The 115,879-nt window shown below is 53.4% G+C and overlaps 2 protein-coding genes across 4 annotated transcripts; one reads left to right on the top strand and one right to left on the bottom strand.

The window, feature by feature from the left end:
- Positions 1 to 15,144: 15,144 nt before the first annotated feature.
- LOC140429956 (sialic acid-binding Ig-like lectin 12) lies at positions 15,145 to 45,167 on the bottom strand. Its single transcript, XM_072517546.1, has 3 exons — positions 45,125 to 45,167; positions 30,791 to 31,186; positions 15,145 to 15,539 (listed from the first exon to the last, which is right to left on the bottom strand). The coding sequence occupies exons 2-3, from the start codon at positions 31,161 to 31,163 to the stop codon at positions 15,145 to 15,147; spliced, it is 768 nt and encodes a 255-aa protein (XP_072373647.1). The 5' UTR covers positions 31,164 to 31,186; positions 45,125 to 45,167.
- LOC140429092 (sialic acid-binding Ig-like lectin 15) lies at positions 42,939 to 115,209 on the top strand. Of its 3 annotated transcripts, none has more exons than XM_072515657.1 (5): positions 42,939 to 43,650; positions 75,088 to 75,480; positions 88,645 to 88,992; positions 111,475 to 111,574; positions 114,418 to 115,209. In XM_072515657.1, the coding sequence occupies exons 1-5, from the start codon at positions 43,644 to 43,646 to the stop codon at positions 114,533 to 114,535; spliced, it is 966 nt and encodes a 321-aa protein (XP_072371758.1). In that variant the 5' UTR covers positions 42,939 to 43,643; the 3' UTR covers positions 114,536 to 115,209. The 3 variants fall into 3 exon arrangements, with proteins under 3 accessions (XP_072371758.1, XP_072371756.1, XP_072371757.1); XM_072515655.1 differs by lacking the exon at positions 42,939 to 43,650 and adding an exon at positions 73,385 to 73,459; XM_072515656.1 differs by lacking the exon at positions 42,939 to 43,650 and adding an exon at positions 73,385 to 73,459 and having other exon boundaries at positions 114,414 to 115,209.
- Positions 115,210 to 115,879: the final 670 nt, after the last annotated feature.

Below are 115,879 nucleotides of genomic sequence, written 5' to 3'. Positions count from 1 at the left end.
CGGAGGAAACCCACACACACACAGTGAGAACATGCAGACTCCGCACAGACAGTGACCCAGCGGGGAATCGAACCTGGGACCCTGGTGCTGTGAAGCCACAGTGCTATCCACTGTGCTACCGTGCTGCCAATGCACTTGGCTTGGCAGGGCTCGTCCGGGATTTAAACCCCGAACCTCTCTCATTTTATGACAGCAGAATGCTCGAAGCGAGAATCATACCCCAAGACCAACGAGCCAACCTTCAAGACCAACTAGCCAACTTTAGACCAACGAGCCAAGTATCGTCACTGGACTAGTAGTCCAGAGACCCAGAGTCATGTTCTGGGAACCCAGATTCGAATCCCGCCATGGCAGATCGCAAAATTTGAATTCAATAAAGATAAAACCCTGTAATTAAAAGTCTAATGATGACCACAAAACCATTGTCGATTGTTGCAAAAACCCATCTGGCTCACCTATGTCCATTAGGGAAGGAAATCTGTCGCCCATACCTAGTCTAGTTTACGTGTGACTCCAGACCCACAGTTGACTCTTTGCCCTCAGGGATGGGCAATAAATGCTGGCCCAGTCAGCAATGCCCACATCCCATGAACAAATTTGGGAAAAGGAGATGGGTGTGTTAACCCTCAAAGTTCTAGACCCTCCAGGGGAGTCATGCATAGACACTGTGGGAGTCGGTACAGAGAAGGGGTGACAGTAAGGACGTTATGTAGGAACAGGAGACCTTAGCCCGAGGACTCTGCTCCTTCGCTCAGTCTGATCATGGCTGATAATTTATCTCAAATCCACTTTTCCTGCCCTCTCCCCGTGTCCCTCGTGTGCGTTCAAGACCAAGAAATCTCTGTCTTGGCCTTCAATATATTCAACGATGGAACACCCATAACCCTCTGGGGTGAAAGAATTCCAAAAATCCATGTCCGTTTGAAGGGAAGAAGCTTCTCCTCATCTCAGTCCCAAATGATCAACCCTAATCCCGCAACTGTGCTAGATTCCCCAGCCGGGGGGAAACAGACCCTCGGTGTCGACCCAGTCAAACTCCCCCAGAGTCTTGTTCGTTTCAATGAGAACGCCTCGCATTCCACTAAACCCCGGAGAGTATAAACCCAATTTAGTCAACTTCTCATCATTTTAAGGAGTGTTAAAATTGGAGTTTGGCCATTCAGGAAGGAAATCGGGACGATTTATTTTCATGTAATGGCTGGTTGAGATTTGGAGCCCTCCCAAGCCGCTGTGCGTGCTAAGGGACAATTCGTCCGTCCTTGATCTTTCAGGGAAGGGAACTTGCCAACTATACCTGGTCAGCACTGTGCGTCACTCCAGTCCTACACATGGTTCAATATTGCGGGTGAGGCCCCTCCATAGGTAAGTGCATTTTTGTGGGCTTTGTATTAAGAGAATCGTGGTCCCTGCCACCGTGTGGATACCCTCAACAACACCCTCGGCCCTTCTTGGTGGCTGCCCCCGCCCAGGCTTCAGCTCTCAAAACATCGAGCTGCATTAGGACAGCTGTTTGGCACCCAGCAGCTTGTCAAATTGCGATTGGGGTGGCACAGGGGTTAGCTCTGCCGACTCTCAGCGCCAGGGACCCGGGTTTCATTCCAGCCTTGGGTGACTGTGGAGTTTGCACGTTCTCCCCACGTATGCGTGGATTTCCTCCCACAGTCCAAAGATGGCCCTGCTAAATTGCCCCTTAATTGGATCAAATGAATTGAGTACTCTAAATTTATAAGAAAAAAAAAGGGGAATGGAAAACCCGATACACTTGAAATATACAATTACGTAGATCGCAGAGCACAGAAAGGTTCCGCCCAGCTGGTGCTTGTGGTTGCTCCTCCTGAGACTACTTCATATACTTCTAACCCTTCAGGTCCCTTTGTAGTTTTCCCTTCAATGCCTCTCATTATTCAGCACAATTATTCCCTGTGGCAGCGAGTTCCGTACTCTAACCCTGTCAAGGGCAACTGGTGATGGGCACTAAATGCTGGCCGAGCCAGCGATACCCGCATCAACCACACTGAGTTCGAGAAGAAACATTGAGTGGGGGGCAGAAACCAGCAGTCAGGCTCACTAATTGCAACAGACCATCTCCGTGCCTCGCCCAGCCCACGGGACAACCTGGGCCCGCTCGACCTTTGACTGCCATTGCCACTAATCTGCACGGCGGATTTGCAACAACACAGAAGTGAGGAGCCACCAGTTCAAAAGCAACCACTGCAATCAGCGTTGCTGATAAACCCAGGCGTCCGGAAGGGGCGCCCAGCCCGCACGTCTGCAGCAAGGAGGGATTGAGACATCACAAACAAGAAGCTAAAACAGCAGACTTCATCCAGCTGCAAGCTCTGCTGTCGCTATCATCGTTTCACCATACAACCTTTGCCTTCATTTTTAATTTAAATATTATACCGCTCTGGAATGTTCTTTCCAGCACAAGTGTCATTTTAATATCACGTTAAAATACACTCATTTTGCGTTGTTTTTTTTAAAGATTATAAATGAAGTGAGTTTTTTTTTGTCTCTCAGTCACAGAATTTACGGTGCAGAAGGAGGCCATTCGGCCCATCGAGTCTGCACCGGCCCTTGAAAAGAGCACCCTACCCAAGGTCAACACCTCCACCCTATCTCCACACCTCCACCCTATCCCCACACTTCCACCCTATCCATTACCTTTTTTTTTTTGGACACTAAGGGCAATTTAGCACGGCCAATTCACCTACCCCTGCACATCTTTAGACTGTGGGAGGAAACCGGAGCACCCGGAGACTAGAAATACAAAGGTGGATGAGGGTTTCAGCAGATGGATTGAGAAAGGGCCGAGTTGGACGATGTTATGGACACGGAAATAGACATTAGTGATGGCTTCTGTTAGAATTTTATAATCTCTACGAGATCCCCCCTCATTCTTCTGAACTCCAGCAAGAACAATCCCAACCTAGTCAATCTCTCCTCGTATGACAGTCCCGCCATCCCTAGAATCAGTCTGGTAAACCTTCGCTGCACTCCCTCGAGAGCAAGAACATCCTTCCTCAGAGAAGGAGACCAAAACTGCACACAATACTCCAGGTGTGGCCTCACCAAGACTCTGTATAATTGCAGCAACACATCCCTGCTTCTGTACTCGAAACCTCTCGCAATGAAGGCCAACATACCATTTGCCTTCTTTACTGCCTGCTGCACCTTCAGCGACTGGTGCACAGGACTCCCAGGTTAGGTGGACTGGCCATGCTAAATTGCCCTTAACATCCAAAATTGCCCCTAATGTTGGGTGGGGTTACTGGGTTAAGGTGGGGGTGTGGGCTTGGGTACGGTGCTCTTTCCAAGAGCCGGTGCAGACTCACTGGGCCGAACGGCCTCCTTCTGCACTGTAAATTCTATGATTGTGAGAACAGGAGCTCATAGAACATACAGTGCAGAAGGAGGCCATCCGGCCCATCGAGTCCGCACAGGCCCACTTTAAGCCCTCACTTTCACCCTATCTCCATAGCCCAATAACCCCCTCCTAACCTTTTTGGACACTAAGGGCAATTTAGCATGGCCAATCCACCTAATCTGCACGTCTTTGGACTGTGGGAGGAAACCGGAGCACCCGGAGGAAACCCACGCACACACGGGGAGAACGGGGAGAACCCGGCCCCGGGTCACTGTCCATGTGGGGTTTGTACATTCTCCCCGTGTCTGTGTGAGTCTCACTCCCGCAGCCCAAAGACGTGCAGGGCAGGTGGGTTGGCCACGCTAAATTTCCCCTTAAATTGGAATTTTTTTTTTAAGAAAGGAGTGGAATGGAATACTGCCCACTTGCCTGGATGAGCGCAGCTCCAACAACACTCAAGAGGCTCGACAGCATCCAGGACAAAGCAGCTGCTTTATTGGCACCCCTTCCACTAGCTTAAATAGGAACTTGCCAGTGCTTCATGACATAATTTTTGAAAACTGACCTTTACGTCAAAGGAGCAGATTCATGGGACCAGCCCCCCCCCCCCCTCCCCCAAGACATTGTTTACTGTTCCGACTTGAATATATAATGCCATTCCGCCCTTGCCTCTGGGTCACACTCCTTCTCTAACAGCACAGTGGGTGTACCTACACCACATGGACACCAGCAGTTCAAGGAGACAACTCACCACCACCTTCTCGAGGGCAATTAGGGTTGGGCAACCACAAGGGGTCTAGCCAGCGACACTCAGTTATCGCATAAACCAATCACCCCCCCAGAATTGGATAGATTTGCCAAAGAGCTGACACAGAGACGATGGGCGGAATGGCCTGATCCGATTCCGCAGGGTGGTGTGATGTGGAGTGCAAGTTGATGCCAAAGAGGAGTCAATGTTCAGACACAAACAATCGTTTATTGGTTGCATGGTTTACAATCATTGCAGCTCCATCAGGCAACTTTGATAGACTGACAATTAAAAGCAGAGGTTCACTCTGGGATGGGTTATTGAAAGCTGACTGACCTCCAGCAGTATCTCTCCACTCAGCCGAGGAGTTGGGAACAGCAGCCAGTCCCCCGAGCAAAGCACCTGGAATAATTGGGGTCAAACCTGTCCCACTCACAGCCACCTCTGCCCCACTATTAATATCAACGATAAACCTGTGCTTTGTGAATTGATCTGTGCAGCGCCTGTTAAGCACCAATACCTAAACCACCCATATGGATAAATATCCTGGACGTCTTGCTAAAAGCACAGTCGATGCACCTCCATGGACAGCAGCGGTTCAAGAAGGCAGCTCACCACCACCACCTTCTCAAGGGTATTTACGGATGGGCATCAAATGCTGACCTACCCAGCGACGCCCATGTAGTTAGAACATAGAACATACAGTGCAGAAGGAGGCCATTCGGCCCATCGAGTCTGCACCGACCCACTTAAGCCCTCACTTCCACCGTAACCCAATAACCCCTCCCGACCTTTTTTAGTCACTAAGGGCAATTTTTCATGGCCAATCCACCTAACCTGCATGTCTTTGGACTGTGGGAGGAAACCGGAGCACCCAGAGGAAACCCACGCACACACGGGGAGAACGTGCAGACTCCGCACAGACAGTGACTCAAGCCGGGAATCGAACCTGGGACCCTGGCGCTGTGAAGCCACAGTGCTAATCACTTGTGCTACCGTGCTGCCCAATGGTGATCTCTGTATGTGCATGTACATAAGGGGTTAATGTGTAATCAGTAGCAGCACATGATCAGTCGAGGGCCGGACCAACAGGGGTATAAAAGGCAACCACATTGAGTCTCTCTCTCTCTTGAATGTGCTGTGACCAGGGCAGGAGTATCAGATTAGTACAGTGTAGTCACTGGAGTTAGATCTTGTTAACCTTATCACTAGTATCAATGTTAAAGTAAAGAACTCATGCAATTATTGTTATAGATACTCAGTAAACCTTTTGTTACTACTGGACGAGTTTGAGTCTTCTTCATCAAGATTCAGAAGACCTCATCAGTAACCAAGTAATATGTGACTAACACATATTGCACTCCGTACTATATCAAGACACACAGAGAAGTGTAATAAAAGTTAATACAGGAGTGTAATAAAAGAGCCCATATCCTGTGAATGAATTTTAAAAATGACAGACAGGAAGAGCATTTCATCTCCAAGTAGAGATATGGTCATCATACTGATGAAGGTTAGACAACAAAGCAATCAGCTCTGAACCAGGGAAATAAGATTTTGGCTGCCTGTTTGAAGATCCACTCTATCGTTGTTTGACCGAGTAAAACTGATTGCGTCTGATAAATTAAGTTCTGACATTCATTGACCGGAGATTGGTGATTAGGGAGGTTCGTTCTGCATAACCCCCTCCCTCTGCATTCACCCGCCCCCATTTCCCCTCTTCCCACATCCCTCCATCCCACATCCCTCCATCCCACAATCCCATTTATCCTCCCCCCTCGGCATTCCCACTCTTCTCATATTTTTCCTCCCCCTCCTCCCTATTCCCAAACCCTACTTCTTGCATTCCCCCATCTCCCACATTCCTCATTCCCCAACATTTCTCCTCAATTCCCCCTCCTCCCCCGCACTCCGGCTCTTCCCACATTCCCACTGCACCCCCCCCCCCCTCCCCCGCCAAATCCACCTCAATTTAAATTTCTCATGCCCGATCCTAATTGGCTCCGAACTGTCAAGTAGGAAAGGGTCAGAACATCAGTCAGCAGCGGGACAATACCGCAATGTGAGATGGTACGTCAGGAATGGGAGGAAAACATTGGGAATTTGAGAGGAAATGCCGGGAACGTGAGGGAAAATACCAGAAATGAGAGAGAATATATCAAGAGTAGGAAAGAAAACAGGAGGCAGAGATGAAAACACTGGGAATGTGATTTTTCGGCGTTCAAACCTGTTCCGTTCACAATCACGTCTGCCACATGAGATCATAGAACATAGAATTTACAGTGCAGAAGGAGGCCATTCGGCACATCGGGCCTGCACCGGCCCTTGGAAAGAGCACCCTACTTAAGCCCACATCTCCACCCTATCCCCGTTACCCAGTAAACCTATCTAACCTTTTGGACACTAAGGGGCAATTTATCATGGCCAATCCACCTAACCTGCACATCTTTGGACTGTGGGAGGAAACCGGAGCACCCGGAGGAAACACACGCACACACGGGGAGGATGTGCAGACTCCGCACAGACAGTGACCCAAGCCGGGAATGGAACTTGGGACCCTGGAGTGTGAAGCAACTGTGCTAACCACTGTGCTAACGTGCCACCCACTATTACCTTAGAGAGAAAGCCTGAGTGTTGTTACAGACTTTTACTGAGAAAGCTCAAATTCACATTCCATTCCAAGAATTGGGGTCAAATGGATTTAATGCGATGGTGTAAAACAGTCAATCCACAGCTAGTTTTATCTCTTTCCCCATAATATAATATTAATTTTTATTGTCACAAGTAGGCTTACATCAACACTGCAATGAAGTTACTGTGAAAAACCCCTAGTCGCCACATTCCGGTGCCTGTTCAGGTACACAGAGAGAGAATTCAGAATGTCCAATTCACCTAACATGCAGACTCCACACAGACAGTGACCCAGGCCGGGAGTCTAACCTGGGACCCTGGCGCTGTGAAGCGACAGTGCTAACCACTCTGCTACCATGCCGTCCATTGTTAAGAGTTGGTGCAGGAGAAAGGGTTTTAGATTCCTGAACCATTGGAACCGTTTTTAGGAAAGGTGGGACCTGTACAAACTTGGGTCACGTTCTGTGCGGAGTCTGCACGTTCTCCCCGTGTCTGCGTGGGTTTCCTCCGGGTGCTCCGGTTTTCTCCCACAAGTTCCGAAAGACGTGCTTGTTAGGTAATGTGGACATTCTGAATTCTCCCTCTGTGTACCCGAACAGGCGCCGGAGTGTGGCGACTAGGGGATTTTCACAGTAACTTCATTGCAGTGTTAATGTAAGCCTACTTGTGACAATGAAGATTATTATTATTATTTCAATTCCAGCCAGTGGCTGAGGTTTTAAACAGGCTGTTGATTCACAATCACAGGTGTACACAGTCCCACCAAGCCTATAAGATCACCACAGTGGATGTAGAACCTTGCCGAATAGCAGATTAACAGGAAGAATTTTGCACTCAGAACCCAGGATCTCACAGTGAAGGATGATTAAAACAAGCCCAGCTTAAACTGCTGGGTGAGATTCTGTGAGGGGTGAGTGGGATAGGTTTGTATTGCAATTTGTACATTTGGGTTCTCCCCTTCCTGCGATGTGTCGGTCCTGATCCTTTCTGGGAATAAAGATAAGATCAATTAAAATGAGCCAAATTAACAGTAAGATAAGAACATTTTCAACACCTCCAGATACAACCAGCACCTGTTTCAATAGGATTCCTCACACATTCAAAAACAGTTCTAATTATTGGTACTTGTGTTAAATATTAACCGAGTGGGCAGGATTTTCGAATGGTCTTCTGTTCCCCAATACCAAATAGGATCCTGAATTCTCACTCGCCAGGAGACAGATGGGCTGAGCAAACATCCAGAAGGCAGCATCCTAACTGGGCTGCCTCTGCATTCGTTGTCTGATTAAGGACACCATGCTGGCTGTCAATGTACCCGGGCCAGTCAGAGAGTTGGCAGATCTGGAGCCTTGGACAAGTGAGTGCTGCTCAGTCACGAGGATGCTGGGACTAGGCCGGTGGGCCTTCACCGGGCACAGATCCCCGGTTCCGATGGATCCTCCAGATTGCCGTAGTGAGACCACCTCCACTGAGCTGGCAGCCTCCACGAGTGGTGGGCATCTGTTCCGTCACCGGCAAAATCCCAACAAGCCCGAGCATTCGCCTCTAATTGCCTCCAGGCACCTGTCGATGGATCAGCTTCCCAGGCCATCCCTGGGAAACGTTCCCTCGTGGCGGGAATGTGGTGGGAAGATGTCCTCAGGCAGTTTCCCCTCACACCCAGCCCCCCACCACCTCCAAGCCCGTCCGCTGCCTGTAGGACAGGAGAACACAGCCCAAAAGGGAGGATTTTCTACCTCGGTTTTTGGCACGAATAACAAAAACTTGTGTTTATATAATAGCACCTTCAATGTAGGAAAACATCCCACGACCATAACAGACAAAACCTGACACAGGAGATATTAGGACAGGTGAGCAAAAGTTTGGTTAGAGGGAACAGCAAGACTTCACGAGACTGTGAAAGCCTCATTTCCACGGTCTGAACAGCAGCCACTACCCAGAGTGCAATTCTTTTCCCACTGCTCTGTGGAGTGGTTAGTTATTCTATAATAAATGGGAAAAAAACCTTAGATTGGGAAATTTCCAGGAATCTGATTGTCAATATTTATTCATTTAAAATTAATTATGGGATGTTGGCTTCATTGGCTCGGCCAGCATGAGGGTGCCCATCCCTCGTTGCCCTTCAGAAGGAGGTGGTGAGCTGCCTTCTTGAACCGCTGCAGTCCTTGTGGTGTAGGTACACCCACTGTGCTGTTAGGGAGGGTGTTCCAGGATTTTGCCCCAGCGTCAGTGAAGGAACGGCCGATATATTTCCAAGTCAGGGCGGTGAGTGGCTTGGAGGGGAACCTCCAGGCGGTGGGGCTCCCAGGTATCTGCTGCTCTTGTCCTTCTAGATGGGAGTGGTTGTGGGTTTGGAAGGTGCTGGCTAAGGAACCTTCGTGAGTTCCTGCAGTGCATCTTGTCGATGGTACACACGGCTGTCACTGTGCATCGAGGGACCCAACACTGGAATCAAATAGAACTAAATCATATTTAAATCTAATATCTCCTGCAGATATCCTACAGATGAAAGTAGACCAGCGAATGGAACGATCTTGTGGCAGAGTGGTTACCATCTCTGCCTCTGAGCCAGGATTTCCTTTACCAGTCCCACCCCAGGACTTGGTGGCCACGTAAGATATGTTCATAACATGGCCAAACAGGTTGATTATTAAATCCTTCCAACACACGCCAATGACAGGCAGTAAGTGGGGGGGGGAGATCGGAGATCGGAAATCGGAGCCTCCGCCATCGCTGTCCACAAGTGCAGGTTACCACATGCATGTAAACATTAATGTCACGGCGACACAGACTCCCTGTGTAAACTGCAATGCACCATCATTGTGAATGGAGGTGGCCTGGGGGTTTAAATCAGGTCTGGGACACCTCAGCAGGTTCATGCTGTGAGGAGCTGAATCGTGCAGACCAGGAAGGGGCCGGGTTTCCATCCTCTGTCTGAGCTAATCCCAGCTGGGCTGCAGTAGGAGCCCTCCAACTGGTGTAACTGCTACAGGGATAGGGAGACTAAACATTGAGCAGGGTGCCTGCTCCCGTTGGTATCCAGTGACCCCTGCTGGACACACACTGTGCGGCTCAATCAGAGTGGCACCTCTGTTCAAATCTCCTGCCAAGACACACTGACCAAGGTTCACCTGTGAATCGAGCTTTGCAAAGGCAAGTGTCTCCCAGTAAAAATTCCATACCTGATTTTGTCCCTCAATAAAATGATCCACATCACGAGAAGGGGAAGGAGTTTCAGTCCAATTGGAATGCACAGTATCACAACGGGGAAGGGCTGTGCAGCTGAACAGAAAAGAAAGAGATCAAATCAGAGACGAAAGGTGAGAGAACGACAATATACAATCATCAAAGTCTGTAGACAATATACAGTGAATGGTAGAACCCTCGAGTATTGACAGTCAGAGAGATCTAGTTGTACAGGTCCACAGGTCACTGAAAGGGGCAACACAGGTGGAGAAGGTAGTCAAGAAGGCATGCTTGCCTTCATTGGCCGGGGCATTGAGTATAAGAATTGGCAAGTCATGTTGCAGCTGTATAGAACCTTAGTTAGGCCACACTTGGAGTCTAGTTCTGGTTCAATTCTGGTCGCCACACTACCAGAAGGATGTGGAGGCTTTAGAGAGGGTGCAGAAGAGATTTACCAGGATGTTGCCTGGTATGGAGGGCATTAGCTATGAGGAGCAGTTGAATAAACTCGGTTTGTTCTCACTGGAACGACGGAGGTTGAGTGGCGACCTGATAGAGGTCTACAAAATTATGAGGGGCATAGACAGAGTGGATAGTCAGAGGCTTTTCCCCGGGGTAGAGGGGTCAATTACTAGGGGGCATAGGTTTAAGGTGCGAGGGGCAAGGTTTAGAGTAGATGTACGAGGCAATTCTTTTGCACAGAGGGTAGTGGGTGCCTGGAACTCGCTACCGGAGGAGGTGGTGGAAGCAGGGACGATAGTGACATTTAAGGGGCATCTTGACAAATACATGAATAGGATGGGAATAGAGGGATACGGACCCAGGAAGTGTAGAAGATTGTCGTTTAGTCGGGCAGCATGGTCGGCACGGGCTTGGAGGGCCGAAGGGCCTGTTCCTGTGCTGTACTTTTCTTTGTTCTTTGTTCTTGGTCAATTGCAGATCAGAAATATTGTAGCAATGCAGCCGAATTATGCAAAAAGCATGGAGGAGTGTGGATGAAAAGCAACAAATGGACAATGCCAATGTCTCACATTGACAAGGATCATTACTGTTGCATTTATAGTCAGTTTTTTACCCTATAATATTTAAAACAATGCGGGTAAATTTGCAGCACCGACTGACTTCTGGTGACAGTGTATTGATGGAGGGTGCACGTTTGGTGGCTCCTGTTACAGTCTCTGGTTTTGGACTTTCGTGCCTGGTTTCAGGGTGAGTTTGTGGATGGGTTGATGATGGCCTCGCTTAAAGCGTGGGCGGAGGAGGCGATTGCCCCGGTACAGGTGGCAGTGATGAAGACGGCGGTCGAGGTGGGGGAGCAAGGAGAGAAGTCGAAGGGGGTGGAGGAGGCTCTGTCACAGCACAACGACCAGTTCACCTCGACGGGCGAGGAGCTGCGGAGGGTGGCGAAGGCCACAAAGGGCCCAGAGCCAAGGCGGAGGGCCTGGAGAACAGGTCCAGGAGGCCAAAGCTGGGAATCGTGGGTCTGCCCGAGGGGGGGTGGAGGGCCCGAGGCCAACCGAATACTTTGCAAAGATGTTTGTGGAATTGATGGGGGAGGGGAGATGAACCCTCCCGCTATGAATGGGACAGGGCACATCGGTCACATGGCTGAAGCCGAAAGCGGATCGGGCAGGTTTCGATGGACCTGGGGGGAGGGGGGTGAATGGTGGGGGGAGGGGATCGACACTGGGAGTTGTTTTTGCAAGAGGAAGTGGGGATTCTGGGAGGATGAGGTCGACCTGGACAGATGGGCAGGGCCCGAGAGAATGGCGATGGCGGATAGGAGGGGCGTGGAGGGTTGGGGGGGGGGGGCGCGGGGGGGGTGGTGAAAGACCCCCAGTCAGAATGGTGATGTGGAACGTGATGGGGTTAGGGGGGGCCAGTGGTGAGAGCGAGAGTTTTTGCCCACTTGAAGAGTTTAAAAGCTGATGTGGTGATGCTGCAGGAAACCCATTTGAGGGCGAAGGATCAGGTGAGGCTTAGAAAGGGCTGGGTGAGTCAGGTGTTTCACTCGGGGTTTGAGACTAGATCTCGGGGGGTTGGCGATGTAGGTAGGCAAGTGGGTGAGGTTTCAGATAGAGAAGGTTGTGGCTGAGCAGGGGCACTGGTAGGCATGTATTGCCCCAATTGGTTCGTGAAGAGAGCGCTGGGTACCATCCTGGAACTGGACACCCATGAGCTGATTTTAGGGGGGGGGGATTCAAACATGGTACTGGAACCGAAGGTGGACATATCCCAGCTGGGTTTGCAGGCCCAGTCGGGGGGGCCAAAGGCGTTGGAGATGAGGGGCTCATGAGGGAGGTGGGGGGGGCTGGACCCGTGGAGATTTCTATACCTGAGGGACCGGGAGTATTCGTTTTTCTCCCCGGTGCACAAGGTGTTTTCGAGGATTGATTTTTTTCTGTGGTGGGAAAGGTGCTGTTTGCTGGAATTAAGAGGTAGGAGTATTCGGCAATTCTGGGGTGGGATTCTCCGATATCGGCGCGATGTCTGCCGACCGGTGCCAAAAACAGCCCGAATCAGTCCGGCATCGCGCCGCCCCAATGGTGCGGACGTCTCCGCATCTTGAGCAGCCGAGCCCTCACCTTGAGGGGCTAGGCCCGCGCCAGACTGATTTCCGCCCCGCCAGCTGGCGCGAAACTGACTTTGCCGGGTGGCGCATGCGCAGAAGCGTCAGCGGCCGCTCACGGCATCCCCGCGCATGCGCACTGGAGGGGGTCTCTTCCGCCTCCGCCATGGTGGAGACCATGGCGAAGGCGGAAGGAAAAGAGTGGTCCCACGGCACAGGCCCGCCCGCGGATCGGTGGGCCCCGATGGCGGGCCAGGCCACCGTGGGGCCACCCCCCAGGGCCAGATCGCCCTGTGCCCCCCCCCAGGACCCCGGAGCCCGCCCGCGCCGCCGTCCCAAAGGTGGTTCAATCCACGCCCGCTGGCGTGGGTTGACAGCGGCGGGACTTCGGCCCATCGCGGGCCGGAGAATCGCCGGGGGGGGGGGGGGCCCGCCAACCGGCGCGGCGCGATACCCGCCCCCGCCGAATATCCGGTGCCGGAGAATTCGGCAACCGGCAGGGGCGGGATTCACGCCAGCCCCCGGCGATTCTCCGACCCGGCGGGGGGTCGGAGAATCCCGCCCCTGATCTCGGATCATGTTCCGCATTGGATGGATGTGTGGGGTTTTGGGGAAGGGGGCAGCCCAGTGGTCGGGGTGGAGGATGGATGTGGGGGTGTTAACGATTCGGAGCTTCTGTGACAAGATTAGGAAGCCATGATGTGGAGATGCCGGCGTTGGACTGGGGTGAACACAGTAAGAAGTCTTACAGCACCAGGTTAAAGTCCAACAGTTTTGTTTCGTATCACCAGCTTTCGGAGCGCTGCTCCTTCCTCAGGTGAATGCAGCAGCGCTCTGAAAGCCAGTGATTCGAAACAAACCTGTTGGACTTTAACCTGGTGTTGTAAGACTTCTTACCAAGATTGGGAAGGTGTTTGAGGAATATGTGGAGTTCAATTGCTTGGGGGAGGTCTCACGGTCGGTGGTCTGGGAGGCTCTGAAAGTGGTGGTGAGGGTGGGGGGGGGGTGATTTCATTTAAGATGGATAGGGAGGAGAGGGAGGAACATCCACGACTGATGGAAGAGAATTTGAAGGTGGATGGGAGGTATGCTGGGGGCCCGAACCCGGGTCTCCTGGCAAAGAAGAAGGAGTTGCAGGTGAGGTATGACCTATTGTCCATGTGGAAAGCAGTGCGTTAGTTGAGAAGGCGAGGGCCGCTGTTCTCTAGCACGGGCAAGGGACGTAAGTCACCATTAACTTCAATCGGACTCGAAGATCCCACCAGAGGCCAATAGCAAGCGACCTCCGCCATGGTGGAGCTGGAGAATTCTGCCCATAGAGTCAGGAATCATTGCTACACACAACGTGGTCATTCAGCCCCTCAATCCCATGCAGGGCCCTTACTGAGAAGGGTAAATGCTGTATAAACTGTTTAGGATAAATGTTGTAGGACTCACGGTGATGAAGATAAACACTCTTGGAGGCAGGGGTAAAAAATATAACAATCACAGTGTTAGGGCTAACGACTATAATGACCATGGTCTTCGGGGTAAGCACTATAGTGTGGTGTAAGGATGCACTTTTACACACAAAGCCAAAGATGTCTAGGTTGGGTAGCTTGAGTGGGCCTAAGTGGGGTGCACTTTCAGAAAGTCTCCAAAAATCTGGCCTGGTCCACCCACGTCAACGCTACCACCAAGAAAGCACAACAGCGCCTATACTTCCTCAGGAAACTTAGGAAGTTCAGCATGTCCACATTAACTCTTACCAACTTTTACAGATGCACCATAGAAAGCATCCTATTGAAATGAAATGAAATGAAAATCGCTTATTGTCACAAGTAGGCTTCAAATGAAGTTACCGTGAAAAGCCTCTCGTCGCCACATTCCGGCGCCTGTTCGGGGAGGCTGTTACGGGAATTGAACCGTGCTGCTGGCCTGCCTTGGTCTGCTTTCAAAGCCAGCGATTTAGCCCTGTGCTAAACAGCCGGCTGCATCGCAGCCTGGTATGGCAACTGCTCGACCCAGGACCGCAAGAAACTTCAGAGAGTCGTGAACACAGCCCAGTCCATCACACGAACCTGCCTCCCATCCATTGACTCTGTCTACACCTCCCGCTGCCTGGGGAAAGCGGCAGCATAATCAAAGACCCCTCCCACCCGGCTTACTCACTCTTCCAACTTCTTCCATCGGGCTGGAGATACAGAAGTCTGAGAACACGCACGAACAGACTCAAAAACAGCTTCTTCCCCACTGTCACCAGACTCCTAAACGACCCTGTTATGGACTGACTTCATTCACACTACACCCTGTATGCTTCATCCGATGCCGGTGTTACGTAGTTACATTGTGTACCTTGTGTTGCCCTATTATGTATTTTCTTTTATTCCCTTTTCTTCCCATGTATTTAATGATCTGTTGAGCTGCTCGCAGAAAAATACTTTTCACTGTACCTCGGTACACGTGACAATAAACAAACCCAATCCAATCCAAGGTTGGTGCAAACTCGATGGGCAGAATGACCTCCTTCTGCACTGTAGCAATTCTATGGTTCCATGGTAAATGTCAATCCTGCTGTGGGATCTGAAGCCATAACGTTCTGATTCTGAGGTGAGAGCACAACCAACTAAAACCACAACCGATCATTGTTTCCAATCACACTGCTCACCCTCGGTTCACCGGGGAATGCGGCAATGATTTCTTACCAGGTTTGACATGCAGCCGTGTCTCAGTCTGGATCAGGTATTGATAATGGGGCTTTCCTCTCATGTACTCCACCAGACACAGGTAACTGCGACTATCATTCACGGTCAGCTGCTTTATCCTGATTGAGGCATTTCCCTCCTTTGGGTTCCCGATGAGCTCGTATCGATTGTCACCGTTTACAGTTGTCCACAATCCATCTGACTGGGGTCTAAATGTGACCACATGTTGATAGGCCTCCTTCCTCATCCAGCTAACAGTGGTCAGGGTGTGGGAGTTACTGGGTATGAACGTACAGGGCAATGTAACCGAAGCTCCCTCAGTGCCACTCACCACCGAGTCATTTCCACCGGCAGCTGAGGAAAGGACAAACAACAGGATGATCAGTGTCTGGATGATGTCCCAATCCAGTTAAGGGCTGTTAACATTTCAAACAAAATTCCAACGCCTTATTTTAACCAGTAGAACTCTGTCACAAGATTTCACTTTTCTTTAAAAGAAGTGACTTTGTTTTATATAAAAGAATAAAATAAGCACTCTTAACTTAACAATATGATTTATAACTATATACATTATGCACTCATGTGTACTTCCTACTCCCCACAAGAATTCTCTTAATAGACACATAAGTCTTAAAGTTATTTATTTCTGTGGGGACCACCTATAATAATAATATTTATTGTCACAAGTAGGCTTACATTAACACTGCAATGAAGTTACTGTGTAAAAGCCCCTGGTCGCCACATTCCGGCACCTGTTCGGGTACACGGAGGGAGAATTCAGAATGTCCAATTCACCTGACAGCACGGGCGTCATTCTCTGACTCCCCAGAGGGTCGGAGAATGGCCGTTGGCCGCCGTGAATCCCGCCCCCGACGGTTGCCGAAGTCTCCGAAGGGAGAAAAGTCGGCGGGGCGTTAATGGCGCCGCTGCCGTCGGAGAATGTCACGGGTCTGCGCAAGGCAGCCGATTTTGGGCCTGCCGATATTCTCCCTTCCGGATGGGCCGAAGTCCCGTCGACGTGATGACCGTTCACGTCGATGTAAATCAAACCTCCTTTTCATCGGCGTGACCCGGTGCTCCAGGGTCACGCCGACCAGCGTGGAGGTGAGTGACGGCCTGGGGGGTTGGCTCTGGGCAGGCGATGGCGTGGCCGCAGTCTGAATGTGTGAGGAGAGGTGTGTCTCGGGTTGTGTGTGTGTGTGTGCGGCGGGGGGGGGGGGGGGGGGTTAGAGTGGGCTGGGCTCCGGGGGAGTGCCGGGAGGGGGGTCCGTGCTGGGGAGGAGGATGGGGGGTCCGTGTCGGGGAGGAGGTTGGGGTCCGTGCCGGGGAGGTGGATGGGGGGGGTCCGTGCCGGGGAGGAGGATGGGGTGGGTCCGTGCCGGGGAGGGGGATGGGGGGTCCGTGCCGGGGAGGGGGATGGGCGATCCGTGCCGGGGAGGGGGATGGGGGGGGGTTCGTGCCGGGGAGGAGGTTGGGGTCCGTGCTGGGGAGGAGGTTGGGGTCCGTGCCAGGGAGGAGGATGGGGGGGCAAGTGAGTTGGTCCACCTGGCCAGGTGCCAGCCTCCAACAGTTGGACCCATGCGGTCCATGCCACCTGGTTGGGGGGAGGAGGGGATATGGGCAATGATGACATGTCGTCGTTCCCGCCTCCCCACCAGGCCGTCATGTTTTCAGATCATCCAGCGATGTTGGCCGCCGTGGTGGCAGCCGCTCATGTCTATGTTGCCCTGGATGAGGAGGAGGAGGAGGAGGAGCGTGCCAGAGAGGCGGCGCAGGCTGCCGCAGAGGGGCAGGCGGCAGCCGCCCAGGCTGGAGGGACACCTGACCGACAGGACGAGGAGGGGGAGGAGGACGTCGCGGCCCCAGGGCAACGGAGGCACCCGAGGGCGCCCCGTGTGTACCGGCCCCGGCAGTCATACCAGGACCTCACGGACCGGGAATGCAGGAGGAGACTCCGGATGAGGCGGGAAACCGTGGCACACATCTGCCACCTGCTGGCACACCTGTCACCGCCTGGCACTGGCGGGGGACACCCTCTCCCCGTGTCCGTCACGGTTACGGTGGCCCTGAACTTTTATGCAACGGGGTCATTCCAGGCACCGAGTGGGGACCTGTCCGGCATATCGCAGACATCGGTGCATTGGTGCATCCGGGCAGTGACAGACGCCCTATATTCCATGGCGCACCGCTACATCCGCTTCCCTGTGGACCGGGCCAGCCAAGATGCCCGGGCCGTGGGCTTCTCTGCCGTGGCCGGGTTCCCCATGGTCCAGGGCGCGACCGATGGGATGCACGTCGCCGTGCGGCCACCTGCAGATAACAGGGCCGTGTTCACCAATAGGAAGGGGACCTATTCGATGAACATACAGGTGGTTTGCGATCACCGCATGATGATCCTGCACGACTGCGCCTGTTACCCAGGCAGTGTACACGACTCGTACGTGTTGTCGCGGCCATACATCCCCGGCATGTACGAGGGACGCCATCCCCGGCTGAGGGGCTGGTTGCTGGGCGACAGGGGCTACCCATTGCGATCGTGGCTGATGACGCCTGTACGGAGGCCACGCAATGAGGCGGAGAACCGCTACAATGATGCCCATGTAGCGACAAGGGGAGTGATAGAGAGGTGCTTTGGCGTGCTGAAGATGCGTTTCAGGTGCCTGGACCTCTCTGGGGGCGCCCTCCAGTATCGGTCAGATAGGGTCGGCCACATCATTGTGGTGTGCTGCGTCCTGCACAACATAGCCCAGCAGAGGGGCGATGTGCCGCAGGCAGAGGAGGGCGGAGTGGAGGAGCAGCAGGAAGAGGCACAGTCCTCCCCAGATGAGGGGGATGGGGGCAATGGTCAGGGCAGACGGGCTAGACACAGGCGGGTGGCTGTCCACCGTTACCGGCTGGCCCAGCGGGCACGGGACAGACTGATAGCCGCCCGCTTCACTGACTAGATGGGCGTGGGAATCGGGTAGTATGGCCACAGACCGCACACCATGGCAACAGCCGACCACCCACACCCCCCACCCATCCACCCACCCAGCACCCTCACCCCCCTCCCCAACCCCACCCACCCCACCCGCATGCACACCCCTCCCCCCCATTGCCGATCCACCTGCGGCACAATGGGCCGGGCTCACACAGTTGCGGGTGGACGCGTGTCTATTGCAGGCCATGGAGGATGATGACAACCCGCCCTGCGGTGAGCTCCTGGCTCCACATCGTTGGACTATGTCTGACCCATGGCCACAGTACCACCATCCACCCGGACCATCCCTGCATGCGGCTGTGACACTGCAGCGCACGGTCCCGTCCTCTGCCCGGGGGGATGTTGATGGCGGCCCAGGGGGAAGGGGGCAGACTCACCTGGGGCTGAGGTAAGACCACCCCTCACACACACACTTGCGCTCAACGTACATGACACCCCTGCACGCTTTGGACAGAGCACAAAGGCAGCTTCGGTAGGTGTAACATTGACTTTAATAACCAAAGGAGTTCATGCACGTGCCCTAGCCCCAAAAACTCATCTGTGCCCTGCACCCGTGCCAACTTACTCAGTGTCTAATTGTTTGGCCTTACGGGCCCTTTGACTACGTCTACGTGGTTCCCCAGACGGTACAGCAGAAATGGAGGTGGACTCCTGTGATTCCTGCCCTCTGACACTGGATCCCTTTGGCGGCCGTTTCCTGGGGCGTCCTGGCCTAGATGGGCCAGGCTGCGGCTCGGGCGACTGGGATGGCGAGCTGCCAGCCTGTCCTGCCCGTTGCCCACCCGATGCACCTGGGACGGAATGGGGGGGGAGTCCAGGTGTCGCGGTGTACCGGGACCTCCCCTACAGGGGGAGCCGGGACGGACCACACCACCTCCTCCTCCCTCGGGGTGCCCGATGGCCCCCAGGCCTCTACATGGGTGGGGGATGCGAACGGACTGGCCACCCGACGCCCCCCCGACATCTGGCGCTGCCAGTCCTGGAGGTCCGTACTGGTATCGACAGGGGTCTGCAGGTTTGCAGCCATGGAGCCCAGGGGGTTGGCAAACCCTGTCTGTGACAGTGCGACGCCGGCTCGCACATGGCCACTGGCGCCGATGCCCTCAGCGATGGCCTGCAGAGACTGGGCCATGGCCTGCAGAGACTGGGCCATGGCCTGCTGAGACTGGGCCATGGCCTGCTGAGACTGGGCCATGGCGTTGAGCGCCTCTGCCATCTTGCGCTGGCACTGGCTCATGGCCTCCTGTGAGAGGGCAGCCATGTCCTGGGCCACAGACGCCGCCTGCACGGAAAGCCCCAGGCCTCGCAAACCGCTCCCCATGTCTGACACCGTCGCACCCATTGCCTCCACCGCGGACGCCACTCGTGCGGTGTCAGCCTGGGTGGCACGCATGACCAGCACCACTCCCAGCTCCTGGACGCGGGTGGACTCCTCCACCTGTGACTGCAGCCGCCGCAAGCCGCCCGTCACCCTCTTCGCTCGTCTCCGGGTCGGTGGTTGCATCGGATCTATGGGTGGGTGTGGTAACTCCAGGAACCCGGGATCCATCTGGGCGGCAGATGTTCGCTTGGGCTGGGCTGCCCTCCGACCGCCCGGCCCCTCTGCTGCTCCTACCTCCACCTGCTGTACCGGGACGGCTGTGTTGTGCACACCAGTGAGTGTACCAGATGCCTCATCACGAAAGTGCCCAACCGAGGTGAGTGTTTCTGCGATGGTGGAGGGTGTTGGTGACAGCAGTGGCGTTGTGTCGTGCTCTTCGTCCCACTCTGAGTCCATGGCACTTTGGGGTGGGGGTTCGTCTCCACCCAGCCACTCTGAGTCACTGTCCGGTATTTTGTCTTCCTGGGTAGTGCTGTCCCGGGTAGGGGTGTCCTGGGCAGTGCTGTCCCGGGTAGGGGTGTCCTGGGTAGTGGTGTCCTGGGTAGTGGTGTCCTGGGTAGTGGTGTCCTGGCTCGGATGTGACGGGGGCCTGTGGCTGCCCCCCTCGTCGCTGGGTGGCACACGCCTGCCTCGTCGCTCCCGCACGTGACGGGGGTGTCGTCTCCCTGTTGCTCCAGGTCTCTCCGTCTCCCGTGGTGTGCGAGGGGCATCCTGCGGGCATCGCATGCCGGAGGGTCCGGGTCTCTCCGTCTCCCGTGGCCTCCGAAGGGCATCCTGCGGGCATCGCATGCCGAAGGGTCCAGGTCTTTCCGTCTTCCGTGGCCTCTGAGGGGCATCCTGCGGGCGTCGCATGCTGGAGGGTGCGGGTCTCTCCGTCTCCTGTGGTCTCCGAGGGGCATCCTGCGGGCGGTCTGCATCTGCGGGGATGGGTGCCTCGACGTTTGGTCCTGCGATACACAATGAAGCATGCATGGTTAGACATCAGGCAGTGATCAGGTGATATGGGGGAGGGGGATATGGGGGAGGGGGGATATGGGGGAGGGGGGGATATGGGGGAGGGGGGATATGGGGGAGGGGGGGATATGGGGGAGAGGGGATATGGGGAAGGGGGGATATGGGGAGGGGGGATATGGGGGAGGGGGGATATGGGGAGGGGGATATGGGGGAGGGGGGTTATGGGGGAGGGGGGATATGGGGAGGGGGGATATGGGGGAGGGGGATATGGGGGAGGCTCACCCTGCCTGCTCTGACGAGGTTGTTCACCTTCTTGTGGCACTGGGTGCCTGTCCATGGTGTCAGGGCCACAGCGGTGACGGCCTCTGCCACCTCCCTCCGCAGACGCAGGCTGTGGCGTGGGGCAACTCTGCGGCCGTGCCCGGGATACAGGGCGTCCCTCCTCTGCTCCACTGCGTCCAGGAGCGCCTCCACATCCCGTGACTCGAACCTCGGGGCTGAGCGACGGCCAGCCATCCAGTCGGGTGTTCCGGTCGGGTGGGGGGGAGCAGCGCGGCCTTATGAGCCGTCACGCCGTGCGGCGCGTATGATGCTGCACGGCGTGAACCACTGCGCAAGCGCGGATCCCGTCACGTCGCTGCTAGTCCATTTCGGGCCGGAGACTTTCGAACCATTTTTCCGACGTGACGCAAGTCGGATTTGCGCCGTTTTCTGCGCCGATCGGCGGACTTTGCGCCGAGAACGGAGAATTTCGCCCCACGTCTTTCGGGACTTGTGGGAGGAAACCGGAGCACCCGGAGGAAACCCACGCAGACACGGGGAGAACGTACAGAGTCTGCTCAGCCAGTGACCCAAGCCGGGAATCGAACCTGGGACTCTGGCGCTGTGAAGCCACAGTGCCAACCACTGTGAAGGATGCCACAATCCTCTGGAGAATTCTCTTCAGCTCCTGTTTTTCTTATAGGGAAATCTTTCGTTTACCTTTTGTTGACTGTGGAGAACTCAGTCCCCTGTTCTGGTTACTTCTCCAATACTTCCACGCTAATTTTCTGGTAACTTTCTTTTGAAATAAGACAGCAGAACAACAGTAGATTCTCCCACTAGCTCCAAACTGGGCAATCTACCAGCTTCTGTTCCTCACACGATTCAAACTGAGATTCAGCTTCCATGTGGTCAATGTTGTGTTTAACGCTGCTTACAGTGCAGGTCTCTCTAAACGTAATCTATTTTGGCTAACTTCTCTCAGTGACCTGTACAAGGTTCAAGCTACAAATAAAACACCCAGATCATAGAATCTCGACAGTGCAGAAGGAGGCCATTCGGCCCATCAAGTCTGCACTCTACTCAGGTCTGCTCCCCCATCCACCCTGCCCTATCCTCGTAACCTAACCCACACATCTTTGGACTGTGGGAGGAAACCGGAGCACCTGGTGGAAATCCACGGAGACACGGAGAGAACGTGAAAACTCCACACATTCTACACACAGTTCCCCACGGCCGGAATTGAACCCGGGTCCCTGGCGCTTGTCGCGTTATTCACCCTGGGGTAACACGGACTGCAACTGGATGCAGTTCTACTGGAAAGTAGACACCAATTTAGAGTTGGTTCAATACGTTTTATTGAACTTCTTGAGCAGTGCACACAGTTCGCTGTGGGTTTGACACTCTACTAATCTAAGCGTGCTTACTATAACTAACTAGACCAGGCTAGCTCTGAACCACGTGTAGAAGGTGCTAACTGATATATACACCCTGACTGTCACTACAGTTGTCACCAGTGGAAAGAGGCAGAGTGCTGATGCCTCGTGTGTTTTACAGTGGGAAACCCCTCTCCAGTGTTATGTCTGGTGATTGGTTGTGTTCTGTCCTGTGTGTTGATTGGCTGTACTGGGTATCTGTCACTGCCTGTCTGTATCTCATTATGTGCATGAGTGTATATCATGACAGCACTGTGAGATAAATCGAAACCAGAGAGCCTTTCCAAACTCCACCCATATCCATGACAACGTACCCACTGAGTCATTTACATCACCAGCTGTGGAAAGGACAAGCAACCGAATGATCATTGTCTGGGTGCGAACATTAATTCAATTCAGTTCAGAGCTCTCCCTTTGCTCCAGTTACTGGACTCTAGTAGGAACTGGCATTGCCCAATGTGGGTTCAGCCATTAAATACCCCAGGGTGTGAGGGGTCAGGGGAATGGTACAGAACAGATTGAAATATGGCTACAAAACAGAAAACAGAGGGGAGGAGATAAGGTAAGAGAAAATGCTGGAAAATCTCAGCAGGTCTGGCAACATCTGTAGGGAGAGAAAAGAGCGAACGTTTCGAGTCCAATGACTCTTTGTCAAAGCTTTAAGCAGAAAGCATGATGATCCAGTTCAGTGATTCTTTATCTCCCAGGCACCACTTGAAAAATCTTTTCTTAGAGCAACAAAGTCCTTCGATTGGGCGACCATTGCTTGACACTCCAAATCACACGAAACAACGCATCGAGAGCTCAGTCTGGGAGCTCTCCAACACTGCCTGCTGACACTGATACCAACGGAGTAGAGAGAGCAGATACTTGATGCTATGGTTAGATTTTGATCAGATCAATGTGTGGTTTGAGGCATGGTGGAAGGGGGGAGCTTCAAATTCTTTGGATATTGCACCCAGCCCTGGGGCGGGAGGCACCTTTTTAAAACGGACGCATCGCACCTCAAAAGAACTGGGACCAATGTCCTCGTGGAGGAGTGCACTAGTGTAGCTGGGGGGGGGGGTTAAATTAAATTGCTACCTGTATGCGAAGTAGAAAAGAGGAATATGTTGCATGAAGTCAGTGTGTTGGGTAGAGAAGGAAGTACTCACATGTTGGAATAGAAAATACAAAGGCAGATTTGGAATGCATGCATGTAAATGCACAAAGTGTGATGAACGGAGGCACAGTAGCACAGTGGTTAGCCCTGTTGCTTCACAGCGCCAGGATCCCAGGTTTGGTACCCGGTTAGGGTCACTGCCTCCAGGTGCTCCGGATTCCTCCCACAAGTCCCGAAAGATGTGCTGTTAGGTGAATTGGACATTTTGAATTCTCCCTCGGTGTACCCGAACAGACGCTGGAGTGTGGCGACTAGGGGCTTTTCACAGTAACTTCATTGCAGTGTTAATGTGAGCCGACTTGTGACAATAAAGATTATTATTAGAATAAGGCGTGCGAGCTACAAACACAAATTGATCTGTGGGAATATGAGGTAGTGGCAATATCAGAAAGGTGGCTAAAAAATGGTGAGGAGAAGGTGCTTGGTACTCAAGGATAGAAAGTTCAGAAAAGATGGGGAAGGCAAAATGAGAGGTGAGGTGTTTGGACTAATTAGGGAAAACATTTTAACGTTGGAAAGGGAGATTATCCCTTTTGCTTAAAATGAAATACTTAAAATTTTTGATCACCGGGGATATTCAGTCAGTCTCCAAATATACCAGGTTAAAGTTCAACAGGTGTGTTTTGAATCACTAGCTTTCGGAAGCTGAGGAAGGAGCAGCGCTCCGAAAGCTCGTGATTCAAAACAAACCTGTTGGACTTTAACCTGGTGTTGTAAGACTTTCATACCAGTCTCCAAATAGTAAGAGATAGGGGAGAAAATCTGCATAAAATCATGGCCATGTGCAAGAACTGTGACTTTGCGCACTTTAATTACCGAAATATAGATTGGAATATTCGAGTAAAGGGTAGAGGAAGTAAATTAATTTCTTGAATTTGTTCCGGGAAACCCCCTTGATCAACATGCTGTCGGTTCGAATAGAAAGAACGCATTGCTCCACCTGGTGCTGGGAAATGAAATGGTGCAAGGCTCTTCGGGGGAATACTTGGTTCAGAGTAATAATCGCATCATGAGGTGTAGATATTAATGGAGAAGGGAAAGGAACAATCAAAAGTAAGGAGTTGGATTCTCTGCACCCGCCGCCGAAATCGCGGCCGGCTCCAGGGCAGAGAATCCAGTTTCCCGCATGAAATCAGGACCGGCCCTGCTTCCCTGATTCTCCGGGCCCGGCCCCGTGCTGCAGATCACCTACCTGTGGCCATTGCTGGAGGCCCGCCCCGCCACTCTCCTGACGGCGTGGATCTAACATGGTCCTGCCGGTCAGGATACTAGCGTGGCGGCTGCGGACTCAGTCGGGGGCGGGCCGATCGGAGGGCAGGGGGCCTGATATGCAGGCGGTCAGGGTCGGGCACGCTGCCGATTGGGGGCACAATGTTTAGAGTCCAGCTCCGCGGTCTGGGTCCGCCTTGGAACACAACATGGCCGCTGGAGGCCGCCACTGTGCGTATGAGCGGCCTACGACCCGGAAGTGTGGGGGCCCGTATCTGCAGCAAAAGCTGCTCGATCTACACCAGGTCCAAGCTAGCCCCTGCAGGGTGATGAATATGTGGCCCATTCACACCAGTTTTTCTGGAGTGAAACTCCGCAGTTTATACGATGGCGTGGGGGCATAGTCCCAAAAACAGAGAATCCAGCCCAAGATCTTTGATTTTCCATTTTGTCACAGGACATAAACATCACTGGCAAGGCCAGCATTTATTGACCATTCCTAATTGCTTCAGAAGGTGGTGATGAGCCACCTTGCACCACGGCAGTTCTTCTGGTGTAGGTACGCCCATTGTGCTGTTAGGGAGGGAGTTCCAGGATTTGACCCAGTGACAATGAAGGAACAGCGATATATTTCCAAGTCAGGGTGGTGAGTGACTTGGAGGGGAACCTCCAGGTGGTGGGGTTCCCAGGTATCTGCTGCTCTTGTCCTTCTAGATGGGAGTGGTCGTGGGTTTGGAAGGTGCTGACTCATGAAGTGCTCCTGTGCATTTTGTAGCCAGTGCACTCGACTGTGACTGTGCGCAGGTGGTGGAGGGAGTGGATGTTTAAGGTGGTGACTAGGGTGTCAATCAAGCTCGCTGCTTTGTCCTAGATGGTGTTGAGTTTCTGAAGTGTTGGAGCTGCACTCACCCAGGCAAGTGGAGAGTATTCTCCTGACTTGTTCCATAGTCGAAAAGATAGACAGACTTTGGGGAGCCAAGAGGTGAGTTACTCTGCACAGAATTCCTAACTTCACAGCATTTATGAAATGAAAATGAAAATCACTTATTGTCACAAGTAGGCTTCAATGAAGTTACTGTGAAAAGCCCCTAGTCGCCACATTCCGGCGCCTGTTCGGGGAGGCTGGTACGGGAATTGAACCGTGCTGCTGGCCTGCCTTGGTCTGCTTTAAAAGCCAGCAATTTAGCCCCGTGTGCTAAACCAGTACCTCATTATACGGGTGGCCATGTTCAGTTTCTGGTCAATGGTAACCTCTAACATATTAATACTGGAGAATTCAGTGAAGGTAATGACATTGAGTGTCAAGGCAGATGGTTGGATTTTCTCTTGCTTAAGATGGTCATTACCTGGCACTTGTGTGGCACGAATGTGACTTGCCACTTATCAGCCCAAGCCGGGATATTTTCCAGGTCTTACTGCATTTGGACATGGACTGTTTCAGTGTCTGAGGAGTTGCAAATGGTGCTGAACATTGGATTGGATTAGTTTATTGTCACATGTTTCGAGGTACAGTGAAAAGTATTGTTCTGCGTGCAGTTCAGACAGATCATTCCATACATGAAAAGAAAATACATAATAGAGCAAACATAAAATACACAAATGTAAATACATAGACCATAGAAAATTCAGCAGTCATCCGCAAACATCCCCACTTCTCACCTTAGGATGGCAGGATGGGCATTGATGAAGCAGCTGAAAATGTTTGGGCCCAGGACACGACCCTGAGGAACTCCTGCTGTGACCCCCTGAGATTCAGATGATTAACCTTCAACATCTACAATCATCTTCCTTTGTACTACTCTAATCAATGAAGAGCTTCTCCCCGATTCACATTGACTCCAGTTTAGCGAGGGCTCCTTGATATTATACTCGGTCGAATGCTGCCTGGACGTCAAGGGCAGTCGCTCTCACCTCACCTCGATTGCAACTCTTTTGTCCATGTTTGAACCAAGGCTGTACTGAGATCAGGAGCTGAATGGCCCTGGCGGAACCCAAACTGCATCAGTGAGCATGTTGTTGCTGAGTAAGTGCCTCTTGATAGCACGGTCAACAGCACTTTCCATCATTTTACTGATGATGGAGAGTAGACTGATAGGGCAGTAATTGGCTGGGTTGGATTTGACCTGCTTTTTGCGGACAGGACACACCTGGGCAATTTTCCACATTGCCGGGTAGATGCCAGTGTTGTAGCTGTACTGGAACAACTTGGCTAATGATGCAACCGGTTCTGGAGCACAAGTCCACAGTACTATTGCTGGAATATTGTCTGGGCTCATAGCCTTTCCAGTATCTGGTGCCTGCATAGATGACATGGACAGCACGGTAGCACAAGTGGATAGCACTGTGGCTTCACAGCGCCAGGGTCCCAGGTTCGATTCCCGGCTTGGGTCACTGTCTGTGCGGAGTCTGCACGTTCTCCCCGTGTGTGCGTGGGTTTCCTCCGGGTGCTCCGGTTTCCTCCCACAGTCCAAAGACGTGCGGGTTAGGTGGATTGGCCATGTTAAATTGCCCTCAGTGACCAAAAAGGTTAGGAGGGGTTATTGGGTTACGGGGGATAGGGTGGAAGTGAGGGCTTAAGTGGGTCGGTGCAGACCCGATGGCCGAATGGCCTCCTTCTGCACTGTATGTTCTATGATAAAACCATAAGAGATAGGAACAGGAGTAGGCCATTTGGCCCCTCAACTCTGCTCCGTCATTTAATAGAATCATGGCTGATCTGACATTCCGCACATCCACTTTCCTGCCCTCTCCCCGTACTGATTTGCTTACTGATCAACAACTCTTGCTGCCAAGGAGCTCCAAAGACACACAACCCTTAAAGGAGAAATTCCTCCCCATCTCAGTCTTCAATTAGCACTCCTTTATTTTGGGACAATGCCCTCTGGTCCTAGACTCTCCCATGAAGGGAAACATCCCCTCAGCATTCACTCTGTCGAGCTCCTTAATAATCCGACATGTTTCAACGAGATCACCTCTCATTCTTCTAAACTCCAATGACTAGAGTCCCAAACCATTTAACCTTTGCTCATCAGGCAATCCCTCCATACTGGGGATCATCTTGATGAGCCTTCCCTGAATTGCCTCCACATTGAGGGCCCCACCCAGAGTACCTTCTGTGCCCTTGCCACCCTCAGTACTTCCTCCAAGTGGTTTTCAACGTGAGGGAATGCCGGTTCAGGACAAAAATGGAGGGACAATATGAAATTCGAATGTGGTGGCAGGCGCAGAGGAACTTGCTGTATATGTGCAAAAGCCATTGAAGGTGGCCGGACAGGTTGCGAGCACAGTTAATGAAGCACACATCATCCTGGGCTTTATTAAGCCAGGTGTGACGTTATTCGCTTTGGTCGCAAAAAGAGAAAAGTAGAATTCTTTTAAAAAGTGGGGAAATTGCAAGCGTTGATGCTCAAAGAGACTTGGGTATTGTACCAACCATTCACCACTGTACCACATTGTATCACGCTGTTGTCCATGTGGGCTCCACCCATGGAGTACTGTAATGAAATGAAATGAAAATCACTTATTGTCACAAGTAGGCTTCAAATGAAGTTACTGTGACAAGCCCCTAGTCGCCACATTCCGGCGCCTGTTCGGGGAGGCTGGTACGGGAATTGAACCGTGCTGCTGGCCTGCCTTGGTCTGCTTTCAAAGCCAGCGATTTAGCCCAGTGTGCTAAACAGCCCCTGTGGATGCTGAGAGATTGATTCCACTGGTCGGGGAATCTAATACACGGAATGTATCATGTTGGTGCCCTTGTGGGCTCTGCCCCTGGCTCCGCCCCCTTGAGGGGAGGTATATAGAGCAGCAGCCCTGTAGGCAGCTCTCAGTGCAGAGCAGTCGCAGGCAGGCACTGTTCTAGTCGATTAAAGCCACTGTTCACTTCAACTCTCTGTCTCGCGTGAATTGACAGTCGCATCAGGTGCGTCTCGTCCAAAAAACGCAGAAAGTTAACATACAGGAGCAGCAAGCAATTGGGAAGTCAACGTGCCGTGTTGGTCTTTATTGTGAGGGGTTTGGAGTACAGGAAGAAAGAAGTCTTGCTACAGTTGTACAGAGTTTTGGTGAGGCCACATCTGGAGTACCCGTGTGCAGTTTTGGTCTCCACGTTTAAGAAAGGATATAGTTAAAAATGGATATACTTATTGTTGAACTGGAGGCGGTATAGTGAGGTTTCACTGAAGTGGCCCTTGGAATGCGAGGGTTGTCTTATGTTGAGAGATTGTGTAAATTGGGTCTGTATTCTCTGGGGCGTAGAAGAATGAGAGGTGATCTGATTGAAACGTACAAGATTCTGAAGTGGTTTGATAGGGTGGGCGCTGAGAGATTGATTCCAGAGGTCGGGGAATCTAGAGCACGGGGCGGTGGGGCCGGGGGGGGGCGGCACAGCCTCAGGATAAGGGGATGATGATTTAGGAGTGAGATAAGGTGAGATTAATTCACTCAAAGGGTTACAAATCTTCGGAATTCTCTATCCCCCGAGGGTTGTGGATGCCCAATCATTGAATACATTTAAGACTGGGGTAGACAGATTTTTGGTCTCTCGGGGAATTAAAAACTATGGGAAGTGGGCGGGAAAATGGAGTTGAATCCCAAGATTAGCGATGATCCTATTGAAAGGTGGAGGAGGCTCGATGGGCCGAGTGGTCCACTCCAGCCCCATAGACTATAGGAGCAAGGAGGTTCTGTTCATCGTATATAAGACACGTTTGGCCTTAGATGGAGTATTGTATCCAGTTTTGGGCACCGCACTTTAGGAAGGATGAGAAGTCACTAGAGAGAAAAAATTAACGGGAATGGTAGCCGGGATGAACAGTATGTTTGGAGAAGTTGGGACAGTTTTCCTTGGAGAAGAGAACGTTGAGAGGAGACTTGATAAACGTATTCCAAATAAATCGTGAGGGGTCTGGACAGAGTCGACATCCCCGCTCGTGAAAGGATCGAGAACGAGAGGGCATGGAAATTCGCAAAAGAAGCAAAAACGACATGAGGAAAACTCTCTCCCACCGCGAGTGGCTAAGATCTGGAATGCGCTCCCCGAGAGTTCGATGGGGACATGTTCAGTCAAAACTTTCAAGCAGGAAGCAGGCTGATATCTGAAAAGGAAGAAAAGGTGTGAAGGTGGGATGGCGGCACTCGGAGAATTGCTCATCCGGAGAGCCAGGGGCAGCCATGATGGGCCGAATGGCCTCCTTTGGCGCTATGTAACAAATCTGTGACATGTTAAGACTTTTGGTGACGACTTGATTGTTGCACAGCTTGTGAAAGCAAAACGCTTGTGACGGGCAAAGCAATTACCAAAGTGACCTCGGGACCTCAGTGTTCCGGCAGTTCTTTTTTTAAGTATAAATTTAGAGGATAAATTTAAATTTCCAATTAAGGGACAATTTAGCGTGGCCAGTCTACCGACCTGCACATCTTTGTGGGTTGTGGGGGTGAGACCCACGCAGACAGGAGGAGACTGTGTAAACTCTCGCGGACAGTGACCCGGGGCCGGGATCGAACCCGGGTCCTCAGCGCCGTGAGGCGGCAGTGCTAACCACTGCGCCACCGTACCGCCCAGCAGTTCTAACACGTAATACATATGATACTGTCTAGATTTTGCTAGCGTGTGCCGATAACCTTTCTACATCTCTATATACTCTCCCCCCCGTCCCCCCGTCCCACTCTCACCATCCCATCCTCTCCATCCCACCCTCCCCTCTCCTCCTCGTGCTCAGGTATAAAGCCATGGACAGCTGGGTTTGGGGATGGCAGTGGCATTGTCGCTGGACTAGTAATCCAGAAACCCAGAGTCATGCTCTGGGGTCCAGGGTTCGAATCCCGCCAGGGCAGAGGGTGAAATTTGAATTCACTAAAGAAATCTGGAATTAAAAGTCTAACGATAACCATGAAACCATTGTCCATTGTCGTAAAAACCCATCTGGTTCACTAATGTCCTTGAGGGAAGGGTAGCTGTTGTCCACAGAGATGTGGTCTGGCCTACAATGTGGTTGACTCTTAAATGCCCTGGGGGGTGGGCAATAATTGCTGACCCAGCCAGCGAATCCACATCCCATGAATGAATAATTATAGAGGCAATAGGCAGCTGGCCAATCAGCTCTGTGGAAGTGGCGGTCCAGTCTCCAAAGCAGCCAATCAGCTTTGGCAATGATTGGGATCAGGCAGAAGCTTTTCCTGGATTGCATACATCTGTTTTAAATCATTTTAAACATCGATACTCACCATTCACTGTCAGTCTGGTTCCTGGCTGTGCACCAAAATTGTCAATATTGAGCTCCACACGGCAGCGATAAACATTACTGTCCGCCCGGCTCAGTCGCTCCATCATTATTGAGACATCGTTGTTGCTGAGATTGCCCACGAATCGGAATCGACTCCCAGCATCCTGCTGCTTCCCACTCTCACACGGCTCACCCTCTGAAGGGTCTGTACCAGGATATGTACATTGGAAAATCAGTCCACCATTCACTGGGTCAGAGGTGAACCACTTCACGGAGCCGTTGAGTTTCTGATCAGGGGGTGAGGGGAGGGTGAAGGCACACGGCAGGATAGCCGTCCCCCCTTCCCCAGCACTCACACCATCCGCCACTGTCATTGTCCAACCATTCAGAGAAGTCTCTGTGCGGAGAGAGAGAGAGAATATTAAAACAGCACAGGGACAGACAGCAAGGCCTGAATAGCATTGAGTCTTGGGCTGAAAAGTGGTAAGTTCAATTCATTGCATAGAAGTGCAATCCAATAACCATCTCCAACAAGATAGGTCAATAAACAGGATTCATAAGAACATAAGAACTAGGAGCAGGAGTAGGCCATCTGGCCCCTCGAGCCTGCTCCACCATTCAATGAGATCATGGCTGATCTTTTGTGGACTCAGCTCCACTTTCCGGCCCGAACACCATAACCCTTAATCCCTTTATTCTTCAAAAAACTATCTATCTTTATCTTAAAAACATTTAATGAAGGAGCCTCAACTGCTTCACTGGGTAGGGAATTCCATAGATTCATAACCCTTTGGGGAAGAAGTTCCTCCTAAACTCAGTCCTAAATCTACTTCCCCTTATTTTGAGGCTATGCTTTCACCCACCAGTGGAAACAACCTGCCCACATCTATCCTATCTATTACCAGGTTCTGCCACAAAACCTAAAGGAATGTCTCAGTACATCAGAACAGGGGGTTTCAGTGTCCAAAGACTGTAATTTAAACAGAAATCCCAAAAGGTGCAGTAATGTGGCAGCAGCTAACCAGAAGACTGTAGATCAAAGCAGGCAGCAGGGCGAGGATAAAAAGAGAACACAGGACAGACAAAAGGTTTTACAACATTGTTGCAACACTATACTGGAGGGGCCCTCCAGAGCTGTGCAGGCAGCTGAACCGCATCTTCAAGATGCCAATGCACTGCTCAATCATGTCCCTGGTCGTGACTTGGACATTGTTGTATCAAGTCTTCGCGTAGAGTTTTGGCCTCCGGATAGGCGTCATCAACCACGACCGCAGCGGATTACCCCAGTCGCCCAAGAACCAACCCCTCACTGTTCCGGTGCGCCAGGATAAAGGCAGCGTGCACACTGCCTGGGTATCGGGCGTAGATGTGCATCTCACAGTCACACACCAGCTGCACGATCATCGAGTGGAACCCATTTTGGTTTGTAAAGACCGACCTGCCTGGAGTCCGTGTTGGTAGGGGGTCATGCATCCTGTCGATCACCCCCTGTATCCGGGGCAACTTGGCAATTGTGGTGAAGCCCGCTGCCCAGGCATCCAGGTGGGCTCGGTCCACATTCAAATGGGTGTATAGGGCCTCTGTGACAGCACGGAAGTACCTGTGCACCGAGGTCCGTGAGATTACAGACAGCGCCTGGAAGGACCCTGTGGTGGTCCTCGAATGACAGGTCCGTGAGATTACAGACAGGGCCCCACTGGGCGCCTGGAAGGACCCTGTGGCGGTCCTCGAATGACAGGCGCTGCTGGTTCGCACCAGGCCTCATGCGGCACCTCCTTTTCAATTCCTCCTCCTCGGCGTGTTGGGCGGCTGGCTCATCATCCTCACCAGCTGCTTCCTGTTCCTCTGGGGCAGGCTCCACTGTTGCAGGACCCTCCCCGAGAAGCTCCTGCTTGTACAGCCTCAGTGCAGGCAGATGCCAACCATTCCTGGTTGGATTCTGAAGTCCATTGTCTGTAGGGGGTGAAAGGCAGGCCTGTTAACATGGTGTGTACCCCCATGCCCAGCCAGGTCCAGTGGTCTACATGGTGGCCCTGGTCTGCACTGCACCCTCTGCCCCTCGTATGTCCTTCTCCCCCCCCCCCCCTTCTCTCTCATCCCCACACCCACCCCGGCCGTTCCCCCTGGCACTCTGCCCTCCGCACCGTATCCCTGGCCCCTCGGGGTCCAGCACTGCATGGCCTCTGCCCCCAGCATCCGCCCATCTGCTGGCAGGGGTACTGGTGGATGGCACTACCCATGCCAGAGACACGCTTTGTGGTCCTTGTCCGGCACCCTCCTGTAGGGGCTACCATGGGTATTGCCCTTGGATGGGCCGCATGATGCCTCACCAATGGGTATGTCCGGTTGTGGGTGCATGTGGGGGGGGGGGAGGGCTGGAGGCGGGCACCCATAAGGCCAGTGTCACTCTACACAACCACGGGCCACGCTGGGCGGTCAGTACAGTGCGCAGCAAGACGGCTGCCTTGCAGGCCGAAATATCGTGCCTTGACACTGGCTCAGCCCCATGGGTCAACCCAATGCCATGGCCCATGCCCTGGTCACCCCCGATACACCCCCCTTCCCCGACAGATGCCCCGCAGCTCAAGGCCGCGCCTCTGGGAATATATTCTATCTCATCCCTCTCCTTCCACAGCCAAGCTGCCTGGATCCCGATTTTTAAAACCACACAAGTGAAACTTGCCGTCAGTAATTCCTCCTGGCGGAGGTGGAGCATCGCGGGAGCCACGGAGAATTCCGGATCGGGCCCATTAATGATATGCCAACGGAGTTTACTGTACGTGCGGAGTAGAAGGCAGCATTGACGCAACTGTCGGGGCACCGGAGCATGGCATTCTGTCGGGCGCCAGGCACCAGCCAGGATTCCCGGCTCACCCTCCTAACCACCCCCCTCTAATGTTCGATGTAATCCAATTCTCGAAAGTGCATAATGAATAACGCCCATGAATTGTAGAACCCCTCTCCTTCCCCTCAGTTCAAATTTGACCTTCTCAAGAGTCAAGAATGCCAACAGGTCCCCCCGCAACGCCAGGGCACAGGGTGGAGAGGTTGCTCTCCATCCCAACAGGTTCCGCCTTCGGGCAATCAACGAGGCGAAGGCTACACATCTGCCTCCACGCCCGTTTCCAACCACAGTGGCTCCGACACCCTGAATATGGCCTCCTGAGGGCCTGGGTCCAGTTTCACGTGCACCACTTTCGAGATTACCCTAAACACCTCCTTCCAGTACTCCCCTAGCTTTGGACAGGACCAAAACATACGAACGTGATTGCAGCCCCCCACCCCGCAACGTTCACACACATCATCTACTCACTCAAAGAGCCGACTCATCCTCGCCCATGTGAGGTGCGCTCTATATATACCACCTTCAGCTGTATCAGCCCCAACCTCGCGCACGAGGTGGAGGCGTTCACCCTCTGGAGCACCTCACACCAGAACCCCTCCTACATACCCGCTCCCAACCTTTGGTTGTCCAAAGGCGTGCAGGTTAGGTGGATTGGCCACGATAAATTGCCCTTAGTGACCAAAAAGGTTAGGAGGGGTTATTGGGTTACGGGATAGGGTGGAAGTGAGGGCTTAAGTGGGTCGGTGCAGACTTGATGGGCCGAATGGCTCCTTCTACACTGTATGTTCTATAGAACATAGAACGATACAGCGCAGTACAGGCCCTTCGGCCCACGATGTTGCACCAAAACAAAAGCCATCTAACCTACACTATGCCATTATCATCCATATGTTTATCCAATAAACTTTTAAATGCCCTCAATGTTGGCGAGTTCACTACTGTAGCAGGTAGGGCATTCCACGGCCTCACTACTCTTTGCGTAAAGAACCTACCTCTGACCTCTGTCCTATATCTATTACCCCTCAGTTTAAAGCTATGTCCCCTCGTACTAGCCATTTCCATCCGCGGGAGAAGGCTCTCACTGTCCACCCTATCTAACCCCCTGATCATTTTGTATGCCTCTATTAAGTCTCCTCTTAACCTTCTTCTCTCCAACGAAAACAACCTCAAGTCCATCAGCCTTTCCTCATAAGATTTTCCCTCCATACCAGGCAACACCCTGGTAAATCTCCTCTACACCCGCTCCAAAGCCTCCACGTCCTTCCTATAATGCGGTGACCAGAACTGTACGCAATACTCCAAATGCGGCCATACCAGAGTTCTGTACAGCTGCAACATGACCTCCTGACTCCGGAACTCAATCCCTCTACTGTGGTAGTATGTATTAGGGGTCATGTGGTACTGGAAGCCCTAATGTCATTGGCTGACAGATCCCGGGTCCTGGTTGGCCGTTGACCTCTAGCTCCGCCCTGAAGGCGGAGTATAAGAAGCCGGAGTCCTCCCCCGCAGGCCATTCTACTATCGAGCTGCGGGGGAACAGACACGCTTAATAAAGCCTCATCTACTTCACTCTATTCGTCTCACGGAGTCTTTGTGCGCTACAATTTATTAAGCGTGCCTAAAAAGGACGATGGAGCTCAGGATCATCCCGGAATGCCTGAGGATCAGCCCCCACGCAGTGAACGCGGCAGCAGCCTTCAAGCACTGGCAGACTTGTTTCGAGGCCTACCTCAGAACAGCAACAGGCCGGGTCACAGAAGACCAAAAACTACAGGTCCTGCACTCGAGGTTAAGCACGGAGATTTTCTCCCTCATCGAAGACGCGGAGGATTTCCAGACGTCGTTCGCAGCACTGAAAAGTCTCTATGTCCGCCCAGTTAACCAAATCTACGCTCGCTACCAGCTCGCGACGAGACGGCAAAGTCCCGGAGAATCGATGGACGAATTCTACGCCGCGCTGCTGATTTTGGGACGAGCCTGCAGCTGCCCTTCGGTGAACGCAAATGAACACACGGACATGTTAATGCGCGATGCTTTTGTGGCAGGTATGAATTCCTCCCAAATCCGCCAAAGACTTCGAGAAAAAGAGTCGCTCGGACTCTCAGAGGCACGGGCCCTAGCAGCCTCCCTAGACGTGGCCGCGCGTAATACCCGTGCCTACGGCCGCGACCGCGCGGCAGCCCATTGGGCTCCGTACGTACCCGTCGCGACAAACCCCCCACCCCCCCCCCGGACACCCCACAGGCTTGCGCGGTCCAAACGCCAAGTCGCACCGGGGGCGCCCGCTGCTATTTCTGCGGCCAGGCGAAACACCCCCGGCAGCGCTGCCCGGCCCGCGCAGCAATCTGCAAGAGCTGCGGGAAAAAGGGCCATTTCGCGGTTGTGTGCCGGTCCCGCGAGGTCGCCGCTGTCCCGGGAGAACAGGGAGCCCTACACGCCGCTTATGCTTCCCAACCCCCCCAGCACGCCTTGTACGACCCGCAGGCGCAGCCGCTCTGGGTTCCGACCACCGTGGTCCCGGGAGAACAGGGAGCCCTGCACGCCGCTTACGCTCCCCAACCCCCCCCCCCCCCGTCCCCACGTATGACCCGCCGGCGCTGCCAATTTGGGTCCCGACCACCGCTGTCCCCAGAGATGAGGGAGCCCCGCACGGTCCTAACGCTCCCCAACCCCCCCAGCGCCCCATGTGCGACCCGCAGACGCCGCCATCTTGGACCACCCCAGACCTGTACGACGCGTGGGGGCGGCCATTTTGTCCACCCTGCCGCCATCTTGTGACCCCCCAGCCATGTGCGATGTATGGGGGCAGCCATTTTGTTCATCCCCGACGCCACCTTGGACGGCAACAACGGACCCCAGTGTCGACGGCTCCACGGGGTTCGAGGAAGACGCTCCACTACTACAACCACGTCTCGCTTCAATTACGCTCGATCAAGCTCGGCCCCGGACACTCCAGACGACGACGACAACGGTGCTAATAAACGGGCACGAGACACCATGCCTAGTCGACTCCGGGAGCACGGAGAGCTTTATCCACCCCGACACGGTAAGACGCTGTTCCTTGACCACCTATCCCAGCACACAAAAGATTTCCCTAGCTGCAGGATCCCACTCCGTACAGATCAAAGGTTTCTGCATAGTTACCCTAACGGTGCAGGGGAGGGAGTTCAAAAACTACAAACTACACGTCCTTCCCCAACTCTGCGCCCCCACATTACTGGGATTAGATTTCCAGTGCAATCTACAGAGCCTTACGTTCAAATTCGGCGGCCCAATACCCCCACTCACTATCTGCGGCCTCGCAACCCTCAAGGTGCAACCCCCGTCCTTGTTTGCGAAACTCACCCCGGATTGCAAACCCGTCGCCACTAGGAGCAGACGGTACAGCGCCCAGGACCGGACCTTCATTCGGTCCGAAGTCCAGCGGCTACTAAAGGAAGGCATAATCCAGGCCAGCAATAGTCCCTGGAGAGCACAGGTGGTAGTAGTGAAGACGGGGGAGAAACAAAGGATGGTCATAGACTATAGCCAGACCATCAACAGGTACACACAACTAGACGCGTACCCTCTCCCCCGCATATCCGACATGGTCAATCGGATTGCCCAGTATAAAGTCTTCTCCACCGTGGGCCTCAAGTCCGCCTACCACCAGCTCCCCATCCGCCCAAGTGACCGCAAGTACACAGCCTTCGAGGCAGACGGGCGATTATACCATTTCCTAAGGGTCCCATTTGGCGTCACAAACGGGGTCTCGGTCTTCCAACGGGAGATGGACCGAATGGTTGATCAACATGGGTTGCGGGCCACGTTCCCGTATCTCGACAATGTAACAATCTGCGGCCACGACCAGCAGGACCACGACGCCAACCTCCAAAAATTCCTCCAGACCGCCAAAGCCTCGAACCTCACGTACAACGAGGACAAGTGCGTTTTTAGCACCAACCGGCTAGCCATTCTGGGCTACGTAGTGCGCAATGGGATAATAGGCCCCGACCCCGAACGTATGCGCACCCTCATGGAATTTCCCCTCCCGCACTGCTCAAAAGCCCTGAAACGCTGCCTGGGGTTTTTTTCATACTACGCCCAGTGGGTCCCCCAGTACGCAGACAAGGCCCGCCCCCTAATACAGACCACGACCTTCCCTCTGTCGACAGAGGCTTGCCAGGCCTTCAGCCGCATCAAAGCGGATATCGCAAAGGCCACGATGCGCGCCATCGATGAGTCCCTCCCCTTCCAGGTCGAGAGCGACGCCTCCGACGTAGCTCTAGCGGCCACCCTTAACCAAGCGGGCAGACCCGTGGCCTTTTTCTCCCGAACCCTCCACGCTTCAGAAATCCGCCACTCCTCAGTGGAAAAGGAAGCCCAAGCCATAGTGGAAGCTGTGCGACATTGGAGGCATTACCTGGCCGGCAGGAGATTCACTCTCCTCACCGACCAACGGTCGGTAGCCTTTATGTTCGATAATGCACTGCGGGGCAAAATCAAAAACGACAAGATCTTAAGGTGGAGGATCGAGCTCTCCACCTTCAACTACGAGATCTTGTATCGTCCCGGAAAGCTGAACGAGCCGTCCGATGCCCTATCCCGCGGCACATGTGCCAACGCACAAATTAACCGCCTCCAAACCCTCCACGAGGACCTCTGCCACCCGGGGGTCACTCGGTTTTTCCACTTTATCAAGTCCCGCAATCTCCCATACTCTTTAGAGGAGGTCCGTACAGTCACAAGGGACTGCCACATCTGCGCGGAATGCAAACCGCATTTTTTCAGGCCGGATGGTGCGCACCTGATTAAGGCTTCCCGCCCCTTTGAACGCCTTAGTCTGGATTTCAAAGGGCCCCTCCCCTCCACCGACCGCAACACATACTTCCTTAATGTGGTGGACGAATACTCCCGCTTCCCATTCGCCATTCCCTGCTCTGACATGACCGCGGCCACAGTCATTAAAGCCCTGAACACCATCTTCACACTGTTCGGTTGCCCCGCATACGTCCACAGCGACAGGGTGTCCTCTTTCATGAGTGACGAGCTGCGCCAGTTCCTGCTCAGCAAGGGCATAGCCTCAAGCAGGACGACCAGCTACAACCCCCGGGGGAACGGGCAAGTAGAGAGGGAGAACGGCACGGTCTGGAAGACCGTCCTACTGGCCCTACGGTCCAGGGACCTCCCAGTTTCACGGTTGCAGGAGGTCCTCCCAGACGCTCTCCACTCCATCCGGTCGCTATTATGTACAAGCACTAATCAAACGCCTCATGAGCGTCTCCTTGTCTTCCCTAGGAGGTCCTCCTCTGGAACGTCACTGCCGACCTGGCTGGCGGCCCCAGGACCCATCTTGCTCCGAAAGCATGTGCGGGCACACAAGGCGGACCCGTTGGTCGAAAGGGTTCACCTCCTCCACGCGAACCCGCAGTACGCTTACGTGGAGTACCCCGACGGCCGACAGGACACGGTCTCCCTGCGGGATCTGGTGCCCGCCGGCAACACACCCCCCCCCCCCCCGACACCATTCACCCAACCCCCCCCTTCCTGCCACCGCCGCACCCCGCGACCGCCCCCTTCCCAGGAGGATCGGTTCCCCTCCCCTCAGGCCCGACCAAGAATAAAGCCCAAGCTGAAACCGTAAGGCTCCCGGAGACGACAACACCGGTACAAGCACCACCACCACCACCGGGGCCGAGGCGATCGACACGGACGACCAGACCGCCCGACCGACTCGTGGCGACGATCTAAATCAATATATGGACTTTTCACAAGAACATTTTGCTTTTCTCCCGATACCTTCTGTAAATAGTTGAAACAGGACAAAATTGTACATACTGTATTGCCATATGAATGTTTTCCTCCCAGGACCAGCCCTGTAAACCCTTACCACCATGCGAAGCATCACCCCGCCGGATTCATTTTTGACAAGGGGTGAATGTGGTAGTATGTATTAGGGGTCATGTGGGACTGAAAGCCCTAATGTCATTGGCTGACAGATCCCGGGTCCTGGTTGGCCGTTGACCTCTAGCTCCGCCCTGAAGGCGGAGTATAAGAAGCCAGAGTCCTCCCCCGCAGGCCATTCTACTATCGAGCTGCGGGGGAACAGACACGCTTAATAAAGCCTCATCGACTTCACTCTATTCGTCTCACGGAGTCTTTGTGCGCTACATCTACCAATAAAGGCCAACACTCCATAGGCCTTCTTCACAACCCTATCAACCTGGGTGGCAACTTTCAGGGATCAATGTACATGGACACCTAGATCCCTCTGCTCATCCACACTTCCAAGAACTTTACCATTAGCCAAATATTCCGCATTCCTGTTATTCCTTCCAAAGTGAATCACCTCACACTTCCCTACATTAAACTCCATTTGCCACCTCTCAGCCCAGCTCTGCAGCTTATCTATATCCCTCTGTAACCTGCTACATCCTTCCACACTATCGCCAACACCACCGACTTTAGTATCGTCTGCAAATTTACTCACCCACCGTTCTGCGCCTTCCTCTAGGTCATTGATAAAAATGACAAACAGCAACGGCCCCAGAACAGATCCTTGTGGTACTCCACTTGTAACTGAACTCCATTCTGAACATTTCCCATCAACCACCACCCTCTGTCTTCTTTCAGCTCGCCAATTTCTGATCCACATCTCTAAATCACCCTCAATCCCCAGCCTCCATATTTTCTGCAATAGCCTACCGTGGGGAACTATGTAACTCTTCCTCCCACTTTGCCTTGATCCCTTCCAGTGGTGCCTTCTCCTCTTCCAAAATAGCCCCGTAAACCGCCGACACTACCCCCTTCTCCAGTCCCCCTGTCGTCAGCACCTCCTCCAGCAATGTGGAGGCCGGTTCCACTGGGAAGCTCTGTATCTCCTTTCTGGTAAAGTCTCCAACCTGCATGGATCTAAACATTTACCCCTGCTCCAGCCCATACTTCGCTTCCAGCTCCTTCAATCCTGCAAACCGATCCCCAAGAAACAAATCTTTTTGTGTCCTAATTCCTTTCTCCTCCCATCTCCAAAAATTTCCATCCCACCTCCCTGGCCCAAATCTGTGGTTCCCCCGAATCAGCATTTCCCTTGACCCTAAACCCAACCCGAAGTGTTGGCGAAACTGCCTCCAAATTCTCAATGAAGCTATTACTACCGGACTCCCTGAGTGTTTCCCCGGGGCCGTCCGGGAGCGGCGCTGTTGCTGGCACCTTCAATCCCGACCACCTACACAAACTCTCCTCCATTCTGACCCATTGGGAGTCAACCCCTCTGACCCAGCTCCGCACCTTCTCCACATTCGCCGCCCAGTAATAATACATCAGGTTCGGAAGACCCAAACCCCCTGCCTGCCTTCCCCTCTGTAGCAGCACCTTTCTAACTCTGGCCACCTTCCCTCCCCATATGAATGAGGTAATTATCCCTTCAATCTCTCTGGAGAATGGACTGCTGGTGATGTTCGCGAGCGGGTCGGCCGCATCGAGAGGAGCTCCCCCCCGGTGTCCGCTGTTTACGGTGCTTTCGGGGATGTCCCTGCTTTCTTCGTTCTGCCCCCAATTTCTGTCGGCCTTTGGGGCCGTCCCGGGCGCCAAGCCGGGCCGGTTTGGGAACCGGCGAGGAACCCCGCGCGTGTGTCGGGCTGCCGGAGCTGAGGCGCTGTGCCCGGGGCGCACAGCATTCGAAGCGGCGGGGTCTGAGCCGAACTGAAGACGAGGCCGTAGAGGCGGCAAGGCCCGAAGCCAGGGTGCAACGTCGTGGGGATGTTGCACATCGGGTGACTCCCACTTAAAATGTGTTCTTCAGAAGTCTGAAGTCCGGTCTCGGGGGGGGGGGTGAAGACGTTTCTTTTGAAAATTCTTTATTTTTTTGAATTTTTGTTTTTCAATTTTTTTTGTTGAATTTTTTTTTTAAAGATCAAAGAAAGAAAATGAAAAATAATAAGTCGTTAAAGGATGCGAAAAGCAGCTGTGAAGAAGGGAGGATACGCGGATTTTCCGTCGAATGAGAGAGGACCAGCAAAAGCACTGACAAGATGGCGGATGCTGGACCGCATGGTGGGGCCGCACAGCTTACGGTGGAAAAGATGACTGAGGTGATGGCTGTGGAGCTGGACAAGCAGTTTGCGAGACACATGGAGGCGTTGAGCAAGGAGATGGCGGTCGCACTGAAATCATTGGTGGAGGCGGCAATCGCCCCGGTGAGGGTAACTGTGGCAAAGGCATCGGCCGAGGTGAGAGAGCAGGGCGAGAAGAGGAAGAAAGTGGAGGAGGCCGCGTCACGGCACAACGGCCAGCTCACCTCGATGGGGGGCGAGCTGCGGAGGGTGGTGGAGGTCAACAGAGGACTCCGAGAAAAGCTCGAGGACTTGGAGAACCGCTGGAGGCGGCACAATCTGAGAATTGTGGGCTTGCCCGAAGGGACAGTGGGCCCGAGGCCAATAGAGTACTTCGCTAAGATGCTGGCGGAGTTGATGGGGGAGGGTGAGAACCCCTCCCGGTACGAGCTGGACCGAGCTCATCGGTCGTTAAGGCCGAAGCCCAAAGTGAATGAACTGCCGAGAGCAGTAATTATCTACTGTGTAAATGAAAATGGGAAAGGTGTAGTTTGGAACAAAATACACAGAATAAAAGAGGCAAAAAAAAAATACAGAGTAAAAGAAACATATAGAAAACAGGTAAAGTAACATACAAGTAGGAATGGCGAACAGGCGCCGGAATGTGGCGACTAGGGCCTTTTCGCAGTAACTTCATTTGAAGCCTACTTGTGACAATAAGCGGTTTTCATTTTCATGTCAAGATGCTTTTAAAGCAAGCACAGAAGAGGTCAAAAGTTCGAGAAAAACAACAGTCATGAGAAAGGATCATGAGGAAAACCATGAGTGTTTGAGATAGACAGGATATAGCTTTATTTTGGGAAGTGTAACGACTTCTGAAAAAAAGAGCATCATTGAGAAAAAAGGGAACTGGTGGTGAAGGAAACTTGGCAATTTTGAGCAAAGTGCTACAAGATTTGGTGCTAGCACGTACAGGAACGGATGTGTTAGAAAACTGTGAATATTTTAAGTACATAGAACATAGAGTGCAGAAGGAGACCATTCGGCCCATCGAGTCTGCACCGACCCACTTACCGCCCTCATTTCCACCCTATCCCCGTAACCCAATAACCCCTCCTAACCTTTTTGGACACTAAGGGCAATTTAGCATGGCCAATCCACCTAACCTGCACATCTTTGGACTGTGGGAGGAAACCGGAGCACCCGGAGGAAACCCACGCAGACACGGGGAGAACGTGCAGACTCCGCACAGACAGTGACCCAGCGGGGAATCAAACCTGGGACCCTGGCGCTGTGAAGCCACAGTGCTATCCACTTGTGCTACCGTGCTGCCCAAATAGTACACAGGATATAGCTGCAGATTAGTTTACGAAGCTTAACAGTCGTAAAATCCTCTTGGAAAAAAGGGGAACAAATTGGGTTTTGCAAATGTGGCAAATCTTATACAGGACGTGTGTATTTTAGGAACGAGAAGACGAGTGGTTTTAAAATGTTTATCAGTCTTGAGCCAGGTGCAGGACCGCGAGGTTTTTGAAATGTGACATGTCTATAAGGGAAATTCTGAGACAATGCTTTGTGATTGAAATGTGCTGGAGAGACAAATGTTAGGGTGTAAAATGTCTCGGTAACGCCAGCAGCAAACCACCCCCGAACTCAGAGAACTGACAACCTGAGAGCATTCGGTTCGAATTCGACTCAGCTCATTGGTCCATGGGAAACAGAAGAAGCTGGAAGACCGAAGAATAAGTACAGCCACCAGCTATCAGGACAGAAGAAGAATTGTTAAAGAGAGCTCCTGAAGTCTGATCAACTAAAAGAGACCTTTAAATACAAAGTCATTTGTTAAGATTTTGTAAAAGCAAATAAAAACAAGTTTAATTTTAAATCTAAACCTGAAACAGTGGTTTATTTTAAATCGGAACCTGAAATAGCGGTTCACCCAAAAGATTCACCTAGACATTCTCAACCGATCCAGGACAATGAATGGTAAGTGAGTTAAAACTCTTCCTTGTAGATTTGGGATCCTATTATAACTTGGAATATAGTTTGAAATAGATTAGTTCCCATCTAGTATCAGCAAGGGAGTCTAAGGGATAGAAGACCTTAGAATGGCCAACTAGTTAAGAAGTTACAGGATATAGTACTTCAGAAAGAATTAATGGTCGGGATTCTCCCCAATCTCCGCAATGGCTCGACGCCGGCGTAAAAAGCGGCGTGAAGCACTCCGGGGGCTAGGCCGGCGCGGGAGGGGTTGGCACGCGCTAGCCGTTGCCGAAGGGCCAGCGCAAGTTATTGCATGAGCAGACTGGCCGGCGTATTCTAGCGCATGCGCAGGGGGGTGTCTTCTCCGCGGGCCGGTGCAGAAGGAAGACGTGCCCCCACGGCACACGCCCGCCCAATCGCGGGCCAGGCCACCGTGGGGGCCCCTCCCGGGGCCGGATCCCCCCCCCAAGGTCTGCACCAGCCGGCCTACCAGCCAGGTCCCGCCGTGTGGGACCATGTTCAATTCACGCCAGCGGGACTGGCCAGAAACCAACGGCCGCTCGGCCCATCGGGGCCCGGAGAATTGCCGTGGGGGCCGCTGACAATGGCCCCCGACCGGCGTGGCGCGATCCCCGCCCGGAAACCGGCACCGGAGAATACGGCAGCCGGCGTCGGAGCAGCGGGGTGGGATTCAAGCCCCCCCCCCACCCCCGGGGATTCTCCGACCCAGGGGGGGATTCGGTGAATCCCGCCCAATATCTTTCTTCTTGCCAGCTCCACTGTCAAGTCCTGATATATCCGAACTCTAGCACTATCCCACTGCACCTCGCACTTCTGCTTCACCCAGCTTAACAGTTTCTCCTTCATGTGGTATTTATGGCAGTTGTATTCTTGTGCTCAACCCTCGTTAAGAATACAGTGAAATCGATGCCTGCCCCAAAGTTTGTGGTAACACCCCTCTCCCTATCGCCACCCCAAACATCCCCACCATCAGGGGTGCCAACCTATCCTTAAATTTTTTACAACATTCCACCGGAAACCCAGCCAGCCCTGCCACCTTCCCCGACTGCATCCTCCCAATCGCATCTTTTAGTACCCCTAACCTCGGGTACTCCAGCCCATCCAGAAATTCCTGCATCTCCCGGTCTCCCCCAGGTGGCTCTGACCTTTACAAACTCTCATAGAATTCCTTAAAGACTTTGTTAATCTGATCCGGAGCCACCACCAACTTCCCTGCCCTGTCTCGCACCTGGACAATTTCCCTTGCCGCCGCCTCCCTCCGGAGCTGACCCGCCTTCTCTCCATGCTCGTATACTGCACCCCTTGTTCGCCTCAATTGACGTACCGCCTTAAAAACACCTTCGTCGACACAATTAGGGATGGGCAATAAATGTTGGCCTTGCCAGCGACTCGCAACCCTGTCAATGAATTCAAAATAAATGTAAACATTGAACAGTTATTATTTGAAAGCACCTACTATAACCCAGCACCGGGACCGACAGCAGGAGCGTGGACAGCCAAATGTAGACAGAAGTCATCACCATTCCTTCAGTGTTTTTCATCTCTCTCACTCACTGCTCCTTGTCACTTGACACTGAAATACAGAAGTTATTCGAAGTGTTTCCAACTTCTGGTGAAACTCTCAAGATGTTTTTTTTAAAATATAGTTCTTAAAGTTTCTTAACACAATTTTTCTCCCTTACAAACAATAACCCCCACCCCCCGTAACAAAACAAAACGAGAAATCGCGCAGAGCAAGATAGAAACATGGCAAAATGATATATTTACACAGCATTGTACACTGGCCCTCACCCGTACGTGCCAGTTTCCCCAACCCTTCATGTTATCTCTTGCTCATCCACCCTCCCAGGCAGTCCCCCCTTTCCCCCCCCCCCTCCCCCCCCCCTCCCAGGACGTCTATGGGAAGCAAGAGATGAAATTGCAGAGCCGTTGGCAATTATCTTTTCGTCCTCACTGTCAACAGGGGTGGTACCAGGGGATTGGAGAGTGGCGAATGTCGTGCCCCTGTTCAAAAAAGGAACTAGGGATAACCCTGGGAATTACAGGCCAGTTAGTCTTACTTCGGTGGTAGGCAAAGTAATGGAAAGGGTACTGAAGGATAGGATTTCTGAGCATCTGGAAAGACACTGCTTGATTAGGGATAGTCAGCACGGATTTGTGAGGGGTAGGTCTTGCCTTACAAATCTTATTGAATTCTTTGAGGAGGTGACCAAGCATGTGGATGAAGGTAAAGCAGTGGATGTAGTGTACATGGATTTTAGTAAGGCATTTGATAAAGTTCCCCATGGTAGGCTTCTGCACAAAGTAAGGAGGCATGGGATAGTGGGAAATTTGGCCAGTTGGATAACGAACTGGCTAACCGATAGAAGTCAGAGAGTGGTGGTGGATGGCAAATATTCAGCCTGGATCCCAGTTACCAGTGGTGTACCGCAGGGATCAGTTCTGGGTCCTCTGCTGTTTGTGATTTTCATTAATGACTTGGATGAGGGAGTTGAAGGGTGGGTCAGTAAATTTGCAGACGATACGAAGATTGGTGGAGTTGTGGATAGTAAGGAGGGCTGTTGTCGGCTGCAAAGAGACATAGATAGGATGCAGAGCTGGGCTGAGAAGTGGCAGATGGAGTTTAACCCTGAAAAGTGTGAGGTTGTCCATTTTGGAAGGACAAATATGAATGCGGAATACAGGGTTAACGGTAGAGTTCTTGGCATTGTGGAGGAGCAGAGAGACCTTGGGGTCTATGTTCATACATCTTTGAAAGTTGCCACTCAAGTGGATAGAGCTGTGAAGAAGGCCTATGGTGTGCTCGCGTTCATTAACAGAGGGATTGAATTTAAGAGCCGTGAGGTGATGATGCAGCTGTACAAAACTTTGGTAAGGCCACATTTGGAGTACTGTGTACAGTTCTGGTCGCCTCATTTTAGGAAGGATGTGGAAGCTCTGGAAAAGGTGCAAAGAAGATTTACCAGGATGTTGCCTGGAATGGAGAGTAGGTCTTACGAGGAAAGGTTGAGGGTGCTAGGCCTTTTCTCATTAGAGCGGAGAAGGATGAGGGGCGACTTGATAGAGGTTTATAAGATGATCAGGGGAATAGATAGAGTAGACAGTCAGAGACTTTTTCCCCAGGTGGAACACACCATTACAAGGGGACATAAATTTAAGGTGAAAGGTGGAAGATATAGGAGGGATATCAGAGGTAGGTTCTTTACCCAGAGAGTAGTGGGGGCATGGAATACACTGCCTGTGGAAGTAGTTGAGTCGGAAACATTAGTGACCTTCAAGCAGCTGTTGGATAGGTACATGGATTACGGGAAAATGATATAGTGTAGATTTATTTGTTCTTAAGGGCAGCACGGTAGCATTGTGGATAGCACAATTGCTTCACAGATCCATGGTCCCAGGTTCGATTTCGGCCTGGGTCATTGTCTGTGCGGAGTCTGCACGTCCTCCCCGTGTCTGCGTGGGTTTCCTCCGGGTGCTCCGGTTTCCTCCCACAGTCCAAAGATGTGCGGGTTAGGTGAATTGGCCAATGATAAATTGCCCTTAATGTCCAAATTGCCCTTGGTGTTGGGTGGAGGTGTTGAGTTTGGGTAGGGTGCTCTTTCCAAGAGCTGGTGCAGACTCAGGGGGCCGAATGGCCTCCTTCTGCACTGTAGATTCAATGATAATCTATGATTAATCTAGGACAAAGGTTCGGCACAACATCGTGGGCCGAAGGGCCTGTTCTGTGCTGTATTTTCTATGTTCTATGTTCTATGTCCCCCCCCCCCCCCCCCCCCCCCCCCCCCAAGGTTGCTGCTGACCGACCTTCCTCTAACGCTCCGCGAGATAGTCTAGGAACGCTTGCCACCGCCTGTAGAACACCTGCGCAGACCCTCTCAAGGCGAACTTAATCCTCTCCAACTTTATGAACCCAGCCATATCATTTATCCAGGCCTCCAGGCTGGGGGGCTTCACCTCCTTCCACATTAGCAAGATCCGTCGCCGGGCTACTGGGGACGCAAAGGCCAGAATGCCGGCCTCTTTCGCCTCCTGCACTCCCGGTTCGTCCACTACTCCAAATATTGCTAGCCCCCAACTTGGCTTGACCCGGACTTTCACCACCTGAGATATTGCTCCCGCCACTCCTCTCCAGAACCCCTCCAGTGCCGGGCATGACCAAAACATATGGACATGGTTCGCCGGGCTCCCTGAGCACCTTCCACATCTGTCCTCTACCCCAAAGAACCTACTCAACTTCGCCCCCGTCAAGTGCGCTCTGTGGACCACCTTAAATTGTATCAGGCTGAGCCTGGCACACGAGGAGGAGGAATTAACCCTACCTAGGGCATCAGCCCACAGACCTTCCTCGATCTCCTCCCCCAGCTCGTCCTCCTATTTACCCTTCAACTCTTCTACCAGCGCTTCCCCCTCTTCTTTCAACTCCTGGTGTATTTCCGACACCTTGCCCTCCCCGACCCATACACCTGAGATCACCCAATCTTGAACTTCTTGTGCCGGGAGCAATGGGAATTCTCTCACCTGTCGCCTCACAAAAGCCCTCACCTGCATATATCTAAAGGCATTTCCCGGGGGTAACTCAAACTTCTCCTCCAGTGCCCCTAGGCTCGCAAACGTCCCGTCGATGAACAGGTCCCCCATTCTTCCAATCCCTGCCCGATGCCAACTCCGGAACCTCCCATCCATCTTCCCCGGGACAAACCGGTGGTTACCCCTGATCGGGGACCACACCGATGCTCCCATTGCACCCCGGTGCCATCTCCACTGGCCCCAGATCCTTAGCGTTGCCGCCACCACCGGGCTCGTGGTATATTTTGTCGGCGAGAGCGGCAGCGGTGCCGTCACCAACGCCCCTAGGCTCGTTCCTTTGCAGGACGCCATCTCCATCCTCTTCCATGCCGCCCCCTCTCCCTCCATAACCCACTTGCGGATCATCGCCACATTTGCTGCCCAGTAGTAGCTCCCCAGGTTTGGCAGCGCCAACCCTCCTCGGCCCCTACTGCGTTCCAGTCACCATCTCCTTGAACTCGGGGTCTTATTCGCCCACACAAACCCCATAATACTCCTGCCGACTCTCTTAAAAAAGGCCTTAGTGATCACGATGGGAAGGCACCGAAACACAAACAGAAACCTCGGAAGGACCACCATTTTGACCGACTGCACTCTACCCGCCAGCGAGAGCAGTAACATGTCCCATCTTTTGAAATCCTCCTCCATTTGCTCCACCAACCTCGCCAGATTCAGTTTATGTAGGGTCCCCGAACTCCTGGCTATCTGGATCCCCAGATACCAAAGCTCCACTCCGCCCTCCTCAGCGGTAGGTCCCCTATCCCTCTTTCTTGGTCCCCTGCCTGTAATACAAAGAGCTCACTCTTCCCTACATTGAGCTTACAGCCCGAAAACTCCCCAAACTCCCTTAGAGTCTGCATGACCTCCACCATCCCCTCCATTGGATCCGCCACGTACAGCAACAGGTCATCTGCATATAGCGACACCCGATGCTCTTCTCCCCCTCGGACCACCCCCCTCCATTTATTAGACTCCCTCAATGACATGGCCAATGGTTCGATCGCCAATGCGAACAACAGGGGGGACTGGGGGCACCCCTGCCTCGTCCCTCGGTACAGTCGAAAGTACTCCGACCTCCGCCGGTTCGTCACTACACTTGCCATCGGGGCTCTGTAAAGGAGCTTAACCCAATTGATAAACCCTACCCCGAACCCAAACCTGCGCAGCACCTCCCAGAGGTACTCCCACTCTACTCGGTCAAAGGCCTTCTCCGCGTCCATAGCTGCCACTATCTCCGCCTCTCCCTCCTCCGATGGCATCATTATCACGTTTAAGAGCCGCCGCACATTAGTGTTTAGTTGCCTGCCCTTTACAAATCCCGTCTGGTCCTCATGGATTACCCCCGGGACACAGTCTTCGATCCTCGTGGCCAGCACTTTTGCCAGCAACTTTGCATCCACATTGAGGAGCGAGATCGGCCTGTACGATCCACATTGCAGTGGGTCCTTGTCCCGCTTTAGGATCAAAGAAATTGTCGCTTCCGACATTGTCGGAGGTAGGGTCCCCTCCTCCCTTGCCTCATTAAAGGTCCTCACCAGTAGCGGGGCCAACAGGTCTGCGTACTTCCTGTAGAACTCCACCGGGAATCCGTCCGGTCCCGGGGCCTTCCCCGCCTGCATGCTCCCCAAACCCTTGCTCAGCTCCTCCAACCCAATTGGTGCCCCCAAACCAGCCACCTCTTGCTCCTCCACCCTCGGGAATCTCAGCTGGTCTAGGAATCGTCTCATCCCCTCTTCCCCCACTGGGGGCTGGGATCTGTACAGCTCTTCATAAAAGGCCTTAAATACCTCGTTTATTTTCGTCACACTCCGAACCGTGGCTCCCCTTCCATCTTTGACTCCCCCTATTTCCCTCGCTGCCATCCTCTTACGGAGCTGGTGTGCCAGCATCCGACGAGCCTTTTCCCCATACTCCTAGGTCGCCCCCTGCGCCTTCCTCCACTGTGCCTCCGCCTTCCCTGTGGTCAACAGGTCAAACTCCGTCTGGAGCCGTCGTCTTTCCCCAAGTAATCTTTCCTCCGGGGCCTCTGCGTATCTCCTGTCCACTCTCAAAATCTCCCCCACTAACCTCTCCCTTTCCATACCCTCTGTCTTCTCCCTATGACGCCTAATGGAGATTAGCTCTCCCCTGATCACCGCCTTCAACGCCTCCCATACCACCCCCACCTGCACCTCCCCGTTGTCGTTGGCCTCGAAGTACCTTTCGATACACCCCCTCACCTTCCCACACACCACCTCATCTGCCAACAGTCCCACATCCAGCCCAAAAGTCCGTTCCAAGCGGGAGCTACCGAATGTGCGACCTAGCTCTGCATAGCCGCACCCGGAAGTCAACTCTTGAGTTGTTAATCACTGTAGCACAATTTAGTAGCGAACAGGATGTCCACTTGCGTGGAGCAATAGCAGAGATGTTTAGTTAAAACTCTGAAATAGGCACAAACCCCAGCATTAGTAAAGATTTCCAGCGCTGCCTCAGAGATTAAAACGGACCTGCTAGAGCCGATGAAGGCTTCTATTTTAAAAAAAATATATATATTTATTAAAGTTTTTTAACACCATTTTTATCCCTTACAAACAATAACCCCCCCCACCCGTAACAAAAACAAAAACGAGAAATCGCGCAGAGCAAGATATATACATGGCAAAATGATATATTTACACAGCTTTACTGGCCCTCACCCGTACGTGCCAGTTTCCCCAACCCATCATGTTATCTCTCGCTCATCCACCCTCCCAGGCAGTCCCCCCTCTCCCCCACCTCCCCGGGTTGCTGCTGCTGCTGACCGACCTTCCTCTAACGCTCCGCGAGATAGTCTAGGAACGGTTGCCACCGCCTGTAGAACCCCTGCGCAGACCCTCTCAAGGCAAACTTAATCCTCTCCAACTTTATGAACCCAGCCATATCATTTATCCAGGCCTCCAGGCTGGGGGGCTTCGCCTCCTTCCACATTAGCAAGATCCTTCACCGGGCTACTAGGGACGCAAAGGCCAGAATGCCGGCCTCTTTCGCCTCCTGCACTCCCGGTTCGTCCACTACTCCAAATATTGCTAGCCCCCAGCTTGGCTTGACCCGGACTTTCACCACCTGAGATATTGCTCCCGCCACTCCTCTCCAGAACCCCTCCAGTGCCGGGCATGACCAAAACATATGGACATGGTTCGCCAGGCTCCCTGAGTACCTTCCACATCTGTCCTCTACCCCAAAGAACCTACTCAACCTCGCCCCCGTCAAGTGCGCTCTGTGGACCACCTTAAATTGTATCAGGCTGAGCCTGGCACACGAGGAGGAGGAATTAACCCTACCTAGGGCATCAGCCCACAGACCTTCCTCGATCTCCTCCCCCAGCTCATCCTCCCATTTACCCTTCAACTCTTCTACCAGCGCTTCCCCCTCTTCTTTCAACTCCTGGTGTATTTCCGACACCTTGCCCTCCCCGACCCATACACCCGAGATCACCCTATCTTGAACTTCTTGTGCCGGGAGCAACAGGAATTCCCTCACCTGTCGCCTCACAAAAGCCCTCACCTGCATATATCTAAAGGCGTTTCCCGGGGGTAACTCGAACTTCTCCTCCAGTGCCCCGAGGCTCACAAACGTCCCGTCGATGAACAGGTCCCCCATTCTTCCAATCCCCGCCCGATGCCAGCTCTGGAACCCCCCGTCCATCTTCCCCGAGACAAATCGGTGGTTACCCCTGATTGGGGACCACACCGATGCTCCCATTGCACCCCGGTGCCGTCTCCACTGGCCCCAGATCCTTAGCGTTGCTGCTACCACCGGGCTCGTGGTATACTTTGTCGGCGAGAGCGGCAGCGGTGCCGTCACCAACGCCCCCCAGGCTCGTTCCTTTACAGGACGCCATCTCCATCCTCTTCCATGCCGCCCCCTCTCCCTCCATAACCCACTTGCGGATCATCGCCACATTTGCTGCCCAGTAGTAGCTCCCCAGGTTTGGCAGCACCAACCCTCCTCGGTCCCTACTGTGTTCCAGGAACCCTCTCCTTACTCTCGGGGTCTTATTCGCCCACACAAACCCCATAATACTCCTGCCTACTCTCTTTAAAAAGGCCTTAGTGATCACGATGGGAAGGCACCGAAACACAAACAGAAACCTCGGAAGGACCACCATTTTAACCGACTGCACTCTACCCGCCAGCGAGAGCGGTAACATGTCCCATCTTTTGAAATCCTCCTCCATTTGCTCCACCAACCTTGTCAGATTCAGTTTATGTAGGGTCCCCCAACTCCTGGCTATCTGGATCCCCAGATACCAAAGCTCCACTCCGCCCTCCTCAGCGGTAGGTCCCCTATCCCTCTTTCTTGGTCTCCCGCCTGTAATACAAAGAGCTCACTCTTCCCTACATTGAGCTTACAGCCCGAAAACTCCCCAAACTCCCTTAGAGTCTGCATGACCTCCACCATCCCCTCCATTGGATCCGCCACGTACAGCAACAGGTCATCTGCATATAGCGACACCCGATGCTCTTCTCCCCCTCGGACCACCCCCCTCCATTTATTAGACTCCCTCAATGACATGGCCAATGGTTCGATCGCCAATGCGAACAACAGAGGGGACAGGGGGCACCCCTGCCTCGTCCCTCGGTACAGCCGAATGTACTCCGACCTCCTCCGGTTCGTCACTACACTCGCCACCGGGACTCTAAAGGAGCTTAACCCAATTGATAAACCCTACCCCGAACCCAAACCTGCGCAGCACCTCCCAGAGGTACTCCCACTCTACTCGGTCAAAGGCCTTCTCCGCGTCCATAGCTGTCACTATCTCCGCCTCTCCCTCCTCCGATGGCATCATTATCACGTTTAAGAGCCGCCGCACATTGGTGTTTAGTTGCCTGCTCTTTACAAATCCCGTCTGGTCCTCGTGGATTACCCCCGGGACACAGTCCTCGATCCTCGTGGCCAGCACTTTTGCCAGCAACTTTGCATCCACATTGAGGAGCGAGATCGGCCTGTACGATTCACATTGCAGTGGGTCCTTGTCCCGCTTTAGGATCAAAGAAATTGTCGCTTCCGACATTGTCGGGGGCAGGGTCCCCTCCTCTCTTGCCTCATTAAAGGTCCTCACCAGTAGCGGGGCCAACAGGTCTGCGTACTTCCTGTAGAACTCCACCGGGAATCCGTCCGGTCCCGGGGCCTTCCCCGCCTGCATGCTCCCCAAACCCTTGCTCAGCTCCTCCAACCCAATTGGTGCCCCCAAACCAGCCACCTCTTGCTCCTCCACCCTCGGGAATCTCAGCTGATCTAGGAATCGTCTCATCCCCTCTTCCCCTGCTGGGGGCTGGGATCTGTACAGATCTTCATAAAAGGCCTTAAATACCTCGTTTATTTTCGTCACACTCCGAACCGTGGCTCCCCTTCCATCTTTGACTCCCCCTATTTCCCTCGCTGCCATCCTCTTACGGAGCTGGTGTGCCAGCATCCGACTAGCCTTTTCCCCATACTCGTAGGTCGCCCCCTGCGCTTTCCTCCACTGTGCCTCCGCCTTCCCTGTGGTCAACAGGTCAAGCTCCGTCTGGAGCCGTCGTCTTTCCCCAAGTAATCTTTCCTCCGGGGCCTCTGCGTATCTCCTGTCCACTCTCAAAATCTCCCCCACTAACCTCTCCCTTTCCATACCCTCTGTCTTCTCCCTATGAGCCCTAATGGAGATTAGCTCTCCCCTGATCACCGCCTTCAACGCCTCCCATACCACCCCCACCTGCACCTCCCCGTTGTCGTTGGCCTCCAAGTACCTTTCGATGCACCCCCGCACCTTCCCACACACCACCTCGTCCGCCAACAGTCCCACATCCAGCCCAAAAGTCCGTTCCAAGCGGGAGCTACCGAATGTGCGACCTAGCTCTGCATAGCCGCACCCGGAAGTCAACTCTTGAGTTGTTAATCACTGTAGCACAATTTAGTAGCGAACAGGATGTCCACTTGCGTGGAGCAATAGCAGAGATGTTTAGTTAAAACTCTGAAATAGGCACAAACCCCAGCATTAGTAAAGATTTCCAGCGCTGCCTCAGAGATTAAAACGGACCTGCTAGAGCCGATGAAGGCTTCTATTTTAAAAAAAATATATATATTTATTAAAGTTTTTTAACACCATTTTTCTCCCTTACAAACAATAACCCCCCCACCCGTAACAAAAAAAAAACGAGAAATCGCGCAGAGCAAGATATATACATGGCAAAATGATATATTTACACAGCTTTACTGGCCCTCACCCGTACGTGCCAGTTTCCCCAACCCATCATGTTATCTCTCGCTCATCCACCCTCCCAGGCAGTCCCCCCTCTCCCCCACCTCCCCGGGTTGCTGCTGCTGCTGACCGACCTTCCTCTAACGCTCCGCGAGATAGTCTAGGAACGGTTGCCACCGCCTGTAGAACCCCTGCGCAGACCCTCTCAAGGCAAACTTAATCCTCTCCAACTTTATGAACCCAGCCATATCATTTATCCAGGCCTCCAGACTGGGGGGGCTTCGCCTCCTTCCACATTAGCAAGATCCTTCGCCGGGCTACTAGGGACGCAAAGGCCAGAATGCCGGCCTCTTTCGCCTCCTGCACTCCCGGTTCGTCCACTACTCCAAATATTGCTAGCCCCCAGCTTGGCTTGACCCGGACTTTCACCACCTGAGATATTGCTCCCGCCACTCCTCTCCAGAACCCCTCCAGTGCCGGGCATGACCAAAACATATGGACATGGTTCGCCAGGCTCCCTGAGTACCTTCCACATCTGTCCTCTACCCCAAAGAACCTACTCAACCTCGCCCCCGTCAAGTGCGCTCTGTGGACCACCTTAAATTGTATCAGGCTGAGCCTGGCACACGAGGAGGAGGAATTAACCCTCAGACCTTCCTCAATCTCCTCCCCCAGCTCCTCCTCCCATTTACCCTTCAACTCTTCTACCAGCGCTTCCCCCTCTTCTTTCAACTCCTGGTGTATTTCCGACACCTTGCCCTCCCCGACCCATACACCCGAGATCACCCTGTCTTGAACTTCTTGTGCCGGGAGCAACGGGAATTCCCTCACCTGTCGCCTCACAAAAGCCCTCACCTGCATATATCTAAAGGCGTTTCCCGGGGGTAACTCAAACTTCTCCTCCAGTGCCCCGAGGCTCACAAACGTCCCGTCGATGAACAGGTCCCCCATTCTTCCAATCCCCGCCCGATGCCAGCTCTGGAACCCCCCGTCCATCTTCCCCGAGACAAATCGGTGGTTACCCCTGATTGGGGACCACACCGATGCTCCCATTGCACCCCGGTGCCGTCTCCACTGGCCCCAGATCCTTAGCGTTGCTGCTACCACCGGGCTCGTGGTATACTTTGTCGGCGAGAGCGGCAGCGGTGCCGTCACCAACGCCCCCCAGGCTCGTTCCTTTACAGGACGCCATCTCCATCCTCTTCCATGCCGCCCCCTCTCCCTCCATAACCCACTTGCGGATCATCGCCACATTTGCTGCCCAGTAGTAGCTCCCCAGGTTTGGCAGCACCAACCCTCCTCGGTCCCTACTGTGTTCCAGGAACCCTCTCCTTACTCTCGGGGTCTTATTCGCCCACACAAACCCCATAATACTCCTGCCGACTCTCTTAAAAAAGGTCTTGGTGATCACGATGGGAAGGCACCGAAACACAAACAGAAACCTCGGAAGGACCAACATTTTGACCGACTGCACTCTACCCGCCAGCGAGAGCGGTAACATGTCCCATCTTTTGAAATCCTCCTCCATTTGCTCCACCAACCTCGCCAGATTCAGTTTATGTAGGGTCCCCCAACTCCTGGCTATCTGGATCCCCAGATACCGAAAGCTCCCCTCCGCCCATCTCAACGGTAGGTCCCCTATCCCTCTTTCTTGGTCCCCCGCCTGTAATACAAAGAGCTCACTCTTCCCCACGTTGAGCTTATAGCCCGAAAACTCCCCAAACTCCCTTAGAGTCTGCATGACCTCCACCATCCCCTCCATTGGATCCGCCACGTACAGCCTCATCCGCATATCGCAACACCCGATGCTCTTCTCCCCCTCGGACCACCCCCCTCCATTTATTAGACTCCCTCAATGACATGGCCAATGGTTCGATCGCCAATGCGAACAACAGAGGGGACAGGGGGCACCCCTGCCTCGTCCCTCGGTACAGCCGAATGTACTCCGACCTCCTCCGGTTCGTCACTACACTTGCCATCGGGGCTCTGTAAAGGAGCTTAACCCAATTGATAAACCCTACCCCGAACCCAAACCTGCGCAGCACCTCCCAGAGGTACTCCCACTCTACTCGGTCAAAGGCCTTCTCCGCGTCCATAGCTGCCACTATCTCCGCCTCTCTCTCCTCCGATGGCATCATTATCACGTTTAAGAGCCGCCGCACATTGGTGTTTAGTTGCCTGCTCTTTACAAATCCCGTCTGGTCCTTGTGGATTACCCCCGGGACACAGTCCTCGATCCTTGTGGCCAGCACTTTTGCCAGCAACTTTGCATCCACATTGAGGAGCGAGATCGGCCTGTACGATCCACATTGCAGTGGGTCCTTGTCCCGCTTTAGGATCAAAGAAATTGTCGCTTCCGACATTGTCGGGGGCAGGGTCCCCTCCTCTCTTGCCTCATTAAAGGTCCTCACCAGTAGCGGGGCCAACAGGTCTGCGTACTTCCTGTAGAACTCCACCGGGAATCCGTCCGGTCCCGGGGCCTTCCCCGCCTGCATGCTCCCCAAACCCTTGCTCAGCTCCTCCAACCCAATTGGTGCCCCCAAACCAGCCACCTCTTGCTCCTCCACCCTCGGGAATCTCAGCTGGTCTAGGAATCGTCTCATCCCCTCTTCCCCTGCTGGGGGCTGGGATCTGTACAGATCTTCATAAAAGGCCTTAAATACCTCGTTTATTTTCGTCACACTCCGAACCGTGGCTCCCCTTCCATCTTTGACTCCCCCTATTTCCCTCGCTGCCATCCTCTTACGGAGCTGGTGTGCCAGCATCCGACTAGCCTTTTCCCCATACTCGTAGGTCGCCCCCTGCGCTTTCCTCCACTGTGCCTCCGCCTTCCCTGTGGTCAACAGGTCAAACTCCGTCTGGAGCCGTCGTCTTTCCCAAAGTAATCTTTCCTCCAGGGCCTCTGCGTATCTCCTGTCCACTCTCAAAATCTCCCCCACTAACCTCTCCCTTTCCATACCCTCTGTCTTCTCCTTATGAGCCCTAATGGAGATTAGCTCTCCCCTGATCACCGCCTTCAACGCCTCCCATACCACCCCCACCTGCACCTCCCCGTTGTCGTTGGCCTCGAAGTACCTTTCGATGCACCCCCTCACCTTCCCACACACCACCTCGTCCGCCAGCAGTCCCACATCCAGCCCAAAAGTCCGTTCCAAGCGGGAGCTACCGAATGTGCGACCTAGCTCTGCATAGCCGCACCCGGAAGTCAACTCTTGAGTTGTTAATCACTGTAGCACAATTTAGTAGCGAACAGGATGTCCACTTGCGTGGAGCAATAGCAGAGATGTTTAGTTAAAACTCGGAAATTGGCACAAACCCCAGCATTTGTAGAGAAGGAGAGATTCTGCATCAGCTTTGAATCTAGTCCTCAAAATGTCCATCAAGTTCCATAGGGGTTGGATTTCCGGGTGCGGCTATGCAGAGCTAGGTCGCATATTCGGCAGCTCCCACTTGGAATGGACTTTTGGGCTCTTTACAGGGCCCCCACGGCATTTGTTTGACATTCCCCAGTGTGGGAAGAAGACTGCAACATTCCCCTGACAGTGTCCCCCAGGAATGGTATGTCCCTTGGTTACCAGACCCGGCAGAAACAGTAAAAGATTTGGCTGTAACTGCAGAGGAGAGAGGAGCCTCTTCCAGCATGCAGGCGGGGGAAGGGCAAGCTTAAAGATGCAAGCTGACTTGAGGGCCTTTATTAAAGGTGAATTCTAGCAGCAGAGGGAACAACTGTGAAAAGATCTACCAAGGCCACTGAAGAAGCGGGGACGAGGCTTCCGGTGGCGGCCATAGAGGAGTAGGTCACGCATTCGGCAGCTCCCGTCTGGAACGGACTCTCAGACCTTTTTCAGGAGTTTCCACAGACTTTTGGGGGCAGATTGGTGAAGCGAACACTGCCAAAAGGATTCCCTTTCGAGACTTCCGGTTGCAGCTATGCGGAGCTAAGTCGCACATTCGGCGGCTCCCGCAAAAACGGACTTTTGGGCTCTTTTCAGGGACCCCAAGGGCACTTTTTCGACATTTCCCAGTGTGGGAAGGAGATAAGAATAGCTCCCCGTCAATATATGGCTTTAACTAGGAGCGGGGCGACAAAAAAGGTGGTGGTGGACCAGAAGGGAGGGAAGAAGGACAAAATGGCGGCGGGCGGAGACCAGGCAGCGCGGAGGCAGTGGGCGGAGGAGCAACAGGAGGGTATCCAGCGCTGCCTCAGAGAGATTAAAACGGACCTGCTAGAGCCGATGTAGGCTTCTATTGATAAGCTGCTGGAGACACAGACGGCCCAGGTGGTGGCGATCCGAGAGGCTCGACAAAAGATCTCTGACAATGAGGACGAGATCTTAGGCCTGGCGGTAAAGGTGGAGGCGCACGAGGCGCTCCACAAGAAATGGCAGGAGCGGTTCGAGGAGATGGAGAATCGGTCGAGGCGGAAGAATCTGCGGATTCTGGGCCTCCCGGAGGGGCTGGAGGGGCCGGAGGTGGGGGCCTATGTGGTCACCACGGTGAACTCGCTGATGGGAGCGGCGTCCTTCCAGGGGCCCCTGGAGCTGGATGGGGCCCATAGAGTGTTGGTGAGGAGGCCCAAGGCTAACGAGCCTCCGCGGGCGGTGCTGGTGCGGTTCCATCGGCTCGTCGATCGGGAGTGTGTGCTCAGGTGGGCCAAGGAGAGGAGCAGCAGGTGGGAGAACGCGGAGGTTCGGATATATCAGGACTGGAGTGCGGAGGTGGCGAAGAGGAGGGCCGGGTACAATCGAGCGAAGGCGGTGCTGCACAGGAAGGGGGTGAAGTTTGGCATGTTGCAGCCGGCGCGACTGTGGGTTACCTACAAGGACCGGCACCATTATTTTGAGTCTCCGGAGGAGGCGTGGGCCTTTGTTCAGGCCGAGAAGCTGGACACAGACTGAGGGTCGGGATGGGCGATTGGGGACTGCGGTGGATATGTTATGCCTATTTTTGGTTCGGCAGGGGGGGGGGCCTTTGCATTGTTTTGGGTTTCTTTTTCTCTGTGTTTTTCTCTTTTGGGTTGGGGAGGGTGGATGGGGCGGGTTGGGCACTGTTGTGGTTGGTGGCGGGGCCTGGTAGGTGGAGAGCGCGGGCTTTTTTTTCCCGCGCCGAAGACTGGGGGTGGGGGGGGGGGCGGGGCGGGGAAACAAGGATTGTTTCCCGCGCTTAGAACGGAGGGGGGAGGGGGAGAGCCTGTGGATGGGGAGCGGGAGAGGAGGGTGTGCCACACAATGGGAGGAGTCGAAGGGGAGGCGGGAGTGGCCGGGGTCAGCAGGAGTCAGCTGACTTGCGGAAGTGCAATGGGGGGGGTAAACCAGCTAGGATGGGTCCTAGCCGGGGGGGGGGGGGGGGGGGGGGATCGAGTTGCTGCTGCTAAAGTCAAGGAGGTGCTGGAGCGAGTGGGGTGGGTCGAGACGGGGGTATGCCGCTGTGGGGAACGGGCCGGGTGTGGGGTGCGGGCGCGTGGCTGGCCGAGGAGGGGTCACGGCTAGTCGACGGGGGAGGGGGACGGGTAGCCCCACTGATCCGGCTGATAACCTGGAATGTAAGGGGACTGAATGGGCCGGTTAAGCAGGCCCGCGTGTTCGCGCACCTGAAGGGGCTCAAGGCGGATGTGGTTATGCTCCAGGAGACACACCTGAAGGTGGCAGACCAGGTAAGACTGAGGAAAGGGTGGGTAGGTCAGGTGTTTCACTCGGGGCTGGATGCCAAAAATCGAGGGGTGGCGATCTTGGTGGGAGAGAAGGTGTCATTCGAGGCGTCGAGCATTGTGGCAGATAATGGCGGTAGGTACATAATGGTAAGTGGTAAGTTGCAGGAAAAGAGGGTGGTACTGGTCAATGTGTATGCTCCGAACTGGGACGATGCGGGTTTTATGCGGTGTATGTTGGGTCGGATCCCAGACTTGGAAGTGGGGGGCCTGATAATGGGGGGAGACTTTAACACGGTGTTGGATCCGGCACTGGATCGCTCCAGGTCTAGGACGGGTAGGAAGCCGGCGGCGGCTAGAGTGTTGAGGGGATTTGTGGACCAAATGGGAGGGGTGGACCCTTGGAGATTTGCAAGGCCGGGGGCTAGGGAATTTTCATTCTTCTCACATGTCCATAAGACTTATTCTCGGATTGACTTTTTCATTTTGAGTCGGGCGCTGATAGCGAGAGTAGAGGATAACGAGTATTCGGCAATAGCCATTTCGGACCACGCCCCGCATTGGGTGGACTTGGAGATGGGGGAAGAGAGGGACCAGCGCCCGCTGTGGCGCTTGGAGGTGGGGCTGTTGGCGGACGAGGAGGTGAGCGAGCAGGTCCGAGGAAGTATAGAGAGGTACTTGGAGACCAACGACAACGGGGATAGAACATATATAGAACATAGAACAATACAGCGCAGTACGGGCCCTTCGGCCCACGATGTTGCACCGAAACAAAAGCCATCTAACCTACACTATACCATTATCATCCATATGTTTATCCAATAAACTTTTAAATGCCCTCAACGTTGGCGAGTTCACTACTGTAGCAGGTAGGGCATTCCACAGCCTCACTACTCTTTGCGTAAAGAACCTACCTCTGACCTCTGTCCTATATCTATTACCCCTCAGTTTAAGGCTATGTCCCCTCGTGCTAGCCATTTCCATCCGCGGGAGAAGGCTCTCACTGTCCACCCTATCTAACCCTCTGATCATTTTGTATGCCTCTATTAAGTCTCTCTTAACCTTCTCTCCAACGAAAACAACCTCAAGTCCATCAGCCTTTCCTCATAAGATTTTCCCTCCATACCAGGCAACATCCTGGTAAATCTCCTCTGCACCCGTTCCAAAGCCTCCACGTCCTTCCTATAATGCGGTGACCAGAACTGTACGCAATACTCCAAATGCGGCCGTACCAGAGTTCTGTACAGCTGCAACATGACCTCCCGACTCCGGAACTCAATCCCTCTACCAATAAAGGCCAACACTCCATAGGCCTTCTTCACAACCCTATCAACCTGGGTGGCAACTTTCAGGGATCTATGTACATGGACACCTAGATCCCTCTGCTCATCCACACTTTCAAGAACTTTTCCATTAGCCAAATATTCCACATTCCTGTTATTCCTTCCAAAGTGAATCACCTCACACTTCTCTACATTAAACTCCATTTGCCACCTCTCAGCCCAGCACTGCAGCTTATCTATATCCCTCTGTAACCTGCTACTTCCTTCCACACTATCGACAACACCACCGACTTTAGTATCGTCTGCAAATTTACTCACCCACCCTTCTGCGCCTTCCTCTAGGTCATTGATAAAAATGACAAACAGCAACGGCCCCAGAACAGATCCTTGTGGTACTCCACTTGTGACAGAACTCCATTCTGAACATTTCCCATCAACCACCACCCTCTGTCTTCTTTCAGCTAGCCAATTTCTGATCCACATCTCTAAATCACCCTCAATCCCCAGCCTCCGTATTTTCTGCAATAGCCTACCGTGGGGAACCTTATCAAACGCTTTGCTGAAATCCATATACACCACATCAACTGCTCTACCCTCGTCTACCTGTTCAGTCACCTTCTCAAAGAACTCGATAAGGTTTGTGAGGCATGACCTACCCTTCACAAAGCCATGCTGACTATCCTTGATCATATTATTCCTATCTAGATGATTATAAATCTTGTCTCTTATAATCCCCTCCAAGACTTTACCCACTACAGACGTGAGGCTCACCGGTCTATAGTTGCCGGGGTTGTCTCTGCTCCCCTTTTTGAACAAAGGGACCACATTTGCTATCCTCCAGTCCTCTGGCACTATTCCTGTAGCCAATGATGACATAAAAATCAAAGCCAATGGTCCAGCAATCTCTTCCCTGGCCTCCCAGAGAATCCTAGGATAAATCCCATCAGGTCCCGGGGACTTATCTATTTTCAGTCTGTCCAGAATTGCCAACACCTCTTCCCTACGTACCTCAATGCCATCTAATCTATTTACCTGGAGCTCAGCATTCTCCTCCACAACATTATCTTTTTCCTGAGTGAATACTGACGAAAAATATTCATTTAGTATCTCGCGTGTCCGAGTGGGGATGGTATGGGAGGCACTGAAGGCGGTGGTGAGGGGAGAGCTGATCTCCATTTGGGCCCACAAGGAGCGGGAGGAGCGAGGGGAGAGGGAGAGGCTTGTGGGGGAGATGGTGAGGGTAGACAGGAGGTATGCGGAAGAACCTGAGGAAGGATTGTTGAGGAAGAGGTGCAGCGTCCAGGCCGAATTCGACCTGGTGACCACCAGGAAGGCGAAGGTGCAGTGGAGGAAGGCCCAGGGGGCGGTCTACGAGTATGGGGAAAAGGCAAGCCGGATGCTGGCGCATCAGCTTCGGAAGAGGGACGCAGCTAGGGAGATCGGGGGAGTTAAGGACAGGGGAGGGAGTGTGGTGCGGAGTGGGCTTGGCATCAATGGGGTCTTCAGGGACTTCTACGAGGAATTGTACCGATCCGAGCCCTCACGGGAGGAGGGCGGGATGGGCCGTTTCCTGGACCAATTGAGATTTCCCAAGGTGGAAGAGGGACTGGTGGCGGGACTGGGGGCCCTGATTGGGCTGGAGGAGCTGATCAAAGGGATAGGAAGCATGCAGGCGGGGAAGGCACCGGGGCCGGACGGTTTCCCGGTCGAGTTCTATAAACAATATATGGACTTGTTGGGCCTGCTGTTAGTTAGGACCTTTAATGAGGCAAGGGAGGGGGGGGCTTTACCCCCGACGACTTCCCAGGCACTGATCTCCTTGATCCTGAAGCGGGACAAGGATCCCCTGCAATGTGGGTCTTACAGACCGATTTCCTTGCTAAATGTAGATGCCAAGGTGCTGGCGAAGGTCTTAGCCACGCGGATTGAGGATTGTGTGCTGCAGATCATCCATGAAGACCAGACGGGGTTTGTGAAGGGGAGACAGTTGAACGCGAATGTGCGGAGGCTTTTGAACGTTATCATGATGTCGACGAGGGAGGGAGAGGCGGAGATAGTGGCGGCGATGGACGCTGAGAAAGCCTTCGATAGGGTAGAGTGGGGGTACCTGTGGGAGGTGCTGAAGAGGTTCGGGTTTGGGGAGGGGTTTGTCAGGTGGGTTAGGCTGTTGTATGAGGTCCCGATGGCGAGTGTGGCCACAAATAGGAGGAGGTCCGAGTACTTTCAGTTGCACCGAGAGACGAGACAGGGGTGTCCCCTGTCCCCCCTGCTCTTCGCACTGGCGATTGAACCCCTGGCTATGGCACTGAATTGAGGAACTGGAGGGGGTTTGTGCGTGGTGGGGAGGAACATACGGTGTCACTTTATGCGGACGACCTGCTGCTGTATGTTGCGGACCCGGTGGGAGGAATGCCAGAGGTAATGAGGATCCTTAGGGAATTCGGGGACTTTTCGGGGTACAAGCTCAATATGGGGAAGAGCGAGCTGTTCGTAGTTCAGCTAGGGTCCAGGAGAGGGGGATTGGCGAGCTCCCACTAAAAAGGGCGGAGAGGAGCTTCAGATATTTGGGGGTCCAGGTAGCCAGGAGCTGGGGGGCCCTGCATAGGCTTAACTTTACAAGGTTGGTGGAGCAAATGGAGGAGGAGTTCAAAAGATGGGACACGTTGCCGCTGTCCCTGGCGGGTAGGGTGCAGTCAATCAAAATGACAGTGCTCCCAAGGTTTTTGTTCCTGTTCCAGTGCCTCCCCGTGTTTATCCCAAAGGCTTTTTTCAGGCGGGTTAACAGGAGTATAATGGGGTTTGTATGGGCGCGAGGGACTCCGAGGGTGAGAAAGGTGTTCCTGGAGCGGAGTAGAGATGGGGGGGGCTGGCGCTGCCCAACCTCTGTGGGTACTACTGGGCCGCCAATGCGACGATGGTGCGCAAGTGGGTGGTGGAGGGGGCTGCATGGAAGAGACTGGTGACGGCGTCCTGTGTGGGTACGAATCTGGGGGCGCTGGCAACGGCGCCGCTGCCGCTCCCTCCAAGGAGGTATACCACGAGCCCGGTGGTGGTGGCGGCCCTCAAAATTTGGGGGCAGTGGAGGCGGCATAGGGGGGAAGTTTGGGCCTCGGCGTGGACCCCATTACGGGGGAACCACCGGTTTGCCCCAGGAAGAACAGGTGGAGGGTTTTCGGGGTGGCACAGGGCAGGGATACGAAAGTTGGGGGACCTATTTGTGGATGGGAAGTTCGCGAGCTTGGGTGAGCTGGAGGAGAAGTACGGGCTCCCCCCGGAGGACACCTTCAGGTACTTACAGGTAAGGGCGTTTGCCAGACGGCAGGTGGTGGAATTCCCATGGCTACTGCCACACACAGTACAGGACAGGGTGCTCTCGGGGGGGGTGGGTGGGGAAGATCTCAGAAACTTACCAGGTGATGCAGGAGGAGGAGGAGGAGGCCTCGGTGGTGGAGTTGAAAGGTAAGTGGGAGGAGGAGTTGGGAGAGGAGATCGAAGAGGGGACGTGGGCAGATGCCCTAGGGAGGGTGAATTCTTCCTCTTCGTGCGTAAGGCTCAGCCTCATACAGTTTAAGGTGCTGCACAGGGCACACATGACCGGGACAAGGATGAGCCGGTTCTTTGGGGGTGAGGACAGGTGTGTTAGGTGCTCAGGGAGCCCAGCAAATCACGCCCTTATGTTCTGGGCATGCCCAGCGCTGGAGGAATTTTGGAAGGGCGTAGCGAGAACGGTGTCGAGGGTGGTCGGATCCAGGGTCAAACCGGGCTGGGGGCTCGCAATATTTGGGGTGGCAGAGGAGCCGGGAGTGCAGGAGGCGAAAGAGGCCGGAATTCTGGACTTTGCGTCCCTGGTAGCCCGGCGAAGGATTCTCCTTCAGTGGAAAGATACGAGGCCCCCAAGTGTGGAATCCTGGATCAGCGATATGGCAGGGTTCATTAAATTGGAGAGGGTGAAATTCGCCTTGAGAGGGTCGGTACAAGGGTTCTTTAGGCGGTGGCAACCGTTCTGGCAGAACGCTAGACATTGGTCAATGGCAGCAGCAGCTCGGGGGGGGGGAGGGTTTACTTTATTTTTGTTTCTGTTATTTACACTGGAGGGTCTGAGGGGGTGTATACACCTGTTGTGTTAAGTCGGGGTGTTAATGTTAATTTATTATTTAGGTACGGGGGGGGGGTTTGGGGGGTTGCTTTTCTAGATTGTGCTTTGTACTTAACCCTGTTGGGTTCTTTTTTCTTTCTCATTTTGTTATTGATATTTTATGAAAACCTTTAATAAAAATTATTTTTTTAAAAGAAGTTCCGTAGCGGTTCGATTGATTCGTGGGGAGCAAGGGTGTTAGGATGCTGGTGCACAATTAACACACTCCTATACATCGTGCGACACACTACAGGTCAAATACACGCTGTCTGCTGATTTCCCCATTGCCGTCTGCAGCCAGTCGTACACAAGCTGTTGATTTGCTGCGAACATCGGAAGTAGGGTGTGGCCATCTAAAATGGCCGCTCGCATAGATCGCTGGGAAATTTGGCCAAGCCTCAGCACAGACAGGCTGCCGCCTGCAAATAAATAAAAGCTGCAGCTCAGAATTATGCAGAAACTAACACAGGAGAAAGGCCATTATAAGACCATCCCGAGACAATGGGCTCCAGGTAGAAACTGACAATAAGTGGCAGACTCAGTGGCGCCTGCTTTTCTTATTTGGGAAGGCCTACGTGCTTCAGACACGAACGGCTATGGCCGACTGGGACCCGCCCAGCCATCAAGGTGTCCGCCCCCAATTGGTAGGGATCGATCAGGGTGATCGAGACCCTATCCGTCCATTGGACCTTCACCTGGGACCGCCCAAAAGGGTACGAAAGCTAGAAGGATAAAAGGTGCTGCGTAGCCCACCACTCGCTCTCTCGCCTGCAGCTTTCGGCAGCCAACAACAACGGTGAATCCGTCGCCAACCAAGAGGAGAACCATCCATGCCATCCACAGAGGGACCAGAGCCGAGGACACAGGCAACCAGCTACAAGAACTCCAGCACTGCCACACGACCAGATCCCAGAAAAGGCCATAGCTTCTCTGTACTTGCCATTCACCTGGAAGTTAAGTTAGGGTCGTTTATAAGTGTATAAGTTTATAGTCCAATGTGCATGAACGTGTGATTAATTAAGTAATTAACCATGTGTATATTAATAAACCATTATTGTACTGAACAACTTGTGAGATCGTTAGTCCACCGTGTAAGGGTTAAACACACACTGTGGTTTAGATAAAAGGAGCAACACTACTTGTACAATTCTGTCTTTGGTGTCGCGTTGGGTGTTCTGGTGCACAAATGATCCAACACGGCTGTAGATGGCACAACTCTGTTTTATTGTCTAAACAATGGTAACAACTAACTACTGGCTTGGGTTCGTACTTCACCAGCTAACCTGTGGACCCAGCCCTAGCACTATCTTGGTGAGGCACTCAGCACACGGTGTATGTCTGAGTGGCGCGCTGTGAGCTCTGTGCTCTGAGCTATCTCCTGGTAGAATGAGCGGGGACTGTGGTGTTCCCTGTTTTATAATGCGTGTGCTCTCACTGGTGATTGGCTGCGATGTTGTGTGTGTGCTGGTTGGTCCAACTGCCTGTCCATCAGTGTGTGTCTGATTGCACCATGATATGCTGATGTGGCTATCATGACATTTGGTAACTGCACTTCCCTTTTTATACTGTGGCAATGTAGTTCCCATACGGCACTGCGCAGTGAAATGATTCCTTCTGTGACATTTCGCACAGGTCTTGCTGAAGGCTGGGCACTTTGATATGCTGATGTGGATATCATGACATCCCCCCCTTTCACAAAGGATATGTGCCTACATAATAATAAATATAAATGTGTACTGAGTGCATCTGAGTATGTGTGTGCAATATTTACAACATGTACATGAGGCTAAACTATATACAGAGGAAGGTGTCAGGTGCAACAGAGCAATGAGGTTGTACCAATAACAGAACAAATGCAATCAGCAAACGACGAGAGAAAACTTCTGGAACAATGAACGACAAGAAAAGAAACTCGTTAACAGTACTGTAAAACAATTCAGTGAGTCCAATGTGCTAACAGGCTCATAAGTCAAGTCTCTCAGGTGGGCGACGAATTTGGGTTGACCTCCTCAAGGGTGGGTCAGGATCCACCGGCTGAGGAATGGGCCTGGTCACGGGCGAGAGAGGAAGAGGCAGAGTGGCAGGAAGCTCAACAAAGTTGACATCAGGGACAACAGGAGGGTGTGGCACAGGTGCATGATCTCGTAGCGAACGTGGAACCAGACGAAGGGCTCGCCGATTACGCCGGCGAATGGAGCCATCAGGCATACGAACCAGGAATGAGCGGGGAGCCACGTGGCGGAGAACCTCGGCGGTTGCCGACCATCCACCCTCCGGTAGGTGTATGTGGACGTTGTCTCCAGGCGCCAGGGCAGGAAGATCAGTCGCCCGAGCGTCATGTGCCACCTTCTGCTGAGCACGCTGTTGTTGCATCCTTCGCAATACTGGAGCATGGTCGAGGTCAGGAACATGAATGGACAGCACAGTGGTCCTGAGGGTGCGACCCATCAACAGCTAGGCTGGCGAGTGGCCCGTGGACAGTGGGGCCGAGCGATAGGCCAGCAGGGCTAAACAGAAGTCAGATCCGGCATCAGCAGCCTTGCAGAGGAGCCACTTCACAATGTGGATGCCCTTTTCTGCCTTGCCATTCGCCTGAGGATGCAAGGGACTGGACGTCACGTGTGTGAAGTTGTATAAAGTGGCAAAGGAAGACCATTCTTGGCTCGCAAAGCAAGGTCCGTTGTCAGACATGACGGTGAGCGGAATTCCATGGCGAGCAAAGGTTTCTTTGCATGCCCGGATGACAGCTGATGACGTCGTGTCGTGCAGGCGTATGACCTCCGGATAACTTGAGACGTAGTCAATAAGAATAACGTAGTCCCTGCCGAGTGCATGAAAGAGGTCCACGCCCACCTTCGCCCAGGGGGACGTGACCAACTCCTGGGGCTGACGGGTCTCAGGGGGTTGCGCCGGCTGAAACCTCTGGCAGGTGGGGCAGTTGAGCACCATGTTGGTGATGTCCTCGCTGATACCCGGCCAGTACACAGCCTCTTGGGCCCTCCGCCTGCACTTTTCAACCCCGAGGTGGCCTTCGTGCTGTTGAAATGAAATTCGCTTATTGTCACAAGTAGGCTTCAATGAAGTTACTGTGAAAAGCCCCTAGTCGCCACATTCCGGTTGTTCGAGGACAAGCCGGTGCATGCTATGTGGGATCACGATCCGGTCCAACTTCAAGAGGACACCATCAATGACGGCCAAGTCGCCCCGGACGTTGTAAAATTGTGGGCACTGCCCCTTGAGCCACCCTTCCGTCATGTGGTGCATCACACGCTGTAGAAGGGGGTCAGCCGCAGTCTCACGGCGAATGTGGGCCAGATGTGCATCAGTGGCCAGCGGACTGGCCGATGCGAAGGCTACCTGTGCGTCGACCTGACAAACGAACCCCTCGGAGTCGGGCGGTGTGTTGACCGCCCTGGACAGAGCATCCGCGATGATGAGATCCTTCCCCGGGGTGTAAACAAGTTGGAAGTCGTACCACCGGAGCTTGAGCAGAATGCGCTGGAGGCGAGGGGTCATATCGTTGAGGTCCTTCTGAATGATGCCGACCAGGGGGCGATGGTCGGTCTCCACAGTGAACTGCGGAAGACCGTATATATAGTCGTGAAACTTGTCGATGCCAGTCAACAGGCCTAGGCACTCCTTCTCAATCTGCGCACAGCACTGTTCTGTGGGGGTCATGGCCCGCGACACATAGGCGACCGGAGCCCATGATGCGGTGTCGTCCCGTTGCAGGAGTACCGCCCCAATGCCGGACTGGCTGGCGTCAGTTGAGATCTTTGCTTCCCGAGTGGTACCGAAAAACGCCAATACCGGGGCGGTGGTGAGCTTGATCTTGAGCTCCTCCCGTTCACTCTGGAGTTCGGGCAGCCACTGGAATTCCGTTGTCATTTTTGACGAGGTGGCGAAGAGCAGTCGTGTGCGAAGCAAGTTTAGGAATGAACCTCCCCAGGAAGTTGACCATCCTGAGAAAGCGCAGCACTGCCTTCTTGTCTGACGGCTGCTGCATGGCTGCGATGGCTGCCACTTTGTCAGCATCCCAACTGGGAGATGTGGTCCCCCAAAAACTTTAGCTCAGTCTGGCCAAAAGAGCACTTGGCTCGGTTAAGGTGCAGGCCCTGATCCTGGATCCGTGCAAAGACACGCTGGAGACGACTGATGTGCTCTTGTGGTGTGGTGGACCAGATGATAACGTCGTCCACACAGACGTGTACCCCTTCGATGCCCTCCATCATCTGTTCCATGATGCGATGGGACACTTCGGAGGCTGAGATGATGCCGAATGGCATCCTGTTGTAGCAGTAGCTGCCAAATGGAGTGTTGAAAGTGCACAGCTTCCTGCTGGACTGATCCAGTTGAATCTGCCAAAAGCCCTTTGAGGCATCAAGCTTGGTGAATATTTTTGCCCGAGCCATCTCGCCATTTCTTCTCATTTGGGTGTGGGGTAGTGTTCCCTAATAATGTTGTGATTCAAATCTTTTGGGTCGATACAGATCCGGAGCTCGCCGGAGGGCTTCTTGACGCACACCATGGAGCTGACCCATGGTGGGGGCTCCGTGACCCGGGAAAGCACTCCTTGGTCCTGCAGGTCCTGCAGCTGCTGCTTGAGGCGGTCCTTGAGTGGTGCTGGGACTACGTGGTGCGTGAATGACCGGGGTGACGTCCGGTTTGAGCCGTATTTTGTACGTGTAGGGCAGTGTGCCCATGCCCTCGAAAACCTCCTGGTTGTGGGCGAGGAGTGGAGTGGAGCTGCGCCCTAAAGTCTGCATCCGGGAAGTCGGACGTGCCTTCTGGAGACAGAGTGTGTAGCTGCCGAACGAGCTGGAGGATCTTGCACGCCTGTGCGCCTAACAGAGAGTCCTTCGAGGATCCAACGGTTTCAAATGATAATGTGGCTTTGTGTGAGTTGTGTGTAACTTCGAGCTGGCAGGACCCCGTGGTCGGGATGTCGTTTCCATTGTAGTCAACCAGCTGACAGTGGGATGGCAGAATCGGTGGTTTAACCTTCAAGGTCTGGAAGGCTGACCATGCGAGGAGATTGGCGAAAGTGTCCAGGCGAAATGTGATCTGTGATCGGTTGACCGTTAGGGTGGCACACCACTCATCGCCCAGATCAATGCTGTGCACTGGCAGCGGCTGGTGGTTCCGACTTGGGGACATCCGGTTCTTGTGGATTACCGCAACGCGGAAGGGCTCCCTGTCTTCGATATCGCTGGTCTGCATACTATCTGGATTTGACTCAGTGAAGGTGGGCTGAATCGCCCGCACGTCCCTGCGAGGATGGCGGAATTGTTGGGAGTTGGCAGGTTGAGCTGCTCGACAGCAGGCAGCATAGTGGCCCATCCTGCCACAGCGGAGGCATTGTCGCGCTTTGGCCGGACATTGCCGCTTTAAGTGGGTAGAGCCACAGTTGCCACACGTTGTGACATCATGGCGTTCGTTGCGTTCGTTGCGCCACTGCACATGCACGGTGCGGTCCTGCGTAGAGCGCGCCTGCACATCACGTCCCTCTGTGTCAACGTCCCCTCTTTTGGCGCGTACAGGTGCGGGAGGCCTCGGAAAGCGCGCAAAATGGCCGCCCTCGTCCAGGCCGCGGGCCGGGAGGAACTCGATCGACTGGACCCGCTCCGCCTCGTGGGGCCCGTGCCGTGCCGTTTCGGCCGCCTGGATTTGGGAGTATCGACTGGTCGCGTTCTCATGGAGGACGCAGGTCTCGATGGTAGTCGCTAGGGTGAGGCGCTTTATTTTAAGGAGCTGCTGGCGTAGGGTGTCCGAGGTGACCCTAAAAACTATCTGATCCAGTATCATGGAGTCGGAGGTGGCCCCATAGCCGCAGGACTGCGCGAGGATTCGGAGGTGTGTTAAGTAAGATTGGAAAGGCTCATCCTTACCCTGCAGGCGCTGCTGGAATAGGTACCTCTCGAAGCTCTCATTGACTTCCACGCTGAAGTGTTCATCGAACTTCAGAAGCACCGCCTTATATTTTGTTTTGTCCTCGCCTTCCGCCAATGCCAGGGACTTATAGATGTGGAAGGGATGTTGCCGCGCCATGGAGAGGAGGAGGGCGATCTTCCTGGTGTCCGATGCATTCGCCCTGGCTGTGGCTTCGAGGAAGAGCTGGAAGCGCTGTTTAAACAGCTTGAAAATGAAAAATGAAAATCGCTTATTTTCACAAGTAGGCTTCAAATGAAGTTACTGTGAAAAGCCCCTAGTCGCCACATTCCGGCGCCTGTTTGGGGAGGCTGGTACGGGAATTGAACCGTGCTGCTGGCCTGCCTTGCTCTGCTTTCAAAGCCAGCAATTTAGCCCTGTGCTAAACAGCCCCAGTGTACGTCAAGATTACCAGCGATTCGGAGCGGCTGCGGCGGGCTGATGTTTTCCATGGAGCAGGATGGCGGATTTCTGAAAGGTTGCAGGTAGGTCTCACAGTCGCTGGTTAGCGTCCAACCCTGGTACCATGTCGTGTTGGGTGTTCCAAATGATCCAACACGGCTGTAGATGGTACAACTTTGTTTTATTGTCTAAACAACGGTAACAACTAACTGTTGGCTTGGGTACGTGCTTCACCAGCTCACCTGTGGACCCAGCCCTATCACTATCTTAGTGAGGCATTCAGCACATGGTCTATGTCTGAATGTGAGCTCTGTGCTCTGAGCTATCTCCTGGTAGAATGAGCGGGAACTGTGGTGTTCCCTGTTTTATAGTGCGTGTGCTCTCACTGGTGATTGGCTGCGAAGTTATGTGTGTGCTGGTTGGTCCAACTACCTGTCCATCAGTGTGTGTCTGATTGCACCATGATATGCTGATGGGGCTATCATGACATTTGGTAACTGCACTTCCCTTTTTATACTGTGGCAATGTAGTTCCCGTATGGCACTGCGCAGTGAAATGATTCCGTCTATGACATTTCGCACAGGTCTTGCTGAAGGCTGGGCATTTTTTCACTGGGCGGGGGAGGCCACAGCTTTTACGTATTGCGTTGTGTGCAAAATGCCACCGTCGGGAGCACGCCGTTTTTTCAAGTGCGCCACAGTAGCAGCCTGAGATCTGTTACGAAACATTCAATTGTTTTGCCTGCTTTCTGGACTCTTTTTCGGAATGCCAGGTGCCAGGTTGCCCATGCCAAGTATCGGGCCTGGGGATGCCCGCCCTTAATGAAATGAAATGAAAGGAAAATCGCTTATTGTCACAAGTAGGCTTCAAACGAAGTTACTGTGAAAAGCCCCTAGTCGCCACATTCCGGCGCCTGTTCGGGGAGGCTGGTACGGGAATTGAACCGTGCTGCTGGCCTGCCTTGGTCTGCTTTAAAAGCCAACGATTTAGCCCAGTGCTAAACCATCCGTAAGAGATGGGGTGATGGGAAGTTCAAAGACCACCTCTGTTGGGTGCAATGGGTGGGGGGGGGGGGGGGATGTCCGCGAATACTCTCCCTGCATGGGGAGCTGAGCACGTCAGTGCGGGAAAGGATGGAAATGAAATGAAATGAAAATCGCTTATTGTCACAAGTAGACTTCAAATGAAGTTACTGTGAAAAGCCCCTAGTCGCCACATTCCAGCGCCTGTTCGGGGAGGCTGGTACGGGAATCGAACCGTGCTGCTGGCCTGCCTTGGTCTGCTTTCAAAGCCAGCGATTTAGTCCTGTGCTAAACAGCCCTTGTGTGGCCCCCGTGACTTTTTTGTCCCGTTAAGCTATGCCCATTAACCCCGTTTGTCTCTCTACAATTTTTCTGGTACTTGTCTTTAATGAAACAGATTTCCTGTTATTCAGTGAATTCAGGAAGCTTTCTTATCCATTTGGGGTGATTTCACAAGAGGTGAAGAAACATCTTGGGTAATTCCTACATTTCAGTGTCAATAGACAAGGAGCAGTGAGTGAGAGAGATGAAAGACTGAAGGTATGGCGATGGCTTCTGTCTACGTTCGGCTCTCCACACTCCTGCTGTCGATCCCGGTGCTGGGTTACAGTAAGTGCTTCTTTCTAATAATTCTTCAAGGTTGTTTTGAATTGTGCTTTTTATTACTTCACTGCAGGGTCTAGAGTGGGTGACGCCCAAAGCAGAGTTGGTGGAATGGGACGGGGTAAAAAGATTGGGCAGATTTGAGAGCAAGGTGCAAAGAACATAATCCAGGACTAGACCATTCAGCACCCCATCCCCTCCCCCCTGCAGCCTGAGCCCCCTCCCCTCCCCCCTGCAGCCTGAGCCCCCTCCCCTCCCCCCTGCAGCCTGAGCCCCCTTCCCTCCCCCCTGCAGCCTGAGCCCTGATTCAATGATTGGGGTCTGAATTCCATTCCCTTGCCTTGGTTCCATATCGCTCAATATATTTACCAAACAGAAAGCATCTCAATTCTGATATTTTCAATTGACGCCCAGCATCGACAGCTAATTTTTTGTGGGGAGGGAGATCACTCAATTTTTCCCAAGGTTTCAATGACATCTTGACATCAGCCTAGCTCTAATTTTAAGGCAGTGTTGAACTCCCCCCATCAGGGGAACAAATTAAAGGGACAGTCCTCGGGGGGGGGGGGGGGGGGGACCGCCTTAAACAAAAAGCGATTCACAAATGAAACTTAAAACATCAATATGTGATTTAAAGGATCAATAAGGTACCCCAATACCCGGCGGTGCCCAACGGGCATGGAAGGCCTCAAGGGTGCCAGTGGACACCCCATGCTCCCCCTCCAGGGACACCCGGCTGCAAATGTAGCCACGGAAGATGGGCAGACAGCCGGGCTGGACAAGGCCCTCGATTGTCCGCTGCCTGGACCTGTTGACACTCTATGAAATCCTGAAGTCAAATGAGAAAATGCTGGAAAACCTCAGTACGTCTGGCAGCATCTGTAAGGAGAGAAAGAAGCAAACAGTTCGAGTCCAGAGGACCCTTTGTCAAAGGGTTCATCTGGACTCGAAACGTTAGCTCTTTGGTGAAATTAGAATTCAATACAAATCTGGAATTAAAAGCCTAACGATGGCTCATCTGGTTCACTGACGCCCATCAAATTTCATAGAATCCCTCCAGTGCAGAAAGCCTGCACACCCACCCTCTGAAAGACCACCCTACCTAGCCCCACTCCTCCGCCCTATCCCCATAAGCCCACCCCACCTAACCTGCACATCTTCGGACTGTGGGAGGAAACCGGAGCACCCGGAGGGAACCCACGCACACACGGGGAGGACGTGCAGACTCCGCGCAGACAGTGACCCAAGGCCGGGAATTGAACCTGGGTCCCTGACGCTGTGAAGCTGCAGTGCTAACCACTGTGTCGCCCAAGGGAAGGAAATCTGCCCTCCGTACCTGGTCTGGCCTACATGTGACTCCAGACCCACAGCAACGTGGCTGACTCTTAAATGACCTCGGCCATGGGCAATAAATGCTGGCCCAGCCAACGACATCCACAGCCCATGAACAAATTTTTTTTTTTAAACGAGCAAGCCAGCACTGCCACTGAATCAGGATTGGACAATCGCAGTCTGACGAGATGATGTATCTATTTTCACTCTGTAACAGACTCAGTATATTGAGCCTCACAGTTTGTATTTGACACACTGCTGTCTGTCCCTGTGCTGTTTTAATATTCTCTCTCTCCGCACAGGGTATTCTCAGAATGGTTGGACAATGACAGTGGCGGATGTTGTGAGTGCTGGGGAAGGGGGGACGGCTATCCTGCCGTGTGCCTTCACCCACCCCCCACCCCCTGATCGGAGCGTCAACGGCTCCGTGATGTGGTTCACCTCTGGCCCAGTGAATGGACTGATTTTCCAATGTACATATCCTGGTACAGACCCTTCAGAGGGTGAGCCGTGTGAGAGTGGGAAGCAGCAGGATGCTGGGAGTCGATTCCGATTCGTGGGCAATCTCAGCAACAACGATGTCTCAATAATGATGGAGCGACTGAGCCGGGCGGACAGTAATGTTTATCGCTGCCGTGTGGAGCTCAATATCGCCAAATTTCACACACCGAAAGGAACCATTGTGAAAGTGAGAGGTGAGTATCGATGTTCAGGGTGGCAGCTGCCCCCTCCACCTCCAGTTCAGCGGGTAGATCCGCCCAAACGGTCGGGTAGGTGATTTATTTTGCTCCAAACGGTTTATAAATGGGACACATTTCCATTGGCCTGATTGGATGGTCTTTCAGTGCACTGAAAGGCCTTTCAGGTAGAACGCTCTGATTGGCTTCTCAGGGATTCCAGGGAGGTGCTTCAGCGCAGTGAGCGGCATCAGGGATAGACAGAGTGTGAAAGGGAGTGAGAGAGTCAGAGTGAAAAAGAGCCAGAGAGAGTGAGGGGATAGGGGGAGAGAGCTCTTTCAGAGTGGGGAAAGGAGAGAAAGATAGAGGGCGGGATTCTCCGCAAACTGGCGCAATGTCCGCTACCCGGCGCCAAAACCGGCGCGGATCACTCCGGCGTCAGGTCGCCCCAAAGGTGCGGAATTCTCCGTACCTTTAGGGGCCAAGCCCTCACCTTGAGGGGCTAGGCCCGCGCCTGAGTGATTTCCACCACGCCAGCCGGCGCCGAAAGGACTTCGCTGGGCGACGCATGCGCGGGAGCGTCAGCGGCTGCTGACGTCATCCCCACGCATGCACAGGGGAGGGGGTCTCTTCCACCTCCGCCATAGTGAAGACCATGGCGAAGGCGGAAGAAGAAGAGTGCCCCCACGGTGGGCCCAATCGTGGGCCAGGCCACCGCGGGGGCACACCGCGGGGCCAGATCGCCCCGCGCCCCCCCCCCCCCCAGGACCCCGGAGCCCACCTGCGCCGCCTTGTCCCGCCGTTCAAAAGGTGGTTTAATCCACGCCGGCGGGAGAGGGTTGACAGCGGCGGGACTTCGGCCCATCGTGGGCCGGAGAATCGCCGGGGGGGAGCCCGCCGACCGGCGCGGCACGATTCCCGCCCCCGCCGAATCTCTGGTGGCGGAGAATTCGGGACACGGCGGGGGCGGGATTCACGCCAGCCCCCGGCGATTCTCCGACCCGGTGGGGGGGGGTCGGAGAATCGCGCCCAGAGAGTCAGAGTGGGGAAAGGAGAGATAGAGATTCAGGGTGGGTATTAAGACTCAGGAAACCGAACGGGAGGGTGAACATCTGTTTATTATCAATCACAAAAAGTCTGCCGATGGCTGCAAATATAGACACAGACTAAAGTTCCGTTGGGACAACCAACATGCCGGTCCCTGGCTGGGCCGGCCTTTATACTGGGTTCTTGTGAGCCCCAGCTGACCTGGCCTCCGCCCACTAGCGGGAAGCTCAGATCCCACGAGTCCCACAGGGAGATCAATCAGAGTATTCCCGTGGGCCTCGCGGGGATTATTAGACCCCTCAAGTCTGAAAGACCCCCCCTCTGCACCCACCTGAGGAGGTCTTCTGCTGTGCCGCTTCACACATGGTTGTGCTTCCGCCAGTGGCGGGCCTGGGTCAGGTGACATTTTTCGAGACAACCTCTGGAGGGATACAGCCGGGGGGGAGGGGGGACGGGGGGGGGGTGGAGTGGGGGGTGTCTGCTCCGGACACAACATCGTCTGTGAGCGTGGACGCTTTGGCATCCAGCTCCAACCCTAAATTGTCATCACCTTGATGGCCTGGGCTTTGAATCACGGTGGGCTACATTCCTTGGCTCTGGGATGGTCCATGAGGCGGTGGAGGTGCCAGCGTCTCTCTGGCCGGGCACCCTCTGAGGTGCAATCTCAAGATGGTCAATGTGCTGAAGCAAGGTCTTCCCTTGGGTCTCGACCTGATAAGATACGGGCCCAGTTTTCTCCAACCCACTCCCCGGGAGTCAAAGGGCGCCGACTCTAAAATTCCGGACAAAAATAATTGAAAACGTCTCCCAACTTCCTGTGGTCATGATACTTCCTTTGCATATCGAGTCGCAACCCGGTTTTTTGCCCAAACTTGGGTAAGTCAGACTTAAGCGGGTTATGAGGCATCAGCTTGCCACTAGGGTCGCATCGTCAGCATACTTGTCGATTGAGTGGGAACCAAAGTTTGCCACGTAGTCGTGTGTGTGCAGGGAGTGTAGTAGGGGGCTAAGTACGAACCCTTGCGGGGCGCTGGTGTTGAGGACTATTGTGGTGGAGGTGTTGTTGTTCATTCTTACTGATTGTGCTAAAAGCGGTGGTCAGAGGAGAGCTGATCTCCATTGGGGCCCACAAAAGGAAAACAGAGACCAAGGAAAGGGAAAGATTACTGGGGGAGATTTTAAGGGTGGATAGGGAATTTGCAGAGACCCCGGAGGAGGAATTGTACAGGGAGAGGAGACGACTCCAGACGGAATTTGACCTTCTGACCACCAGAAAGGCGGAGGTACTGTGGAGGAAGGCACAGGGGAGGAGGTATGAATATGGGGAAAAGGCGAGTCGCCTGTTGGCTCATCAATTGCGAAAGAGGGCAGCAGCGAGGGAGATAGGAGGAATTAGAGACGAAAGGGGAGACACGGTGCGAAGGGCAGGAAAGATAAATGAGGTGTTCAAGACCTTCTATGAGGAACTGTATAGGTCTCAACCCCCAGAGGGAGAGGAGGGGATGCGGCAGTTCCTGGACCAATTGAGGTTCCCGAAAGTGGAGGAGCGGGGGGTGGTAGGCCTGGGGGCACCGATTGGGGTGGACGAGGTTATTAAGGGACTGGGAAGCATGCAAGCAGGGAAGGCCCCAGGACCAGACGGGTTCCCGGTGGAGTATTACAGAAAATATGTGGACTTGTTGGCCCCGTTGATGGTGAGGACATTCAATGAGGCCAGGAAAGGGGGGACTCTACCCCCGACGATGTCGGAGGCGACGATATCGTTAATTTTGAAGAGGGATAAAGATCCGTTGCAGTGCGGGTCCTATAGACCCATTTCATTGTTGAACGTGGACGCCAAATTGTTGGCAAAGGTACTGGCATCGAGGATAGAGGACTGTGTCCCGGGGGTGGTGCACGAAGACCAGACAGGGTTCGTAAAAGGGAGACAACTGAATGTTAACGTGCGACGACTATTAGGGGTGATAATGATGCCCCCAGTGGAGGGGGAGGCAGAGATAGTGGCGGCAATGGACGCAGAGAAGGCATTTGATAGGGTGGAGTGGGAGTATTTATGGGAAGTGTTAAGGACGTTTGGGTTTGGGAACGGGTTTATTAGCTGGGTTAGACTTCTTTATGGGGCTCCAACGGCAAGCGTAGTTACAGGTCGACATAGATCGGAGTATTTCCGACTATATAGGGGAACAAGACAGGGATGCCCGCTGTCTCCATTGTTGTTCGCGTTGGCAATTGAACCTCTGGCCATGGTGTTGAGAGACTCCAGGAAATGGAGAGGGGTGATTAGAGGGGGAGAAGAACACCGAGTCTCGTTATATGCGGATGACCTATTGTTATACGTGTCGGACCCAGCGGGGGGAATGATAGAGGTTATGCGAATTTTGAGGGGGTTTGGGGATTTCTCGGGGTATAGGCTAAACATGGGGAAGAGTGAATTATTTGTGATACATCCAGGGGACCAGAGTAGAGAGATAGAAGGCTTGCCTCTAAGGAAAGTGGAAAGAAACTTCCGATACCTGGGGATTCAGATCGCTAGGAGTTGGGGAACCTTGCACAGACTTAATCTGACACGGTTGGTAGAACAAATGGAGGAGGACTTCAAGAGATGGGACATGCAGCCTCTATCGCTGGCGGGCAGGGTGCAAGCAATTAAGATGATGGTCCTCCTGAGGTTCTTATTTGTATTTCAATGTCTCCCTATACTAATCACTAAGACCTTTTTTAATAAAATAGACAGGAGCATCACGAGCTTCGTGTGGGCAGGGAAAGTTCCGAGAGTAAGGAGGGGGTTCCTTCAGCGTAGTAGGGACAGAGGAGGATTGGCACTACCGAACTTGGGCGATTACTATTGGGCCGCCAATGTGGCAATGATACGTAAATGGATGATGGAGGGTGAGGGAGCGGCGTGGGAAAGACTGGAGAGAAAGTCCTGTAAAGGGACGAGTTTAGAGGCGCTGGTGACGGCGCCGCTACCGATCTCACCTAAAAAGTTTACCACGAACCCGGTGGTGGCGGCAACATTGAATATCTGGGGACAGTGGAGGCGACAGAGAGGGGTGCGTGGAGCCCTGGTGGGGTCCCCAATCAGGAACAACCATAGGTTCGCCCCAGGAAGAATGGATGGAGGATTTCAGAGCTGGTTCCAGTTGGGAATTAGGAGGGTGGGAGATTTATTTATAGATGGGACTTTTGCGAGCTTGGGAGCATTGGAGGAAAAGTATAAGTTGCCCCGGGGAAATTTCTTGAGATATATGCAGGTGACGGCGTTTACTAGACAACAGGTGAGGGAATTTCCGTTGCTCCCGACACAGGGGATACAGGACAGGGTGCTTTCAGGGGTGTGGGTCGGAGAGGGCAAGGTGTCAGAGATTTACCGAGAGATGAGGGAAGAGGGGGAGGAGTCGGTGGGCGAACTAAAAGGAAAGTGGGAAGAAGAACTAGGGGAGGAGATAGAGGAGGGTATGTGGGCTGATGCCCTAAGCAGGGTAAATTCCTCTTCCTCATGCGCCAGGCTTAGCCTGATTCAATTTAAGGTGCTACATAGAGCACACATAACGGGGGCAAGATTGAGCAGGTTCTTTGGAGTGGAGGACAAATGTGGGAGGTGTGGCGGGAGCCCGGCAAACCACGCACATATGTTTTGGGCGTGCCCGGCACTGGAAGGGTATTGGAAGGGAGTGACGGGAGTGATTTCGCAGGTGGTGAAGGCCCGGGTCAAACCAGGCTGGGGGTTAGCTCTATTTGGAGTTGCGGAAGAGCCGGGAGTGCAGGAGGCGAAAGAGGCCGACGTTGTGGCCTTTGCGTCCCTAGTAGCCCGGCGCAGGATCCTACTCATGTGGAAGGAGGCGAAACCCCCCGGACTGGAGGCCTGGGTAAATGATATGGCGGGGTTTATTAAACTGGAGCAGATAAAGTTTGCCCTGAGAGGATCGGCTCAAGGGTTCACCAGGCGGTGGGAGCCATTTCTCGACTACCTAGGGGAACGTTAGAGGGAAGACGGATGACAAGCAGCAGCAACCCGGGGGGGGGGGGGGGGGGGGGGGGGGGGGGGGGAGGGGGGGGAGGGGGGGGAGGAGGCTCAGTTGAGATAGGTCAATGTGATAGGGGTTTTGTTACTTGTGTATTGTTTAAAATTTCTGTATTGTTATTGTTGCGTTTGCTTTGTAAGAGGGGAAAAATTGTTGTTTGGGAAAAAATTTTCAATAAAACATTTATAAAAAAAAAAATTCTTACTGATTGTGGTCTGGTGGTCAGAAAATCGAGGATCCAGTTGCAGAGGGAGGAGCCAAGTCCTAGGTTTTGGAGCCTTGCTGTGAGCTTGGCTGGGATTATGGTGTTGAAGGCGGAGCTGCAGTCTACAAATAGGAGTCTGATGTAGGAGTCCTTGTTGTCGAGGTGTGGTTTGTGGTTGGATTTGGGTGAGGATGGTGATGGCGGCCATTTTGGGTGCACCTGGAACCAAGGTAGGCCTGGAGTCAGCTCAATCTCCTCATGAGGTGGATGTGGCAGATAAAGAGGGGGAAGGGTTCAGAGACCCCCCCTGTCAGGATGGTCAGGTGGCACATGGGGGATTCGCTCACTTGAAGAGCATGAATGCCGTCGTAATCTTCTTGCAGCAGACGCAGCTGAGTGTTGTAATAATAATCTCTATTAGTGTCACAAGTAGGCTTACATTAACACGTCAATGAAGTTACTGTGAAAATCCCCTAGGCGCCACACTCCGGCGCCTGTTCGGGTACACAGAGGGAGAATTCAGAATGTCCAATTCACGTAACAGCACATCTTTGGACTGTGGGAGGAAACCGGAGCACCCGGAGGAAACCCAAGCAGACACGGGGAGAACGTGCAGACTCCGCACAGATAGCGACCCAAGCCGGGAATCGAACCTGGGGCCCTGGTGCTGTGAAGTAACAGTGCTAACCACTGTGAAAGGTCTGACACTGGAAGTTCCGAAAAACAAAGGGACCTTGGCGTGTTTGTCCGTAGATCTCTAAAGGCAGAAGGGGAGGTTAATAGGGTGGTGAAAAAGGGCATAGGGACACTTGCCTTTATCAATCGTGGCATTTTTACACGTACATAAAAAGCAAGAGGGAAGCCAGGGAAAGGGTTGGCCCACTGAAGGATAGGCAAGGGAATCTATGTGTGGAGCCAGAGGAAATGGGTGAGGTACTAAATGAGTACTTTGCATCAGTATTCACCAAAGAGAATGAATTGGTGGATGTTGAGTCTGGAGAAGGGTGTGTAGATAGCCTGGGTCACATTGAGATCCAAAAAGACGAGGTGTTGGGCGTCTTGAAAAATATTAAGGTGGATAATATGGGCCTGATGGTATCTACCCCAGAATACTGAAGGAGGCAAGAGTAGAAATTGCTCAGGCCCTGACAGAAATCCTTGGATCCTCACTGTCCTGGAGGACTGGAGAATAGCCAATGTTGTTCCTTTGTTTAAGAAGGGTAGCAAGGATAATCCAGGGAACTACAGGCCGGTGAGCCTTAGATCAGTGGTAGGGAAATTACTGGAGAGAATTCTTCGAGACAGGACTTACTCCCATTTGGAAGCAAGTGGTCGTATTAGCGAGAGGCAGCACGGTTTTGTGAAGGGGAAGTTGTGTCTCACTAACTTGATAACGTTTTTCGAGGAGGTCACAAAGATGATTGATGCAGGTAGGGCAGTGGATGTTGTCTATATGGACTTCAGTAAGGCCTTTGACAAGATCCCTCATGGCAGACTGGTACAAAAGGTGAAATCACACGGGATCAGAGGTGAGCTGGCAAGATGGATACAGAACTGGCTAGGTCATAGAAGGCAGAGAGTAGCAATGGAAGGGTGCTTTTCGAATTGGAGGGCTGTGACCAGTGGTGTTCCACAGGGATCAGTGCTGGGACCTTTGCTCTTTGTAGTATATATATAAATGATTTGGAGCAAAATGTAACTGGTCTGATTCGTAAGTTTGCAGACGACACAAAGGTTGGTGGAATTGCGGATAGCGATGAGGACTGTCAGAGGATACAGCAGGATTTAGATCGTTTGGAGACTTGGGCGGCGAGATGGCAGATGGAGTTTAGTCCGGACAAATGTGAGGTAATGCATTTTGGAAGGTCGAATACAGGTAGGGAATATACAGTGAATGGTAGAACCCTCAAGAGTATTGACAGTCAGAGAGATCTAGGTGTACAGATCCACAGGTCACTGAAAGGGGCAACACAGGTGGAGACGGTATTCAAGAAGGCATACGGAATGCTTGCCTTCATTGACCGGGACATTGAGTATAAAAATTGGCAAGTCATGTTCCAGGGGCTGGTTTAGCACAGTGGGATTAACAGCTGGCTTGTAATGCAGAATAATTCCGGCAGCACAGTTCAATTCCCGTACCGGCCTCCCCGAACAGGTGTCGGAATGTGGCGACTAGGGGCTTTTCACAGTAACTTAATTGAAGCCTACTTGTGACAAAAAGCGATTATTATATTATTAGCTGCATAGAACCTTAGTTAGGCCACACTTGGAGTATAGTGTTCAATTCTGGTTGCCACACTGCCAGTTGGATGTGGAGGCTTTAGAGAGGGTGCAGAAGAGATTTACCAGAATGTTGCCTGGTATGGAGGGCATTAGCTATGAGGAGAGATTGAATAAACTTGGTTTGTTCTCACTGGAACGAAGGAGGTTGAGGGGCGACCTGATAGAAGTCTACCAAAATTATGAGGGGCATAGACAGAGTGGATAGTCAGAGACTTTTTCCCAGTGTAGAGGAGTCAATTACTAGGGGGCATAGGTTAAAGGTGCGAGGGGCAAGGTTTAGAGTAGATGTACGAGACAAGTTTTTTACACAGAGGGTGGTGGGTGCCTGGAACCCGCTACCGGAGGAGGTGGTGGAAGCAGGGACGATAGTGACATTTAAGGGGCATCTTGACAAATACATGAATAGGATGGGAATAGAGGGATACGGATCCAGGAAGTGTAGAAGATTGTAGTTTAGTCGGGCAGCATGGTCGGCGCAGGCTTGGAGGGCCGAAGGGCCTGTTCCTGTGCTGTACTTTTCTTTGTTCTTTGTTCTTTGGCATAGATTACAAATGACGTGGAGATGCCGGCGTTGGACTGGGGTGAGCACAGTAAGAAGTCTCACAACACCAGGTTAAAGTCCATACCTCTTCATTCACCTGAGGAAGGAGCAGTGCTCCGAAAGCTAGTGTTTGAAACAAACCTGTTGGACTTTAACCTGGTGTTGTAAGACTTCTTACATAGATTACAACAGCAGGGAGGTCATGTTGGAGTTGTATAGAACTTTAGTGAGGCCACAGCTGGAGCACTGTGTGCAATTCTGGTCACCACATTATAGGAAGGATGTGATTGCACTGGAGGGGGTGCAGAGGAGATTCACCAGGATGTTGCCTGGGGTGGGGAACATTAACGTTGTGAACAAAGGTTGGATAGGTCTGGGTTATTTTCTCTGGAGCAGAGGAGACTGAGGGGCGACCTGATCGAGGTGGACAAGATAGAGGGGCATGGACAGGGTGGATAGGGAGCAGCTGTTCCCCTTGGTTGAAGGGTTGGTTACGAGGGGGACACAAGTTCAAGGTGAGGGGTGGGAGATTTAGGGGCGAGTTTGAGGAAAAACACGTTTAACCAGCGAATGATGACAGTCTGGAACGCGCTGCCTGGGAGGGGGGTAGGGGCGGGTCTGGAACGCGCTGCCTGGGAGGGGGGGTAGGGGCGGGTCTGGAACGCGCTGCCTGGGAGGGGGGTAGAGGCGGGTCTGGAACACGCTGCCTGGGAGGGGGGGTAGGAGCGGGTCTGGAACGCGCTGCCTGGGAGGGGGGTAGGGGCGGGTCTGGAACGCGCTGCCTGGGAGGGGGGTAGGGGCGGGTCTGGAACGCGCTGCCTGGGAGGGGGGGTAGGAGCGGGTCTGGAACGCGCTGCCTGGGAGGGGGGTAGGAGCGAGTCTGGAACGCGCTGCCTGGGAGGGGGGGTAGGAGCGGGTCTGGAACGCGCTGCCTGGGAGGGGGGTAGGAGCGGGTCTGGAACGCGCTGCCTGGGAGGGGGGTAGGAGCGGGTCTGGAACGCGCTGCCTGGGAGGGGGGTAGGGGCGGGTCTGGAACGCGCTGCCTGGGAGGGGGGTAGGAGCGGGTCTGGAACGCGCTGCCTGGGAGGGGGGTAGGAGCGGGTCTGGAACGCGCTGCCTGGGAGGGGGGTAGGAGCGGGTCTGGAACGCGCTGCCTGGGAGGGGGGTAGGGGCGGGTCTGGAACGCGCTGCCTGGGAGGGGGGTAGGAGCGGGTCTGGAACGCGCTGCCTGGGAGGGGGGTAGGGGCGGGTCTGGAACGCGCTGCCTGGGAGGGGGGTAGGAGCGGGTCTGGAACGCGCTGCCTGGGAGGGGGGTAGGGGCGGGTCTGGAACGCGCTGCCTGGGAGGGGGGTAGGAGCGGGTCTGGAACGCGCTGCCTGGGAGGGGGGTAGAGGCGGGTCTGGAACGCGCTGCCTGGGAGGGGGGTAGGAGCGGGTCTGGAACGCGCTGCCTGGGAGGGGGGTAGAGGCGGGTCTGGAACGCGCTGCCTGGGAGGGGGGTAGGAGCGGGTCTGGAACGCGCTGCCTGGGAGGTTGGAAGAGGCGGGTTGCCTCACATCCTTTAAAATGTACCTGGATGAGCACTTGGCACGTCTTAGCGTTCAGGTCCATGGGCCCAGTGCTGGCAAATGGGATTAGGTAAGGAGGTCAGGGCCTTTCATGCGTCAGTGCAGACTCGATGGGCTGAAGGATCTCTTCAGCATTGTATTATTCTGTGATCATGGAGGGGCAGGGGTGACTACAGCTGCGTATTGGACCTGAGGATGGACAGGTTGAGTCCCTCATCCTTTGTAACTTCAGGGATGGCGAAAGAGTTGTTGTGTTTATGGAGCAGATGGGGAGTGGGGGGGGGGGGGGGGAGTTCTCCTTCTCTCACGTGCATCGGGTATACTCCCAAATAGACTTTTTTGTGGTGGGGGAAATCTGTACTCCTGGGAGTGATGGTGGATGAGTATACTGCGATAGTAATATCGGATCATGCGCCACATTATGTGGATGCGAGGATGGAGACTGGTCGCGACATGTCCACATTAACCCTTACTCATGTCCACATTAACCCTTACTCATGTCCACATTAACCCTTACTCATGTCCACATTAACCCTTACTCATGTCCACATTAACCCTTACTCATGTCCACATTAACCCTTACTCATGTCCACATTAACCCTTACTCATGTCCACATTAACCCTTACCAACTTTTACAGATGCACCATAGAAAGCATCCTATCTGGCTGCATCACAGCCTGGTATGGCAACTGCTCAGCCCAAGACCATAAGAAACTTCAGAGTCGTGAACACCGCCCAGTCCATCACACAAACCTGCCTCCCATCCATTCACTCCATCTACACTTTCCACTGCCTGGGGAAAGCGGGCAGCATAATCAAAGACCCCTCCCACCCGGCTTACTCACTCTTCCAACTTCTTCCATCGGGCAGGAGATACAGAAGTCTGAGAACACGCACGAACATACTCAAAAACAGCTTCTTCCCCACTGTCACCAGACTCTCTTTTGGACTGACCTCATAAATGACCCTCTTATGGACTGACCTCATTAACACTACACCCTGTATGCTTCACCCGATGCCAGTGCTTATGTAGTTACATTGTATATGTTGTGTTGCCCTATTATGTATTTTCTTTTATTCCCTTTTCTTCCCATGTACTGTTGAGCTGCTCGCAGAAAACTACTTTTCACTGTACCTCGGTACACGTGACAATAAACAAATCCAATCCAATCCAATCCCAGTGCCCCCCGTGGAGGTTAGACGTGGTGCCTCTGGCAGACAAGGAGTTCTGTGAGAGGGTAGACTCGGCCATAGGGAACTATGTAGACTTCAACCAGAATGGGGAAGCCTCACCCTCTACATTCTGGGAAGCGCTGAAGGTGGTGATCAGGGGGGGCGGTAATCTCACACAAGGCCCACAGGGACAAGATTGGGTTGGGAGGGTGGACAGGCAGAGGTTGGGTGACTCAATTGTCGAGGTGGACCGGTCGTACTCCATGGGCCCGACAAAGGAGCTGTCAGCGGAGGGAATGAGGTTAGGGATGGAATTTGATTTGGTATCGATTGGGAAGCCAGTGAAACAACTGCATCATTCAAGGAGTATTTTATGAGTAGAGAGGGGGGGGGGGGGGGGGGGGGCCTGCCAGCCATGTTAGCGAAGGCGTCAATCTCCCTGATCCCAAGGAAGGACAAGGATCCAGTGGAGTACGGGTCTTATCGCCCTATTTCTTTACTGAATACTGATGCTAAAGTGGTTGCGAAGGTTTTAGTGAATCATCTGGAAGGTTGTTTACCAGAGGTACTCTCTGAGGACCAGACTGGGTTTGTTAAGGGTCGACAAGTGTTGGCTAATATCCGGCAACTCTTGGATATGGTCATGTCCCCATCTAGGGGGAAGGTGTCTGAAGTATTCATCTCCAAAGACGCAGAGAAGGCTTTCGATTGGGTGGAGTGGAGGTGCTGGGACGATTTGGATTTGGTCCAATGTTTATTTCCTTGGTGAGACTGTTACATGGTGCTCCCATGGCGAGTGTCAGGACTGAGGCCCAGCGGTGGCATCTCTAAACTTCTGGAACCAAGTCAGGCAACATTTTAGATTAGGGGGCATGTCAGTAATGCCACCACCTGGGATAGATACAACGTCCAGGATTTGGAAGTGGGATTGGGTCGAGAGGATTAGGGATCTGTTTGTGAACGGTAGTTTCGCGTGACGTGAGGGGTTGATAGAAAAATATCAACTCCTGAGGGGGAGCGAGTTTCGATATCTGCCCATTGTCTCCCAAACGGAGAATCCCACTATCTCTAATTCTCCTTGTTTGGCCATTGGCCTAGAAAAACATCTGGTATACACTCTAGAAATTCCACCTGTGGCTCATGTAAACCTACATGCGAACATGTTTGGAATTCAGGCAATGTGCTGTGTGCGTGACTTAAACTTTACAAATACAGTGCGGATGTGGAACCGGGAACAATCCTGCATCGGACGTCCCTCTGACGTAGTGCTCTCCAAGCACGTTGGAAGAATAAACTGGTCAAACCTAAACCGGAGTCTCCAGTGTTTCATTCACGGAATTCCGCCACAACAAAACTATCAATTGCCCTAAATACCCCAGCTTGTTCGCTAATGTCCTTTCTGTCGTGTTGTTCACCCTGGGGTAACACGGACTGCAACACGATGCAGCTAGCTGATCAAGTATACACCAAACGTGGGCGTTGGTTCATTATAAGATTTATTGAACTCCAGTAACGAAGCACACAGCTGCCTGTGGATTGACTCTCTACTACTCTAACATTAACTATCTAGACCAGGCTAGCTCTGATCCACATGTAGAAGGTGTTGAATGATTGTACACCCTGACTGTCACTACACTTGTCACCAGTGGAAAGAGGCAGAGTGCTGATGCCTCGTGTGTTTTATAGGTGTAAGTCCCCCTCTGGTGTTCTGTCTGGTGATTGGTCGTGTTCTGTTCTGTGTATTGATTGGCTCACCTGGGTGTCTGTCACTGCCTGCTTTTAACTCATGATATGCATGGGTGCGTATTATGACACTTTCGGACGGAAATCAATCTGCCGTCCTTCCCTGGTCTCCAGATCCACAGCTCTTAACTGCCCTCTGAAATGGCCGATCAGTTTAAGGGCAATTAGGGATGGGCAATGAATGCTGGTCTCGCCCAGGAGGGAATAAAAAAAAGACCTCAACATTTGAGCGAAGGGAAATTAAAGTGATACTTCTGAGAATAGATGGAGCTAATGAGAAGTCTCTGGGCTGCCACATACTTCTGGGTGGTCCCAGCAGAAGTAATTAACTTTAAGACTTACAAGAGAATTCTTGGGAGAAGTAGGAAGCAAAACGGAACGCATAATATATAAAGTTGCAAACTATATTGTGAAGTTAATAGTGCTTATTTTATTCTTTGATGTAAAACAAAGTCACTTCTGTCAAAAGAAAACTGAAATCCCATGACTTAGATCGGGCGAAACAAGATATTCAGATTTTTAAAAATGTTAACATCCTCTAATCAGATTGCAAAGTCATCCAGACACTGATCATCCTGTTGTTTGTCCTTTCCTCAGCTGCCAGTGGAAATGACTCGGTGGTGAGTGGCACTGAGGGAGCTTCGGTTACATTGCCCTGTACGTTCATACCCAGTAACTCCCACACCCTGACCACTGTTAGCTGGATGAGGAAGGAGGTCTATCAACACGTGGTCACATTTAGACCCCAGCCAAATGGATTGTGGACAACTGCAAACGGTGGAAATCGATACGAGTTCATCGGGAACCCAAAGGAGGGAGACGCCTCAGTCAGGATAAAGCAGCTAAGTTTGAATGATAACCTCACTTACCTGTGCCTGGTGAAGTACACACACGGCAATCATCAAAGCCTGATCCTGAATGAGACTCGGCTGCAGGTCATGCCGGGTAAGAAATCACTGCTGCGTTCCCAGCGAATCGAGGGTGGACACTGAGGGTGGATGGTGTAGCCGAAAACATTCATCCCCTCTGACTCAATTGCAGCACCCTTGCTGCTGAGTCAGTGGGCCATGGGTTCCAGCCCCACGCCAGGATTTGAGCACAAATTTTATACTCCAGTGTAGTACTGAGGGAGTTGGAATTGCACCTTTTATTAAACTGAGGCCCGGCCTGACCTCCCTGAAGCAAGCAGAAGATCCCATATGTTATGGGCCAGGGTTTAGAGAACCCCAAAGTGTATCATGGAGTTCACCTGACCCACAACTTTTAATAGATTGTGGTGTGGGGAGTACACGGCCCACTCTACAGGTATGGTACAGCAGAAATGGAAAAGTATTTTTTTAAACAAAACAATGTTTATTCTATGAACTCAAGTTCACCTTTCTAAAACAAACTGTGAACATCTTAGCAACCAGTAAATCAAATACCACCCCCCCCAAAAGAATACAAGACTAAGTAATCTGTATGCTGTCCTTTTAACACCCAGAAGACTTAACAAACCTTTAAACAGAAGCACATCAGGGTTGACATTCAATACTGAAAACATTTATAATTCTAATTCACCAAATGATCAAGAGATTGTCCTTCATGGCAGAGAGATCAACAGTACAGCTGCTTTGGCTGACTTCAGCTGCAACCCACTGAAAAACGAAACCAAAAAGTCAGAGACACACCCAAGCTTTTCTCAAAGTGAAACTAAAAAGCAGAACCAGAGATCAGCTCCACCCACACTCTGACATCACTGCAGTAACATGAGCAGCCAAACATTTCTTAAAGTGACATTCTCATGACACATAGTGCTATTTTGAAGAAAAGATATCCCTGATGTCATGGCCAATATTGATGCACACAAACAAATGAATTAGAAGCGGGAGTAGTCCATTCGACCCCTCGAGCCTGCTCCTTCATTCAGTAAGGTCATGGCGATCTGAATTTGGCCATTTCGTCACCTTCCTGCCCACTCTAATAATTTTTAAAATAAATTTAGAGTACCCAATTCATTTTTTCCAATTAAGGGGGTAATTTAGCGTGGCCAGTCCACCTACCCTGCACATCTTTGGGTTGTGGGGGCGAAACCCATGCAAACACGGGAAGAATGTGCAAACTCCACACGGACAGTGACCCGGGGCTGGGATTCGAACCCGGGTCCTCGGCGCCGTGAGACAGCAGTGCTAACCACTGTGCCACCGTGCTGCCCCACTCTAATAACTTTGACCCCCTTGTTAGTCAAGAATCTATCTCAATTTGCCTTAAAAATATTCAATGACCTTGCCTTCACCTCTCTCTGAGGAAGAGAGTTCCACAGACTCACAACTCTCAGAGAAAATAATTATCACCTCCTTTTTAAATGGGAGAGACTTTTGAAAATTTATTTGTGGAATGTGGGCTTCGCTGCCTAGGCCAGCATTTATTTTCCATCCATAATTGCCCTTGAGAAGGTGGTAGCGAGCTGACTTCTTGTGGTGTAGGTCCACCGACAATGTTGTTGGGGAGGGAGTGTCAGGATTTAGACCCAGTGACAGTGAAGGACAGTGGGCGGCTGCCCAAGCTCTTCCTTGGAAAGGGGGCGCTTGCCAGAGCGAGCTCTGGGGGCTCCGCCGTCCCCTGGCGCTGCCAGTCCTGGAGGCCCACTCTCGGCTCGACCAGGGTCTCAATGCTGAGGGCCATGGAGCACAGGGACACGTCTCTGAGAGGGTGGAAGGTGCTGGTGATAGCAGTGACGGGAAGTTGGTTGTCATCTACGGATATGTGCTCCGGAGGTGTCATGGGGTTGCAACAGGGGGCGCGAGTCACCAGCAGGTCCTGGGTTGTGGCGGTAGGGGGGATAGGGGACCCAGATGGACCTGCCTCGCCACCAGGTGATCCTGGAAGGCAGAAAATAAGATGCACGGTTAGATCGCGGGTAGGCACGGTGTGGAGGGGGTGGGGGGGGGTGGGGGGTGACACATGTGCCATAGGGACATCGCAATTCATTGGTGGCTCACTTGCAACTCCAATACCGACCTCCAACTCGGTGACTGCCCACCCTCTAACCCACCAACGTTGTCCAACTCCCTCTGCTCTGCGACGGAGAGGGGCCACAGCCCTCCAATCTTCACTCTCCACCTGCGGCTACGGCCTGCCTTCTCCTGGTGGGGGGGGGGCTATGAGTGTGGGACGGGGTTTGGTGCCAGAGGTGGTGGTGACTCACCCTGGTCGCCCTGAGGAGGCAGTGCAGCTTCTTCCTGCACAGCTGGCCAGTCCTGGTGGTGAGGTCCACGGCATACACGGCCTCTGACACCTGTGCCCAGGCCTGGTTGACATCTGCAGGTGGCAGCCTCTTTCCCACCCTGGGGAACAGGGTGTCCCACCTCCAGCAGTGTGTTGAGCTCCGCATCTGTGAATCTCGCAGCCGCTCGGAGGCACTCTTTCCCAGGGTGGAGGGGTCAGTCACCAGGGTGGCATCTCCTTGGCTGGAATGAGAGGGCGTGGGCAGTGGAGGCTGATCTGCAGCTCCAGCTTGTCAGGCTCTCCAGCGCCAATCCCGATCCCAGCGAATCCGACTCTGACGTCAGTTGGAATTGCACTCTGAAATACCCCCAATGTTTGCCATTGCATCTCTATGAACCTTTCCCTAAATCTAATTTGCCAATTCACTTTATCCAGCCTTGCTTTCGTGCCATCGCAATTGTTTCTATTTAAATGTAAAAACATGGCTGTGTGGAGTTTGCACTTTCTCCCGGTGTCTGCGTGGGTTTCCTCTGGGCGCTCTGTACAAAGCAGTGCAGGTTCGGTGGATTGGCCATGCTAACTTGCCCCTTAGTGTCCAAAGAAGCGCAGGTTAGGTGGGGTTATGGGGTTACAGGGATAGCGTGGCCTAATGGGCATAGTTAGGGTGCTCTTTCCGAGGTTAGTGCAGACTCAGTGGGCTGAATGGCCTCTTTTGCACTGTAGCGATTCTATGCTTCTATAGAACAAAGAACACCACAACACAGGAACAGGCCCTTCAGCCCTCCAAACCTGTACCGGGCATGATACAAACCTTGGCCAAAACCCTCAGCACTTCCTTGTGCCGTATCCCTCCATACCCATCCCATCCATGTATTTGTCGAGATGCCTTTTGAACGCCGTTAATGTATCTCCTTCCACAACCTCCCCTGGCAACGCGTTCCAGGCACTCACCACCCTCTGCGTAAAAAACATGCCTCGCACATCTCCTCTAAACTTTGCTCCACGGACCTTAAACCTATGCCCCCTGTTGACTGACCCCTCCACCCTGGGAAAGAGTGCCTGCCCATCCACTCTATCCATGCCCCTCATAATCTTGTAGACCTCTGTCAGGTCGCCCCTCAACCTCCGTCGTTCTAATGAAAACAGTCCGAGTCTATTCAATCTCTCCGCATAGCTGACACCCTCCAGACCAGGCAACATCCTGGTAAACCTCCTCTGCACCCTCTCCAAAGCCTCCACATCCTTCTTGTAGTGTGGGGACCACAATTGTGCGCAATATTCCAAGTGCGGCCTTTCCAAGGTTCTATACAACTGTAGCATGACTTGCCAGTTCTTATACTTGATGCCCGTCCAATGAAGGCAAGCATTCCGTATACTTTCTTGACCACCTTGTCCACTTGTGTTGCCACCTTCAAAAACCTGTGGACCTGCACTCCCAGATCTCTCTGACTTACTATATTCCTAAGAGTTTTGCCATTTATAGTATATTTCCTCTCTATGTTAGACGTACCAAAATGCATTACCTCACATTCGTCTGGATTAAACTCCATTTGCCATTTCTCTGCCCAAGTCTCCAACTTATCTACATCCTGCTGTATCCCCTGACAATCCTCAACACTATCTGCCACTCCACCAACCTTGGTGTCATCAGTGGGTGGGATTTCCCAGCCGTTCTAGCTGGCGGGATTTTCCGGTCCAGCCAAAAGGCCCCCCCCCCCCCCCCCCCCCGCCCCCCCCCGCCCCACTCTGCCACAGGTCGCCCAGCCGTGGTGGGTGCAAACAATGGGAAGACCCATCGATAGTGGCGGCCCAGAAGATCGCAGCGCTGGCCAATGACAGGCCGCCTCAGTCACCACAAAATATGCCATGAAAGTCCTGGCCTATATAGTCTCAGACCCAATCCTCTCTCCCTCAAACTGAATATGAAATTCAGTCACATATTCCGCAGGACCTCCGACTTTCCCTCTAATATACCTGCTGACAAAATACAAATTTTTTACCCGTCAGTCTGGCCTCAATAAAAGTCGAGATGGATTTGCAGGTACGGTATTAGTTATTTTATTTGGCTTGCAAGCCTGATTCATTTCATAGAGGCATAGGACACATCGAGTCTCCTATACCCCGGAAAGCGAATGAACAAGGAGACAAAGGGATTTCTGCAAATACATTCAAATGGTATCAAGTTTCACATACACGATTCCCATAGGTCATCCTATACCCCTCCTGACCTGGCCATGCATCCTGATTGGCTCACTTCTCATCCCTTCCTCTGGCCCCCTTATTACCCAGCATCCTTTTCTCCTCCTTTGGTGGACACACCTCCTTCTTGCTTTGCCATGTGGTCTGAAATCCTTTGTCTGTGAACTCACCAGAATGAGACTGGCCTATCTCTACATTACAGTAACTAATATCTCTAAAGTAACTATTTTATATCACATTCGTCATTCCCTCCTTTTATCATTCCATGATAACCGAACTATCCAATCCATAGCTACGGTCCCTCATCTAAAAAGATCCGTCACTGCATTTCCAATTCCTGTAGTAGCCCCCCCACCCCCCCTCATCCGCTGCACCCTCATGGATTTTGACAGCCAAGATTTTAGGGGCGTTGATCTGTTCCAGTGCACCCCGCATTCTACCCATCACACATTTAAGGATGGCTGGGCCCACAAAGATGCAGCCGATAGCCACCACTAAATACATGGCCATATTTATCAACCAGTCCTTCCAACCTCCAAATCCCCAGTTACCCCAAGAGCCAAGATCCTGCATTCCGTCCAGGTGATCCCTTATGCGATCCATAAATTTAGTGATGTTAGCGGTTAAGTCTTGAACTCCCATGATACACTTCCCCTGTACTATGGCGCATGCCCCACCCTCACGGGCCAGAAGATAGGCAAGAGCATACCGGTTCTGCATTGCAAACAACCGCAGCTACAAGACGCTCAGAATTCCCCACCCGGCTGAGTGGCCCTGGTTGGATGCGAGAACCTGAGGGTTTTTCCAGTTCTCGCAGAATTCAGCTGAGACTGCCCGGCGTGCTAACTGATTATGCAGCATCCACGCCAAGGGGCAGGAGACTGTGGTAGGGACTAGAGTCCCAATAGCAATTTGGCGGGGAAATGGGGGTGACAAATCATTAGTTGCTCTACCAATTTTTAAAAAAATTTCCGTGTACAGGTGAGCATCACAATCAGTATATCGGTTGCGTAGGGATCCCCCAGTAGCCCAGTTTATCCAGCTTTGGAACGCCCATTCGGGCCGCCTAGCAATGCGGAAAGCCCTAGTCCCAACAGTGATATGAGAGACATTCGCCCAGCCACAAAGGAGCTGGAGGCCGGCGTTCAATGGAACTCAGGTGGTGTTATAACAAATGCATTGGCCAGACGCCTGGGTGATATGATACCTCCTGTCCGTACAGGTGGGAACAGACATGTTATATTCGTTTCCACCTCTACCAGCAAACAGCCGTATCCTTCACTTCTGAAACAATTCTCGTACAACCGGGAATCACTATAGGGAGTGAAGTGGCTAGGTATGTACGCCCTCCACCGTTGCAGCCTATCATACTGTGAGTGGGAATTATCCCGAGGAAGGGGAAGGCAAATAGCCGGTGGTGCTGAACCCGGATCGTAAGGAAGAGTGACTTGCTCGGGCAATGGCTCGGAACGCTGACAATGAACCACCGTTTGGGGAGTGCCCCAAAGCGGTGAAACAGAAAATAACCTAGACACCGCTGCGGGGTTCGGGTAGCAGACAACCCGTCCCTGGCCATACAAGCGGTGGTAAATCTGGTAGAAGAGATTCATACTACCCGGGTTTTCCTCAGTGTGGCCTTTAACTAAATTAAGTGTATCTCCCGATAACCTACGTTCTAGCTGTACTTCCCTTCTCACACGCCCCGTCCTTTCTCTCGTCCCTCTCTCTCTCTCACAATCTCTTCCTACGCTCTCCTGACGGTCTGATGTTACCTTCATCGCACCAATCTTAACACATCCAAAATCAAATTTACATGTACTCCAAAAACAAGGCAATAACCATATAATGTTTCCTTCCCATCGCCGGGACCGGTGCAATTGCTTCATGAGTCCTGCATTTTCCTTGAATTTGGTGACCTTCCATGAGTCGATACTATGTCCTCGTATATGGGGGCAGCGAAGAACATCACCTTTGCATAAATGAAATGTCCTTGTAGATTGGTTGGGGTTACAAATGTAGATAATATTTCCCTTTTCCATGTCCGTCGCCAATAACACTCCAAGCGAGGTGAGGCCGAAGATCACACAGGCGGTACGTAGCCACCCAATCATGCTCCATACCTGTAAAATAGCACTGGGGAAGGGAGGCAGGTTAATCTGTCCAAGAAAATGAGGCCCGTTGTCAGAACTCAACTGAGCTGGTATACTGTACCGGGGAATGATTTCCCGCATCAGAACTTTAACCACAGTAGCAGCTTTATTATCGGTAGTCGGATACGCCTCGACCCATCTGCTGAACCCATCCACAATGACCAAAACATATTTATAACATTGACACCTTTCCAACTCAATGTAATCCATTTGGAGCATCTCAAAGGACCACTGGGCAACGGGGTTTGCCCCATCCCACAAGGGATACCTTTGCCGGTGTTATATTGCTGACAAATCAAACACCGATTACTGATACTCTGGGCCAACCCCTGCATTTCAGGGTGCCACCAAGTGTCCAGCAACAAATCACTAGTCCCTCGAGCCCCACAATGAGTTGCAAAGTGTACACATTCAGTGACCCGTAAAGCCAGTACATCAGACATACAAGTCTGATGTGCTGGCGCGGTCCATAAAGAGGAAACAGAATCATATGTACAACCTAACCGTTTCCACATTTGTTTATCATTCTCAGGAGCGTCCTCCTGTAACCTTATGACGTCTTGGATGGTTGGCATTGGCTTGTCAGAAGCAGACATTTTTATAGTAGATCGTTTAGTCTGACTTAACATTTTAGGCACCATCACTTGCTGAATTTGCACGGCTGTCCGCGCTGCACAATCTGCTTGTTCATTACCAACGTCAACTGGGGTCGGAAGTCTGCGCGGGCATAAGGAGGGCCTGCAGTAGGTCATTAACTAAACCCCGGTGGGATATTTGAACACACATAATCATGTCAGGTTGTTCTGACGAAATATCACTCAAATCGTCCCTTATTGTGGTAGTTTCCTGAAACAAGGCTAAACAGTCGTGGCCAGGTGCGTCGTCATGGGCAGGGGGACCACTAAGAAAACAAGCTGGATTGATAGTGGTACAGTGTTTAAATGTCAGACGTGGATTGCTCAAAAGGTATATCTCATACCTATTCTGACGAGCTGCGGTAAGATGCTGAGTCTGCAGTTGCCTCAGTAGTGCGATGACCGAGTGGGAGCTATACACCGTAATATCCTGTTGGAGAGTGAGAGCATGTAACGGCTGTGCGATGGCATTGATTGAACGTAAATCCTGTACTAATCAGTACTGGTCTGGCTTGGCTGGCTTAGGCACAGCAAGTATGGGGGTGTTACATTCTGATTGGCAAGGGACCAAAATACCCTGTTGCAACAGCTCTCGGATTAATTTGTCCATAGACGGGGCTGCAGTCGAGTGTTAATCGTTTCAGGGACCTCAAAATATTTTATGGCAGTGCCGTCTGGCGTGACTTGAAGTGCGTACTCTATTGGATCTGAATGATCCACTGCCCTCCTTACCATAGGTCCCAGATCCCTGGCATGGTACTGGTCGTGGACCTGACGTGTAATATGAGGGCCTACTGAAGCTGACTGTGGCCATAAATGTGGTGGTATTGTAACAAAATCGGCTGTACCTTCTTTTCCCGTGACTGTGGCTGTAACCTTGACTGGCCATTCGGTCCCAATTAATGGCCGGTATTTGCCCTCCAACTCCCTGTTTTGTCCGGTTCTGTCATAGGCCAGGGTAACGTGATGCAGTGAATGTTCAATGTCTAACGTCCACCACTGGGGTGTGATAGAAATATAGCACTGTTGTCTCATCCTCCATGATTGAACCGTTACCCCTTCGTCTCCGCACTCTAGCTGTAGCTGGAAGATACACAGTAAATCTTGGGCCAACAAGTTACAGTCCAATCCAGTAGTCACTACAAACTGATGATCTGCAGACTTATTCTCGTAAGTGACTGTCACAGGTTCAGAAATAGGATACTCACACACCTGTCCTTGGAACCCCGACAAATGCTGGGTGTGGTCGGATAGTGGTAGTCGAAGTTCTGATTGCAGAGAAGACATGGCTGCTCCAGTGTCGATTACAAATGGGCAGTGTTGATCTCCTGTCTGCAGAGAGATAATAGGTTCCCTGTCCGATTGGAGAGTCCTTATGACTAAATTAGTCAATCCTGTGTTGGGAAAGGGTTTGCCTGGGAGAAGTCAGTGTATCTCGTCTGTCCTCCCCTTGTTGGGTACCCCCTCCTTCTGCTGCCTGTCTTTTAAAGGGGCATTCCTGTTGCCAGTGATCTGCACGGCCGCAATTAAAACATGCATTGCTCCCTCTATATCTGCCCCGACCTCTTCTCCCAGTAGACCAATGGCCCGTCAGAGGGGGCGGCGGTTGTAAAGCTGTTGGTACATACGGTGGGCCATAAAGAGGAGCTGAGGGTCCCTTTGGGTGGGTTTGATATCCTCCCCCTCGCTGATCCACCCACCCAAAGTCACAATATTGGGGCTCCAGCTGGTAAGCCACCATTTCTGCTGCTTGTTGGGGTCGCAGATCATCCTTTTTCATTACATACTCAGTCTTAATCTTTGTAACTGAGCCTCCTTCCTGGCCTACACCCTCCTTCCAATAAAATCTGATGCCCTTGCCATCTGGGAAGGGTCGTTCTCTGTCCAATTCATGTTATTACATTTCACAGCAGTAGCCACGGAAGGTGGTAGGCAATGCATTAACATAGCACAATATTGAGGGGAATTCTGACCATTTTGATATGGCAAGTCGCCTGACTGCCCACGGTAGATTTCATTAAAACGTTCCAGAAATTCCTCTGGCTCTTCAATCTTCTTAGGTTTTAGGTCTAAGATAGCAGAAATATTTATGGGCTTTTGAAATGTGCTATTCAACGCATTCAGGATTTGTGTCCGTCTATCGTTGTCCAACGCATGGGCTTGCTGAAGTGCGGCGTGGCTAGCATAATTCAAGTGATTAAGATGATTGCGGTACTCTGCTGGGGTTAAAACCTGCTGGACTAGGGCCCAGAGGTCCCTAGAATCAGCTTGATAAATTGAGATGGTAGTCCTCAGGGAATCCACGAAAGCAGCAGGAGATTTTTTTTCTATCTGGGATTGTAGCCATAATAGCCATCATCTCACTGGGTGTCCATGGGAAATAAACGTCTATCGTGGGCTGGGCCCTGGCAGTCACTGCGTCAAGGTTTGGTATCTTCCTAATCGGCAACTGTCTCCGAGTCTCACCAGGGGGCACTCTAGCTATTTCCTCTGGTTCTTCCAAGACTTTGACGTCCCTCCCTGTCACTAGAGGGAGTTCTTTCTCTTCAGAATCATCCCTGGCATCTCCCTTTGTTCTCGAAATTTGCAGTTTCCCCTCGGTCTGAAGGGATTTAGGTGGTATGCTTATATGTTTCTGGTTAGGATCAAGCCCTTCTCTCGCTGTCCGAGATCGGGTCCTAGAGCTAACTGGGCTTGTGGAACAGAGCTTCTCTTCCCCTACTGATCGTGAAGATGGTAAATCGGGACCCACGCTATCAACCAAAAGGGCTGGAGTGACTGGCATGATTGGGATCTGGGGAGCAGTGACTGGATATAAATTATTATACTCTGGTGGTTCTGGAATTAGTGCAGACAATGCTACAGGTGCAGTCGAAATCCTTTGCTGACATTTTCAAATTATCAAATTGGTCATTTTCTGTCAATTCAAGGCCAGCCATTGAACTACGTAGCCCATCTTTTGTTTGACCCGGGCCTTTCCTGTCTTTACTTGCGCGTTTTTTTTGAATGCACATCCTTTTTCAAGACCTGTAATGTTTTTTTGTTACCCTGTTCACTAATTGGAATTCCCATTTTAAGGGCATTGTCCTGCCAACTTGATAACATGATCTTATCTCTTTCCTCTTGACAATATTGTCTCCATAATCTAATTAACTCTTTAGCTTTCATACTTTGGCTCTTTCTTTTTTTTAAATTATATATATTTTTTTTATTTGCTTATTTATAACCAATGGCAATTTTTGCTCCTTGGCAAAATGATTGAAAAGGTTCTAACAGTGTTCTTTTAAAACTTAAAATGTTTGAAAATTCAAATTGAATTACTGCAACTTACAAGCTTAGCTCTGATCTCAACTCAGAACTAAATTTACGATTTGCTTAACACAAACTTGTATAACATTTACAACTTAATTAATTCTTTATCTTAATTTTTCTTTTAACAAGTTTTTCTTACATTCTCAAAAATGTTGGCTGCTATCAATGAGGGAGCAGTTAGCTGCGGTGATGTATACCGGAGCAAAGTCAACTGTCATCTCCAGATTTACACTTTTTAAAATGGTGTCAGTGAGTTTCTTTAAGTTTCTATTAATTCACAAATAAAATGAGATAAACATTATTTCGAGTAAGTAAAACATAAGATTCTGGAAATTTCAATCAATTGCTTTCGAAAATAATAACTTTTATCAAAGAGGTGGAGAAACCCACTGGTTTCCTTTAATTAATTTAAAAAGTAACTTTGCTGGAGTTCACTGACTCAAAGGAAAGGTATCCGATTACACTACAGGCTGCTGCTGTTATCTCAAGGCCTGAATGAGAAGCACTGTCTGTCGTCTTTAACTTTGGCTGCTGCTGTTAACCCTTTGAGAGACTTCTGCTTTAACTAACATGCAGCATCCAGTTCTATGGATGTTCTTTGTTTTGAAATTTATCCAAGCAATTCCCCATAACCTCAACTAGTCCTCAGAACTGCATTTTTCGCCACTTCAGTCCAAGGATACAATTTTAGCTTAATCAACTATAGATTTAAAACACTCACACATGGAATTGAATCATCTGTTTTAGATGTCGCATCAACCCATAACCTAACCCAAGCCGAATCAGAACTCACACATGGAGTTGAACCATCTCTTTTAGATGTCACATCAACCCATAACCTAACCCAAGCTGAATCAGAACTCGAGACGATCTTTCCGTACCAACCGCGAGTGACCAGACTAATCAGACGATAAGAAGAGGGGAAAAAGCAATGCGCGGTCATTTTCCAGCTATACATTGTGGGCCCCTTCTTCCCACTCTCCCTGTTCATAATCAGTCTAATTCTGATTTTGCGGTTGGTCAGAACCGTCTTGAGAAATCCCGGGGTTCGGCACCAAATGACAAAATACAAATTTCTTTACCCGTCAGTCTGGCCTCAATAAAAGTCGAGATGGATTTGCAGGTACAGCATTAGTTATTTTATTTGGCTTGCAAGCCTGATTCATTTCATAGAGGCATAGGACACATCGAGTCTCCTACACCCCGGAAAGCGAATGAACAAGGAGACAAAGGGATTTCTGCAAATACATTCAAATGGTATCAAGTTTCACATACACGATTCCCATAGGTCATCCTATACCCCTCCTGACCTGGCCATGCATCCTGATTGGCTCACTTCTCATCCCTTCCTCTGGCCCCCTTATTACCCAGCATCCTTTTCTCCACCTTTGGTGGACACACCTCCTCCTTGCTTTGCCATGCGGTCTGAAATCCTTTGTCTGTGAACTCACCAGAATGAGACTGGCCTATCTCTACATTACAGTAACTAATATCTCTAAAGTAATTATTTTATATCACATTCGTCACTGCAACCATCACATACCGTCCCCTGATCAGTTACGAGCCTCTCCGCCCGGAACCAGACCCTTTATTAACTAAGATAGCCACCCGCCGAGCCCTACTATCAAAGCCCGAGTGAAAGACCTGGCTCACCCAGGCTTCCAGAGCCTAATGTGGCTCTCTACCTGCAAATGGGTATCTTGTAAAAACATCACGTTGGCTCCCAAACTCTTTAAGTGAGAAAACCCTCGCCCTCTTTACAGGTGTCCCACCCCGCTGGCCTCGCACGTTCCAGGTGGCTAGCCTTGTCGGGGGCTTCTCACCTGCCCCGTCACCCTCGAGTCAGCCATTACCCCCGTGATGCAGCAGACCGTCATCACCAGTTCGGAGGCCCCAGGCCCAGCCAAGATGGCCACCTGCCCCACCCAACAGACGAGACAAAGACAATCATAAAAGCAGATTACTGCCGATGCTGGAATCTGAAACCAAAGGGAAAATGCTGGAAAGTCACAGCAGACAAAGAAAATCCCCTGGTCGCTGTTAGCTCTCTACCACCGCCCCCCCCCCCCCCCCCACCCCCGCCCCCCCTCTCCTCCCTCCCCTCCTGAACTCCAGACAGCCTGCCACCTTGCCTAGTCCCCTCCCCCTCCCAAACAAACATTCTAGACTCATCGAGCCTCGCCAACCAGGCCCAACGGGCTGCAGACCCCGCCCCACTCCACTCCCCTTCAGTAGCCTATCCCTTAGTGCTAGCAAGGTGCACCCCCCCGGGTCCCGCCCAAAAATAACAACAAAAGACCAACAACACCATCCCTCTATCCCCCTCCCCACCCATTCCCTTGTCCAAATCCCCGCATCCTGGCCATGCTTCTCTTTGCCTCCAATTACCAGGTCAATCCACCTGCTTTACCATCCCCCATGACCCTGGCCCCAGGTAAAATCCCCCCACTGACCACCAAGGAAAAGAAGAACAAAGACATAAACACAATATATTGCAATATTGACAACCAACTCGTCCCACCGCAATCCCCCCAGCCCTCCTTAAACCATTTCCAGTCCTTTATCCTTGATGAAGACCTCCACCTGCTGTGGCGTGTCAAAGTAGTGACCCTTTGAGTCCATTGTGATCCTCAGTCTCACTGGATCCACCGCCTCGAACTGCACACCCTTGTTGTACAGTACCACCTTCGCCTTTTGAAAATGAAATGAAATGAAAGTAGCTTATTGTCACAAGTCGGCTTCAAAGGAAGTTACTGTGAAAAGCCCCTAGTCGCCACATTCCGGCGCCTGTTCGGGGAGGCCGGTACGGGAATTGAACCGTGCTGCTGGCCTGCCTTGGTCTGCTTTCAAAGCCAGCGATTGGTACCAATGTCCTGATTAGTGAGCACCGTGTGTGCATCCCAGTCGATGTGTCGATTCGTCTTGGCCCACCCCAGGACCCCGCTCCTTCCTCTGAAATCTGAGAAAGCGGACATTCAGCGCCCGTGGTGGCTCATTCGGCCGTGGCTTCTGCCGCAGTGCCCGGTGAGCCCTGCCCAGCTCTGGAGGGGTGAACAATTCCGCCCCCCCCCTCCCCCCCCACCACCAATCAACCCGAGAGAACTTCTCTGCAAAATATTCGGTTGGCCTCGGGCCCTCCACTCCCTCCGGCACACCCACCATTCTGATTCAGGTGCCTCGACCTTAGGGCAGCACGGTAGCACAAGGGGCTAGCACTGTGGCTTCTCAGCGCCAGGGCCCCAGGTTCAATTACCCGCTGGGTCACTGTCTGTGCGGAGTCTGCACGTTCTCCCCGTGTCTGCGTGGGTTTCCTCCGGGTGCTCCGGTTTCCTCCCACAAGTCCCGAAATACATGCAGGTTAGGTGGATTGGCCATGCTAAATTGCCCTTAGTGTCCAAAAAGGTTAGGAGGGGTTATTGGGTTACGGGGCGAGGGTGGAAGTGAGGGCTTAAGTGGGTCGGTGCAGACTCGATGGGCCGAATGGCCTCCTTCTGCACTGTATGTTCTATGATCTATGATCTATATGACCTGCTCTCCAGATCTTCAACATTAGCCTTCAAGCCCTTATTCCTCTCCGTCACGACACCTCGCCCGCTCCCGGGATCTACCCAGCTCGCAACACCTCACCCGCTCCCGGGATCTACCCAACTCGCAACACCTCACCCGCTCCCGGGATCTACCCAGCTCGCAACACCTCACCCGCTCCCGGGATCTACCCAACTCGCAACACCTCGCCCACTCCCGGGATCTACCCAGCTCGCAACACCTCGCCCGCTCCCGGGACCTACCCAGCTCGCAACACCTCGCCCGCTCCCGGGATCTACCCAACTCGCAACACCTCGCCCGCTCTCGGGATCCACCCAGCTCGCAACACCTCACCCGCTACCGGGATCTACCCAACTCGCAATACCTCGCCCGCTCCCGGGATCTACCCAGCTCGCAACACCTCGCCCGCTCACGGGATCTACCCAGCTCGCAACACCTCGCCCGCTCCCGGGACCTACCCAGCTCGCAACACCTCGTCCGCTCCCGGGATCTACCCAGCTCGCAACACCTCGCCCGCTCCCGGGATCTACCCAGCTCGCAACACCTCGCCCGCTCCCGGGACCTACCCAGCTCGCAACACCTCGCCCGCTCCCGGGACCTACCCAGCTCGCAACACCTTGCCCGCTCCCGGGATCTACCCAGCTCGCAACACCTCGCCCGCTCCCGGGACCTACCCAGCTCGCAACACCTCACCCGCTCCCAGGATCTACCCAACTCGCAACACCTCGCCCGCTCCCAGGATCTACCCAGCTCGCAACACCTCACCCGCTCCCGGGATCTACCCAACTCGCAACACCTCGCCCGCTCCCGGGATCTACCCAGCTCGCAACACCTCGCCCGCTCCCGGGATCTACCCAGCTCGCAACACCTCGCCCGCTCCCGGGACCTACCCAGCTCGCAACACCTCGCCCGCTCCCGGGATCTACCCAACTCGCAACACCTCGCCCGCTCTCGGGATCTACCCAGCTCGCAACACCTCACCCGCTCCCGGGATCTACCCAACTCGCAACACCTCGCCCGCTCCCGGGATCTACCCAGCTCGCAACACCTCGCCCGCTCCCGGGATCTACCCAGCTCGCAACACCTCGCCCGCTCCCGGGACCTACCCAGCTCGCAACACCTCGCCCGCTCCCGGGATCTACCCAGCTCGCAACACCCCGCCCACTCCCGGGATCTACCCAGCTCGCAACACCTCACCCGCTCCCGGGATCTACCCAGCACGCAACACCTCGCCCGCTCCCGGGATCTACCCAGCTCGCAACACCTCGCCAGCTCCCGGGATCTACCCAGCTCGCAACACCTCACCCGCTCCCGGGATCTACCCAGCTCGCAACACCTCGCCCGCTCCCGGGATCTACCCAGCTCGCAACACCTCGCCTGCTCCCGGGATCTACCCAGCTCGCAACACCTCGCCCGCTCCCGGGATCTACCCAGCTCGCAACACCTCGCCCGCTCCCGGGATCTACCCAGCTCGCAACACCTCGCCCGCTCCCGGGATCTACCCAGCTCGCAACACCTCACCCGCTCCCGGGATCTACCCAGCTCGCAACACCCCGCCCACTCCCTGGATCTACCCAGCTCGCAACACCTCACCCGCTCCCGGGATCTACCCAACTCGCAACACCTCGCCCGCTCCCGGGATCTACCCAGCTCGCAACACCTCGCCCGCTCCCGGGACCTACCCAGCTCGCAACACCTCGCCCGCTCCCGGGATCTACCCAACTCGCAACACCTCGCCCGCTCTCGGGATCTACCCAGCTCGCAACACCTCACCCGCTCCCGGGATCTACCCAACTCGCAACACCTCGCCCGCTCCCGGGATCTACCCAGCTCGCAACACCTCGCCCGCTCCCGGGATCTACCCAGCTCGCAACACCTCGCCCGCTCCCGGGATCTACCCAGCTCGCAACACCTCGCCCGCTCACGGGATCTACCCAGCTCGCAACACCTCGCCCACTCCCGGGACCTACCCAGCTCGCAACACCTCGCCCGCTCCCGGGACCTACCCAGCTCGCAACACCTCGCCCGCTCCCGGGATCTACCCAGCTCGCAACACCTCGCCCGCTCCCGGGACCTACCCAGCTCGCAACACCTCACCCGCTCCTGGGATCTACCCAACTCGCAACACCTCGCCCGCTCCCAGGATCTACCCAGCTCGCAACACCTCACCCGCTACCGGGATCTACCCAACTCGCAACACCTCGCCCGCTCCCGGGATCTACCCAGCTCGCAACACCTCGCCCGCTCCCGGGATCTACCCAGCTCGCAACACCTCGCCCGCTCCCGGGACCTACCCAGCTCGCAACACCTCGCCCGCTCCCGGGATCTACCCAACTCGCAACACCTCGCCCGCTCTCGGGATCTACCCAGCTCGCAACACCTCACCCGCTCCCGGGATCTACCCAACTCGCAACACCTCGCCCGCTCCCGGGATCTACCCAGCTCGCAACACCTCGCCCGCTCCCGGGATCTACCCAGCTCGCAACACCTCGCCCGCTCCCGGGACCTACCCAGCTCGCAACACCTCGCCCGCTCCCGGGATCTACCCAGCTCGCAACACCCCGCCCACTCCCGGGATCTACCCAGCACGCAACACCTCGCCCGCTCCCGGGATCTACCCAGCTCGCAACACCTCGCCCGCTCCCGGGATCTACCCAGCTCGCAACACCTCACCCGCTCCCGGGATCTACCCAGCACGCAACACCTCACCCGCTCCCGGGATCTACCCAGCTCGCAACACCTCGCCCGCTCCCGGGATCTACCCAGCTCGCAACACCTCACCCGCTCCCGGGATCTACCCAACTCGCAACACCTCGCCCGCTCCCGGGATCTACCCAGCTCGCAACACCTCGCCCGCTCCCGGGATCTACCCAGCTCGCAACACCTCGCCCGCTCACGGGATCTACCCAGCTCGCAACACCTCGCCTGCTCCCGGGATCTACCCAGCTCGCAACACCTCGCCCGCTCCCGGGATCTACCCAGCTCGCAACACCTCGCCCGCTCCCGGGATCTACCCAGCTCGCAACACCTCGCCCGCTCCCGGGATCTACCCAGCTCGCAACACCTCACCCGCTCCCGGGACCTACCCAGCTCGCAACACCTCGCCGCTCCCGGGATATACCCAGCTCGCAACACCTCGCCCGCTCTCGGGATCTACCCAGCTCGCAACACCTCGCCCGCTCTCGGGATCTACCCAGCTCGCAACACCTCGCCCGGTCCCGGGATCTACCCAGCTCGCAACACCTCGCCCGCTCCCGGGATCTACCCAGCTCGCAACACCCCGCCCACTCCCGGGATCTACCCAGCACGCAACACCTCGCCCGCTCCCGGGATCTACCCAGCTCGCAACACCTCGCCCGCTCCTGGGATCTACCCAGCTCGCAACACCTCGCCCGCTCCCGGGGTCTACCCAGCTCGCAACACCTCGCCCGCTCCCGGGATCTACCCAGCTCGCAACACCTCACCCGCTCCCGGGATTTACCCAACTCGCAACACCTCGCCCGCTCCCGAGATCTACCCAGCTCGCAACACCTCGCCCGCTCTCGGGATCTACCCAGCTCGCAACACCTCGCCCGCTCTCGGGATCTACCCAGCTCGCAACACCTCGCCCGCTCCCGGGATCTACCCAGCTCGCAACACCTCGCCCGCTCCCGGGGTCTACCCAGCTCGCAACACCTCGCCCGCTCCCGGGATCTACCCAGCTTGCAACACCTCACCCGCTCCCGGGATCTACCCAACTCGCAACACCTCGCCCGCTCCCGGGATCTACCCAGCTCGCAACACCTCGCCCGCTCCCGGGATCTACCCAGCTCGCAACACCTCACCCGCTCCCGGGATCTACCCAGCTCGCAACACCTCACCCGCTCCCGGGATCTACCCAGCTTGCAACTCCTCGCCCGCTCCCGGGATCTACCCAGCTCGCAACACCTCGCCCGCTCCCGGGATCTACCCAGCTCGCAACACCTCGCCCGCTCACGGGATCTACCCAGCTCGCAACACCTCACCCGCTCCCGGGATCTACCCAGCTCGCAACACCTCGCCCGCTCCCGGGATCTACCCAGCTCGCAACACCTCGCCCGCTCCCGGGATCTACCCAGCTCGCTACACCTCACCCGCTCTCGGGATCTACCCAGCTCGCAACACCTCGCCCGCTCCCGGGATCTACCCAGCTTGCAACTCCTCGCCCGCTCCCGGGATCTACCCAGCTCGCAACACCTCGCCCGCTCCCGGGATCTACCCAGCTCGCAACACCTCGCCCGCTCCCGGGATCTACCCAGCTCGCAACACCTCGCCCGCTCACGGGATCTACCCAGCTCGCAACACCTCACCCGCTCCCGGGATCTACCCAGCTCGCAACACCTCACCCGCTCCCGGGATCTACCCAGCTTGCAACACATCACCCGCTCCCGGGATCTACCCAGCTCGCAACACCTCGCCCGCTCCCGGGATCTACCCAGCACGCAACACATCACCCGCTCCCGGGATCTACCCAGCTGGCAACACCTCGCCCGCTCCTGGGATCTACCCAGCTCGCAACACCTCGCCCGCTCCCGGGATCTACCCAGCTCGCAACACCTCACCCGCTCCCGGGATCTACCCAGCTCGCAACACCTCGCCCGCTCCCGGGATCTACCCAGCTCGCTACACCTCACCCGCTCTCGGGATCTACCCAGCTCGCAACACCTCGCCCGCTCCCGGGATCTACCCAGCTTGCAACTCCTCGCCCGCTCCCGGGATCTACCCAGCTCGCAACACCTCGCCCGCTCCCGGGATCTACCCAGCTCGCAACACCTCGCCCGCTCCCGGGATCTACCCAGCTCGCAACACCTCGCCCGCTCACGGGATCTACCCAGCTCGCAACACCTCACCCGCTCCCGGGATCTACCCAGCTCGCAACACCTCACCCGCTCCCGGGATCTACCCAGCTTGCAACACATCACCCGCTCCCGGGATCTACCCAGCTCGCAACACCTCGCCCGCTCCCGGGATCTACCCAGCACGCAACACATCACCCGCTCCCGGGATCTACCCAGCTCGCAACACCTCGCCCGCTCCTGGGATCTACCCAGCACGCAACACCTCGCCCGCTCCCGGGATCTACCCAGCTCGCAACACCTCACCCGCTCCCGGGATCTACCCAACTCGCAACACATCACCCGCTCCCGGGATCTACCCAGCTCGCAACACCTCGCCCGCTCCCGGGATCTACCCAGCTCGCAACACCTCGCCCGCTCCCGGGATCTACCCAGCTCGCAACACCTCGCCCGCTCCCAGGATCTACCCAGCACGCAACACCTCACCCGCTCCCGGGATCTACCCAGCTCGCAACACCTCACCCGCTCCCGGGATCTACCCAGCTCGCAACACCTCGCCCGCTCCCGGGATCTACCCAACTCGCAACACCTCGCCCGCTCCCGGGATCTACCCAGCTCGCAACACCTCGCCCGCTCCCGGGATCTACCCAGCACACAACACCTCGCCCGCTCCCGGGATCTACCCAGCTCGCAACACCTCACCCGCTCCCGGGATCTACCCAGCACGCAACACCTCGCCCGCTCCCGGGATCTACCCAGCTCGCAACACCTCGCCCGCTCCCGGAATCTACCCAGCTCGCAACACCTCACCCGCTCCCGGGATCTACCCAGCACGCAACACCTCACCCGCTCCCGGGATCTACCCAGCACGCAGCACCTCGCCCTCTCCAGGGATCTACCCAGCTCGCTACATCTCACCCGCTCCTGGGATCTACCCACCTTGCAACACCTCGCCCGCTCCCGGGATCTACCCAGCTTGCAACACCTCGCCCGCTCCCGGGATCTACCCAGCTCGCAACACATCACCCGCTCCCGGGATCTACCCAGCTCGCAACACCTCGCCCGCTCCCAGGATCTACCCAGCTCGCAACACCCCGCCCGCTCCCGGGATCTACCCAGCTCGCAACACCTCGCCTGCTCCCGGGATCTACCCAGCTCGCAACACATCGCCGTTCTCGGGATCTACCCAGCTTGCAACACCTCACCCGCTCCCGGGATCTACCCAGCTCGTAACACCTCACCCGCTCCCGGAATCTACCCAGCACGCAACACCTCGCCCGCTCCTGGGATCTACCCAGCTCGCAACACATCGCCGTTCTCGGGATCTACCCAGCTCGCAACACCTCGCCCGTTCCCGGGATCTACCCAGCACGCAACACCTCGCCCGCTCCTGGGATCTACCCAGCTCGCAACACCTCGCCCGCTCCCGGAATCTACCCAGCACGCAACACCTCGCCCGCTCCCGGGATCTACCCAACTCGCAACACCTCGCCCGCTCCCGGAATCTACCCAGCACGCAACACCTCGCCCGCTCCCGGGATCTACCCAACTCGCAACACCTCACCCGCTCCCGGGATCTACCCAGCTCGCAACACCTCGCCCGCTCCCGGGTTCTACCCAGCTCGCAACACCTCGCCCGCTCTCGGGATCTACCCAGCTCGCAACACCTCGCCGTTCCCGGGATCTACCCAGCTCGCAACACCTTGCCCGCTCCCGGGATCTACCCAGCTCGCAACACCTCGCCCGCTCCCGGGATCTACCCAGCTCGCAACACCTCGCCCGCTCCCGGGATCTACCCAGCTCGCAACACCTCACCCGCTCCCGGGATCTACCCAGCTCGCAACACCTCGCCCGCTTCCGGGATCTACTCAACTCGCAACACCTCGCCCGCTCCTGGGATCTACCCAGCTTGCAACACCTCGCCCGCTCCCGGGATCTACCCAGCTCGCAACACCTCGCCCGCTCCCGGGTTCTACCCAGCTCGCTACATCTCGCCCGCTCCTGGGATCTACCCAGCTCGCAACATCTCGCCCGCTCCTGGGATCTACCCAGCTTGCAACACCTCGCCCGCTCCCGGGATCTACCCAGCACGCAACACCTCACCCGCTCCCGGGATCTACCCAGCTCGCAACACCTCGCCCGCTCCCGGGATCTTCCCAGCTCGCAACACCTCGCCCGCTCCCGGGATCTACCCAGCTCGCAACACCTCGCCCGCTCCCGGGTTCTACCCAGCTCGCTACATCTCGCCCGCTCCTGGGATCTACCCAGCTCGCAACATCTCGCCCGCTCCTGGGATCTACCCAGCTTGCAACACCTCGCCCGCTCCCGGGATCTACCCAGCACGCAACACCTCACCCGCTCCCGGGATCTACCCAGCTCGCAACACCTCGCCCGCTCCCGGGATCTACCCAGCTCGCAACACCTCGCCTGCTCCCGGGATCTACCATGCTCGCAACACCTCGCCCGCTCCCGGGTTCTACCCAGCTCGTAACACCTCGCCCGCTCCTGGGATCTACCCAGCTCGCAACACCTCGCCCGCTTCCGGGATCTACACAGCTCGCAACACGTTGCCCGCTCCCGGGATCTACCCAGCTCGCAACACCTCGCCCTCTCCAGGGATCTACCCAGCTCGCAACACCTCGCCCGCTTCCGGGATCTACACAGCTCGCAACACGTTGCCCGCTCCCGGGATCTACCCAGCTCGCAACACCTCGCCCTCTCCCGGGATGAACCAAGCTCGCAACGCCTCGCGAGATCCAAGGTGATTTCGCGAGATGTTCCTGAGTCCCGCCCATTTTGGGCATGTCAGTGATTCTCACTCTCATGTGCACAGTCATGAGGTACCTGAGGCTTTGAGTTTGAACCCCTTCACCTCAGAGACTTCGGGTCCCCACAAATGAGGACCAGACGGAACGGCACTTGCGAGGGTCTCCCAGGAGATTGGAGGCCCCCAGCTACATGCCCTTTGGGCAGGTTGGTAGCCTGGCACCCTGCCTCGGCCACTTTGGTGCCAAGGTGCCCAAGTCGCTCTGCCAGCTGGCATGGACACTGCCAGGTTGGCACTGTCAAGGTGACACGCTAGCATTTTTTGCACCCGCGCGATCGGGCTGGGGGTGACCTGCATGTGTGTCAGGGGTGCGGGGGCGGGCATACCGTCGTGTGTTCGGGCTGGGGCGGGTTGGGGGTAGGGGGGGGTGGGGTGGGGGTGGGGGGGGGGGGAGGTTGGGGATCAGTTCAGGGGCCTCCGAAATCGGGGCACCATTTAAAGATTGCGCCCAGATCTCTCACTGCACTGGGGAGTTCCAGCCAGCGGAGTTTCCCACTGTACAAAACAGGGCTGCGTGTGGCCTCGACTGCACATTCCTCGTTCAGACCCCTTACACACCATGAGTCGCATTGAATAGTCATGTGTTTCTTGGCACTGCGAGCGCCGGGAAACGCGTCTAAACGCGCTCCCCAGGGGAACTTTGTTCCCATTTGGGTGAATCCAGCCCTGTGATTATTGTCTGTATAATTGTTCTCTCACCTTTTGTCTCTGATTTGATCTCTTTCTTTTCTGTTCAGCTGCACAGCCCTTCCCCGTTGTGATACTGTGCATTCCAATTGGACTGAAACTCCTTCCCCTTCTCGTGATGTGGATCATTTTATTGAGGGACAAAATCAGGTATGGAATTTTTACTGGGAGACACTTGCCTTTGCAAAGCTCGCTTCACAGGTGAACCTTGGTCAGTGTGTCTTGGCAGGAGATTTGAACAGAGGTGCCACTCTGATTGAGCCGCACAGTGTGTGTCCAGCAGGGGTCACTGGATACCAACGGGAGCAGGCACCCTGCTCAATGTTTAGTCTCCCTATCCCTGTAGCAGTTACACCAGTTGGAGGGCTCCTACTGCAGCCCAGCTGGGATTAGCTCAGACAGAGGATGGAAACCCGGCCCCTTCCTGGTCTGCACGATTCAGCTCCTCACAGCATGAACCTGCTGAGGTGTCCCAGACCTGATTTAAACCCCCAGGCCACCTCCATTCACAATGATGGTGCGTTGCAGTTTACACAGGGAGTCTGTGTCGCCGTGACATTAATGTTTACATGCATGTGGTAACCTGCACTTGTGGACAGCGATGGCGGAGGCTCCGATTTCCGATCTCCGATCTCCCCCCCCTACTTACTGCCTGTCATTGGCGTGTGTTGGAAGGATTTAATAATCAACCTGTTTGGCCGTGTTGTCAAAGTCAATATTTTCGCTTCTGTGGTAGAGAAATTCAACACACTCGTTGAGACAGAATAACAAGCTTTATTGTCGAAAACAACTGCATGCAGTAATGGCTGAAACTTGAAGTAAGAGGGCAGTCAACAAAACTGCTCAGTCTTTCACAAGTTCTGCGCTTTCGCGGAGAATTAGCTCAATATTTATACATTATCTTTATCAAGATTATGGGACAACAGTATAGTCAGGAGTTTGATCGGAAATACAAACGGAAGCAAAGACCAGACCATGTTTGGCCATATCACTCATACCATTATTTAGTCCTCGGAGGGAACATTGAAAGGTCGGAATAGACTTGTTTCTTCCTGAACTTATCTTTGTTTTAAATTCCTACGGCCCTGGGTTATGACGGGTTAGTTTTATCGGGAGTTGCCGAGGTCCGGTGTTTTGGAATGGCTCGACCTTCGCTGATTTTTTCAGACTTCAAGTTATGCAGAGTTGGCCTACGGCCAGACTAGTCTGAAGATGGTTAGGGCAGCATTCTTTACCTGGGCCTGGGGAGCGGGAATGAGTAGTTTCAGTCTTTCTGGTATTGTCTCAAACCTTTTGACCAGCCTTCCCATTGACCAGTTTCCCATCATGCCATTACTTAATTCGTACCAGATCACAGTGTTATGAACACATCTTACGTGGCCACCAAGTCCTGGGGTGGGACTGGTAAAGGAAATCCTGGCTCAGAGGCAGAGATGGTAACCATTCCGCCACAAGATCGTTCCACATTCGCTGGAGTCTACTTTCATCTGTAGGATATCTGCAGGAGATATTAGATTTAAATATGATTTAGTTCTATTTGATTCCAGTGCTGGGTCCCTCGATGCACAGTGACAGCCGTGTGTACCATCGACAAGATGCGCTGCAGGAACTCACTAAGGTTCCTTAGCCAGCACCTTCCAAACCCACAGCCACTCCCATCTAGAAGGACAAGAGCAGCAGATACCTGGGAGCCCCACCGCCTGGAGGTTCCCCTCCAAGTCACTCACCACCCTGACTTGGAAATATATCGGCCGTTCCTTCACTGTCACTGGGACAAACTCCTGGAACTCCCTCCCTAACAGCACAGTGGGTGTACCTACACCACAAGGACTGCAGCGGTTCAAGAAGGCAGCTCACCCCCACCTTCTGAAGGGCAACGAGGGATGGGCAACTCATGCTGGCCGAGCCAGTGAAGCCAACATCCCATAATTAATTTTAAATGAATAAATATTGACAATCAGATTCCTGGAAATTTACCAATCTAAGGTTTTTTTCCCATTTATTATAGAATAACTAACCACTCCACAGAGCAGTGGGGAAAAGAATTGCACTCTGGGTAGTGTGGCAATGAGGCTTTCACAGTCTCGTGAAGTCTTGCTGTTCCCTCTAACCAAGCTTTTGCTCACCTGTCCTAATATCTCCTGTGTCAGGTTTTGTCTGTTATGGTCGTGGGATGTTTTCCTACATTGAAGGTGCTATTATATAAACACAAGTTTTTGTTATTCGTGCCAAAAACCGAGGTAGAAAATCCTCCCTTTTGGGCTGTGTTCTCCTGTCCTACAGGCAGCGGACGGGCTTGGAGGTGGTGGGGGGCTGGGTGTGAGGGGAAACTGCCTGAGGACATCTTCCCACCACATTCCCGCCACGAGGGAACGTTTCCCAGGGATGGCCTGGGAAGCTGATCCATCGACAGGTGCCTGGAGGCAATTAGAGGCGAATGCTCGGGCTTGTTGGGATTTTGCCTGTGACGGAACAGATGCCCACCACTCGTGGAGGCTGCCAGCTCAGTGGAGGTGGTCTCACTCTGGCAATCTGGAGGATCCATCGGAACCGGGGATCTGTGCCCGGTGAAGGCCCACCGGCCTAGTCCCAGCATCCTCGTGACTGAGCAGCACTCACTTGTCCAAGGCTCCAGATCTGCCAACTCTCTGACTGGCCCGGGTACATTGACAGCCAGCATGGTGTCCTTAATCAGACAACGAATGCAGAGGCAGCCCAGTTAGGATGCTGCCTTCTGGATGTTTGCTCAGCCCATCTGTCTCCTGGCGAGTGAGAATTCAGGATCCTATTTGGTATTGGGGAACAGAAGACCATTCGAAAATCCTGCCCACTCGGTTAATATTTAACACAAGTACCAATAATTAGAACTGTTTTTGAATGTGTGAGGAATCCTATTGAAACAGGTGCTGGTTGTATCTGGAGGTGTTGAAAATGTTCTTATCTTACTGTTAATTTGGCTCATTTTAATTGATCTTATCTTTATTCCCAGAAAGGATCAGGACCGACACATCGCAGGAAGGGGAGAACCCAAATGTACAAACTGCAATACAAACCTATCCCACTCACCCCGCACAGAATCTCACCCAGCAGTTTAAGCTGGGCTTGCTTTAATCATCCTTCACTGTGAGATCCTCGGTTCTGAGTGCAAAATTCTTCCTGTTAATCTGCTATTCGGCAAGGTTCTACATCCACTGTGGTGATCTTATAGGCTTGGTGGGACTGTGTACACCTGTGATTGTGAATCAACACGGTAGCACAGTAGTTAGCATAGTTGCTTCACAGTTCAAGGGTCCCAGGTTCGATTCCCGGCTTGGGTCACTGTCTGTGCGGAGTCTGCATGTTCTCCCTGTGACTGCGTGGGTATCCCCACAGGGAGAAGGGGCTGGCTTAGCACAGTGGTAAAACCAGCTGTGGATTGACTGTTTGACACTAACATATTCAGTCCAAATCCTCAGAATGGTATGTGAATTTGAGCTTGCTCAGTAAAGGTCTGCATAAACGCTCCGGCTTGCTCTATCAGGTACTAGTAGGAGAGCTCATGTGGCAGAGGTGACTGTGAGTGGGACAGGTTGGAACCGCCAATTATTCCAGGTGCTTTGCTCGGGGGACTGGCTGCTGTTCCCAACTCCTCGGCTGAGTGGAGAGATACTGCTGGAGGTCAGTCAGCTTTCAATAACCCATCCCAGAGTGAACCTCTGCTTTTAATTGTCAGTCTATCAAAGTTGCCTGATGGAGCTGCAATGATTGTAAACCATGCAACCAATAAACGATTGTTTGTGTCTGAACATTGACTCCTCTTTGGCATCACACCACCCTGCGGAATCGGATCAGGCCATTCCGCCCATCGTCTCTGTGTCAGCTCTATGAAAGAGTTATCCAATTTATCTTATTCCTGTGTTTTCTCCTTATTGCCCTGAAAAATCTTCCCTTTCAAGCAGTTATCCAATTTCAGGCAGTGCATTCCAGATCATAACTCGCACCGTAAAAGATGTCCACTCTTCCCTCAGGTCGGGCAGCATCTGTGGAGTAAAGAACAGGAGTTTTCATTACTATTGAATCTTTCAGACTACACATTCTGGACATCATCACTCACTGTTTGAAACATGTTTCCTTCAGTTGCCCCGTGTTCTCTTTATCTTTACCCTGTGTCCTCCGGTTATCCAATCTCTCTGGCAGCAGACACTTAATAAATAACCTCAGGATGTGGGTTTCCGTGGTAAAAAGGGCATTTATAATAATAATCTTTATTAGTGTCACAAGTAAGCTTACACGAACACTGCAATGAAGTTACTGTGAAAATCCCCTAGTCGCCACAATCCGGCGCCTGCGCGGACTCCCGTCCGGAAGTGCGGGGCCCCGTATCCGCAGCCAGAGCTGCGAGGACCACTCCGGGGCCCTGCAAGCTGCGTGCAGATGGGAGAATCACTCAGCACTTTCTTCACCATCTGCCGCAGG

Source organism: Scyliorhinus torazame, chromosome 9 (genome assembly GCF_047496885.1).
Source record: "Scyliorhinus torazame isolate Kashiwa2021f chromosome 9, sScyTor2.1, whole genome shotgun sequence".
Classification (NCBI taxonomy): Eukaryota; Metazoa; Chordata; class Chondrichthyes; order Carcharhiniformes; family Scyliorhinidae; genus Scyliorhinus; species Scyliorhinus torazame.
The sequence above is the reverse complement of the archived record's forward strand: the minus strand, read 5'-3'. Positions and strand labels throughout refer to the sequence as shown.

What these genes read in the sequence shown, in the direction of transcription:
- LOC140429956 (XM_072517546.1), bottom strand. Translation starts at nt 31,163, where the DNA reads ATGACAGTGGCGGATGGTGTGAGTGCTGGGGAAGGGGGGACGGCTATC. An exon ending in AACCAGACTGACAGTGAATG is followed by an intron (nt 15,540 to 30,790) that starts GTGAGTATCGAT and finishes TCCTTTCCTCAG; the next exon opens with CTGCCGGTGGAAATGACTCG.
- LOC140429092 (XM_072515655.1), top strand. Translation starts at nt 73,393, where the DNA reads ATGGCGATGGCTTCTGTCTACGTTCGGCTCTCCACACTCCTGCTGTCG. An exon ending in AACCATTGTGAAAGTGAGAG is followed by an intron (nt 75,481 to 88,644) that starts GTGAGTATCGAT and finishes TCCTTTCCTCAG; the next exon opens with CTGCCAGTGGAAATGACTCG. An exon ending in TCGGCTGCAGGTCATGCCGG is followed by an intron (nt 88,993 to 111,474) that starts GTAAGAAATCAC and finishes TTTTCTGTTCAG; the next exon opens with CTGCACAGCCCTTCCCCGTT.